The sequence below is a fragment of the Carettochelys insculpta genome, chromosome 6 (genome assembly GCF_033958435.1).
Source record: "Carettochelys insculpta isolate YL-2023 chromosome 6, ASM3395843v1, whole genome shotgun sequence".
Classification (NCBI taxonomy): domain Eukaryota; kingdom Metazoa; phylum Chordata; order Testudines; family Carettochelyidae; genus Carettochelys; species Carettochelys insculpta.
In genome coordinates this window covers 11,911,558-12,039,361 of record NC_134142.1, presented here as the reverse complement: position 1 = coordinate 12,039,361, position 127,804 = coordinate 11,911,558, and the positions used below count along the sequence as shown (strand labels likewise).

At 42.2% G+C, this 127,804-nt stretch overlaps 2 protein-coding genes across 3 annotated transcripts; one reads left to right on the top strand and one right to left on the bottom strand.

The window, feature by feature from the left end:
• Nucleotides 1-51,014: 51,014 nt before the first annotated feature.
• AP5M1 (adaptor related protein complex 5 subunit mu 1) lies at nt 51,015-69,084 on the bottom strand. Its single transcript, XM_074996252.1, has 8 exons — nt 68,649-69,084; nt 59,229-59,865; nt 57,447-57,674; nt 56,979-57,118; nt 56,089-56,174; nt 55,895-56,010; nt 55,540-55,636; nt 51,015-54,296 (listed from the first exon to the last, which is right to left on the bottom strand). The coding sequence occupies exons 1-8, from the start codon at nt 68,714-68,716 to the stop codon at nt 54,214-54,216; spliced, it is 1,455 nt and encodes a 484-aa protein (XP_074852353.1). The 5' UTR covers nt 68,717-69,084; the 3' UTR covers nt 51,015-54,213.
• Nucleotides 69,085-69,530: 446 nt separating this feature from the next.
• On the top strand, nt 69,531-107,234 carry EXOC5 (exocyst complex component 5). Of its 2 annotated transcripts, none has more exons than XM_074996250.1 (18): nt 69,531-69,685; nt 77,425-77,519; nt 80,249-80,408; nt 84,470-84,664; nt 88,899-88,963; nt 89,354-89,382; nt 89,532-89,641; nt 89,897-89,941; nt 90,064-90,204; nt 91,705-91,787; nt 93,008-93,217; nt 95,702-95,849; nt 98,032-98,140; nt 100,489-100,609; nt 101,000-101,086; nt 102,724-102,832; nt 103,467-103,682; nt 105,060-107,234. In XM_074996250.1, exons 1-18 carry the CDS (start codon nt 69,659-69,661, stop codon nt 105,246-105,248), a joined length of 2,139 nt encoding a protein of 712 aa, XP_074852351.1. In that variant the 5' UTR covers nt 69,531-69,658; the 3' UTR covers nt 105,249-107,234. The 2 variants fall into 2 exon arrangements, with proteins under 2 accessions (XP_074852351.1, XP_074852352.1); XM_074996251.1 differs by having other exon boundaries at nt 69,532-69,685; nt 80,249-80,396.
• The last annotated feature ends 20,570 nt before the right edge of the window (nt 107,235-127,804 follow it).

The following is a 127,804-nucleotide window of genomic DNA, read 5'->3' as shown; positions in this document are numbered from 1 at the left end:
TCTTTATTATTTGCCACATGTGAACAAGAGTTAGTCCCCAGCACTTTATGGACACATGCTGTAATATGGCCCCTTTTTTGTCTCAAGAAACAGTGGTTAGCAGCAGTGGTGAGGATCTATGAACAGTGTTTGAATCTGCAGCTTCTCTCGTGGCTTATCCATCCAATATTGTATTTCCCAATTCTTGAGTATGAAAGCTTTTCCTCCTAAGATGAAGTTCTTTTGCATGGCTTGGACATATACTATCAAAGGATAACATACCCTGTTGTAGCAATTGTCACCAGGTTTTTCAATCTGATGATGAAGATTCCCAGGATTTTGGATAGATGTTGAATTTTTTATGGCGTTTTTCCATGTATCCTTGAATCTTAGCTTTGGTCTTCCTCTTGTTCTCTACCCACATGACAGTTCAACGGAAAGGATTTCTTTGGGAAGATGTTGGTCAGCCATTCTTCTCACATGACGAAGCCAACGTAGTCTTCTGCTATTGAGGATCTGCTGGGCCCCACGGCAATTGCCTTGCCTCCTTTGCCTCCTCCCCACACCCATCAGCAGACCTGCCAGCAGGATAAAGTGACTGTTAATTACCAAACTTTCTGTTCCTATTTCAAAAAACAAAGTTAACTTATAACAGAATGTGGGACATGGGAGTAGAACTGCTTCCACATAAAACATGTTCTGAACTTTCCGATGTGTCCTCAGGAGATTGTTAAATAGCTTCCAGTTAGGTTTTGATACCATCTGGGTCCTTTATGCTGCTCCGTTGTAAAGGCATTTTAAAACCAAGCAGAGCTGACTTGCCTGTAATATTGAATGTGCTATTCAGACAGAGCAGCAGCGCAATTGAAAAATGATTTCCCCTTTGCCTTCTAATTCACATTATGTTTGAAACCTTATTAATGGTTAATGACTGAGAATAAAAGTTTTAAGTGCCTAAATGATTGATGAACCTAAGACCTGTTTTCAAGAGATATAGGCATTTAGGAACATAAGGGGCTGGGCTACAACTAAAACTGAGGTCAACCCCACTATATCACTCAGGTCTGGGAAAAATATCATGTCCTATGTGATGCAGCAAGATCAATCTAAACTGTATTGTACATGCAGCTAGCCACAGCTTCTCTGGGGTGGATTTGCTACTGTAGCAAGTGTCTATAATATGACCTAGCTGCAGCAGTACGGCTGTGTTGTAATATCTATAGGGGAGACGTAACCCCTGTCACTTCTGAAAAATGGGACAAAGGATCCTAAGTCACTTAGGCACCCTTGAAACTTTGACTCTGCACCTCTTTTCTTATATGTGGGGCCCTGCCAAATGGTAGCATGGCCAGGAAAAACGTGCCACAGAGTGTGAAATCTGTTTCTCCCCTCCATGAAATCAAATAATTTCTTGACTGTTTATCTTACGCCATTTAGATTACACAGGAGAAACCAGACCCAAAAGGGAGTTACAGGAGAGTCACAAGGTTCTTTTAGGGAGATTAATGAGCTTTCATGGGTAGGACCCACTTCATCATCAGATGTACAGCAGATTATAAGAACTGAGTGTTTATATGGAGGCAGGGGCAGGGAAGGAAGAGGAGGAGGACGCTGTTAGCTGGGCATTCTTTTCCGAAGGCAGTTCATGCCGGCAGCAGTGCAGAAGGGTTGCAGTACCAAAACCTGCCATCCATACTTGTGGGCTGCTGGTGGTGGTGGTACTGCCTTCAGAGCTGGTCTCCTGGCCAACAGTTCTCCTGCTGCCAAGCTCCAAAGGCAGCCTCCCAACTGCTCCCCCCACTAGTAGTACAACAGAAGTAACAGTAGCAGTATTGTACCATCACTGCAGTAACCTTGTGATACCCCCCAAATGCTTTATACGTCGGGACCTCTAGCATTACATACCCCTTACATTTCAGATTCAAGTAGCCAGAATCATGGAATTCATTACTTTAAAGCTCCTATGATCTTGAAATTGACCAAGGTGGACTGTGAATTTGGTAGGGTCATACATTTAGGTAGGACCTGCCCCTCAGAAATTATTTTGGACACAGATTCTGGGTAATTAAACTAAAGCTGTTTGCCTCTTGTATTCCACATCTCTGATTAGCATAATAGTGAGGAAAAATGCATAAATATATTTAAAATTTTTTGGCCTGATACTTCTTTCAATTATATGGTGGAAATACCAGTGCTTTCAGTGCAAATACCAGCTGAAACAAGAACTTCTGAAAAATTCTTCATGAGACTGAACTTCATAGAAAGTGATAGGTTTGTGCATCAGAAAAATAGGAATTCAGTAAAAGCAAAGCTGCCAGATTTATGAGTGTGTATCAAAATACTAGTAATCAGACGGCTAAGTCCCAGACTGTGAGAACCAGTCAGGAAATTAGCTGTCTAAATGATAGGCTTTGTGCCCCTAAAAGTGTTTGCACAAAGGAAATCTGTTCTTTAAAACTGGGCTCTAGACGTGCTCTTGAAAAAGTGAGACAAGATAGATGAGGTAATATCGTTTATTGAACTAGTTTCTCTTGGTGAGAAAAACAGGCTTTCAAGCTTACACAGAGCTCTTCTTCAGGTGTGGGAAACTGCTAAATACACGATGGAATAGTTTGTTTAACACAGGTAGTTAACTATTCAAGGTGAGGTAACTGCCCCACCCCATATAGGATGTAATTCTTGAAAAAAAGTCTGTGTTAAGAAGAGAAATCACAAGAGGGCAGTGTTGTACAGGATTCAAATGTCTCTGAAATCCTGGCAGGACCAACTTTTTGTAATAAACTGGACTTATTTTTGCCAGAAGAAAACTCAAATCCCTGTCAGGATTCTGTTCTGACAGGAAATGTTGGGAAGATGACATTTGTTTGCACGTAAAGTAAGGATTTAGTGTCAACATCAATACAGCAGACAGAAATGTCAATTTCACCTTTGTGGCTACACTGAAGCCATGTATGAAATGATTAATGAGAGAGATTTGGCAGGTCAGGTGTTGATACATTAATAAAACCAGAGATCTGTGCTGGGTGAGTTGGCTTTGATTTTGTTTATTCAGTTTTTTTCTTTTTCCTTTCTTTTATGCCACTGGTGAAGTTACCTGATTCCATGGTAACTAAAATCGGCAGACATGGGCCCAGATCTTGAAAAGCATTTGAATGCCTGGTACTGCATGCTCCCTTGTGGAAGGGGAACTTGGTGGCCCAAGGGGGAAGAGGTGCAGTTAACACAGATGGAGGATGGGCAGGGAGAATTATTTCCATTCTTGCAGGACTTGGACCATCCATGGGAGGACCTTTCCCTTTACTGCTCTATAGCAACTGCTCCTGCCAATACTAGCACGTCCCTCAGGGCAGCTGCACTGCCACTGGCGTTTCCTACATTTGTAGCTACTCTGGAGTAAACCCTGTTAACCCTGAACAACTTTCCATCCATTCCAGCCCTGAGACTTGTCTAATTGGTACTAGGAGCTGAGAATACCCACAGCTGGCACTAGGGAATGGCGAAGTATTAAGCAATTTGAAGATACCTTTCCCTCTTGGCTAAGACAGACTGAAAATCAAAGGGATATATCTCTATTCTGATCATATATAACATAAAATCAGCCTATGAGAAACAAATCACAATCTTCATTAATATTTTTAAACAAATAGAGGTAGGGACCATGTTTTCTTTACATATTTGTGCAGATGTAGCCAACAATCCATGCCCATTAATTGTACATATTTAAATTCTAACACTGCGTTAATACAAACTTTTGCATTAAAGTTCCTTCGTTTGTTTTCAAGAAGGGAAAGAAAAGAAAGCCCCTGTGTGCAGCCTGATGGATTTGACCAGTCCCGCTGCTTTTGTAACTCGTGAGGTTTTAAACTCAGCTGCAAGGTAAACATTCAGGATGCCTAGACAGAGCAACTCCAAAATGCCACAGGGCAAACAATTATACAGTTTAAAGCACTGTGATTATTTTGACTGTGAATTCATAAAATCATTTTAAATCCCTAAGGCCCAGATCCTCAGAATATTTCGACACCTAACTTCCATTTAAGGGCCTACGACCCTGACTCAGCAAGTTACTTAAACACAGCCTGGGATTATTCCCATGTTACAGTCACCCACAGGCTTACAGATTGTATAACTTTGTAATATCAGAACATCAGAACAGCCATATGGGGTCACACCAATGGTCCGTCTTGCCCAGTATCCTGTCTTCTGACAGTGGTAGGGTGACCCTAGGGCCCTATGACATATATGGGGGACTGGCCTCCAGGGATGCGGGGGCTGCTGTCCCATGCAGGGTTCCTTGGTGGTGGGGACCGCTGCTGCACAGTGAGGCATCAGAGATAGAAGCTCCACAGCCTCCTGGTGGGAGCGGGTGCTGTGAAGAGGGGCTTTGCAGCATCCTGGTGGAAGGGTGAGGGGGCATGGAATACAGCAGTTGCCCCATGACAGGGGTCCCTGGTAGCGGGAGCTGCTGTGCCAGGGAGTGGGGCAGCCACCTGATGGAGGAGCCTCCCAGCAACAGGAGCAGCCTCCCCAATATGCGGGATGTCAGGGAATGAGGCATCCTCCCTGCTGAGGGTCTCCCTGGCTGCAGGGAGGGAGGGGTGCTGCCTCAAGGGACAAGGCGCCAGGGACCTGGGCAGATGTTCTGGAGCAGAGCTTCCAGCAGCGCAGGCTGCCACCCCAAGACACTGGGTGCCAGGGAACTGGAGCCCCACAAAATACAGGATAATTTGCCCATATTCTTGAAAAAGTCAGGATATCTGTGAGGCAGCTTAAATAAGGGACTGTCCCAGTAAAAATGAGATGGACGGTCAGCCTAGACAGTGACCAGTGCCAGGTACTTCTGAGGGAGTGAACAGAATAAGTAATCCTCAAGCGATCCATCCCCTGCCCTCCAACCCCAGCCTCTGGTAAACAGGCTAGGGACACGTCAGAGGAAGGTTTTGCATCCCTGCCCATCCTGACGAATAACCGGTGATGTACCTACCCTCCATGAACTTATCCAGTTCTTTTTTGAACCCTGTGATTAGTTCCTCCTCTCCTCCACACCCACAGTCCTATTGATTCAATTGTCTCAGGATTTGGTTCTTTTACTCATTTTCCATTGACATGGGACAAGGATTTGGTGCATAACATCTACTCCTTACAGAGGCGTAGCCACATCCTGTGATAGCTGAAATGTCAATAATCAGGAGTGTTTTAGTTTTCCTTGAGCAATTACAATCTCTCTTTTCTTTTTAAGGCAGGAAAAAAAATACCACTCAGGTTACTTGGAAATGGATAAAGGGCTTGTTTTAAAGGCTTTCATGAAATTCATCTGTGATTGAGTTCAAGCCTGAAAAATAATAGCTCCAATGGCTGATTTTCAGAAAACTGGGGGCAAATGAACAAGAGAAGAGTGGCAGTGGGGCTGACAGCCAATGCAGGCCCTGGGGCAAGGTGTGGGGAGAGGGCCTTCTCCATGCCCCTGAAAGGGGCAGGGCCAAAGGCAGACGGGGTGGGACCTATGTCTATCAGCATTAGCACTGCCTGGATCACAGCACTGGCAGAGCTGTGGAGCAGTGACGGTGTAGCAGTTCAAAGTGGCCCTGTACAACTGCCCTCTCCCCCCCTCACCCCGTCCTGTCCAGCAGAACGTAGCAGACAGCTGTTTGAAACATCCCCATTCTAATATAGGCAGAGAACTCTGAAAGAGATCTCTGCATTCAAACCCAGATCCCTGCCCTGAGTATCTTTTGGAGTACAGACTGCAGAGGGCACTGAAGGATAATGATGATGAGTTGTCTCTCCAGTGCTACAACAAATGGTGCAAGCCCTGAGAAAGTGTAAGGCCATGTCTACATTACCCAGAAGATCGACCCGCTCAGGGTTTGATTTTGTATGTCTGGTCGGGATGTGTGAAATTAACCTAATAGGGGTCAGAAATTGACCCCCATACTCCTCGCTATCACGCTCACCTTCTTCACTGAGGAGAGCCAAGTAAGTCAATTTCAGATAAGTCAATTCTAGCTATGCAATTGCCGTAGCTAGAATTGCATATCTGAAATCAACTTATTTCCTGAGTGTAGACCTGGCCTAATAGAGTGGTATTTTCTGCAGGTATAAACACTGAAAGACAGATGTTAGGAGGTTGATTTTATTTGTACACATATAACGATAATCAAATACCTGTTTACATCACAGCAAAATAGCAGTTGGGTACTGAGCACGGGTACTAAGCGCTTAAAGATGCAGAAGAAAAGACAAGACAAAGTGCTCTGTACTGAGATCAACTCATTTAACTTCTCAATAGAATGCTTCAGCACATACATTAGAACTGACTCATAAACTCCTACAGGAAATAAGAGTAATTATGCAAAACCCCCAGATGCATGGGCCCTGTAGCTCATCATCACAATATGGACAAGTCCTTGATTATTATTGGAACTGAATGTGGTGAATAAGTCGTGAGTTAAATATAGCATTTTGCTCACGTTTGTTCTTCATTCAGACTTGTTTGCCAAATAATTTCTGTGCATCGTTGCTGGCCAGTAACTTCACAAGCAGTCCATGGTGGGAATTCAACATGACAAACTAGAAGCACAAAGGTTTTGTTTGGCTTCCTGGGTATCTGTTTCCTCACTGAATTCTCAGAATTAAGTTTTTGGAGGAATTTTCCAATTAAGGAATTCGAAATAGGATTTCCACATTTGTCCTCCTAAATCTAAGTGACTGATTCTTCCAACATCCCAATCAGTAAACTCACTGGCCAGAATATCAGTAGAAAGTGAATTCAAAACTAGCCCAGCTTAAATTAATTTTTAAAAAGTGAAAAATGAACAGGTGAAGATGATGCCTTAATTACTGTGCACATAAAAAAGCTAAAATAAAAGCCAGCCAAATAGTAACAATTTTTTTATCAGATATTTTCAACTAGTCCTTAAAATCTCAAGGAAGTTAACAATATATGGGACAGTAAGCACAAACCCTTCCTAATCTGAACCTTAGGCCTGGTCTACACTAGAAGGTAAAATCGACTTTAAATCCACAAATCCAGCGATGAGAACTGAGGAGATGGAGTTGACAGATCTAAAATCTGTTTTTGTCACTGTCCCCACAGCGGGAATTTGACAGGAAAAACTCTCCCGTTGACTTCCCTTACTCCTAACTAGAGGCAGGAGTACCAGCGCGGACACAGGTGCCCTGTACATTCCATTGATTGCATCCCTCCGAGACATGCTAAATCGAACTCTGGAAGATCAACTGTGGCAGGGTCGATCTTTTCTGTAGTGAGGACATACCCTAGGAAAGAGAGAAGAAAGGCAGGAAGAGTAAGGGAAAGACAAAAACAGAAAACTTGGTTAAAAGAATACAATGACATTGCAATAGGGCTAGATTCTATCACCCAAGTGGTGGTGGCTAACCTGTATTAACCCAGGCATAGCTTTAGAGATACTAAGGCAAAGCAGGCTCTGATACATAGTCACAGTACATTTGGTTCTTCCTTCTGGCTCCACAAGGATAGTAATTTACTGCTGACTTATTACCAAACAGCAAATTATTAACCCGCCATGCTGACTCGGTCACTATGATCTATGCATAATATAGGAGGTGCAATGCTCCATCCATTTCTCTCCTGATCCACTTTCGAGACACCTGCTCCAGGCTGGGATTAGGTATGTAACTAGCCCTAATTACTATTACATGTCCAGACTCCAGAGCCGAGTAGTCTATGCAGAGTTGTAAGGAGAATCCTTACTCCCTTGCACAAATGCATTGTCCAAGTCACAAGCTAACTCATAATACTCTTCAGAGGAATGCTGGCCAAACGAATATGCACTTAATGCTTACCTGGAACCTCATACTTCTCATTTATATTGCAGCAGTGTTGCCAAAGGCACAATGGCTGCTCCCATAAGGATGTCACTCACTGCAAGGTTCACCAAAAATATGGCGGTTCTAGGAAGGAAATGTTAGAAGGGTATCAGCAATCATAGAATCATAGGACTGGAAGAGACCTTGAGGGGTCATTTAGCCCAGTCCCCTGCATGTATGGCAGGACATGTTATCCCAACCATCCCTGGGAGGTCGTTGTCTAATCTGCTCTTAAAAATCTCCGGTGATGGAAGTGCCACAACCTCCCTAGGAAATTTATGCTAGTGCTTTTCCTACCCTGAGTGTTAGATTTTCTCTAATGTCCAAACAAAATGATATTTTCAAGAGTGTTTTTTAAAAGAAATGGTGCAGCAAGGTTTTTTATTCCACTTTCGAGAACGCAAAGGTTCTTACAAAATATCTCGGGACATTTATCTATGCAAAGATTAAACTCTGTCTTAACAAAGTACTTAAGAGCATTCTGCAAATCCTGGAGTATCCAAAGGCATTATCAGGTACCTAGGGATGTAGTCTGAAATACCTTTCCCAATTACAGTGTACAATAATACAGAATTGTTAGCATAGTGAACATGCAGGATTTACTTCTACCATAGGTGTTTGCTGTAGTTTGCATATTTTAAGTGGTTAATTGAACTATGACATGTGTTAAATGTATTAAGCCAGATTGAGCTCTGTTTGGGGCAGTGCCTGAGGGAGATGCTATGATTACTTTTATTTAGGCCCTGAATGTAGAAGTGTCTCCACTTGGATGGCTGTACCTGCACAGTGCTTGCCTGCCTGAGGTTGAGAACCCATGCACATGCAGATGGTCATGCATTGTGACTGCATGGTAAAACCATTAGGGTGTGTCTACACTTGCATTCCTCTTTCGAAAAAGGTATGCAAATGAGGTAAATCAAAAATGCAAATGAGGTATACATTTACATATTTGGCACCTCGTTTGCATATTATCATTTTGAAAGAGCTTCTTTCGAAAGAAGAAAGCCAGTGTAGATGCTGCTCTTTTGAAAGTAAACCCACCTTCGAAAAAATCCTTTTTCCCTTTATTTAATGGGAAGAAGGATTCTTTCAAGGATGGGTTTACTTTTGAAAGAGCAGTGTCTACACTGGCTTTCTTCTCTTGAAAGAAGCTCTTTCAAAATTGGAATATGCAAACGAGGTGCAAAATATGTAAATTTATACCTCATTTACATTTTGATTGACCTCATTTGCATACCTCTTTCAAAAGAGGACTGCAAGTGTAGACACACCTTTAGGCTGTCTCTACACAGGCCACTTTCTTCGAAAGTGGCATGCTAATACATGGCCTGAAATATGCTAATGAGGTGCAGATGCAAATTCCCCGCACCTCATTAGCATAAGGTCACGTGATTCAGAGTCTGGAAGACATTCTTCTGGACTCCAAAATGCCATTTAGAAGCGCGGCCCCCACGGGGTCTTCCAGAAGGAAGTCCTTCTTCCGGAGGCCCCTTCTTCCCAAAAATTTTCAGGAAGATGCCTCTGGAAGAAGGACTTCCTTCCAGAAGACCCCACTGGGGCAATTCTTCTAACCGTCATTTTGGAGTCCAGAAGAATGTCTTCCGGACTCCAAATCAAGTGAACTTATGCTAATGAGGCATGGGGAATTTGCATCCATGCCTCATTAGCATATTTTGGGCCTTTTATTAGCATGCCACTTTCTTTGAAAGTGGCATGTGTAGAAATGGCCATTGTGATCAAGACCATCTGCTGAGGAGAAGAGTCTCCAATCCACGTCTGAATCTGGATTTATTTTCATGTACTTCCTTTGGATCTCTCCATGAAATATTCTTCACTCTCAACAAGAAGTACTGTGCACCTTACAGACTAACAGATATTTTGAAGCATAAGCTTTCAAGGGCAAAGACCCACTTCATCAGATGCATCTGACGGAGCAGGTCTTTGCCCGTGAAATATGCACCAAAATATCTGTTAGTCTATAAGGTGCCACAGGACTTCTTGCTGTTTTTGAAGATACAGACTAACACAGCTACCTCTGCGGTACATATTCTTCACCCTGGCACTGTTTGCTCCTGAGATGTCCATATTGCTCTTGTCTCCCATTGCCTGGTGGGAACATGGTGATTCTTGAACTCTTACCTTTCCCAGGCTGGGTCTAGACTAGAGAGTTTTGTCGACAGATGAGGCCTTGGAATCATAGAATGCTAGGATTCGAAGGGACCTTGAGAGGTCATCGAGTCCAGCCCCCTTCCCTCATGGCAGGACCAAGTACCGTCTAGACTATCTCTGATAGACATTTAGTAACAGAGAGGAAGCCGTGCTAGTCTGTACACTATCAAAACAAAAAGCAGTCAACTAGCACTTTAAAGACTAGCAAAATAGTTTATTGGGTGAGCTTTCGTGGGACAGACCCACTTCTTCAGACCACAGCCAGACCAGAACAGACTCAATATTTAAGGCACAGAGAACCAAAAACAGTAAGCAAGGAGGACAAATCAGAAAAAGATAATCCAGATGAGCAAATCAGAGAGTGGAGGGGTGGGGGGAGGTCAAGAATTAGATTAAGCCAAGTATGCAGATGAGCCCCTATAGTGACTCCGAAAGTTCCCATCCTGGTTTAAACCATGTGTTAATGTGCCGAATTTGAATATAAAAGCCAGCTCGGCTGCTTCCCTTTGAAGAACGGTGCGAAAATTCTTTTTCAGTAACACACATACCTTTAGGTCATTTATATGATAGACATTTATCTAACCTGTTCTTAAATATCTCCGGAGATGGAGATTCCACAACCTCCCTAGACAATTTATTCCAGTGTTTGACCACCCTGACAGTTAGGAACTTTTTCCTAATGTCCAACCTAAACCTCCCTTGCTGCCGTTTAAGCCTATTGCTTCTTGTTCTATCCTCAGAGGCCAAGAAGAAGTTTTCTCCCTCCTTCTTATGACACCATTTTAGATACTTGAAAACCGCTATCATGTCCCCCCTTAATCTTCTTTTTCCAAACTACACAAGCCCAATTCTCTCAGCTTTTCTTCACTGGTCATGTTCTCTAGACCTTTGATCATTCTTGTTGTTGTTTTCTGCACCCTTTCCAATTTCTCCACATCTTTCTTGAAATGTGGCACCCAGAACTGGACACAATACTCCAACCAAGGCCTAACTAGCGCAGAGTAGAGTGGAAGAATGACTTCTCATGTCTTCTTCAAAACACACCTGTTAATGCATCCCAGAATCATGTTTGCTTTTTTTGCAACAGCATCACACTGTTGACTCATATTTAACTTGTGGTCCGCTATAACCCCTAGATCCCTTTCTGTCATACTCCTTCCTAGACAGTCGCTTCCTATATTATGGCTACATCAACATGTGAAGCCAACATCGAAATAGCTTATTTCGATGTAGCAACATCGAAATAGGCTATTTCGATGAATAACGTCTACACGTCCTCCAGGGCTGGCAACGTCGATGTTCAACTTCGACGTTGCGCGGCACCACATCGAAATAGGCGCTGCGAGGGTACGTCTACATGCCAAAGTAGCGCACATCGAAATAAGGGTGCCAGGCACAGCTGCAGACAGGGTCACAGGGCGGACTCAACAGCAAGCCGCTCCCTTAAAGGGCCCCTCCCAGACACAGTTGCACTAAACAACACAAGATCCACAGAGCCGACAACTGGTTGCAGACCCTGTGCCTGCAGCATGGATCCCCAGCTGCCGCAGCAGCAGCCAGAAGCCCTGGGCTAAGGGCTGCTGCCCACGGTGACCATAGAGCCCCGCAGGGGCTGGAGAGAGAGCATCTCTCAACCCCCCAGCTGATGGCTGCCATGGAGGACCCGGCAATTTCGACGTTGCGGGACGCGGATCGTCTACACGGTCCCTACTTCGACGTTGAACGTCGAAGTAGGGCGCTATTCCGATCCCCTCATGAGGTTAGCGACTTCGACGTCTCGCCGCCTAACATCGCAGTTAACTTCGAAATAGCGCCCGACGCGTGTAGCCGCGACGGGCGGTATTTCGAAGTTAGTGCCACTACTTCGAAGTAGCGTGCACGTGTAGACACAGCTTATATGTGTGAAACTGATTGTTCCTTCCTAAGTGGAACAGTTTGCATTTGTCTTTATTAAACTTCATCCTGTTTACTTCAGACCATTTCTCCAATTTGTCCAGATCATTTTGAATTTTGACACTATCCTGCAAAGCTGTTGCAACCCCTCCTAGCTTGGTATCATCTGCAAACTTAATAAGTGTACTGTCTATGCCAATATCTAAATTGTTGATGAAGATACTGAACAGAACTGGTCCCAATACAGACCCCTGTGGAAGCCCATTTGTTATACCATTCCAGCAGGATTGAGAACCGTTAACAGCTACTCTCTGAGTATGGTTATCCAGCCAGTTTTGCACCCACCTTATGGTAGCCCCATCTAAGTTGTATTTGCCTAGTTTATTGATAAGAATATCATGCGGGACCGTATCAAATGTCTTACTAAAATCTAGGTATACCACACCCATCGCTTCTCCCTTATCCACAAGGCTCGTTATCCTATCAAAGAAAGCTATCAGATTAGTTTGACATGATTTGTTCTTTGCAAATCCATGCTGGCTGTTCCCTATCATCTTACCACAGTACAAGTGTTTGCAGATGATTTCCTTAATTACTTGTTCCATTATCTTTCCTGGCACAGAAGTTAAACTGACCGCTCTGTAGTTTCCTGCATTGTTCTTATTTCCCTTTTTATATTTGCTATATTTGCCTTTTTCCAGTCTTCTGGAATCTCTCCTGTCTCCCATGATTTTCCAAAGATGATAGCTAATGGCTCAGATACCTCTTCCATCAGGTCCTCGAGTATTCTAGGATGCATTTCATCAGGACCTGGTGACTTGCAGACATCTAACTTTCCTAAGTGATTTTTAACTTGTTCTGTTTTTATTGTGTCTTCTAAACCTACCCCTTTCCCACTAGCATTCACTATATTAGGCATTCCTTCTTCAAACTTCTCAGTGAAGACCGAAACAAAGAAGTCATTAAGCATCTCTGCCATTTCCAAGTTTCATGTTACTGTTTCTCCCTCCTCGCTGAGCAATAGGCCTACCCAATCCATGGTCTTCCTCTTGCTTTTAATGTATTTATGAAAATTCTTCTTGTTTCCCTTTATTCCCGTAGCTAATTTGAGTTCATTTTGTGCCTTAGCCGTTCTAATTTTGCCCCTGCATTCCTGTGTTTGCCTATATTCATCCTTTGTAATTTGTCCTAGTTTCTCTTTTTATACGATTCCTTTTTTATTTTGAGATCATGCAAGATCTCCTGGTTAAGCCAAGGCGGTCTTTTGCCATATTTTCTATCTTTCCTACGCAGAGGGATAGCTTGCTTTTGGGCCCTTAATAAAGTCCCTTTGAAAAACTGTCAACTCTCCTACCCTCAGTCTTGCTTTCCATGGGACCCTGCCTACCAGCTGTCTGAGTTTACCAAAATCCGCCTTCCTGAAATCCGTTGTCTCTGTTTTGCTGTTCTCCCTTCTACCCTTCCTTAAAATTGTGAACTCTATGATTTCATAACAAAAAGCATTCAAGTAGCACTTTAAAGAGCTATAATTTCATGATCACTTTCACCCAAGCTGCCTTCCACTTTCAGATTCTCAATCAGTTACTCCCTACTTGTTAAAATAAAATCTAGGACAGCTTCCCCCGGTAGGTTTTTCAACCTTCTGAAATAAAAAGTTGTTTCCAATGCAGTCCAAGAACTTATTGGATAGTCTGTGTGTCACTGTGTTAGTTTCCCAACATATATTTGGGTAGTTGAAGTCCCCCATCACCACCAAATCCTGGGCACTGGATGGTTTTGTTAGTTGTATAAAAAAAGCCTCATCCACCTCTTCCATCTGGGTAGGTGGCCTGTCGTAGACTCCTAGCAGGACATCACCCTCGTTTTTCACCCCTTTTAGCTTAATTCAGAGGCTCTCAACACATTTGTTTCCTATGTCCATCTCCACCTCAGTCCAAGTGTGTACATTTTTAATATACAAGGCAACGCCTCCTCCCTTTTTCTGCCATCTATCGGTCCTGAGCAAGCTGTACCCTTGACAGGGCCTTCTGTCAACATAACTCAGGGAGCGTCTACACACTTAAAGCGTTCTGTCGACAGATTCTCGACAGACCTCTGCATTTGCCTCGACAGTATTATCCCTCAAAACCATGAGGCATAACAATCTGGCGACAGACTGCTGTTGATAGAAGTGTGGTGTAGACATGTCTGTCAACAGAGAGGGCTTGCGGTTGCCAGGCAGCCCTGTTTGCAAGGCTGCCATTCTGCTTTCTGTCACCAGAAGGCAGCGCAGTCTGGGAGTTCTCTGTCCACAGAGGAAGTTGTGAAAAGATGCGACCTGTCAACAGAGGGTCTGTCGAGATAGCTGTCGACAGTGACTTCTGTCAACAGACAAAACCAGCATTTTCTTGACAGAACTCACAAAGCGTTGACATTCCCAAGGCGTTCTGTTGACAGAAGTGTCTTCAGCATTCTGCCATTCCCCCAAGAGGCGGAATGCCTTTCTCAACAGATCTGTCAACACAACGCCAGTGTGGACCTTCGGCGGGGGTGAGGAGGGGGCTTCTAGTGACAGAAAGGGCTTCCGGCACAGGGGGCAGCCCTGTCTACTGTGCTTATGGTTGGTTGTTTTGTTGAGAGAGCAGCCAGGCAGTCAGTCCGTTGTTCTCTGTTGACAGAGCAGATTGCTTTTTCGATCTCTTTTGGGGTCTGGCTGCCATCTGTCAACAGAAGTTTTGTTAGAAGACATCTTCTGCCAGTAACTTCTGTCGACAGATCGCTCCAGTGTAAACATAGCCTAGAACAGAGGTCAGCAACCGTTCTGAGGCGGAGTGCTGAAATTTGACCTTTTGACCTCTCTGCACCATCCAAGTGCCGGTGATACTTTTTTAATGTTGCTAATAATCCTACTTAAAACAGCTTCAGCAATAAATACGTTAAGACGCAGAGCTTTACCATGTAGGTGGCGGTTGGGAGCATTAGCTGGTCTTTTGTTAAGCCACAGGCAGCAGGGCTTTGAGCAAGCTCCGAGCTGCATGAGGAAGCAGGGGTGGGACTGAACTCCCACCTCATTTGCCAATGAAAATTGTCTTGCTTGGCACCTGTGCTGGGGGTTGCTGACCTCTGCTGTAGTGCCTCCTGCACCCAGGTTCAAGGCCATCTGTGGGCAGTTACACCAGCAGCATTTATGTACACTTGTCCAAAATATGTACCATTATTATAATGCCTCATAGCACTTATACACTAGTTGTTCGTAGATCGCCAGGTACTTTAAAAAGCTTGGGGAACATCATCACCTCCTTTTTGCAGATGGTGAGCCAGAGGCTCAGAAGCTGTGACTCACTGAAAGCCGGCGTGCAATTCAGCGCAAGGGTCATACTCCCATTCCTGAAGAAGTGAGTGTGTTACTGGGGAAATGGGCAGCCTGGCTATTGGACGGCAGAGCGGGTTATTTGGAGATCAGCTCACTTAGCAGAATTAGGGTCTGAGTAAAGGTAAGTGTAGGAAAGTAAAATCACCACAGTGTATCCCAGCCCTAGCAGGCCAGTCTGGGGGTCACTTCACACCTTACTTCCATACTCCCTCTATGCATCTCCTCTGGCTCAGGACTGCTCCCTGTAGTGCTTTCTCCAGGTGCCTTCCTACCCAGCCTCTATCTTCTTGCCTGTTTCTGGGTTTATCACAGCCGCTTACTCTACTCTCGCCACGCCCGACACGCTGTGGCAATCTGGACAGTGCAGTGTGGCCAAGTGGCTCTTGAGAGCTGCACATGCGGAGCACATTCCACCCTTCCCCACGCCTGCCTCCCCACTTGGTGGGAGAAGCACCTGGTGGCAGCAGCAGCGGCGGCAGCTCCTGCAGCTTGCACGGGGCGGCTCTGGGTGGCTCGGGGCTGGGCGGTGTGGGGCAGCTCTCACGGGAGAGATCATGGCTGGGCGGCTCAGGGCGGGGCTGCTTGCGCAGTGCAGTTCAAGGCTGGGTGGCGTGGTGCGGCTCACACAGCACGGCTCCATCTGTGGCTGCAGTGAGTCACTGGCAGTTTGCGCAGAGGGTGGGCAGCGGGTGCCTGGCTGTGTGTGTGGGGTGGGGATGGGGGGTGCCTGGCTCGGGGGATGGCACCAGGATGTGAGGAGGTTGTGGTCATTGTTAAATTTCTTTAGGACACCCCTGCTGTACTCGCTGGGCTACTCCACCCTCCTTACTCTCTTACTGGACTCTTTTCTCCAGGGCAGGATCTCGGGGCTCACTCTTCCCACAGGACTTCCTCCCTGTCTCTGGCTGCCTCCCTCCTCCCAGGGAATGGCAGTGATGCTGAGAGCCACTGGAGCATACGGTAAACCTTGAATATAAGGGAGATCCCCTTCAAGTCAGAGAGTGCTGCAGCCTGCCCCAGCAAGCCCCTATTTCCAGCACCCACGGGGAGTGGATGCACCTTCCTGCCCTGGCCTCCGTTATCTTTTCTTTTTCATAAACGTCCAAGCAGACTTGACTGCGTAGCCTGGAGCAGCTACCAACTATGATTCCTTGTGACTGGGTCATTCCGACTCTCTCACTGGGCTCTGGGTTGGTCAGCTAATGCAAGAATGCCTTTGTACTACCCCATCCCCCACTCCCTAGTTTTTACTAAACTACTGTTACCTTGAGATATTTAAATCCCTCAGAAAACTTCTTCCCTTTATCAAAGCCTGGACACATGCGAAAAGGTGACCCATTGCTTCTACCAAACTGAGTGCACCCACTCCATCTGAACTCTCTTTTATATTCAAATTTGACACATTAACACATGGTTTGAACCGGGATGGGAATTTTCTGGGTCATTATAGGGCCTCGTTTGCATACTTGGCTTAATCTAATTCTTGACTCTCCCCACTTCTGCCCCTCTGCTCTCTGATTTGCTCACCTTGATCATTTTTTTTCTGATTTGTCCACCTTGATTACTGTTTTTGGTTCTCTGTGCCTTAAATATTGAGTCTGTTCTGGTTTGGTTATGATCTCAAGAAGTGGGTCTGTCCCACAAAAGCTCATCACCTACTAAATTATTTTGTTAGTCTTTAAAGTGCTACTGGACTGCTTTTTTGTTTTCACACCCTAAAAGGTGATCCATTGCTTCTACTGTATAGCATGTACCTATTCCATCTGTGTGTCTATTTGCCCAAGAGAGATTGTGGGTTAATTCAAAATGGCTAGTTAGTATTCTCAACAAAGTGAATTCATTAGTTCTGTCCAGACCCCGAGGTATATCATTATCATTAGTTCTAGGACACAGTTAAAATCAACCCTTCTTTTATCATTAATTCAAGGTCGTCATTCCTCCTTTACATTCTTCTGTCCTAGGCTTTAGAGTTGCTGGTCGCTCCAGGGTATTTTTGTGCCCATGCTTCCATTTTTTACAGCTCTCTGAAGCTGTTCTCTTTGCCACTTCATTCCCTGTTACCCCAATATGTGCTGGCATCCAAACAAATGCTGCTTGCATCCCCACCTGTACTCACTGTGATCAGAAATATAGTTTAACTGATTAAGTCATAGCTACATATGGAAAGATGCCACTACAGGGTGTATGTCACAGATCTAACTTGATGCTGCTGTAGTATAATTGCTGTTATTGAAGTTTGGGTCTCATAATGGGTGCAAAATCAGAGATTCTTTTAGATATACAGTAAACCCTTGATTTAATGGACCCTGATATAATGGACTTTGGAAATAATGGATGTTGTCTGCCAGCCCCCCCGCCATGTGGATCTCGCCCCGCCAACCTCCCCAGAATAAATGCTGGAGACTCACCAGAGCTGCCACCAGGGCTGGAGGAGCTGGTAGAACATCTGGGGCTGCCATGGCTGGAGGAGCCACCACAGTGGCTGGGGCCATCAGGGTCAGAGGAGCCAGGGGCAGGGGGCTGCGGCAGGGCCCAGGAGCTCTCCTTCCCCAGCCCTGCGTGTGTGCAGCATGTTAGCACCCCAACACTATTGCCTGCAATGGTGCTGAGCAGCAGCCATGGTGTCGGAGGCTGCTGCCTGCTGGCAGGCTAGGGGCGGCCATGCTCTACTTTCATGCAGGGGACTTGGAGACAGGGGCTGAAGGAGCTGCAGTGCTGAGAGCTGTAGGAGGTGGAAGGAGCCAGGCTGGCATTCAGCTCCTGTCCTGGTAATTGGGAGATGGAGATGGAGGTGTGAGGGGAAGAATGGGGCAGGAGCAGGGAAGGGAAGCTGGGGGTAGGGGCAGAGAACAGGAGTGAGTGAGGGCTGGGAAGGTCAGTGCAGCATCATACAATAGAACCATTTGGCTATAATGGAATTTCTGCATTAATGGTCACCCCTTCCCCGCTATTAGTCTGGTAAATCGAGGGTTTATTGTCCTGATTTCAAGTTTGGGCATCCAATATGCTGTCCCTTCTTTCCCTGTGTATTTTTGGAACGCATCTGTATGTACCTGACAAAAACAACTCTACTTTTCGTCCATATACAGGTACAGGTTGAACCTCTCTTACCCAGCAGCCTTGAGACCTTATTGGTACCAAGACCTTACTGGTGCCAAGACCTTACTGGTGCCAAGCAAGAGAATTTGAAGGACCATGGGAGGTCAATATTGTCCAATCGCATCACCAACACTTCCACTGTTTGCTGGGCTCCTTGAGGATATTTAGGGGTAAATTACAGCTAAATACCAGGGAGGTAGTGGTGTTTGTATGTTCAAAACCAACAAGAAGTCCTATGGCACCTTATAGACTAACAGATATTTTGGAACATAAGCTTTTGTGGGCAAAGACCCGCTTCGTCAGATGCACTGGGTCTTCGCTCACAAAAGCTTATGCTCCAAAATATCTGTTAGCCTATCAGGTCCCACAGGGTTCTTTTTATAACAGCTAAAGAACAGCACACAACACTGAGAGCCAGAACTGGTGGCTGCAAACAAACTTTATGGGACCACAGAAGAATTGGCCACACCCATGATAATTGGTCACCCAGCTAACTAAACTCATGCCAGATTACGGACGTTGCCAGCTGATCGAATTCCAGATTAGAGAGGTTCAACCTGCATATTGTATTATTAATACCAACTATCTCTTTTTATGAATAAGCTTATAAAATAAATCTAAGTCCGTGTTTGGACATGCCATTTTCCATCCATAACTGATTTTCTTGTGACTAAAAGATAATGTCATTGAGCTTTTTCTAACCTTTGAGCTTTGTTGTGCCTTTAACTTGAATGGCTTGTGGAATTATAACGCTCACCTAGTGAATTCCTAACAATCTTCATACATTTGTTTCATACTTTCAGTATAACAATTCTTATTAATTTTGGCCCAGAATGTCCGTAGTGTATCTTTAGGAAGAAGTGTTGTAATAAAATGCACTGTGCGCAATTCATGGTGCTGGGGTTTGTATTCAGTTTAACTTTTTAACTGCTGATTTTAATGCTGACCCAAAAGTTTGGGAGCTTTCGTCAATAACCTGTCTGATTAAGGCTCTGAATTCTATCAGGGTTTTCTTATCTGCTCCCCCGCCCTTCCAAATTAGTTCCTGCAAAATGATAACAGTTTATGTCAATGGATGTCAACCCCTGGTCTGCTTGTGAACCAATCAGCACACAGCCCCAGGGCCATACAAGTAATAGATGTTGTGTGGATGTGACTCATGGAACAAAGAGAGCTGCATATGTAGCCCACAAGGGTAAACAGGTTACCAGTCTATATAATCTTCCCTCCAGCCCTTAGCGCTGCTCCAGGTGTGCGGTTCAGAGCTCCAGCAGTGATGTGATGGGGCCTGGGCTCTGGCCTCTGCCACTGCTATTGAATCATCATCGGCAGCTGGAGTCCTGGGCCCCTTTGAATCCCCAGGTCCTGAGGCAACTTGTCCCTTTGCCCTCCACCCCCCTCCTGTTGGCAGGCCTGCTCCCAGAGTCCTTGTGTCTGCACAGCACTGTGAGAGCAACTTCTGCCCCTCAGGCTGAAGTATGTGCTCTCCTCTGCACCAGCCCAGCTCCATGGTCAGACTGTGGGGCCTAAGGGGGTATGGGGAGAAGGGAAGATACCATGATGCTGCTTTTGGTCTTCTGGGGAGTGTTGTGCTACTGTCCAGACTCTGCTTCCCCAGTCCTGTAGCATCTGGGAGGGCAAGGACCAGGACGGTAGCAGGAAGGGGAGAATGTTCCTAACCCTCACCCCGCTTTGTGCACCTGGACAGAGATAAGCACTGAGAACTGGGCTGTGCCTATTGGAATGATGGGAGAACCTGAGGTGAGCAACATGGAGGAAAGCAAAGCAGCACTGAAAAGATTCTCTACGGTGTCCATGAGCCATCTATGGAAACCTGCAGAGAATACTTCCACTCTCCATCGACAGCTGTCCCGCAGTATCCATCTGTCCCTCAGTGGCTCTCTCTTGTCCTCAGAGGAGACATCAAGACTTCCAGGTCACCCTTAACCTTGATTGGCACTGGCAGCTAATCTGCTTACATTGGAAAAATCAATATTTTGAAGATATTATGTATTTAATCTCACATTACCATTAGGGATACTAATGTACCAGCTAGGCTGCTTCCATTGATTAATATATATACATTATCCACAGACCCTAGCAAGATTGTTAAGCAGTATATATTTGTGTTGAAAAAAATCAGCCCAAACAAGTACTGAAATCTTTGCTAACATTATAAAAACTCCTTATTGAAAAGACTGTTTGAACAATACATGCACCTGTGGCTCACAAAAATATCATTAAAAAGATCCCAGACAGTCTAAATTTTATATAAGGGTTCCACAGACTAGCTTTTATTTTCTAGCTAGGGGAAACACGTCATATTTGCATTTTTGAGCCTGACTAGTTTTAATTCAGTTTTTTTATTACACAAGTAAAGAGGAACATTTACTTTGTTTTCAACTGATTAGTTATACAATTATTCCTTTCAGATACTACATGAACCATGAACCATCGTATTATGTTCTCTGCTAATACACTTTGGCAGAGCTATTTACATGAAAAACACAATACACAAATGTAATGAATTTCTCAAATGAACACAGTGGTAATATAAAGTAATCGCTTTTTTATACAACAAAAATTCATTAAACTTTTCTCAATTAACAAAGTGACTTCTCTAAATAAGCTGGTGAGTGAGTGACAGGCACTTACACAGCCTTGCTGGATTGTATGATATTACTTGGTGCATTATGCTAGGAGGACAGAAGAAGAAAGAGCTCGTCTTAATACATTTCAGGTAATACTGACTTCATTTTTCTTAAATTTAGTTGAATTTTATGATTTCATGCACTGTAAGGTCACAAGGGATTATTTAGTCCGACTCCTTGTCATAGGGTCAACTCACTGCTAAGGGTGCCTCCTCGTGGCCAATCTGGGGGTTAGCACAATTCATAGAATCATCAATTCATAGAACACTAGAACTGGAAGGGACTTCCCAAGGTCATCAAGTCCATTACTCTGCCATCAAGGCAGAGCCAAGCACCATCTGTACCATTCCTGTCAGATATTTATCCAACCTTAAATTTCTTAAATATCTCCAGTGATGGAGCTTCTATAACCACTACAGGCAGTGTTTTATTTTCTGAAAAAAACATGGTGGTGGAACTCAAACCCCAAACCATCCTTCCCACCCCGAGGCCCAAAACCCCCACCATGGCTTAACCCCATCCCCCAGGATGGGGCCCAAGCTGCTCCCACTGGTGCAGGGCCTGAGCTGCCCTCCCAGCGACTTACTTGCCCCCTGCAGGGTGAAAACAGCCTTCCTGGTGGCATAGCCCCCATGCAGGGCCCAAACAACCCCTCAGCATCTTAGCCACCTGCATGGGACCCAAGCCACCACTCCACATGGGGTCCAAGCTGTGTCCCCCATGTAAAGCCAGGCACCCCCAGCTCCCTGATTTCACCCCATCCCCTTCCCATCCCCCAGAGCCAGGCACCCCAGACCCCCCTTTACACTCATCCCCTCCCCCATAGCACTGACTCACCTTATGCAGGAAGGAGCTCCGCATGGTTCTTCACTGACCACCTGCTTTTTATGTCTCCCCCACTTAAAACAGCAGGGACACCTCACACTGCCCTGTCATGCTGAAGGAAGGACTCAATTTAATTGGTTTAACAGCCAGCCATTGAACCAATTAAGATGAGTTCTTGCTTCAGCACTCCAGGGCACTGTGAGCCAGAAGTGAGAGGAGCCGGTAGAAGGAGCTGGCAGCAGGAGCCACATATCGGCCCCTTAAAGAGCCACCCGTGCAGCTCAGAGCGCTTTAAAAATGGTGGTGCCGGAGCCAGCAACAAAGGTGGCAGAACTGCATTCCATGGCGATCCACTAGAAAAAAAGCCCTGACTATAGACAATTGATTTCAGTGCTTAACCAGCTTGACAGTTAGAAAATTTTTCCTAATGTCCAACCTAAACCTCCCTTGCTGCAATTTAAGCCCATTGTTTCTTGTCCTATCGTCAGAGACTAAGGAGAATAATATTTCTCCTTCATTCTTGTAACATCCTTTTAGGTACTTGAAAGCTGCTATCATGTCCCTTCTCAGCCTTCTCTTTTCCAAACCCAGTTCTTTTCATCTTCTCTCATAGGCCATATTTTCTAGACCTTTAGCTATTCTAGTTGCTATTTTGCAGACCCTCTCCAATTTCTCCACATTTTTCTTAAAATGTGGGGCTGAGGATTGGACACAGTACTCCAGTTGAGCCTCATCAGCACAGAATAGAGCAGAATTACTTGTGTCTTGCTCACAACGCTCATCCCAGATTCATGTTTGCTTTTTTGCAACAGTGTCACACTGTTGACTCATACTCAGCTTGTGGTCCACTATGACCCCGAGATCCCTTTAAGCTGTACTCCATCTTCGGGAGTTACTTTCCATTCTGTATGTGTGACACTGATTGTACCTCCCAACATTGAGTACTTTGTATTTGTCCTAACTCAACTTCATCCTGTTTTCCTCGGACCATTTCTCCAGTTTCTGACCCTATCCTCCAAAGCAATCACAACCCGTCCCAGCTTGGTATCATCTGTCCTCTCTATGCCACTATCTAAATCATTGATGAAGATAATGAGCAAAACTCACCCCAAAACTGACCCCTGTGGAACCTCACTTGTCATTCCTTTCTGGCGTGACTATGAAGCATTAATAACTACTCTCTGAAATGGTTAGTCAACCAATTACTCATCCATCTGACAGTGGCCCCATCCAGGCTGCATTTCCCTAGCTTACTGATAAGGTTATGTGAGTCTGTATCAAATGCTTTACTAAGTTCTAGATATACTGCCTCCCCTTTTTCCACAAGGCTCCTTATCCTATCAAAGAAGGCTATCAGGTGGCTTGACTTGATTTGATCTTGGCAAATCCATGCTGATTCTTACCAGTTGTAACTGTTCACAGGCAAATTTGAACCTGGGCCCTCTGGAGCTTAGTGCAGGCATCTGTACAGTTTGAGCTAAAATCCAGCTCCTGCTCAGCTTAGGTTGTATATGAGATTCATTCTTTCTCTGTGACGTGGTCTAGGCACCACTATATGGGACAGTGCCCCACACCTAGGTGTGTGCGTTACACTATCACCTTATTATCTTGCGGTCATTTGCAGATGAATTCCTTAATTATTTGTTCCATTATCTTTCCTGACACTAAAGTTGAGCTGACTGGTCTATTCCAGTGCTGCACCCTTCTCTGGTGGGCTATGTCAACACTATCCCAAAACTTCGAAATGGACATGCAAATGGCCATTTCAAAGTTTACTAATGAAGCGCTGAAATACATATTCAGTACCTCATCAGCATGCTGGCAGCTGCAGCACTTCGAAATTGCCATGGCTCACCACTGTGCGGCTCGTCCAGTTGGGGGTCCTTTTCAAAAGGACCCCACCAACTTCGAAGTCCCCTTATTCCTATGAGCAGATAGTTTTGGGATAGTGTAGACACGGCCGTGGTGTCACCACCTCTCACTCACTCTTTGGATCGTCACCTTGTCATGGTGAGTGGGCTTGTGTGTTCCAATGAACCTGAGAGTGATGCCATAGGGAGTCTCATACTGCCAGCAGGGTGACCCATGGTGGCAAGGTCAAGGGGAAGATTCCAGATGAAGAACGATCCTAAAAGTCCTCAGTGGCAGAACAGGCGGAGGATAGCAAAGGTAATGCTACAATGGCTATGAAAGCGGATGAAGGCTGCGGCAGACAGGAGATTCCCTGTCACTGTAGATCTCATGCCATTGGACCTGAGCCCTCTATATATCAAGAACCATGTGATGGCTGCAGTGCAACAGTCCTCCCCTTGTTAAAAGATGTCACGCACAGGTGTCTTCCTACATGAAGACATCCTACTCGTTATCGAGTGACCACCAACAGCACGCCTCACCCTCTAGCTCAGCAATGGGCCATTCAGGTTAGTGTTGGGGCCACCTTTGTGGCCCTTTTTCATTTGAGGGCATGACTGTCGTAACCAAGATGTTCTCCCAAGATAGGGTAGTTTTGCTAACTGCATGTGTGTTCCTAGAATTTGCAGGGTGTGCTGATTGACCGGTAGCAGCACTTTGATTGGCTGCAGAGGGAGTGCACAGCTCTTACAGTCAATGTTGCGTGCAATCAGCATGCACCTCACTTCGAGTGTTCTTGCTTCACGTGCGTGTCACTTTAGTAATACCAGTAGTAAAAAACTACGCAGGGGGAAACCAGTGGAATCTGGCAACCCTGCACATGGGCTACAGTAAACAAAATGTCTCATGGGCTACACATAGAAACCCAATGTGCTGCATTTGGCCTGCGGGCTGTGGATTGGCCAGCCCTCCTATAGCCTCTCTCATTCCAGGAGCTTCAGAGATCACCACTTCTGTGTAGTTTGGATACACCGCTACTGAGCACAGAATGAAAGTAATTTGGTCCCTTCTGATCTACGTAAATGCCTAGAAAAATAGTAACAGATGCTCCTCATGACCCAGAAAATAAGGTTCCAGTCTTCAGGTGGTGCAGGTGTGCCCTGCTCCTGCCAACTCAGTGGTGTTACACTGATTTACACCAGCACAGGATCAGGCCCCACGTTTCTGAAATCTCAGGTGTGAGTTCCGGACCAGGGAGAAGGGAGTAGCTGCCTCAACATGTATTTACCTGACCTGTGTGCTCTTTGTTCCGGCCTCAAAACCACCTTCCTTCAGAATTCTGGGAGCTGACTTGACCAAACAAATCAGACTGCTCTCATGTACCATGGCTGCAGCGGTAGCTATAGGCATTGCTGCCATAAATGTGCATCTAGAGCGCTACACTGCAGGGATTTCCCCACAGTCCTCTTTCCCCCATGGCACCACCCTGGGTTTCCTATGACTGAGTCTGATACATGCTGCTACCACCAAGCTTCTCACAAGGAAATTTTACCTCAGAGAACCCCTTTCTTTGCTCCCATAATGTAAGGACACCGTCTCCAGGAGCAGGGCCCCTTGACAGGTATGGCCAGTGTTCTTTGCAGGTCCTTGCAGAAATCCCCACTCACCACCACTCCACTCCATACTGAATTAACAAACTTCTAATTTATTATTCACCATTAAAAACCTCCAGGACTGACCATCCTGCAGTGGACTTTTCAAGCCCTGGATAGTTGTGTTTTATATCTCAGTTTGGGCTGTCTTGTCATAAGCTTGGGAGCCCATCTCACCTGCTGCCTTCTGCCTCTTGCAGCTTCCAACAAGCCTGAACCAAGCTGCCTCCAGCTGACAAGTCTCCTCCCTTGCATTGCCAACAGTCCTCTTCCCACTGATGACCATTGGGCAAACATTCAGGGCAGGCTCCCAGGGACCTCCCATAGAATCCACAGCTTTCAGACCACTGGATCTCTTCCAACCATGTATTTTACCACCCACTTACCTCTGATCTAAAATAAAGACACGGCACAAACCCTTGACTTCCCCACACCTTACCTGCTCCTTCTGCCCTGTTCTGCTCTTGTTGCATGGTCACCTTTTTGTTTGGAATGCTGCTGCGTGTGTGAATGTGTCCTGGGTTTGAGCCTCGCAAGTGACCTTAGTTTCTATATGTATGTGACCATGACACCTTCCTGAGATAGGGCTCTTCTAGCAGTCTAGACCAACGGTTCATAACCTTTTTGAGACCACAGAGCATCAAACAATAATACTTTTATGCTGAACACCTTGAAAATTTTCTTTAAAAAAATTGTTGTCAGACCGAGAAAAAAAAACATATACAACATATAGAGCAAAACCAAAATGCAGTGATTTGATTGGGTACCACAGCAATGAAGAAGTAACGTTGTATCTGATTTTAATAACAGAAAATGTAGATCATCAGTTATGATATCTAAAATGTGTCAGGTGCTCTCAGTGCACCTGCAAGTTGTTTATGGAAAAACCCATGTTCCACAGAAAGTAGTTTAAGGAACACTGCTCTAGAGAGGTAATGTCCTCTCTCATGGGAAGAGAGGGTCCAAAACCCCACTAATATCCGTGTGTCCCAGGAGATTAGAGACACAAGTTGGGTGAGGTACTATCTTTTACTTAACCAACTTCAGTCAGAGAGGGAGACCACCTTGTGAGCTTATCCCTGAAGAAGAGCTCTGTGTAAATTCAACAAGCTGGCCTGTTTCACCAATGGTGCATCTACACTTGCATTCCTCTTTCGAAACAGGTATGCAAACAAGGGAAATGGATAATGCAAATGAGGTGCATATTTGCTACCTTATGTGCATATTCTTATTTCAAAAGAGCTTCTTTCAAAAGAAGAAAACCAGTGTAGAGGCTGCTCTTTCGAAAGTAAACCCCATCTTTGAAAGAGCAGTGTCTACACTGGTTTTCTTCTTTTGAAATAAGATCGTTCAAAAAAAGATATGCAAATAAGGGACCAAATATGCACCTCATTTGCATGTTTTGATTTTCCTCATTTGCATACCTCTTTCAAAAGAGGAATGCAAGTGTAGACACACCCCAACAGAAGTTGATCCAATAAAAGATATTACCTCACCCACCTTGTCATTTCTAATAAAATAACCAATCTGCACGGCTATCAATGGCTGGTAAACCTAGGTACAGTAATCCCTCAATTTACATGGAAGTTGCGTCCTGAGCAACCTCCCGTAGGTCGAATTTCATGTAAATTGGGGAGGAGGGGCGGGGCAGATCCCCTGGCTGGGGGAGTGGGCAGCTGGAGGAAGTGGGGGTGGGGCAACCACACGGCCCCCTGGCTTCTCCCAGCTGCAGGGCACACGGTGCTTGCAACGCAGTTTCTCCCAGCTGGGGGAGCCAGGGGCTGGAGGGGATGTGTGGTGGCTTCCATTTGCACTTAACTCACGTTAATGCTAGTTAAGGGCAAATTGAAATTGTGCTTCTCAAGGGTTTTCTGTAGCCCTTTCCCCTCATTTCCTGCTTTCTAGACAGTAAATCCACTGCTGGGGCCAATATGGTAATTGTTGCATCGAGTGAGGTTTACTGAACTCAGAATGATGATCCAAAGCCCAGCTGCCTGCTAAATCAAAGGGAGTTTTACTATTGGCCTCCAGAGGAACAAGATTTGGCCCAAAGTCACACACAAGTGTGTCAAAGGAAATGATTGCTGTGCCTTTTCCGCAGATCCTGTTGTTCTATCATGGGCCTGACCTACTTTGCTTTAACAAGCTCATCTGCGTGCAATGAAAAGATAAGCAAAATCACCACCCCCTTTCCAAAAAAATCTATGCTATCTATACGTGCCATCCTGTTTACAGGTGCTGATAAGGCCCCGACTGTGCGGTTCTCGTGCAGGCAAAACTGTCATGGACATTAAGGAGAGCTTTGTCTGCACAAGGGCAACAGGACTGGGCCCTGTAATGGGGCCAGACAGGATGGCACCATCAGATTTGGCAGAGATATTTGTAACTGGTGTACTTATGTATGATAGGATCTGCATATAAGGCACCTGAAGACATGCTCTCCATCAAGCCACACCCTTCAGGGGAGATTTTCAAAGGCACATGGGGCAGATGCTTTATTCTTGTTGAAAGTCGAAGTGAGTTGGGACCCTAAATCCCATTTGTTCCTTTAACATTCTCTTCTTTCATGCTCAGAGATGCTAAGCCTCAACGGTCTTGAAAAACAGCATTTAGCTGCAACAGATTTAGGCCCTGCTCAGCAAAGCATTTCGGCAGGTGCTTACAGTTAAGCACATCTTTAAGTACTTTGCAGAAGAGAGATGGATCGCTGTGTAAGCTCGAGTGCTTTGCCAAATCAGAGCCTTAGGCCTGGCTCCTGCAAGGCATTTAGGCACCGAACTTCAATGGGCACCTAGGGCTTAGTCCTTCTGTCTGACTATGCTACAACCAAACAGAACAGACATGAATAATGGGACAAATCCCACCTAAGAACATAAGAACGGCCATTACTGGGTCAGACCAAAGGTCTGTCTAGCCCAGCAACCGGTCTGCTGACAGTGGCCAATGCCAAGTGCCCCAGAGGGGGTGGACTGAAGACAATGATCAAGTGACTTGTCTCCTGCCATCCACCTCCAGCCTCTGACAAACAGAGGCCAGGGACACCGTTCCTACCCCCTGGCTAATAGCCTTTTATGGACCTAACCTCCATGAATTTATGAAGCTCTTCTTTGAGCTTTCTTATACTCCTGGCCTTCACAGCCTCCTCTGGCAAGGAGTTCCACAGGTTGACTGTCTGTAGCTGGTTGATGTATGTAGCTGAGCAGAGCCATCCTGTCCATAGGACACACTGGGGTGGCCACCCCAGGCCCTATGTTTTTGGGGGCCTCACAACAGCATCCACAACCAGCCTACAGATGGGAGAGACCCCAAGGTTTATGGGGTCTGGTGCACAGCAGTGACAGCCAGGTTTACCTCCCCCACAACGCTATGCAGATGGTGGGAGACGGAGCAGCCCTGAGGCCTGCTCTGCCCTGCTGCTCCACTCTCCTGGGTTCCCAGCACTCAGCTTTACCATGGTGGTGGCCACTCCAGGGCGCTCCACTTCCTACCAGTGTGGAGAAGTGAAGTGCCACAGGCTGGGGAGAATGGGGGGCACAGAGCAGGTTGCCAGGCCGCTGTGGCTTCCACCATCCTCATAGTGTGTGTGTGTGTGGTGGGGAGGGGGTAAACACTGCTGTGGTCATGCCAGACTCCATAATCCCCTGGGCCATGTTGCTCAGGGGGAGGGGCAAGAGTCCAGGGTGGGGGTGGAGCAAAAGTAGGATTTGTAGAAGGGACGGAATGGGAAAGTGGGAGAGGAGGGGCAGGCCTGCCCCAGGCCCCATGGGGAGGGGTTGTTCCCATCCCTCTCAGGACAGCCCTGTAGCTGAGGCCTGGCTGACATGAATAATATCCGGAGGGTGGCCCTGTTTCTGGAAAGATAGAATCTGGGAGGTTGAATGTCTTGTTGGACTAAACCAACAGAAAGTCCAGACCTGCCGAAGTGAGAGAGAGGATGCTGAGGGAACCATTTACTATGAACCAGATAACAATGAACAAAACAGGATCAGCAATGACTTTCTTGTAAAAAAAAAAAAGAAAAAAAAAAGAGGAGCTGGTACTCAACCAGCTCCCCAGCTCCCAGCCACCAGCCCTTCCCAAGGCTGGGGCTGCTGAGGTGCTGGTACTCAGTACCAGCAAGTACCTGCACAAGAAAAGCACTGAGGATAGGAATGGTAAAGAGGAGGTTGAGCATGAACAGCGCATGGACAGCACATGCTGTGCTACGATTGGTTCTTCGGAAGTAACCAAGCCAATCCAAAAATGAATGATGCAAAGTATGGTAAATGCAATGAGCTATGTAATGTACATAGGGTGAGAAGGTTTCTGTGGAGCTCTGATGTATCCTGCATCCTCCTCCTGGCCTTTGAGCCTCATCCACTCAGCGTAGCCCTGCTATATTCCAGATAAATATATGTGAATGACAAAAGTTGGGTCCTTGGAAAGACAGGCAGAAAGAGGTCTTGGCAGAAATCCCAACAATATAACTCCACTGAGGCCTTGGGAGTGACACCGCAGAAGAATGCCAACCATTAGTGTTTAGTAACAGAGAGGTAGCCATGTTAGTCTGTACTTCAACAAAACAAACCAGCAGAAATGTAGCACTTTAAAGACAAAATAATTTATTCGGTGATGAGCTTTCGTGGGACAGACCCCCTTCATCAGATCAATCGCATTTCCAATACAGACTGACATTTATAAGTACAGAGGACCAAAAAGAAAAAAAAATTGCAATAAAAACTAACAAATCAACTACACAGGACTGAAGCAGGTGGCAGAGGGATGGGAGATGTTGTGTCCTGCCTGAGATAATCACAAGCATCAATGGAAGGGAAGCAGGGTTTAACAGTAATGTGAAATAAACTGGAGAACTATATCTCAACTAGCAGAACTGCAATGGGTGGCTTTTACAATGGGGAAAAAATGCCCACAACACTTAGGGGTCAACAGCACCTTCCCTGGCTCTTCCTAAAGTCAATACGTAGTACTCTGGGACATCTCTAGTTCATGCTCTTTCTAGCAAATAACAGCCTTTGTGCAGGCCTCTTTCCTGGTGGGGTAAGCTAATGCAATATTCACTGAGTTGCAGCTGCTGGCTTGGAATCGTCAATAGGTCATAAACCTACCACCACACAGGAAAGACAATGAGATTGTATATACTCCTACTACCTCCAATTATAGTAAGAGCAACAATTATAAGGCTGTACTCCTACAGCCACCCCAGGGAGAAAATGGGAGGAAAATGTTCCATTAGCCTAATGAAGAGAGTGTGATAGAGCTACAGTCAAATTTTCTCACTATTAGTCCCTCCAGCATGCCACTAACACACAAGGGAAGCCGGAGTCATAGGGTAACAATTAAAGTTTCTGACAATCGGCCCCTGTGTTGGAAGTGACTCTAACCTGATGAGAAAATTAAAAAGAATCACATTTACATTTTCTCACCATTAGCTTCTGTAATGCACAATGCATCATTTGCTGATGCAAGAGTAAGCAAATAAGAGTTTGATCAGGTGTATATGATGCTTATACAATGCTATCAGGCCTGGACAAAGCCATGTAACCCCGTGTGCCCAGAGTCATTGTTCTTGTTAGTCCTGGAGTCATTGGAAGGCACACAGAGACGGCTCAGATTTTTCTTACAGGTGAAATAGTGGCTGTTCAATTTTCGTACGGCGTCATGAGGGAATAGGTGGGACTGAAATGATGTGGGTAATTTTCTGGTGTACTGCCACTGCCAGAGCTTTATGAAAGATGAAAAGCAAGAGAGAGAAGAAATATAAGCTTAAGTGCCAAGAAGATTTTGGAAATGGAAAAGGAAGAAAGTTGGCTCCTGCATGGGTGTGACTGAGAACGTAGGACCAATTTCAGCCATTGCATACTTGGATATAACACCCACTGAACTCAAGGAGAGTTGCATCCTTTTGTTCTAGGGATGACTCTGGTCCATATGGTAGGAAAGATTGAAAACCAGCCTTTACCAAAAATTGCCACCAGATCACACCCCTCTTATAAAACCAGGGAGTTCCTGAAGTAGCTCAGATCTCACAGAGTAGCCCAGGTGGGTGTACACTGACATTATGATGGTAAGTGTGAAGTGTCGCAGTGGACTAGGTGCTAATATTTCACTTTAAAACCCTAGGGTGAAATTCAATTCCAGTGCAAATGGGCACAGCTGAGTTGGGAAAATTGCTCCAACTAATGCTGGAGATCAAATTGGTCCTATTTTTCAGGTTTTGCTTCGGTGACAAGTTGCAAGTGGCTGGATGGTCATATCATCAAGCCTGATTTACACCAGTTATGGATCTGTTCCCTAATCTTTAGTGGCTTTGTTTCCATACCCATAAAGTGTGAAGTGGAAATGCTACAATGGCAGGAAAATCAGTGCATTGGGCATGGACTGAACACACTTCCCCTACGAGTTAGCCGAAGGCCTGGCTCAGTAATTAACCCAGAATTAATATGTTCTGTTTGTGTGCTCACCGGGCATAGTGACCTGCATGTGTGTCTTTCTGTGCAACCTGTGAAAAGCCAGGCAGATGTCCTGGCTTAACTGAAGGACTGTCTTACAAGGACTGTTTCCCTTCCTTTGATGCTCGTAATTATCTCAGACAGGATAATTAACATCTCCCCACCTCTCACCCCCTTCCTTCTATCCTATTTGATGTGTCAATTTTTATTGCAATTTTTTTTCGTTTTGGTCCTCTGTACTTATAAATGTCAGTCTGGACTGGAAATGAAATTGATCTGAAGAAGTGGGTCTGTCCCATGAAAGCTCATCAGTGAATAAATCATTTTGTTAGTCTTTAAAGTGCTACATTTCTGCTGCCTCGTTTTGCTGGCTCAACTGCAGTTCATTGTGTGTCACGCTTGAGGTCCCCATGGGCAGACTACTTCTCTGATTCAAATTTACTAACAATGGTTATTTCCAAGGTTCTTTCACTGTTTCCTGGGGAGGTGGGAGGGGAATGATGATTATTCAGAGATGTGGTTTTATAATCTTCAGCAACACATTAATGATTTTTAAAGCAAATTTTGAACCAAGATCCTATTACCAACATACCAGGCCTGGTGGTGGGGAGGCAGCAAAGGGGGCAATTGACCTCAGGCCTGGCATTTTAAAGAGGCCTGGAGCTCTTGCCGACACTGTGGCTGATGCTCTGGGCCCCTTTGAAACACCCCAGAGCACTGTGTGCTGCTCGGCAGTAGCTTAGAGGAAGTTTGTGTGGCGGGGTCCAGGGCTGACTACTCTGGGGGGGTCCAGGGCCCCCACCCCTTACTACCTCAGCCCTGCCCCTTCTGGGGCAGAGACACGGGCCCCCCTCCCACTTTGCCTGAGGGCCCGTAAGACCTATTGACATCACTGCAACATACCAATCCGTTTGTGCAGACTTTGATAAGAATCTCCATGTACCCAGAGTCTTCATCCGTATTTCCCAGGTGGTTAATTTTTAAAGAAGTTGTTTGCTTTTCAAAGGCGTGGAGAGATGGACGCAGGCAAACTAATGGGAGCAGTTTACCTTAACCTCACAAGCAGTCCTGGGGCACCTTAGAGACTAACTACGTTATTAGGTCATGAAATGGATGGGTAAAACCCATTTGATCAGACCCCACGAAAGCTCATGACCTAATCAATGTGTTGGTCAGGAAGGTGCCCCAGGACTGCTTGTTGGTTTTGCAGTTACAGATTAACCAGCCTATCCCTCTGAGACTTAATTCACATCTTGCTCCGAACAGTTCAACCAGGGCTTGTACTTCATCACAGTCTGGAAAACCTGATTTGGAAGCCAACATTGCTTGATGGATTGCCAACGGGCGATGCGTCCATACTAGTGCCTGGTATCTTTCCTCTGTGTCTCTGATTAGCAGTTTGGAGCCATATTGCTTTAAAGAAAGCTTTTCACTTGATCCCTAGTGCTGCAAAGCCAAGAGCTGCCCTGACCATTTCTGGAGAAATTACAGGCTGCAAAGTAAAACTCAACCTCTTTCTTCTTCTGCCCGCCCACCTGGAGAAACGGTGGTCCGCTGTGAGACCCAGGGTGGAAGTTAGAAATAGAGACAGATGGAACAGAAGGAAGGAGTTGGGGGGTGGGGGGAGAGCAAAGCTGACTCCTCTCCTGGCATCTGCATTAGCTACTGGCAGTGGGGCTGAAAGGCTGGCTGCCCGGTGATTTCTGAGCTAGCGAGTGCACCGTGGCAAAGCTGAATTCTTCTTTTAACCCAGTTAAGAGATAAGAAATTATTATTATTATAATTACTATGCGGTTACTTTATTGGTTAAATTAACATTCAGTTGTTGGGATTGCTGTGCAATGTACAATATTATTTTACCTACTGTGCCTTCAAAGTCATCTTGTCACAGCAACAGCGTGGTGGCATGGAAAAAGGCTTTCAACAAATAGGTAAATACATGCCTCGGGTGAATGCACAGGGCTAATTACGTCAGCTTCTGGAGACTGGTGGAAGGGGGGGAAAAAGCTAAAAATAAGTTGAACTAAAAATGTTAGAAAATATCAAACACGTTTTAAAAAGTGGCTGCCATTAAAAACAGGGCCATCCTTAGGGTTTCTGGGGCCCTACCCAGTACTACTCAGTGGGTGCCCGTTTCTGTGCGAGGCTGATGAATTTTTAGAGAGGCGGTTTTATAATCTTCCGCTACACACTAAAGAGATGTTTAAAGCAACTTTTAAACTCAGGCCCTCTTGATTAAAACTGAATTCCGAACCTGACAGGGGATACATGAGGTCAGCACATGCCTGGTAAATGGCTCCATGACCACTTGAATGGCTCATTCACTGGTTCTGCTATTAGCTCTGACAGGCTTTTTGCTTGTAAGTTAACTAGATCCTCTCGGGACCAGGCAGAGCCACAGAACAAGGAGATGAAGTGGTGGGTGGGTGGACATAAAGACCCAGCGGCGCTCCCAGATTTTTGGGTGCCTGACACAGCTGCACATTTTGTGTATGGATAAGGATGGCCCTGGATAAAAAGTTCCAGGAAATGTCCCTTATTCGCCATGTTACTTTTTTTAAGCAGTCCCACGCCTCTGGCCCACTGAAATTACAGGGCCAGAGCCATGGGTCTAGTAGCATCCCTTTACCAATGGTGCCCAAAAGAAATTTAAAAATTACCGCAGCCACCCTGCCAGGTACCCTCCCCTGCCAGGCGCCGCTCCCTCAGCCAGGCAGCCTTCTCCCCGGCCAGGCCACCCCCCGAGCCACACATCCAAGCCAGACACCCTCCTCCCCCGCCCCCAGCCCCAGCCAGGCACGACCACCCCCCCGCACCGAGCAAACTCCCGGTGACTCACTAGAGCTGCCACCGGAGCTGCCCCATGAGAGCCACCCCACTGCCCCAAGCGGCCCTGCCCCAAGCCACCCCATCTGAGCTGTCTGATGGCCCCAAGCCAGCCGCCAGAGGAGCTGCCTCCATTGCTGCCACCACACGCTTGTCCCACCATGTGGTGGGGACTCACGCAGGGAGGAACAGAGGATGCTCCACGTGTGTGGCCCTAATGGGTCGCTTTACCACACCACAGTGTGCAGTTTTCCAGACCAGCCAGTGTACTGGACCCTGCGGCTTTGGACTACTAGCATGTAAATATTGTTAGAAAGGGTCTGTAGTTTAGTGGACTGTGAAGCAGCCAGGACTACAATGAACTGGCATTCTAGAACACTCTTGGGATGCTTATGCATCAGTTTCCTCCATCTACAAATTGGGAATAATAATATTGACCTCCTTTATAAACTGCTTCTAAACGGATTATTAAAATAATCTTAAATTTACCCCAAACGGGCAGCGAAGGATTGATTAGTTAAAATGGGCTGCACCGTAGCTACTTAATGAAATCATACCTTTGACAAAGAAACTCAGGGAACAATTTCCCCCTCCCCACCAGACTAATACGTCCATTCTTAGTGCCTCATAAACCTGGGATTGTGTCCAGTTGAATTGCAGTATAGAATATTTCTCAATGCCTGCATTACAGACTGACAGATTTTATCAAAAAATCTTCTGGATTAGAGCACAAAATAGCTTTGTGTGCTAATGGCATCTTGTTATATTTGCAAGATCCAGAAGCATCATTAAGAGTTGATCCTGAAATTTAGGCAGGCAAGAGGCTTCAAAATAAATGGCAATAAAATCTGAAATTTTGGGAAGGAGCACTCCTGAAAGGGTCAAAACAAACTGCTGTCAGCTACAGCAAACTCTTTCATATCCAGCAGCCCCAAGACCAGGAGTTTGCCAGATATTTCATTATGCTGGAATTCCAGTATGCTCTGGGTGGCCCATGCATGTTTGTGTCATACACCACTTCGGGTGGGGCTCCACTCTGCGAGCTGCTCTGGACATGGCCCTGTGCCTCAGAGCAGGCGTGCAAAATGCTCTAGTCATTCCTGGCAGGCAGGCGGGGTCAGACAGGGCACTACCGACAGTTCCCCTCCCGACCGCTGGTTATGCTAATCTGTGTTGCAGCGAGGTCTGAGGAACGGGGGGCTGTAACTAGCTCTCCTTTGGTGTCCCCTACCCACAACCATTGCTGCTCAGCTGAGCCGAGGCTCAAATATCCAGAGGACAGAGATGAAGCTGTGACCAAGTCAGAATCCATCCATTTCAATTTGCAAAGGCCATTTGATTTCATTACCCCTTTAGAACAGTGATATCACAGTGAGGCTCAGGAGCTGCAAATGGCTCCTAGATGTGTCTCCCATGGCTCTTTGCAGTGCAGGATAGGAAGGAAAAAAAACCTGTGTGGTTTAATTATTTACCAGTCTAACCTATTTACCAATTAGGATGTTTTTGCTATATTAGACACCAATTGTCATTGATAAAATAATAGTACTTGGCCAGTCATGTTGTTGTGAGAATTAGATATACACATAAACAGCATGACAAGGCACATATTAAGTTTATATGTGTATATATTTATATACACAAGTTTAAATTAAATATTTGCCATCACGCTGGTTAAATGTGAATGGATGGCATTATAATAAATAAAAGAATGAATCTGCAAGACCGCGGTTGGTTAAGGGTGATGTTGATAAGTTATTTGGCTCCTGAACAAGGGAGAAAGAAACTTAAATTTCTTACAGGTGCTGTCCTATTGCTACCTGAGTCCCTGTCAGCTTTTTACATAGCTCCCTGCTGGCTTTTGCGACAGCTCAATCAGCTCTTGCCAGAACTACTCACCAGGTCACATCCCTTTACTTTCACCTCTGCTTCTGGACCACTGAGGTCTTAGAATCATTGCTTTAGAACATCCTATATTAACTACAAATGAGGAGCACAGAACTATTTTGCTGAAGGCATGTTTTCTAGGCAATCCATCCAGACTTCTAGCTAGCTAGCCAACTATCTGCAACCCTTCTGCCGGAAGGAGTTGGTAGCAACCAGGGCCAGGTTCAACATATAGGGGTTCCTTTTCATCCATCTCACACAGAACTGGTTCAAGCCCCCACTCAGTAGCCTGGGTACTTCACACACCCCTGGGCACCTCGGAGAGGCGATGCTTCCCCACTTGCAAGCACAGAGTCTGAGTGTAGAAGAGAACTTTAATGAAAAAGGCAGAAAGGTCAATTAGCATAAGCTTGGGAAAATACCACACCCAGAGTTCATAACCAATCCTCCAGTAACTGTCCCAGCTCAAATGCATTGAGCGATGTCCTTGGCCTCTCAGGGTCACCAGTCCAATACTGTAAACAGCCAATCCACACACCCAACTTTCTCCACACCCCCAATTCAAATGCCCTACTTACAACTCAGTCCCGTCCGTGTAGGCCCTGACACCTCACGCTGATGCATTCCCTCATGGAGCCTGAGACAATGCCACCTTTGCACTGGTCCGACATTCTGTTTGCTCTTACCGGCTGGCTGCCGGTCACGCTGTCCATCCACCACTGCTCCTACCAGCCAGCTACCAGTCACGCCATCCATCCATCTTCTGCTCCTACTGGCCAGCTGCCGTCATGCCACCCACCAGTCATGCTATCCATCTGCTACTGTGGGTTTGGCCTGAGGTAAAACCATGTGATTTCAGCTCTTAGTGGTCTTAGCTACCACTCTACAATTTCAGCTCACAGCATCTACCAAAGCAGAGCTTCATACAAAACCCATACACTAGTACCTAGTTCTATCTTTTAACAGATGGGGAAGACTTGTCAAACCACAGTTAGAGCTCTATGGCCACAGTTTAAGCAGGGTCAAGATAGCCAGTTAGCTGATTCACCCCATATCCCTCCCGTTTGGTTTCTACAATGCTTTAAACCAGGGGAGCCCTGTGTTATCCATGTCTTAACCAGTTACAATGACTGCCCTGTCCCCTACAATGACTTGGCACATTGGTGAGAGTTCACAATTCTTATGCTGAGTGTTAGCATAAATTGTGATTTTACAACAGTGTTTTCACAATAGACAAAATCTCATTGCTTCCTTGCTACCCAGCAGGCTTTGTTTGCAAGGTATCACATATGCACACCTTTGCATTCTCATGATAATGATCTCCAGGAGATACATTCCTCCCAGCCTTCAGCAGCATTGAGTTCTTGCTTGCACATTCCTTACATATCTATCTCAAATGTACGTGCTAACTATTGTTCGTTATGTGCCCACAATGTGCTAAGTAGTGTACAAGATATAAAACAAAGGTGGTTTTGCTTCCGGAGATCTAATAGATGCAAATGGAGAAGATGGAGCACTCTAGGGAAGCCAGACAAGAAATACATTTTTATCATCTATTTTTACAAAACCCACTCGTATTTTAGCTAATGAAGAACTAAGCACTTTACACCACCTCATTGGATGGGAGAGCTCTAGGACATCAACACACAGAGCTTCCGAAATGGCCATGAGCCAGATCTTGAGCTGGTGCACATTGCCATTGGTTCACTGGACATCACTGGAAACGTGCTGATCATTATTACCTGGCGACTTGGCCTGTATGTAACTTTTCTTTGACCAGAGCTGAGGAGTCTCACTGGGAGAAAAGAAGTCAGGAGGAATCAATATTGTTTCTCTACAACCATAAATGCTAATGTGGGATTCAGAACCTTTATTATTAATGACCTAATTAGTAATCTTAGAAATTATTTGACTGCTCCTTCATTGGGACTTTTAATATGATATTATCTGCCCAGTTTTAACAGGTATTTTTATTGTTTGAGCTAACATAGGGTTATTGCAATGTTAAATAACAGCTGGGAAATAAATTTGGTGGAAGGACGTATAGATGATATGCTAGTTCTCTTCTACCTCACAATTCAACCCTGTACTGATGTTTTACTGTAAAGGGGTTCAGTGTAAATTTCAGTGTAATGTGCAATTATTCATTCTACATGCTAACTATGGATGTTTTCCCACGCTTATTTGACCACTATATTCTATTACACATCCACTTAAACAATACACACTCGTTTGCAATGTTGTAAGGCTTTGATTTTTCTCTTTGAACTGATTGTTTGCTGTGTGCGCTGAAGATCAGCAGAACAATCGCAGGAACCATGAAGTAAATCTTATGTGTAAAATGACATGATTTCCAAAATAACTCAATTTACTGCGTAGAAAAACCTCCTTCCCTACCCATCCGCATGCCCGAAAAGAATAATTTCTGGGGAAAGTTCTCTCTAAAGTGTAATCTTCAGCGCTGAGTTTACTTTCACTTGGTTAGTGGTGGAAATAGGAACAAAACCGGAATGCTTTTTGGAGACTTTTTTCCAAATAAAGTGCACCTCTGTTAGCAGTTCTGCACAATAAGGCAGCCCCTTCAGTGAATTTGAAGATGCAATGAATAAATTTCCAACACTTCAATAAATAGAATTTAAATGTTAGTCATGATAATGCCTCCATTGTTAGTGCCAAACCTGGATTCTTCAACCTCTGACTCCCAGCAATGACTAGCTGAGTAGCAACAGCATAGTGCTGAAAGAATTTTTCAACAGCAATTTGCTTGTTCCAATTTGCTTTTCAAGGCTTGTGATCAGGATTGCTATAGAGCCGGTAAAAGGATCTAGTTCTATTAATTTGGCCCAGTCATTTCTCTTGTTCTAGTCATATTTAGTTTCCTTGGCAGTTCCACTGAGTAAGTTAATTGAATCAGAAGTGCCACCAGTAGCCTGTGTGCAGTTCTACAGTTTCACGTATAAAACCTGCTCCTCTAGGCTGCAGAAATAGATACGCTGCACCTGTTGAGGAGGTGAAGAAATGTGGAAATGACTGTTTTAGAGACATTTCTGCACTATATCTTAAGTTGCTTGCTCCTCCCTTCCTCTTCACAAGGATCCTACAATAAAACAGTGTTTTACTTTTGGCACGGAATATAATATCTATTATACCAGAGCACTATTCATTGGGCAAAACATAATGAAAAAAGGAAATATAATAGACTAGATTTTTAGTTGAATTGCACTTTAAATAAAGAAGTGATTCTGCAAAAATGGCAAGATGGCATTCCATGTCAATTGCCTCACACTAATTCTAGGTTAAATTTGCCCAATTTATTAATTAAAATTATTTTTTCCGATTGCCAACTCTGCAAAATGATCTTGGGTTTCTTCCTGGTTTCATAATATCACCAGCAGTTATATTTAACTGGCCACATTCTGCCCTTGCCTATGTCATAAATCAACTTGTAAGGATTAGATTTTCATTGGTAAATGTCAGTAAACATCAATTTCACCATGCACACAAAAATCGATGAAACATTTTTATCAATAATAATCAGAATGTACAGCTAGTTGAGGAAAGAAAAATGTCACTTGAGATCTTATTAGAATTCGATTTAAGGATATTTATTTTGTATATTTTAACGTGACGTTGAAACTTTGTGTTTTAACCATTATTAAGCTTCAACTTTTTGAATTGCAGCATCTATAGTCATTAAATAATTTTTATCTTAAGCCTGTCTCTTGCCTGATTCCCCCATAATTTCCCAGACCTGTGTAAATTTAAATTAACAAAACTGCAAATTAAAAAAATGTTTTAAAATCTGTAACTTTGCAGAACTGTGAAAATTCAAATAGTTAAATGTTGAATACAATGTTTAAAATAACCATTGATATTATTGATTTAAATCATAGAAAACGTCTCTGCTGAGCTTGATCATAGAAATATACAATTGGAAGGGGTCTCCAGAGGTCATCTAGTCCAGCCTGCTAGGCAGAGACAGGCTCAACTAAACCTAGAGCATCCCTAACAGGTGTTTGCCCAACTGTTCTTCAAAACCTACAGTGAGGGGGCTTGCAGCTGATGGGGCTCTACTAGCTGGGTAACAGGTCTGCAAGAAGGGAGGTCTAGGCTGACTATTATGAAAAATTTCACTAGAGGGTGGTGAATCACTGGACTAGGTTACCTAGAGAGGCGGTGGAATCTCCATCCTTAGAGGTATTTAAGGCCAAGCTTGAGAAAGCTCTGGCTGGGATGTTTTAGTTGGAGATGGTCCTGCTTGAATCAGAAGGCTGGACTCCCGAGGTTTATTCCAATCCTAATGTTCCATGATTCTGTGGTTCTACAGGGATTCCACAGCCCAACTTGGAAGTCTATCCCAGAATTTAACCACACTGCTAGCTAGTGTTTTCCCTAACACTCTTCTTAAATATCCCCTGCTGCAGATTAAGCCCATTACTTAATGCCCTACCTCTGCAGCCCCTTCCTCTTCAAGTTAAATATCTAAACACCCCCTGCCTTGAGCAAGTTGCAATAGGTGTAAACGAGGGGGGAATTTGGCCCCAATGTACTTAATTAATAATACTACAAGAGAGTTGCAAAAGCTCCTAAATTATTTTAGAGCCCAAATCTCATTGCAAATCAAACGTACATCTGCTCTTTAACCACACAGGCTATGTCTACATGGAAGGAGCTATTTTGGGATACTGTGGTATTCTGAAATAATCTGTGCAATGCACTTGTTGTCTCAAAACAGTTGTCGAGATAATGGATGGTTTCTTCTGGCATCCCTGTATACCTCATGGCAGGAGGAGTACAGGGATGCCTCAAAATAGCGCTTTATTTTGGCACGTAGCACCCTTTGCACAGCACCACATGCTGAAATAGCCTGTTCTGTGGTTAGGGCAGAGTGTAGACATAGCCATAGAGCCAGATTTGTAAAGTTATAGAGGCAGCTGAAGGGGCAGATAGATGCCTAGTTGGATTTCAAAGCCACCTAGGTGTGTAATTAGCATTGATTTCAACAACTCTCATTCAGCTAAGCCCACTTAGTTCCCGAAGTACCCTTCTCTTAACTTCCCCCAAGTCGTTAGGGTCTCACCCCCCATTGGCCAAGGAGGGCAATGGATTTGGAAAATACTCTGAGAATATTGAGTCAGTCACTGTGGCACCAGGCAGTAAAAGAGTGAGGTGTGTGTGCACACAGCTGCAGGATCGGAGCCCTGGTGGTGTGCGGCATTTCTGCAGCCTCTGCTCCTCTCTAAAGCTAGCCAGGTTGTGCCTGTAATATTGCAGGCAGGCAGCTTTCAACTAGAAGAGCAAAACGGATGTGAATAAACCAAGAAAAGACTGGGAAGTGAACAGCTGAACCTGGCTTGACAGACGATGTTAGTCCATTTCAGTGACCAGAGAGATATCATCAAAGTGCAACAAAATGTATTGTGTTTGTATGGTGTTTAGCACACTAGTATCCTGGTCCGTGGCTGGGGGTGTTTAAGGAGAACAGCAATACAAATCAATCACCAATATTTGATCGTACTCATCACTTCTGCGGCTTTTTTTTTAAATGAGTTTTTTATAACCAACACCAGGGGGCAGAAGAGGCCTTTGAAGAGTGTAATTTCCCATGAAAGCCAGACCCCAAACTAAAATTCCGGCAGACGCTAAAGCTTTCCTCTTTTCTATCTAATTCCTACCTCTTTTAAAATTACCATGTTAGCTTGTCACATCCAACAATGTTAAAACAGTGGGCTGTGCGAAGGACACTGCTTTACGATTTATACAATCAAGAGATGTTGCTAGTTGATCGACAAAGAGAATGCATTATCATGCTCATTTTTGTTAAGATCTAGTCTAATTTCATTAGCAGTTTATTTCTTATGAAATTAAACGTTTTAACACCATTAATTGGGATTTAAACTTTTAACTTAATAAGGATGGAGTATCACCCTTAACCTTGTGTTTCCTGGAAGTTTATTATTATTCATTTGAATTTATTTCTGTTGGTACGAAACTGACATGCAAATGTTTTAAACACAATACAGCTGTTTAAGAACAGATTTTTTTGCATCTCAATTACACATGTCGTATGAACTAATGAAGCCACTGTATCTTGCTTCTTGCTCATCATGGAGGTGCACAATCCAAACATTTTGTATTATTCATATAAATAAAATGAATTTTCCTAAATGGTTTGATTTAGAAATAAATTCTCTTAATCTAGGAGTGAGTTATCTAACATCAGCTAGACTGTAGAAATATCAACGTGGGTTTTATCACCCTTTGTTATTGTGGTTTCTTTAAGTTATCACAATTACTGTGTCACTCCGGTTTTCTTTCTCCGACTTGAGGCAATGCTCTGTATAGCTTGAAAGCTTGTCTCTTTCACCAACAGACGATGGCCCAGTAAAAGATATTACCGCACCCTCCTTGTCTCACAATTATTTTGCAGGTTAAATTCTTGTCAGTTTATTTCTAGGTTTAATTCTCTTCTTAACAAGAACATTATGAAACTGATGGGTTCATTACAGTCAAGACAGACGACTTTGATACAGACCCCCATTTTTAAACAAATAATAGATACATGTAACATTTTATTTACTCGTGACCCGAACAACACACTCCGCAGCTTTACAAACTCCAATGTAACTCCAGATTTTGGCATTTCTTAAAAGGGGATTTCTTTTTAAAACCCACTACACTATAATGGCTCTTAAGAAGCTGTTGCTGTCTAGAGTGTAAATCCTTCTTAGTGTGAGTATTATTGACCTGATAGACTGTGATGGAGCCTTCCAGGAACCATTGTGTTGATTCAGCTGTGAGGTAGGTGCAGCAAGGCGGCTGTCTGAAAGCCGCATGAAATTTTCACGGAAATGAGGAGGGAGACTGAATCAGAATGAAATATCGAGTCAAGTTTATTCCCCTGTGCCCTAAAATGCTCACACCAGGGGTCTCAAACTCACGGCCTGGCAGCCATCTGCCATTCGAGCAGTTCCATAATCTGGCCCCCACACAGCTGCTGCCATGTGAGGCCCTGCAGCCCTGGGGGCTCCTTTCCCCACCTTGCTCGCAAGTGCAGCCTCTGCTCTGTCCTCACCTTGCCTCTTCCTGCCCCTGCTCCCCTCCCACCCTGCCACTTCTTGCCTCTGCTCTGCCCCCACCCTGTCTCTTCCTGCCCTGTTCTCCTCCCACCCCACCTCTTCCTGCCCCTTCTGCCCTCACCTTGCCTCTTCCTGCCCCTGCTCCCCTCCCACCCTGCCACTTCCTGCCTCTGCTCTGCCCCCACCCTGTCTCTTCCTGCCTCTGCTCCACCCCCACCCCACCTCTTCCTGCCCCTTCTGCCCTCACCTCACCTCTTCCGGCCCCTGCTCTGCCCCACCCCACCTCTTCCTGCGCCACTCTGCTCCACCCACCTCTTCCCACCCCTGCTCCGCCCCCACCCTGCCTCTCCTTGCCCCTGCTTCACTCCCACCCTGCCTCCTCCTGCTCCTGCTCCACTCCCACCCCCCATCACACTCCTTCCCTCAAGCCCCTCCCCCGCGAGGGATACAGCCTCAGGGATTTTGGGGGAGCCTGGTGCAGGGTGGCAGCAAGGGTTTGGTCCCTGGGAGCTGCAGTGAAGCAGAGACAGGCAGCAACCTCTGCCCTGCCCTGCTGCCATCTCCCAGGCCAGCCCGGTTTCTCCGCTTCACCACAGGGGCAGAAAGTGGAGCACCTCAGTCACAGCACGGACGAGCGTTGGAAATGATGGTGGAACGGAGCAGGCTGCTGCATAGCTCCGCTGCCCTGTGGCTCCTGGTGGCCCGATCTCTGGAACCAGGATGAGTGCATTGACGGGCGACCCCGGCTGCTGGCCTCAGCCCAGCCACAGCCTCGCAGGCTGACCTGAGTGTGGGGGAGCATCCTGTCCATAAGATGGTTAGGGTGGCCACCAAGGGCCCCCTCCTGGGACAGGATGGCTCTGCGCACACCTCACCTGGGTCACAGGGATGTGCTGGGAGGAGCCCAGAGCTAGCAGCTGGAAGCTGTTCTAGTCCTGTGGAGCTGCCAGTGATAGCCCTGGGGCTCTTGTGGCGGAGGTGTTTAAATCACTGAGGGGTCAGCAGGTGGAGACAGGGATACACAGAGTGGGGGTGGAGCGTGCTGGCAGAGGCAGGGAGCTGAAGGGGGAATGTGTAAAGGACCCTCTCCCTCCCAGAGCCCTGCCAAAGGAGGTGCCCACTGGCCCTCTAGGAGGATTTGCGGACCGACACTGGCCCTGATTTTGAGACCCCTGACTCAGGCTATACATCACTTATTTACTAATTCAGCTTTTCAAATCATGGAATTGTAGCAAAAAGTCCATTTTCAGAACTTGTTAAAGTTCAGCCAAGAACTTAATAGCAGCCACACGTAGCTTCCGATGCCCTGGTTCTGCAAAGACTTAAGCACATTGGCCTAGACCCTCAAAAGGATGCAGGTTCCCAGCCTCCATAGAAACCGACCTTTGCTGATCAGGGCCGGGGTTAATTAACGTACAGACCTCAATAGGAACAGCTCATGAGGCATAAAGTTAAGCATATTCCTAAATCATAATCCTAAACCAGAGCCTAAATCAGGAATAAAATAAATGTTCTCTTGGGCTGATGTATATGATTTACATTCATTTATGTGCCAGGAGAAGAGTCTTGAAATGAGACCGTATAGAGTGAAAATGCTGGCAGCCACCTTTCCTGAAATGACGTAAGTGATACCGCTTTCCTTTCCTTATTTCAGTCAAATAAATACAGCAGTAAGACCCCTTCCCTTTGAGGAGACACACACTGGCAGATCCAGCTACAAAATAAAGTCCTCTATCTTATATTATCATCCATATCTCATCTTCATAACATTATGCAGAGGACATTAGTAAAAAATGATATAATAAGCCAGAAGACAGTGAGAGGAATTTTAGGGAATGTGCCAGCAAGGAGGCAAAATATAGTTTCAGATAAGAGACCCCCAACGACCCGAGGTTTGAAATATATGATTCTAATGAACATTTTTTCCTAATCTATGACGAGTTCCTTAAAATACAGCCCAATATATAGAATTATGCATGTCCCGAGTCTGACAATAACCATGTAGATTCAGCAGGGATTTTTTAAGCCCAAGACAAGAGGTCAGCACCACACTGGACTTCTAAGGGGAAAGAGCTTAATAGTTCACAATAGAGAATTTTGTGTTGCAGCATCTTTCTCAAAACCTTGAATCCTTTGCACATGCCACATGCTGCTCTGTAGTCAAATGGAAACTGTAGGATTGGCTTTGAGAAACAGAAAAGCACTTCTCTTGATAAAAGACAAGGCCCTTCCCTGGAGTTATGTAATGCAGAATAATGCATGTAGCCAAAATATATATAGGTTAAACTGACTAGTTTTGGGAAGAAATGACTTAGATTTCCTGTAATTGTCCAAAGCAAGAAGAGAGGTTTCTCCTGTTATGTAAGAAACAAACTTTAGCTGGTATTCAGTTGACTTCCTAACTTAGAAGAGGGGACTTTGCATCTTCAAATACAGAAAATAGATTGCATTCTTGGCCCTTGCTTGGAAAGGTGATGGAGAATAAACGCACACCCCGGTAGTATTCTAGTGATCTCCCTAATCTCAGTTGCACTTTGTCAGAACGAGGTAACTGGTAGTTAAGAGAAATACCCTAGATCAAAGGGGGATTAATCACCAACTGAATCCTTGCTGAATAAACCTGTCATTCAAGAAAATTATTTCCACTGAACTTAGCAGAGGATTGAAGGTATTTGCATAACAGGGACCAACGTACTTCAGCCAGGTTAAAAGGTTCAGAATTCATCCAGTGTTTAGCTTTTTGCCTCCTTTTCCTTTCAGCAGCCCTGTACAATGGCTTCTAATCTGATAATACAGCTAACTATCTAAATGATGTCAGAACAGCAAAGTATTGCAAAGTTTGGATGAGGGATGGATCAATTTCACTTTCAGTAACTCCTAAATCTGATTTGTTGGAATTTAAGATGTAATCCTTAAAAAAAGTCCCTTAAACCTGAGGGCTGTTTATTAACATCCTCTTTTTTTTTTATTTGACCTTTGTCTTAGAAACGCTTTTCTGTACCTGCCACCTTCCTTGGGTCCTTTATGACAACATTATACACATTTACTTTTAATGACTTATTTTGGATGATAGCTATAAAACCAGATGGTTATATAGGTAATTTCAGATTTTTATTTTAAAGCTCCTGATATTGAATTGATGAAATAATACAAATATGAGACATAAGCAGGACGGATGGAGTTAAATAAATGAAAATAATAGGTTTTCATCTTTTCCCAGGAACTGTTTTGTAAGAATTTTAGACACTTTGAGCCTTTCAATGTATAATCATATCAAAGATTTTTAAGTCAGTAAATTGTCTTTTTGATTGTTTTTTGCAGGGAACCCACCTGTGGTAGAACAGGAAACTAAACTGGTTTTGGACTCTTATGGAAACTCTGGAAAAATATGAAAAAATTTGCAATTTTCGTGATTGCTTTTATTATCAGTCTCAAGGCAGACCTCTCCCTGTGCTCATTTTCAGGCACTTTCCACCTTGCTCACCTTTGGGGTACACGGCAGATGTCAGATTTCATAATCAGATTTTGACACTGGCTGGAATTTAGCCACTTTTGCATTGAGAATACATTTGACACCATTCAGTCTTTCAATAGAAGCAGTTCATATTCATTGCAAACTCAAAGCATCTTTCAAGTAAAAGAGCTGGCAGAGAATGGTTATCAAAGAAAATGAATAAAATCCATATTGAGATAATTTTTTAGAAAATGATTGAAGTTTTAACCCAAGAAAGGACTCTTAGACTTTCTTATAGCTTAGAATAAGAACATGTCAATCACGATTAAGCTTCTGGAATCGGAATCCCTTTGAAATGCAGCTGTTTCTTCTTTAATTGTGGCAGCGGACTCAAAAGAAAAGAAAGGTCCAGCCTTAAAGATGAGTAAGGAATACAAAATAGCTCAGGATTAGTTGTGGAGTTCAAAGGTCGCTAATTACACTAAGGAGTTCCCAGACACAGGGAAAACATTAAACAGGTCATCTACCAAATGGGAAACAGACTGGTCTTCAGAAAAAATGATCCTGAAGAGATAGGTTTCTAGACAAAATCAAAAGCATCACAGAGAGACCAGCTGATCTCAATGGGATAAGAACTGGAATCGGTTTTAGTTCTTTACAGTTACGGGTGGCTATAGATACCAAGATTAACCAAAACTGTCTAGATTTACCCAGCTTTCCAGAACGCTCTATTAAGGCAGGGGACAGGCCTTCACATGGGGGGTGTGGGAGAGACTTTTACTTACTGCCCTTGCAGGGAAACACACACCACCTCTCAGATCAGTACCTGACCTTGGAACTTAGTTCATTTCATTTTACTGAGATGCCTATAAAATTGTTTGGCTGGTAGAGAAATGTTAACTTCATCTGTCAGGTGACTCTGTCATAGCATTATCACATGAGATGCTAGCTCAGGAATGTCTTGAGAGGAGACCTTCCCCAGCCAACAGGGGCCAGAATTGGCTTGAAGGTAATGGTTTCCCTCAAGATTTCTCTTCCCCAGAGAAAAGTCCAAGGCACATTGTTGGTTGGCACTCCCAAGCACTTGACTGAGGGAAGGATTAAAGTCTGGGGTGAAGACCGGTTCTGTTCCCAGATGTGCATGGACATCATGGTTGGAAACTTGTTGACTAAGAATGACTGTGGCTGGAAACAAGAGGGAGATTTTAATGAAAGATTCAGGAAGGTTCTTAAGCACATACCTAACTCTGAGCATTGGCTTCAGCTGTACGTGTGGAATCCCATTGAGTTCAGCTGAAATCCATGAGACTATGCACATGCTTAAGTACCTTGCTGAATCAGAGCCCAGTGGTCCCTTGCTGTCAAAAACTGATGTCACTCCAAACCTCTACCATGACAGGTGATGCCTCATGCTGCATGGAAGGCCATTCATTCACAGGAAAGCTTTGGAGCAATCAGTTAAGGGGGCCAGGGCAGGAGGAAATTCTCTGTCTTGCCTTAGTTTATTGATCAATGAAGTTATGTACGTGAGAACAGGATCTAGTTCTTCTTCGGTTCCAACTTTCCCATGTGAAGTCACAGTCCTGTTCCTCATATTGCAATTTATAAACAGATTTGTGGCCTCATAAAAATAAAGGAAGAGGATTGCAGAACATCTACTAGGCGCACGGCCTCTGTGGTCTAGACAGAGCCCGTATTTGCTGTGGTTGAAGTCAAATGAAGTTTTGCCATTGACATTTATGGAGCAAGACTGGGCTGGAGTTACGCTGTCCTCCTCTCCTGGAAAACTGTGGCTATGTCTACACTTGCATTCCTCTTTCGAAACAGGAATGCAAGAGTAGACACAGCCTGTGTGAATAACAAAGCATTGTGGGGCACTAGTAAATTAAAAACGGTTGCCAGGGGAGCTGATCCTTAAATAGGCTCTGAAGCTACAATGTGGGCCCTCAGTGCAGCATATGCCAACTGCAAAAGCAAACGCTACAGCTCTTCCCTGAGGGTTAGAGTTACCGCATTTCCACAGGCAGGGAAACACCAGCTCCTGTAGGGAACGCAGAACTGGAATCATTTCCTCCACTGCATAGTGCCATTATGGTACTTTATGGCACCAGGGACCTTGTCTGGGCCCTCTGGTCCTTGCTGAATTTCACCCCAAAGGATTACAACCCCTGTGTCTGAGGAAACTATGGACTACCCAATAAATCACAATTCATTGATTTCAAGGCCAGACTGTGAATATCCAGGCTGGCCTTCCTGTAGGACACAGGTCATACCAATTCCCCAAATAAATGCCTCCTTGAACTAGAGCATGCCTTTCAGAACAGCCAATCTTGAGTCCCTTGCTAGCAAATTTAACCTCAACATTTTGCCCCTTGCATCCAGTCTGAATGTCTTGCTCCAACTTCCAGCTACTGCGTTTTGTTACCATTTTGGCTTTGAGATTGATGAGCAAAATTACCAAATTTGTTGCCCGAGTATGTACTTATAAGCTGTCATCGTAACTACTTACCTTAATCTTTACATGTAACAGTCTGAGCCCCTTAATTCTCTCACTGAAAGTTTTCTAAGCCCTTAATTATTCATGTAGATCTGGAGTGGGCAACAATTTTTGATGGGGGAGGGGCTGCTCTAAGATTTTGGTGGTTGATCAAGGGCTGTGCTTTTCTATTGAGCGGGTGTAGGGTCTGGGATGGAAGTCGGGCACAGAAGGGAGCCTGTGGTAAGGTACTGTGGTGCAGGATAGGGTGTGGGGTCTGAGAGTATAGGTGACAGAGAGGATTGCAATCTGGAGCAGGATATTGGAGTGCAGGGTCTGGGAGGGGATATGGGCGTATGAGAAGATTCTGGCCTAGCAGAGGGATGAAGGGGGGGGTGCAAGATGAGGGGGGGGTGCCAGAGGCAGCCTCTGGTGGGGAGATGCTTACCTAAGCAGCTCCCAGCCAGCCGCACTTACAGGCAGGTTTCCAAGCTTGCCAGCAAACCCAGCTCACTGGCTGTTCCATGCAGGTCTCTGCACTGGGCAGGGAGGGCTTCAGGCACTAACCCCTCAGCAAAACCTCTCAGCTCTTCTTGGCTGGAAACTGGACAATGGAAGCTGAAAAATTGTGCTGCTCTGCTCCTACCCCCAGCAAAATCTCTCAGCTCTCGTTTGCTGGTTTCCAGCTAACAGGGCTGAGACTTTGCTGGGGGCAGAGACAGCACACAATGCTCTCCCCCACGTTGCAGCACAGAGAACTACAGGCAGCAGCCAGCTGCTCTCTTCCGCAGGTGCAGGTCATAGGCCAGATGAAAAGGCTTGGTGGGCTGAACTTGGCCCTTGGGCCTCATCTTGCACACCCCGGTGTAGATACTCTACAAGATCATCTCCAATTTTTCAACATCCTTTTGAACCGTAGACCCTAGAACTGGACATAGCATCTCAGTAGTAATTATACCAGAGCCAAGTACAGAGGTAAAAGGACTTCTCTGCTGCTCAGCATTCCCATTTATACGGAACACATGAGCCCTTTTGGCCAGTGCCACACTGGGAGCTCCCACTCAGCGGTATTATCCACCATGAACCCACCTCACTGCTTCCCACGAGATAGTACCCCCTCCTGCAAGTATAGCTGGCATTCTTTGTTCCTAGATATATTACTTTAACATTGGGCCACATTAGAACACACTGTTTGCTTGTGTCCTGCTTACTATGTGATCTCAGTCACTCTGTATCAGTGACTTGTTCCCTTCATTATCACTCGTGCAAATTGGGGCATCATTTACAAACTGTACCAGTGATGATTATATGTCTTCTTCCATGTCACTGATAGCATTAAACATAGGGCCAAGAACTGATCACAGCAGGACAGTACTGGGCACACACCCAACTGATGAGTCCTCATTTACAACTACACTGAAACCTACCAGATAACCAGTTTTTAGATAATTTAACGTATACCCTATTGACTATTATTCTAGTTTCTTAATCAAAATGTCATACAGTACAAAGTCAAAGTTTATTACAGCAACACTATTATCTTTATTAAACAAAATCAAAACAGATAAAGCTAATTCCATTATGTCAGGCTGATAAGCCTATAATTACTCATGTTGCCTCATTTGTCTTTTTAAAATATTGGCATAATATTAGCTTTCTTCCTCTCCTTTGGAACTTCCTTTATAATCCATAACTTTTTGAAAATCAACATTAAGACTCCTGCAAACTCCTCGGCAAGCTCTTTAAAATCTCTTGAATGCAACTTATTTGAATGTACTGGTTTAAAAATACGTAGCTTTACCATCTGCATCTGTGAGAAGTGTGCTAATATGGAATTACAAAAGTCAAGGGCTTTCCTTGGAGAAATTATTAAATGAATGACCTTACCTTGAAAAAGAGGCTTCATGCATTATTAAGCAATTTAAGAGATATCAACGATGTCTAGTTAACAGTTGCAGGAACACATACCCTTGGCGTCCCCCAAAATTTTTTGTGTATTGGCAATAATTACATTTTTCTGATATAAAACAGTCTTCCTCACCCTTATTGTTTGAAAGACCCCCACAAATACGGAAAATTGATAGGGAAACAGCAAACCTGGCAAGATACAAAGTACAATCAAATATGCAAAGTAAAGACATTGAGAAATATTTTTTTCCTCAAACTTCATATACAGTAATCGCAATTGTAGACATGACATTTTCAGACATGTCCATTAGGTAACCTGGGGGATGGCAATGGTTATAATTTGCAGTAAAAAACACCCCCAGCACTAAAGGTCCCATTGTTCATGCTGTGACTAACTCACAATTACACCAAAGGAGGTGTCTTAGGGCTATCGAACCAAGCTGGTTAGCTGAGACACATACTGGTCTACCTTAGCTTGTCCTTTAGGCTGATGAGTTCATAGCTGCTTTCCAACACGTGGGCCAAATCATATTCTTCAAAACACCACAGCGAAGGCACATGGGCCACATTTTGTTAGAAAGAAGGGGACTGATAATTAGTAGCATTGTTTCCCCATCTTTGGCCTATTAATGATTTGTCTGACGGGGGAAGTCTATGGTTTCAGATCAGGAGAGCAAGGCTGGTTATGGTCTAGGGAGAGACACCACCTCTCTTCCACTGATATCCCCATGTAAATTAATCCTGACAATCACTTCCCCTCCTTGCATACGAAAGTCCTCGTCACTTAGGGAGATGTGGAAGCAGGAACAGGTGGTGAACCAAAAGGAGCATAGCTTGTAAAGCAGCCCTGCTGTCATGGACAAGGGAGCTTAACTATCACACAAATTCCTCATCCTTCTTGATTCTCCAAAGATACACAGGATTAATCTGGAGATTCTCAGACACCTGGGAATCACAAGGGCCGTGCCTGTTATGAAGGGTGGACAAGCCCCCTTTCTCTCCAGCTACAATCCCTTGCAAGTTGAAGTTCAGTTCCATGGCCTTTCTGTAGCTTTTTTGCACAAAGGGTGTAGACTGTTCCCTGACACCCAAACTTTTTTTTTTTTTTTTAAAATATCTCTCACCCAATGTAAGCACAGTACTGCTCTGTGTACATGACAGGGTGTTGGGGAACTGGGGTAGGGTTTGAAATGCTAGGTAATTTAGGAATGCACACTTTGTCCAGCGTTAAAAATGAATGCAGAATCTTTATAAAATCAGTCATTTTAATTCCACCCGACTGTAGCTATCCTTCAGAAGCTTGCATTACCGTGTCAACTGAGCTGAAAGGTTCATATGAATTAATCAATCTACTCTTTAGAATGTTCAACCAACCAGTTAGATTACTATCTTAGTCTAAGCACATTTAAATTATAGTTTAAAACTTTCCCCCTTACATATCACTAATCTTATGTATCACACAGCATACAGTTAAACAAGAAGTACTGTCATAGCAGCCGTGGTGCTCAGTTATTAGAGATGGCATTCTTCTCTTCTTTTGTGCTGCTTTCCAGGTTCCCACAGTTTTTTCACAATTTGCTCATTTCCTGATATCTCTCTCAAAGTCCTTTTCCTGTGTTCCTGCAGATACCAATTTTCTTCTCAAAATTAAAGATTTGCCTTTGTAAACTCAGACTCCCCTTCCTTTAAGCCCAGTTTTCTAATGAACCTGGGTTATTGATACTTTCAGCACAATAACAAACTTGAATAATTTTGTTGGTTTTATTCGTTAATATTCCGTGATTTCATGTTTAAACTGGATTTGCATTTGTTGTTTAAAGGCAGACTTCCAGATTAATGCTGTCAATGGAATTATGTGATTATTGTTTACAACTTTAAAGAACAATTACATTTATTTGCCATTACTAAAGTAATATAAATGAGTTAAAGCGTTCATAGTACAGGTTGAACCTCTCATATCCAGCAAACTGAGGACCTGACAGAGAATTTGCCAGACCACAGGAGGTCAATATGGTCTAGCACATTACCAACACTTCCACTATTTACTGGCCTCTTAGAAGACATTTTAGGGGTAAACTACATCTAAATAACAGCACAGAACACTGAGAGCCAGGACTGGTGGCTGTAAAACTTTATGGGACCATGGGAAACTTGGCCACGCCCGTGGTAAGTGGTCATCCAGCTAACTAAAATCATGCTGGATTATGGATGTTGCTGGAGAGAGTTCCTGATTTGAGGTTCAACCTGTACTTCATACAGAACCACACCCAAAATCATCTTGTCAAAGAAACTGGGACAAGCAGCTGTATGAAGACAAAGATAAAAAGGATTCTTTGCTATTGACCCATCCATTAACTTTGTGTCCAATCTGACACCAACTGACTTCATTATTGGCGTAAAATCACGACTTTTTGTGGGCCTGTAAGTCTGCGTGTTGATGGAATGCTGGCGCCTAGACAGAACCACACTGAAGTCAGTAGCATTCTGAATATGAATAGGTCTCATTCATACTAGACTCCAGCACTCTCTCTCTATTTTGTAAAAGTGAGAGATAGTGAGAAGATTTGTGTTGGGTGGAGCTAGAATGGTGGAATAATATTTTTAAAGTGTTTTCTTTCAAATAGTATCTAGGACTCAAAATTATAAAGCAAACATGACAAATTATAATTTTAATTGAAATAAATGGATATGTTTCCTCACAAAACGACCTTAAATACAAATATTCATTAAAAATACAGCACTTTTAAACAATATCTCACTACTACTTTTCTTAGCTGTCCTTTTTGTTCAAATACAAAAATTCTTCACAGGGAAATTAGAAAAATAATGTTCTATATACTATAGGTGCTGGGGCTCTGGAATTCCAGATGTAGTAATCTGAAGAAATCAATTCCCGGACTAAAAAAGACAGACAAAATAAACATTAATGGTGTCTTGCATTATTAAATTATTTTACTTAATTTAAGAAAATATGGATCCATTCCTACTAATTGGCAGAAAAAGTAACACAGTCTCTATAAATTGTAATACCCAATTATTTTAATTTTTTTTTTCCTGATGAGGTGCCATTTAAAGTATCAGCTTTAATTACCTCTAGTAACACATTGGTCACAAGCTTATAATTCAACCAGAAGTTAAGTCAAAAGCAGGTGTATGGCTTGGATTTTTTAGTGACTATAAACTGTGTATTCAGTATAAATATATATGGCATGACAATAACTGCTGTGATGATTCGTTTGGCACCTCTAGAGTTCTTATGAGGAATTTCTGGCTTTTGCTGAGATAACTGGAAGAAGTTACAAAATAAACAAGCAGCAAATAAAATAGTGACTTCATTAGCCAGCCCTGCCTACACATATTTAATGAGTGTTTAACATTTGTCTACCAATGGTATTTTTTTGGTGAAGACTCAAATACATCAGAGGAAGAATGGCCCTGCATCAGGGCACAGACTGTGGCTCAGAAGATGGGTTTTAGTTTCTTGCACTGTTACAGATGTTCTGTGTGATTTTAGACAGAGCACTCAGCCCTTCTGTGCCTCAGTTTCCCATTTGTTTATTGTGGATGATAGCACATTCCTACATCTAACAGAGGAAATGAAGATAAATATATTAAAGACTGTGTGGCACTCAGATACTCTAGTAACGGGAGCCATATAAACATTTAAAATTAAGATACTATCCACTTATGCTATATGCATATTGTCCCCCCTCTACTAGCTTTTTTAAATCAGGCGTACGTTATAGGGGAGTCTTAAAACTAACATATTTTAAGTTGGAGCTGGAACACAATAGTTTTCTGCATCGGAGTTCATAATTCAGTTTCCAAACGTAATTCATAATGGTTTATCTTGTAAAAAAGATATTATTGTTTACTGTAAGAATGGGTATGATATTTCTAGTTACTATGTCATTAAATCTTTACATTCTTGTTGGGATCAGTCACAACACTTGATTGAAAATGTACTTTTTTTTTTTTAAGAAGTTTGCAAAATAAACATTGTTTGCTTTAGGGACATTTACAGTGAACTTCACTAACTCTGAAAATCATATTTAATAAAAATCAACAAAAGATCTTATTTTAAAACTCTGTTATTTGTACTTCACAGGTTTTGATTAAATAATAATTTTGAACAACTCACATGTACTTATTTTTGGTTTTCCTGATGAAAAAACCTGAACAGAATGCTGGTCTGCATAACACCCAGTGAGCGTGTAGTCTGGGATCCTAAAATAAAGCTACAAAAATATGGAGAAAACATGATCAGATGCATACTTTTATGCATGCTTACAGGTTAGAAGAAATGTTGGTAATTTAAATTATGCCATTTTCAGTGTGCAAAGATACAAAATGATAGAAGCAGTACCCTAGAGAAAATACAAAACTGCAGTCTGAACAAAGATGTTGATTATGTACAATGTTTATCAGTGTAGGTTCATAACCAATTTAAGTCAATAAAAAAGTGATTACCAATTTTCATACAGCCTATAACTCACTTTTACATATGCAGTACTCCCAGTACAAACTGGATCAACCGGTTGCTCTTTGTTCATAGAGCCAAAAGACACAGTGCCAGTAAGAGAAATTTCTAATGATTTTGGAAACTTCTGTCCTAGAAACAAAAACAGCCGTATTAAAAATTTAGATACAAAATGACTCTAGAAGAAAAGAAGTATTCTATGCACCTTACCTATGACCCAAACCAACAAGCTTTTCTCTCGAGATACATCTAACTGGCCATAACTAACTTTGTATTCCAAGTGAGTGACTGGACCCCTATTGTAGAAAACAGAGTAAAACGTGTAGTAAAATGTCATTGGAATGAACACCATACAACTATTTATTGACATATTTTATTGACTAAATCAATATACTAAAACTAATGCCATTATTTATCTGTACGAAGACAAATCATGCAAACTAAACATACTGTTATCTTGTGGAAGAAAATTATAGCCAGCAGAAATCATTACGGTTTTAACATATTAACTGTGGTGGAGCTTTTGGTAATTTTATTACATTTATTTCATTAGCAGAATTTATTGCTGCTATGATCAATGTGAGCATCTTGGTGGTGTTTGCTATAATTCAATAATTATATGACAGTGTACTCATACTAATTGTCAGACTTAATCGAGTTTTAAAAGTTTAAATAACTACATTTTGATAAGTTTAGCTACAACCATGAAAAGTCTTTACAGTTTAGAGATCCTGGTTTGGAATCTCAAGACTTACTCCCCCAGGTGGATAGTGGCTGAATTTGTCTAATTTCCCTTTAACTACATTCAACAAAAGCAATCCTTTCCAGAGTAATAGCCTAAGTGTGGTTGGAGAACGCATCTGTCCTGACTTTTGGCACCCAGAAGAAAGAAGGCCTCATGAATCAGGATCCAGGTGAATATCCTGAGTACGTCATTTCAGTCTGAATACATTTTAGGTGATTACTTGACTCTCAATGACAGCAACCTTGGGCATATGCTTGAAAGTGAACAAAACTTGTTGTGTTGATTCATGGGAAACCCATTCTAAGTAGACTGTTAGAGAGGTGATGAAACTTATTTAGGATTTCTTTATTCTTACCTGTTAAAGAAAGGTATACGAGCTTCACAGTACTCAAAAGTATTTTTTACACTTTCATGAAGTTTTAAATTAACTGTTAATTTTAACTGTGATTCTTCTTCCTTCAGTTGGTAAAATCCCAAAATTGGAGGCACAGGCACCTGAAAAGAGTAGACTAATTTTAGGAACAGTTCGGGAATACCTTCAAGAAGTTAGATATAAACTCTTTTATAGAAAAAAAATAAAAACAGTTGATTAAAAATATATAGTTCTCAACAAAAATCAATTAACCTGCAAGTAAGTCTCTTCAGGTCCTCTTATGCTACACAAATTTGTGGTGTGCTAGGAACAGTTCTTGACATCTTATCACAGTAAAGTTTGCCAGTCCCTGAGGAAGCTCATTTAAACTTTCTCCAACGTACAGATTTTTATCCCTCCTCCTCACACTTGGAAGACTGGTAAGTTATACAGATCAGGGAATGTTGTTACCTGAGAAGTATAGTAGCACAAACTGAATAAGTCAGGAGGAGGAGTGAAAGGAAATTTGTATGGCCCACCAAATGCAGAATCATCCATGACATCAACGCTACAAGAAGTAAGAATTGCAGAGTCAAGGGAAGTCACACAGGGATGCACCAGGATATCCTGGAGTGGAGAGCCATTGGCAGGGAGGTTCAAGCTGATGGTCACATTTGATGTAGCTCCCTCTAAATCACACTTGGAACAAAAAGGTCAAGAAATGACTCACTAGTTTTTCTAAAATCAGAACTAGACATTTGAAAATAAAGCAAAGAATAAACAATCCCACCAAAGAATTTCAAATGGACTTGTACATGAAGATAGACAGATATACTTTCAAACTCATGTCCTTTCCTTAATTTATTAACCTTTTGATACCATAAGGTATATCAATAAAGAATGTTTTATAGAACAGCCTTTTAATAAACAAACACTCCTTGGCAAAAGAAGAATGCAAATGAGCCAAGCACATACAGTAACAGATACATTCTTAAGAATTTGATGGACATATTCTATAATTGTCTGTCCAAATAATTCAGTTATTCATACATCAACAGTTTAATGGCTTCAAACATTATTAATAACCACTGAGAAGCTATGTCAGCTTTCTCACAGTGACGGCCTTTTGTGCTATCCACTGTCTAGTCACTTGGTGTGCCAGCTCAGCAGTGACTGATTACACCAATATCTTCTCTTTTTGGCTGGCCATCTACTCTGCAAAGTGACCCAGAAACCTGCCCCACTGAGAGCAAGAAGCTCTCCACCAAGATAATCCCCAGAAGCACAACTGGTGGGAAATAACCCACAGTCTTTAAGAGCATTAGATTTTGGTAGCTTCCCTGTGAGATGAGCATGCTGCCACTTATTGCTAATAATTAAATTACTGATGCACATTAATCGGAATTGCTTTTCTCCTTATCTAACAATAGCAGCTAAAAAAAGTCGTGTCTTATAATTAATGTCACACACTTCTTCAGCATAATTTAGACAAAGAAGAGAAAGTTAGAAAAATATGATAGCTACTGGATTCTCTATTAAAGATACTATATTAGCATGTTAAATAAAAATACAATTGATCTACTCAACCAATACGCCTCCTGATTTTTACTAATCAAAATGAACATGCAAACAGCTATTTAAAATAATCATAAATCTGTTTTCTTCCACAAGATCCTATATCCTTAGATTTAGCGACATTAAGAATTATAAACAGCATCTGTGGATGCATGATTTTGTTTTAATAAAAGAAAGCAAGACATAAAATTAAGGTTCAATTTACTAAAAACCTACCAAGCAATTTTGAAGTGCTAATGCAAAGACACGTATAACATTCTCATTTAAGAGCTCTGTTTTTATTGATCATTACTAAATATGACATTTATTAGGTGGCTGAGGTAAATTTAACACCGTAATTGTCATTTCTCATCCCCTGCCTTTAACTGCAAACACAATTTCATTTAAAATAATGAGAACATTGCAAAATAATTTGGATCTGGATGACGGAGAAGAGTGTTGGTTTTTTTCCTGTAAATAGGTAGAAAGAAATGTGTGAAGCAAGCAAGAAAATACCAGTAAAGCAACATTTTTATTCTGGTTTAACTCTAATAAATATCCTTTTGTGCATATTTAGGCATAAAAGCTAGTGAGTTCTACTGTCCTACATACCAAGGTAAAATAAACAGAATTTCTATTTTTCTGAGGAAGTTCATGTTTTAAACAGGTCGGTCACATTCATACTAGAAAGTTCCTCACCTTGCAAGTCACAGTTCCATAGACCTGCCACATATCTGCAACATCCCTTTTGTCATATTGCATGGACTTGACTTTTTCAGTGATACAAACATTAACCTGAGGTTTGCCTTTGTATGTGCTAATTCTCCAAACTGGTAGTTTCTGTGTGTGATTTACAGGAATGTTATCTAATAAGCCACTCAAGTTTGTATCTAATGGGGTGCCAAGTGGACAGGCCTGCATAAGCAAACTTGGAAGTTGACTCAATTTTGCACTCATCTCAGCTTCATTCTTCTGACTGGTGTTAATGAAGATCAGCAATCCTGACAAGAGAGCAAAGGCTTGTGAGATTCCACTAATGCTAATAAGGGGTGGACGTGGCTTCAAGGATTGCTCAACTAGAGGAAGACAAACATATATCAAACCACTCTTCTGAAAGGCAAGGACAGGCCAGAGATCCCCTCCTCCTGTTGGAACTGCATAAACTGAAGTCTTGTTGATTCGAGAACAGCTATCCCGATATTCCACAAAGTTCTTGTCTGGATCGGTCAGCTTAAGTTCAAAAAGCAATGCTTTAAGAAAAACATTGTCCTCTGGTACAGTCACATAGCTTGCTCCGTTGAAGGCCTTTGCTTGTTTTTCAACAGTGGGATAACGTCTGTAATACATAAAAGCAGAAATTCATTAGCATTACTCATTTTACGCTGCCAGTGATACAGCTTCCCCACCCACTGATTGCCTGATATTCATAGTCTGAACTCTAACTTTCTGTTTTCTAATTATCCAAATACAGAAATTCCACTGCTGCTTTGAGAGGGAGTATTATAAAATACTTGAGAAGATGGATATAGTCAGAGTTGAGTTGGGTCAACCCTATTTATTTTTTACACTTAAATAAAAGCACACACAAACCTTTCGATGGCCCTCATTCTACAATTCATTTTGTGCTCATGGACCCCTATGGGGCCACAGGTAAAGCATCTGGGTGAAGAGGTCTGCCCATCCAGAGCAAATTAGAGCCAAAATCACTGCTAATATATAAGTTTTTAGTAACAAGTGATTTTTTTATTGGAAAGTGTGAACAAAAGCATGCATCCATGTTTGAATAAACATATGTAACTTTTCTGTTACAAAAAAAGACACAGACTATTTAAAATAAAAACGAGCAAAAATAAGACCTGAGCAACAGAAACTTTAAAAGTTGAAACTTTCCTGGAAGCTAGACTTCACTCACAGAGGACCAATTTCTAGACAATTTCCAAACTTTGCGCAATATAAAATTTCTACTATCTTTAGCGTTATTATAAGACCAATACTTATAGATGAACATAAATACCTAATATCAATGTCAAGTTACATACACGCAGTTTTGCACTGCTATTCCACTGAATAGGGCACTGGACTAGGATTCAGGAAACCTTAGTTCTATATCCCTGCTCTTCAGCTGTGTCTCGAAGTGGGAGCACACACAATTTGTCCTGCTTGTTGTTTTAGACTGTAAGGTCATTAGGGCAGGGACCGTCTCTTACTGTGTGTTTGTACAACAGCACCCCAATCTTGGCTGAGACCTTAAAGAGCTATTCTGAATGCACATAACAAGAGCAATATGTAGTGTAGAGCAGTCTTCATCTGAGGCTGGAGTCAGCTCTACTTTCTTTTGGTCTTGTTCTGGATTATCTCTTGATTGTAATAAACTGAGTATAAGATTGCAGCCCTCGACTATCATCCTTTCTTCAGGACCCACAATTTTTTCCCCATTACATCCAGGTTCCTGAATTTCATTCTCCAGAGTACAACAATCTTCTAGAATCATACAGATTAGTCTCAAGCAGGTAGGAGACTTCCCACAAAAACACAACTGCCTTTTCTAGTCAGAAGCCCTTCTACTCTCTGTGCTTCAGTTCATAAAGGATTAAGAGCCGTAAATGAATAAAATACTTCCTGGAAAATGTCCTTTGGTTCCCAAAGAGCTCTCTATATATAAGATTACAATCAACTTGGACGTAAACTACACTTACCTATTCTACTGTTACAAACAGAACTAAGAGCACAAAAACAAAAGAGTTATCGAAATATTCTTCTACATTTTCAGTTTGTTTGCTTTGATCATTCGACAGGATTTTGTAGAGTGTCACATTCATGGTTTTCTGTGTGCTACCTGATACTCTAGCTAAGAAAATACCTTCATTAATATCAGAGAATCTGACTAAAACACCGCCAGCACCATTTTTTCAAAAGGAATTTAAATATCATTTTTCTTTTTTTACAGCTCTCGCCGAAAATGGAAATTTTTATGAGAAACACCTTCAATGTGAATGGCAATATGAATTTAAAAAAAAAAAAAAGGATTTAATTAGCATTGTGCAGTTTCAACCCAGTATGGCCATTGGTTTGTTGGTTTGTTTATTTTGGGGAAAGAGCCAAAACATTCCATGTATCATAATGCATCTAGTTATTCACTTTTTCATAGAATCCTAGTGCTGCAGGGGACGTGAGGAGGTCATCTAGTCCAGGCCCTTGCCTAAAGCAGGATCAACCCTCACTAAATCTTCCCAGCCAGAACTTTGTCAAGAGGGCATTAAAAACCTCTAGGGTTGGAGAATCCACCACTTCTCTAGGTAATGCATTCCAGTGCTTCACCAACCTTCTGGCAAAATAGTTTTTCCTAATATCCAACCTATACTCCTCCCTCTGTAACTTCAGACCATTGCTCCTTCTTCTGCCATCTGTCACTACTGAGAACAGCTTCTCTCCATCCTCTTTAAGGCCGCCTGCACCTCAAGAAGTTGAAGGCTGCTATCAAATCGCCCCTCACTCTTCTCTTCTGCAAACTAAATAACCCCAAATCCCTCAGCCCTGCTCCTGACACTTAACAAGCTTTCCTATGGCATTAGATCAAATATGTTGTTTAATGCTTTGTATACTCTTCTGCAAATATTAGTTTTTAAATAATGCCAAAAGTCAAACAAATTCTGATTAGAGTTTTTCACCCTACGGTACTGAATAGTGGATAGTTATGTATATGTATTGAATTACCAAGATTCAGATTAAAGACAGAGTGGAAATCTCAGCTGAGCACTTGCCTGCTTTTGTGTGTTAAAGTCAGCCCATCATTTGAAGAGTTACTTGAGTTTCCATACACATCTGAAAAAACTACTAGCTTTCTCCCCAAAGGTAAACAGATTTTTTAAAAAATAAATCCTTCTCTCCGTTTCCAGCAGCATTTGATACTTTAAAAAATTTATTTTATTCTGTTATAATCTATGACCCCAGCTCTGCAACAAGCACTACATAAGCAGACCCAGGCACCAGCATGGAGCAACAGAGAAATTAGCGAGGCCCTGTGAAGGCAGAATGGTCCGTTTGTAAAACTTGGACCTAAATGACCTGTCAATATTTCTTACTTCCTTAAATTAGGAAGGATTCTCAGGGCAGAGCATATGTGTTAGTAGTTATTCCCTAGTTCAGAGGTTGTTAAAATGTGGTCCACAGACCACTCTGATAGTTTGTGGATAGTTACCGCTAAAGGGGCACACCTGGGCAGCTGCATGAGAGTATGAAGGCTGCCTCCCTAATTAATGTCTCTCCGACATGGCTCCATTAATTAGGTGCCTGGACCCTGGGCTCTCACAAGTAAGGTGAGGTGATGGACTTCGGAATAGGAGGTGGGAGGGGGAAAGAGGAGGTAGTAAGTGGAGTGAGAAGAGGAAGTAGACGATATTTGTGACATGCAAGGCTACAACAGCCAGATAAAGAGGCAACTTGCCCATGCTCAAGAGCTGCAAATTCCAGGGACAGGTGGCCCACTTTATCAGCCTCAGCTCTGAGAGTGCTGTGGCAGGGAAGAGACTCTGGAAGAAATTAAAATGAGTTGTGTGCTTTTATTTGTTGAACAAAAAAACATCTTTATATATTTTTTTCATATAGAGCTTTTCCCAAAGCACTTTACAATAGTCAGCTAATAGTACAAAGAGCATTTGGAAAGATCATTAAATGGCTTGCTGAGAGCCTCAACAGTTTTCAAGTGGTCCATGAAAAAATAGTTTGAGAACCACTACGATAAAGCAGGGGTGAGCAACCCCCGGCATGGGTGCCAAGAGTGACACACAAGCTGACTTTCATCCACAATGCAAGGCAGGAGCTCAGCCTTGCCTCTCCTCCCCCATGCAGCCAGGAGCTTTCTCTAAGCCATGCTGTTTGTGGATTAATAGAAACCCATCTAATGCTGCCAACCAACACCTAAATGGTAAAGCTCTGCATCTGAATTTATTTATTAACGAAGCTGTTTTAAGTAGGACTATTAGTGACTTCAAAAAGTCTCATTGGCACTTGGACTGTACATAGAGGTCAAATGGTCATATTTCAGCACTCTACCTCAGAAAGGATGCTAACCCCTGCTTCAGAGGATGGATGGTTTTGCTGCGCATTTCAATGGGTTTGTCCTCACTGGAATATCGTGTTAGCACATAATCTCAGAGCCATCATAAGTAAGATATGTTAGAAAGTACTTGCTGTCACTGTAAAGTGGGCCAAATCACATTTATTACTGAGCTACTGGTCATGAGCATCTCTTTTTTTAAAACACTACAAAAACATCCAAAGTACAGGGATTAGTGGCCATGGGGGACTTCAACTATCTGACATCTGTGGAAAACAACACAGCAAGGCAGAGATTACCCAACAAGCTCTTGAAACGTACCCAGATTTTTTTTTTTAATTTCAAAAGGTGGAAAAGCTACTGGGGGAAGTATGTTCTAGATTTGATTTTAATAAATGCATCCCAGAGTACGCAAGGAGCTGATTGAGGAGTTATCTAAGCCATTACCTATCACCTTTGAAGTCTTGGAAGATGGGAGAGATTCCAGAAGACTGGAAAAGGGCAAATACAGTGCCCATCATTAAAAAGAGAAAAAAGGCACAACGCAGGAACCTGTAGATCAGTCAGCTTAACCTCCGTGTCAGTAATGTATCAGAGAGGCAGCCGAGTTAGTCTATATCTTTAAAAACACAAGAAGTCCCGTGGCACCTTATAGACTAACAGATATTTCGGAGCAGAAGCATCATCAGATGCATCCGATGAAGCGGGTCTTTGCCCAAGAAAGCTTGTACTCCAAAATATCTTTTAGTCCAGAAGGTGCCACAGGACTTCTTTTTGATTGTGCCATGAAAAACAATGAAGCAAATAAGAAATCCATCTGCCAACATCCAGAAGATAACAGTTGGCATGGATTTCTCCAGAACAAATCATGTCAAACCAACCTGATAGTTTTCTTTGATAGGATAATGAGGCGAGGGATGTGATAGACATGGTATACATGGATTTTGGTAAAGCATTTAATGTAGTCTCACATGACCTTCTTATAAACAAATTCGGGAAATATAGCCCAGATGTGACTACTATAAGGTGGGTATATAACTGATTAGAAAGCCATTCTCAGAGAGTAGTTTTCTACGGTTCACAGTCATTCTGGAAGGGTATAACAAATGGGGTTCCACAAGGATCAGTTTTAGGACACATTCTGTTGAATATCTTCACCAACAACATAGATAATAGCATAGACAGTATGCTTATCAAGTCTGTGGATGATACCAAGCTGGGAGGGGTTCAAGTGTTTTGGGAGGGACAGGCAAATAATTCAAAATTATCTGGACAAACTGAAGAAATGGTCTGAGGTAAACAGGATAAAGTTCAATAAAAATTAATGCAAAATACAGTAAACTCTTTCACATCTTACAGTCTATCATCCAGAACACTCAAATAACTGGCATTTTAATCTTCAGTAAATTTTAGTTAGTACAGTAGAGTGGAAGTAAATACAAATAAATGCAGCAAAATACAGTATAAGTTTACAGCGTACAATACTACTGTTGTTGGTGAATAAAATACTCTGCATACATTTTTGTTTGTTTCTTAATATCTAATCCTGTTTTTCTTTAGTGTTACGCATTGCAAGGTATGCCCCCTATTATCCAGAATATTTGAATATACAGCAACCTCACAGTCCAGGGGTTGCTGGATATGAAAGAGTTCACTATACTCCACTTAAGCAAGCAGCGTCACACGTACAAAATGGGAAGTGACTGTCTAGGAAGGAGTACTGCAGAAAGGGATCTAAAAGTCATAGGAAACCAAAAAGTAAGTATGAGTCAACAGCGTGACAGTGCTGCAAAAAAAAAACCAAAAACCAAACCTCGTTCTGGAATCCATTAACAAGAGTGTCAAAAGCAAAACCTGAGAAATAATTCTGCTCTACTCTGTGCTGATTAGGCCTCAGCTGGAGTACTGTGTCCAGTTCATAAAATATGAGGGGAAATTTGAGCAGGTACATAGAAGAGCAACACAATCAATTAAAGGCCTAGAAAATATGACTTATGGGGGATGACTGAAAGAATTAGGTTTGTTCAATTTGGAAAAAGGAAGATCGAGAAGGGACATGATAACAGCTTTCAAGTACTTAACAGGTTGTTACAAGGAGGAGGGAAAAAAATTATTCTCCTTAACTTCTGATGGTAGGACAAGTAGTAATGGACTTAAATTGTAGCAAGGGAGGTTTAAGTTGGACATTAGGAAAAACTTCCTGTCAGGGTGGTTAAACACTGGAATAAACTGCCTAGGGAGCTTGTGGAATTTAAGGGAAGATTAGATAAACATTTGTTAGGGATGATCTGTGGTGCTTGGTCCTGCTGCGAGGACAGATATCTGGACCTGATGATCTCCTGAGACTGTATCAAATGCCCTACTAAAACCTTCAGGTATGTCAACCCTGAGCAAGTCCACAATCTGACCCACACGGAGGCCAGCACATGAGTCCCTGCAGCCTGCGGAGGGCTGTGGAGAGCCGTGTAGCCATAAACTTCTCTGAAACCCAGACTCTGCCTCACTTTCTCCCTCCCGTTGCACCCCTTCCTCCAAGTCCCCTTCCCTATGGGACAAGGCCTCAGGGATTACTGGGGGGGGGGTTTGGCATAGGGCAGCAGCAGGGGTTGGGACCCCTCACACTCAGTATGGCACCAGGAACCAAGGGGAACTGGATCAACACAGCAGCTTGCTCCATTCTGCCACCATTCCTCAGGCCAGCCCAGTTCCTACTACCTGTGACTCCTACCACTGTGGCATGTGCGGAGAGTTCTGACTGCTGCTGCCATCCCTTGCCCACCTCAGTCCCCACAGGGTAGACTGAGTAAGGGGGACCATCCCATTCACAGGACACTTAGGGACACTGCCTCAGGGCCTGACCAAAACATGGAGCCCAGGGTGGCCACCCTGAACCATTCTATGGACAAGGTGGCTCTGCACACACCTCTTCCAGTCCACGGGACTGTGCTGACAGTGGTGCAGAACCGGCAGCTAGAAGCTGCTCTATCCCTGCTGTGTTGCCAATGTCGGTAGCGGTGGTCCCCTGGGTGTTTTAAATCACCCAGGGATGGTAGATGGGGCTGCATGTTGGAGGGAACGTGCAGAGATCCCCGCTTTCCCCAGAGCTGCTACCAGAAGAGAGGGGTGCCCACTTGCCCGCTAGGAGGATTTGAGGACTGCCACTAGCCCCAAGGTAAAATGACTTTGAGATCTCAGTCTAGGTCAGGGGTCTGTAACCAAAATAGCAGTAAGAGCTATTTTTTCAAATTCGGTTACAGAATCAATACTTCAAGAGTCACAATGCATGTGAATGAGACAGTCCTTAATAAATAATGTCAAACCATGATCTGTGGCAAAAATTTTAAAAGTTACTTTCACCCCTGGATTGGACAGCAAATGAGAACAAAGAAAACATTGTGCTTGGGGATAGGCTCATAAGCAGGAAGGAGCAACGTTCGCATCAACCCTCCATGCTGAGGACGACGAACTTGGTAGCAAGTTCCCTGCAGGTGATGCTCAATGTTACACCACTCTCCCAGCCAGAGCTGACGTGCCAGCCCTGCGTGGCATCCCAGGAACGGATACTGCTGCTGGTTCGAGGCAGCCCAAATTCCCACGCTCCCAGGAGCGTGAGACCTGGCACCAGCTCCCTGCCTGCCCATCAGGTGGCAGCAGTGTGCCCTGCTGGTGGAGCGGCGAGCCCACCCGAGGCAAGCTCTGCAGCTGGCCTTGCCTGGGAGGCGCCTCTCACCCATGGCAGAGGGCCAATTCCTCCTGCATACTTCCGTGCCAGTTCTGTCTTCCCGTTCCTCTCAGCCCCCGGATCCACTGATCTCCACTGGCTGGAGGGAGGCAGGGAAGGGGCCGGCCAACATGGAAGTTGCAGGTGGACGGAAGGGAGGATGTAGAACAGCCCCCTCTAGTTCCCATTTTTGGGGCCAGACCGCTCTCTCCCAGGGCCCAAATGGAATCATTGCAGTTCTGGATGCTGCCACCTCTGAGGCTCCCTGCCCCGCTGCTGCTGAAATAATAGAACTAAGTTCAGTTGGTTTAACAGCCATATCCCTGCTAGCTGTTAAAGCAATTGAATTTAGTTCTATTGTTTCAGTGATCCACAAAGGACTCAGCAGTGGCAGCATCCAGAGCTGCAAATGACTGCTTAAAGAGTCTCAAGTGGCTCTGGAGCTGCAGGTTGCTGACTCCTGGCCTAGATATACAACATCTATCACTTCCCCTTTACTCACAAGGTTGGTTTTCTTATCAAAGGAAGCTGTTAGATTGGTTTGACATGATTTGTTCTTTAGAAATCCATGCTGTTACTCATCACCTTATTATCTTCCAGATGTTTGCAAATGGATTTCTTAATTATTGCTCTATTATCTTTCCTAGTAGAGAAGTTAAGCTGACTGGTCTGTAATTTCCTGGGTGTGCCTTATTTCCATTTTTATAGATAGACAATATATTTGCCTTTTTCCAGTTTTCTGGCATCTCTAATGCTTTCCATGACTTTTCACAGATATTAGTTAATGGCTCAGATATTTCCTCAATCAACTCCTTAAGTATTCTAGTTTCATTTTACCAGGCCCTAGTGACTTGAAAACACCTAACTTGTCTAATTTTTAACTGGTTCTTTTCCTATTTCAGCTTCTGATCTACTCAATTTTCACTGGCATTCACTTTTAGGCCTCCAATCACCACCAACGTTCTTTGTAAAAACTGAAATAAAGAGGTCATTAAACATCTCTGCCATCTCCACCTTTTATGTTCAACACTGTCAAAGCTAACATGTCTCGTCTAGGTCATGCACCAACATGATCTGAATTTCTGAGGAAGCAAAGTCCAATGAGAGACAGTCACAGGCTCTGTCAAAGTTCCCTTGCACAAGGAGATTCACAGAGGTTAAAGCTGTCAGATCTACCGTAATCTGAGAGTAGCAAATTTAGTAAAGTATATTTAAAGTATATTATCAGATGACCTGACTTGATTTTAAATTTTTTGTTTTGCCTGGTCTGCATGAGCCATTTTCTCACACTCTGCAAGCAGCAGAAACACAAATCAACATACATTCTGGCAGGCAGATTTACCTGGAGAACAGCACAGATCCGCAGGCCCCTTGTTCGTAGCCGATGAGCCACAGTCCCCTAAGGGCCATCACAGACAGCTAGCAGGCCCCAGTCACTGCACTTCAGCTCATCATGAGGGGCAGTTATGCGAGATATCTGGCATCCCAGGCCTCCAGGGTGCTAAGGGCATTATTCACCACTGAAATTCCTGTCTGACACCACTAATAAGTCTCACCCCCAGCCTAAAGCAGGCAAGTGCCCCTTCTTCTCACCAACAGCCACCGAGGGGAGCACCCCTTTGCTGGTAAATGCCCCCCAAAGAACAGAAGCCTTCCCTGGACAAACTGTCCCCTCCCAGCAGAGCGCCGCCCAGACCAGGAACACCTTCCCCGTGCTACCAGTAAGACCCTACAAACCCAACCCCAAGGGGCCTTCTTTGCCTCTGCCCAGCCTCCAAGTCAAAACAGGTCCCCTGTGCCCGGCCCTCCGCCCCCGGAAACGCAGCAGGACCCCGCAGTACGGGCAGCCCCCCCCCCCCGCTCAGTCCCCAAACCAGGGCAGCCACCCAAGTCAGAGCAGAGCCCTGCCCAGCCCCCAAACCGGAGCAGGCCCACCCGTACGCAACCCCCCGAACCAGGGCGCCCCTATCCAGCCCCCAAAGCAGAGCAGGCCCCGGCCCCAAATCGCAGCAGGCCCGCTCCTCTGCCCAGCTCCCAAAGCCAGAGCAGGCCCCGGGGCACCCCCGCCCCCCTGCCGCTCTCTGCCGGGCGGCTGAAGCTTCGTTGCCACACCGGCCCTAGCGGGCCCCGCCCCCCGGCAGACGCGCGCGCGCGCGATGAGAGGGGACGGGGAGCGTGGTACGTTCCCGCCCTTCCGGGCCCGGCGTTGGCTGCGGCGGCTGCTCGGCGCAGGCCCGTTTCCGGCGGGCGGGGGCGGTGCCGCCGGCCTGTCAGCGGCACAATGGGCGGCGGCGCGTGAGTGCCTCGGGGGGGGAGGAGGAGCAGCTCGTGGCTACTGCTGCCGCCACAGACATGGCCGCCACGGCCGAGCTCTTCGAGGTGGGGCTGGGCGGCCGCGGGTCCGTGGGGCTGCTGCGTGGAGGCGGGCGGGGGGCCGGGGGTGTGGTGGGGCTCCTCAGGTCGGGGGTCAGGGGTGAAGCTGAATGTGAGGGCGCCCGGGGGGAGGGGGTGTTTGGTACCTGCTGTGAGGCGAAGCAGAGGGTACGGAGGGCGGGACTTCTCCCAGCGTTTGCGGGGGGGCCTCACCTGGAGCTCAGCCCCACGCGAGCGCTGCTGTGGGACGGGTGGTGCGGAGCGGAGGGGTGGGCAAAGCCGAGACCCCGGAGTTCCTGGGGGCGGGCTTCCTTCTCTACTCAGCGGCTCTGGGGGCGGCGTAGCACCCCCTGACGTGAAGTGATTTCCATTTGATCTGGCTCAGTGGCTCTCAGCACCCCCAATATACACGTCGTTCCAGCACTCCTGCCTAGGCTGGTCGCTGGGTGCTGGAGGAGCTGAGATAGCCGGTGTGGTGATCGCAGCTTAAAGTCAGTTCTCCCAGGCTTGTCCAAATGAAATCTCTCCCCCCGCCCCCCGAACTCTAAACAGCGTGCAGCACCCGAAGTAGAGAAGGGGAGGCAGGAGTAATTAGATTGTTGTAATAAATCTAGTGACTTTATTAGAGCCACAGATTTTAGTGTCTTGCCGTGTTAAGATTTTATGCTCCCAGACTTATTTTTTGAAGGTGTTGTAGTGGTTTGCTGTGAGGATGAGGGCCTAGGTCAGCTCTGCAGTGACGGTTTTGTGAAAAGTTTTCCTCCAAGGGTAATGTATTTATTTTTTATCTTTTATCAGTTTTCCGTTGAAGTTCTTTTGTGGGCGTAATTTTCTGGTTTCACCCATGTAACTGTTGAGACATTTACTGCGTGGATTGTAACTGTTTAATGATGCCCCACATATGTTGCTGTGTGGCATGTAGATGACAGCTAGGTGGATGCAGTTGCAATGTCCCTCCCCTATATTGAACGAGATTCTTTTTTGGTATTTGGTGGTCCAGTCCGTAAAGGAATCTTCCTCACTGGTTGGAATGTCCTTGTTTCAGGGAGGGTAATTTTAAAAGTCAAGGGATGTGTCCTGGACTACATCCTTAGTGCATATTCTGTGGCATAACAAGAAGTCCTGTGGCATCTTACAGGCTAACAGATATTTTGGAGCATAAGCTTCCTTGGGCAAAGACCCGCTTCATGCATCTGATGGAGCGGGTCTTTGCCCAAGAAAGCTTAAGCTCCAGGATATGTTAGTCTGTAAGGTGCCACAGGACTTCCTGCTGCTCTTGAAGATACAGACTAACACGGCTGCCTCTCTAATTTTGTGGTACATGGCTGAAGATGTGGATTTCTTGGTGTGGTTAGAGGATCTGTGAAGGTGAGCATGGAGGACCTGTGGGTTTCTTTTCTAGAGAGTTATATAGGTTTCTGTAGAGTTTCTTTGTTGAAGCTGACTGTGGAGGCTAAGAAGCTGATTCTGGTGCAGGAGTGTTCTAGAAAAAGTTTGGTGGACATGTAGTGTTTGTTGTTGAAGTAGTGGTGGAAGTCTATGAAGGGATGTAGGTCATCTCTCCAAAGGATGAAAATATCATTGACATGATTTCAGGCATATAATCGATTTCATGGTATATTTGTCCACATATTCTTCCTCAAAGAATGGCATGAAGACAGTGGCATATTGAGAAGCCATTCTAGCACCCATTAATTTTTCTCTAGTTTGGATAAAGTGTTTATATGTGGACTCTAAAATTACTCTGGTTGAGGATGAAATGGATGTGTTTGGTAAGGTGTTTAGAGAGGTTATCTTAGTGTTGTCTATTGTCTTGTACGTGTTTTAGGCAGGCAGAAATGCTGTCATTATGAGGGATGTTGTTATCTAGTGAGGTGATATTTGTGGTGCAAGGATGGTGTTTTGAGGGAAATTGTTAATATTGTGAAGTATCTGGAGAAAGTTGTGTCCAGGAGGAACCTGGCCCTCTTTGCAGAGAGTGGCTTGAAGGTGGTTTCTGAGTCTTCATCACCTTTCAGTAAAAGCACCCTGTGTAGATCAGATGGATCTGCCTAGGTCCCTTTCTTTGTGTATCTTGAGAAACATGTGGAGAATCCCTCAGGTGGATTCATGTGAAATGAATTTATAGTTTCTCGTAATATTGTTTGTGGAAGGCTTTGGTGATATCCTTACATTCCCGTGTGAATTGTGGTATGTGGTCGTCTTTGACTTCTTTATAGTATGTGGTATTGAAGATTAACAAGGCCAAACAATAAATGTACTCATCAGGGTTGACTACACCTTTGTCTGCAGGTTTAATCACTGTAGAAGCATGGTGTTCAGATTTCAGGGACTTTGTTGTCTTCTCAGTGGTGGACATACTGCTGTGAATGTTTTGTTTTTTCAGTCTGTTTTCCTAAGAAAACAATGCAGTGATCAGTTGGTGATTTCCTTAGTATGGGGTATTCAATCCAAAGGTTCGTATTTCTTTGCCTGTTGGGGGAATGTGGTTGTGGTGGGTTGTATCTTTGTGAAATAATTCTTTGAGAATTATTAAAAGAAAGAGCTCTTCTAGTTCTTCACATGTTAGTATGGTAGCATTTTCTGTGGTGACTCAGAAGTTCAGTTCCTTGGAGAAAAAAGATAATCCAACTCCAGCTTAGGGTGGTCTTAATAAATGATGATGATTTCATGTTACATGCTGTCGATATGGTGGGACCCGATGATGTGATTTCTCAGAGTTGATGTTCTTTGGGGTTGTGGAGTTGTAGCTGGTTTTGTTTTTTCATTTTTGTGTTGGATAGCTACCATCAAGTGATTTTGATAGGCATTGTAGGATTTATTCATGATCCCCAGATAAGTTTCCTGGGTTTTGTTTTTGTTCCACGGTTTTGGGAGTATGTGATGATTTCTTGTTTGAAGGAGTCTCTTCTGGAGTATATATAAGGTACAACAGAAGGTTCCTGGGTTTTCCTGAAGTCCTTCTGGCAAGCTTTTTAGCGTATTTGGAGTAGTCTGTAGTGTTCAGAGTGTTATTGATGACAAGTCCTCTGTGGATAGTGTTTCGTTTCTTTCATTTGCCCAGGAAGTTGATGTCACTGTTAAGTTTTTCTTTTCTTTTTTCTTTGTGGAGTTTCCTTTTCACATGGTAAAATCTGATACATTATGTACCAAATTTGATATTTTTATAGCATCGATGTTGAAATTGTGTGTGTGTGTAGCTAAAGCCTTACCTTGGATATCAGATTTTAAACATTGCTCGCTAATATAGGTGTGCAGTCTATTTTTCTGTTCACTTAAGCAAATTGTAATAGCTTTTTGAATAACTGTTAGTCTGTCAGCTGTTTGTGGGATTACTCCTACTATTGTGTGACTGTGAAAGGTAAAGCATATTATGATGGTAACTGGGTTGATCATAGCTATAGGAAGAGGTGTTTCTGCCACAATCAGGCAGTCCTTTGGGATTTTCAACCTGATTATGTGCACTGGTGTGAATTAGGAGTTAGTGGAAACTGATGGGACTTGAAGAATCAATCTGTCTGCCGAAGTGCAGCAATGATTATGGCTGCACTGGGTTTTAACATAGTTTGATTCAGTTTGCTTCTGTTTGCCCAGGCCAAACTAAACCACTTTATTTCCCAATTCAACCATAATAGACATTAAATTCTGTTGTTTTGACTATACAGCTACTGTCCCATGTATTGCTTTTGTGCTAGAGGGAGTTTCTTAGGTTGTGTGCTTACATATTATATTTACAGTAAATATTTTCTGCAACTGTGGAAGGGAAATGTGAAATGGTAACTCTAGACCATCTTTTAACTAGATACTTTTTAATTGTACAGCAGTTCGAGCTTTTATGTCATATTTTCCACTATTGTAATTCTTTCCAAAAGAGAAGCAACAGATAATTCAGTATTAATCTTTTTGTAGCAATTAATGTTTAAAGCTCTTTTGTAAGAGAGAGATTGACAGCAATGCTTTGTGGGGACATCTATGTACTGTACACAATAGCCATTTTCATACTGTAAAAGGATGTACAATTTGCCATGCAATATATGGTTTCACATTCTACCAGAAAACTGGGATGTAAACTATAACTGTAGATTATTGTACAATATAGTTGTAATTTAATCTATTTTCAGTAAATGTTTCCTGTACTTATCAAGCTTATACAGTCAACTGCAAATGTGCTGTGTAGCTCTCAATGTGACATTATCATTTTCAAAATCAGGTATCATTTACTGGACCATCAATCAAATCAGTTACTGTAACTTCTAAAATTACTGTAACTAAAAGGTTGGAGGGAAAACCTATTTTCTATCTTTATGTATTGTGTTGTGCACAGTCAATTTCCCTTGTCTATGTTTAAGTTTCATGCAACAAAGGGGGGAGGAAAATGTGATTGTAAAATTACCAAAATTGGCCAGGAGGTGAAAGGACTTGACTAGGACATTAGTGTAGCTTTAACTTGTTAAAAAATTGATTGATTTCCTTTGAAATTATTACTCTGAAAAACCAAAAAACACCACACAAACAATATTTGATTAGTTCAGGTTCATTACTGTTTTGGGGCTTGACTCATATTACATATTTATATATTGATCAAAACAAAAAGCAGTCAAGTAGCACTTTAAAGACGAGCAAAATAGTTCGTTAGGTGAGCTTTCATGGGACAGACCCACTTCTTCAGACCATAGCCAGATGCATATAGAAAAAAATTAACTAAAACTGTCTTAGATATTCAGATTGTAAATTCTGTGGTGCAGGAATTGTCTGTTTTGTGCACTTCAGAGTACAGTCAGACTTAAATATAGTTTAGGGGAATGGGAAGCCTAGAAAGCAATGACTTTGAAAAATGGTAGAAATAAGAAGTTAGCATATTAGCCATACTGGCTTTTTTTGGTAGCTATCTTATCTTGAAATATGATTTTTGATTGCATATGCAAAGCTGTCATATCAAGAAAATGGAAGGTAGTAGTTCCTCTCTGTGGCTGTGGTATGATTCACCTAGACTATTGTTCTCAGTTTGGAACACCGCATCAATGAATGAGGTAGCTGCAACTGGACTTCAGGCTATTTGAGAAAGGACTTCTTACCTGCATTGAAGGTGCATACTACATTGTCAGGTGCTACTTTTTTTTTTTTTTAATTTAAAGAAAAGGATCAGGGAAGAGCCACAAAATGTTTAAGAAGCTGTAGAGAGTGACATCTGAAGGAAAAAAATTAAAAACTATGAATAGTTTGCCTGAATTATGATTAAATATGGCAGCATCTTCACAAATATTTGGGTAATAAAATCAGGGAAGGAGTTATGTTTAGTATAATACACAGGATTTTCATTTAGGACTAATGAAATTAATCTGAAAAAGGGGAGACAATCTGTATATCAGTAAAAACTTTGATACTGGCCTGTATTAGTTTGTGGAGAAGTCTTTGGAGAGGTGGCAAATTCCAATTACTTTTGGAATTTCATAACTAGATTTGACAAAGCGCTCGGACTTACTGCAGTGAGCAAATCTGTATTGGAAGGGAGACTGTCTACTAACTTCTGTGAAAAGAATGAATTGTTTAAAAATGTGAAAATTTAAATTATTAAACTACAGCAAAGCAGGGGTGGGATCTTTGTTTTAGGGTAAAGAATGTGTGAGGGCAAAAAAAAGAAGAGCATTTTGGGAAAAATCTTGTCTTCACTTACTAGCTTAAACTGTAACCCAAAATTCCAGTGTAGATGGCGAGGGCATATCTACACTACAGGTTGAGCCTCTCTAGTCCAGCACTTTCTCATCCGGCAACATCCATAATCCAGCATGATTTTAGCTAGCCAGACAAGTTTCCTGTGGCCCCATAAAATTTGTTTTCAGCCACCAGTCCTGGCTCTCAATGTTCTGTGCTGTAATTTACCCCTAAAAGTCTTCTAACAGCCCAGTAAGCAATGGAAGTGTTGCTAATGCTTCTAGACAATATTGACCTCCTGTTTTCTGGCAAATTCTCTTGTTCGACATTGGTTGACTCCTGAGGGTGACAGACAAGAGAGGTTCAACTTGTGCATACTTTTGCCTACACAAGCTATGTTGGCATAAAGCCGCTGCAGTGAGAATACTGCATGTGCATTCTTTGCTTGAATGTACTCAGCAACACTGACTGTGTCAATGTACAATGTGTAGATACTGTATCTCACTGTGCAACTTACCACTATCTTTTGTGAAGTTTTGAGCAATGTATTGCGAGGGGGTTGGTGGGGGGGAAAAGAGAGGTGAGTCCAGAAATGAGGTGCATGGGGTTAACAGGGAGAAAGAGGTCCACTTCCCACCATGGAATTTTCTCCATCCCATAATGTCATCTACAGCCCATAATTTTGCACCTCTTTTAAAAAAAAATCTCATAAACCCATCTGGCCCTCCTCACTGGTGCCATTTTTAATGAACCATGGAGCCTCCCCAGCTCTGCACTGTTGTCGTGAGCATTACAGATTTATGGCGCATGATCCTCTAGTATTTGGAGAACTACAGGTAGTGGTCAAACAGCAGGGAATGAGGTGATTTTTGTGCAGGACGGATTGCTGTGGGACCTATTGAGAACCATTTCAGTGATGTTGGTGGGATTCATGTAGCAGCTTTAGATAGTGTTGTGTTGAACCCAGGAAACTAGCATTGACTAGTGGGATTGCATCATAAGGATGATGAACAGTAACTGCGTTTCTGCATCTGTGCACCAGTGTCACCCCAGCCCACCAGTGCAAAATCACCAGAATGAGAGCTGCACTGACAGCAGAAAGTCATAGAAGTGTAGCACTGGAAGGGATCTCAGTAGGTCATAAGTGAGTGGTGATTGAATTGTAGAAACTTGCAATGCCAGATTGCTACCAGTCAGTGGGAAATTATTCTGGAGTTGGAAAATCCACCTTGGGGGCAGTTGTCATGCAGTGTGCAGGGCCACTAATTGATTTCTGCTGTGCAAGACTGTGATTCGTGGCACTGTGTAGGACATAATGGATGGGTGTGTGGCATTGGGGTTTTTGGACTGTGGTAGGATGAGATGGCACTCATTTTCCTGTTTTGGCGTAGATTACTACAGAAAGGGCTACTTTTCTATGATTATGCAAGCAGGGATGCTTCACTGTCATCAGTGTTGGCTGACCAGGTAAAGTGCATAATCACATCTTTAAGAATCAAGATTGTTCAGAATGCTACCGGCAGGGATTTTGTTTCTTGACCGGTGGATTACTATTGGCTATGATTGAAATACCAGAATTGACCTTTGGGAACAGCTTACTCCTTGTTCACCTGACTCATGAATGCATATGCAGGCTATTTTTACACTACCAAGGAAAGAGTCAGCTACTAGCTTAGCAGGTGCTGAATGTGCTTTTGGTAGAGTGAAGGGTGTCCTCGACTCTCAAGATTGGATTTCAGTGAGGAAGAAATCCCCGTGGTTATAGCTGCATACTGCATAATATTTGTGAAGCAAAGGGTGAAAATTTCCAGATGTGGCAGATGCCAGAGATGAAGCTACTATCTGCGGAGCTTCAACAGCCAGACACAAGGCCAAGGGCTATTAAAGAGTTCAATATGGAGTTTTATAGCTCAGGGAGACTCTGAAAGGGCACTTTAACAGCAAGTAACAATAATGTGTTGTGGTATTCTCTGCTGTTTTGAGGCCTTTTAGGAACTGTTCAGTACTTGGTGTACAGCTATGAATACAGTGCTGTCATTGCCTCTAAATTACCTACTGTGGCACATTATAAAAAGTTTTTATTTTGTGGCTAGGAGCCTTTTGTGGCAGATGAGTACATTGAACGCCTGGCATGGCGAACTCCTGGAGGAGGTTCCAGAGGTGGTACAGAAGCTTTTGATCCCAAAAGGTAAATGAAAATGTATGATTTGTTAACTTTAACTATTCTTGTTTTCATATCTGTAAGAGCTATATGCAGTGTCAGTGGTATCCAAGGAGACTTCCAACTGGGAAAACTGCTAAAAAATGTGACCGCAAGCCAAATTTTTAATGAATTTCAGAGCAGTTTCATTGAGGGGCAAAAATATAGTGGTAAGAAATGATCTGGGAAATCTCTTTTTAAATAAAAGGAAATGGCTTCTATGTTCTCCCAGTGCTTTGACTGCTCATTTTTTCTGGTCAAGAGGGGGAGCTCATTTGAGGAATGACCATGGGCAATAATGCTAGAGTTCTTGTTGTTGGGTTAATATAGTAAATTTAAACAAGTAACATCAATTAAGTAGAAAATCTGTGTATTAATACCCTCCAGGGAAGGAATGACAATTTTCTGTATCATTTGGGTTTTTATAGGATTGAGTGATTGTGGTATCTCAGTATCTCCCACACAACATTAATTTGTTACCCTCATTAGCATGAGGAAGGCTATGTTGTTTTAAGTAACTTTGATTTGCTGATATGTTGAAAAGAATCCATGTCTCAATCATTGGTAAATCAGTGGATCAAGGTAAACAGGAACAAAACACTCTTATTCTGCAATCAGAATGTCCACAACTGGAGTTTAGTTCAGCGGATAAGCCCATACTAGCCAAAGATAGATATGAAAGATAGAGGTTTCATTAATAAGGTTTTGTGACAGTCCTCTAGTGAGAAGTCTAGCCCCTTGGGCGCATGAACATAAGAGAGGCTACACTGAGTCTCATTGAGGGTCCATCTAGATCTGTGTCCTGTCATCCAACAGTGGTGCTTCAGAGAAAAAGAACAGAACAGCTGATGACCAAGTGGTCCCCTGTTGCCCATTTCCAGCTTCTGACAAACAGAGGATCTTGACATCTTCCCTGCCCACGCTGGCTAATAGCCATTGGTAGACTTATCCTCCATGACAGCTATAGCAGTTGACATAGGGGTTTCTAGAATAGTGCAGTCCCTTCAATTCAGAACTGAAGTTACTCGTTAAGATGGATGGAAGAAGTTCATACTTCTGAGTCATTATTTTTAAAGAGTAGTCATTGCCACTGGTTTACATTCAGGACACACTTTAAAGGTTACTTTCATAATGTTAAGCTTTGATTCTGAAGAACAATAACGTGATAGCATTAACCATGTTGCCCCAGGTAAGCAGGAATCTTCTATGAGCAAGTTCATGAATTTCTGCGCAAACTAACATTTAATAAGTGAAGAGGTTTGTTTTTTTTTTTAGTCTTTACATTTGCAAAGATGACTTTTGAAATATGAACAGTATGTAAACTAATGCAGTCTGCAGAGATAAGTCCAATAATGCTCTTGCTCATAGCAAAGCTGCAGTTGAGTGAAACCTGGTCAATTTTAACCCCAGTAAACACTCACATTCAGACCTCTGTCAGCACTGGTGAAACTGACAAGAATCAGGTCAATTTCATTTAGCTGCTTGGTGGAAAAACTACACAGTAAGCCCCTGAAATGCATGACTCTGAATTCCGCTTAACTTGTGTTGACATGACTTAAGTGCAACTGGAAGCTGCTCTGTGGCTGTCTGCCCACCTGGCTCCCCCAGCCAGGGGAAGCAAGTCTGACAGAGAGCTGCACTGCCACAGCTCTCTGTCCCCCAGTTTCCCCCAGGTGGGGGAGGCTGGGAGGGCAGCCTTGGTGGTGTGGCTTCTCTCCAGCTTCCACCGGCTGGGAGAAGTCAGGCTGCCACAGCTGTCTGCCTGGTGCGGCTTCTCCCAGCTGGTGAAAGCCAGGGAAAAAGACAGCCGTGCTGCTGTGGCTTCTCTCCAGCTGGGAGATGCTGTGCCTGGAGCCAGGAAACTGACTAGCCATGTGTTGTGCTGCGAAACTGACCAAACAGAGGGGAGCCAGGCTGCTATCTGGTTGGTGGCTCCCCTCCACTCCCTGGAGCCAAGAAACTGACCAGGGCTGGTGTCCTTGTCAGTTTCCTGGCTCCCCTGCTTTGTGGGGGTTGCAAGAACACAACTCCTGCATAAGTCGGGGGGGCTACTGTACACCTCGGAGGAGCTACACTCTGGAGCTATTCATTGGGGCAAGTAGAATTGCAGAGATACCACTCTGACTTCACCTCACAGTCGCCTCGAGACTCTTTGGGATAGGAGTTTGTGCCTTCTCCCACCTGATAAATGGATCAGGTTGGAAGGGCTCCATATTATTTGGACACTTACTTGCCAGAGGCTAACGTGGAAAAGAAATGGATTTTTCGAACAGGTCCAAGAACAGGTACTAAAAGAAATGCCATCATCTTCTCTGCTACCAATTCAGCATTTACCCAGGTGCATCGTTCACATGTCTTTTGTTATTGGGCTTAGTCCTGTCGCTGTTTCTTTCTTGACTTGTAGGGGAAGTGTTTGTGGCACAGGTGTTTTCCATCTTGTCGAGAAGGCTTAGGTTTGTCTACATTAGGAATTTTTTCACTGGTGTAACTAATGTTGTAAAAACCCGTAATGGGGAAAAGTCCTTCGGTTAGTAACTTTTAGGGGGGGAAAAAAAAACTTAAATTCTTATGTTTGGTTAGTAGCCAAAGGAAGCTTCTCATTTCCTGCATGTGAGTGAGTTTCTTAGGTCCTGTGCCTTTAATACATTTTTACTGTAACAAGATAAACTTTTTCGTACTAAAATCTACTTTGTCAAATCATCATTTTTTTAAATCAGATTATTAGAAGAATTTGTAAATCATATTCAAGAGCTACAGGTAATGGATGAAAGGATTCAGAGAAAGGTGGAGAAGCTAGAACAGCATTGCCAGAAAGAAGCCAAAGAGTTTGCCAAGAAAGTACAAGAGCTGCAGAAGAGCAATCAGGTAAAAATGAAGGTGCATAGTTAGTGTTAAATTATAAAAGTTATTGAAAAATATCTTATCCTATACAAAAATTCTCAATAGAGTGGAACCATAATTTACAGTCAGATCTCTGTAAACAGTGTCCTTGAAAAAAGTGTGTATGGGAGTTTTATCTGTAAAAGAGATCTTTTTACTTCGTGGTTTGTTGGGCAATTCGAGCCCTGCAAGATATACTGGCAATGGCAAGGGTTCTCATGAAAGCCATATGTTCAATTACAATGCAATCAGCTTTAGCAAGACCAGCTTCTCTTCATTCCTTGCTAGGCACCAGGAGTGAGGACTATCTCCCTGCTCACCTGGGAGGAGTTGGCAACCCTCTGCCAGGGGAGAGAAGGAAGGGGAGAAAAATAATATTTTTTATATGCAGCATTTACCTTGTAGTTAATAATGGCTGTGTACTAGAGTGAAACCCATTTATAATGGATTCAAGCATAATTGAGCAGCAAAGCCAGAACGCTTGAGGCAGTGGTCTCCAATATTTTTATGTCCAAGATCACTTTTAGAATTTAAGGACAACATAAGGTGTACCCTGCCCCTACCCCAGGGCCCTCAGCAGGCAAGGACTCCAGTCTGGGGCAGAGTTTTGGGTTGCAGGAGGGGTTGAGGGTGTGGGCTTTGGGAGCAAGGAGGGGTGCATGAGGGGACTCAAAACTGGGGCAGAGTGTAATTCAAGAGCCACAGTGAATGTGAATACAAAATGGTCCTTAATAAAAAAAGTCAAACCATACTTTTGTAACCCCTATTTTAAGAATAGTTCACACACAATGATTGGTAATGTGATACGTTTACTACAGGACTTCCACAAACTTTTTACATATTTTGTTTCCTCACACTGTGTGTGTGTGCACATGTGTGCATGTGGGTGTGTATATACACCACTAGTTTCCTGACTTTCACTCCCAAACCTTCTCTCTCTGGAGGATGCTAAATTCTGAACAATTTGGTTTTTGAAATCAGTGTACATTTGCTCTGATTCTTTGATAAAGCACTCTTTTATATATTCACTATCTATGAACGGCTGTTCTTGTTTCACCACCTCTTGAGTTGTGACAAAACTAGCCACACAGTTAGGCTACGTGGTGATTTCACCCATTTGGTGAACATGTTCTTACTTTGCTCTGTTATACGTAGCAGCACCTCCAGGGATTTTTTTCTGTCATCTCAAGCTGCATACTTCTAGGCAAAAATAGTGTGTTTTTTTTGAGAAAACGCCTCTGAGGCTGCATTTTTTTTGTTGTTGGCGAATTTTCATTGCCAATGAGACATAAAGGGCTTGTCTACACTACCACCTTCCTTCGAAGGAAGGATGGTAATTAGGGTGTTGGGAGTTTACTAATGAAGCAAATTTACTAATGAAGCAAATTTCCCCCTGAGGCAGCTTGGAAGTTTTAAACTTTAAAGCTCACCTGCCGGTACTTCAAAGTGCTGGGGCAACTTACTCTGAGGAGTAAGGAGACTTTGAAGTTGCCCCAGCACTTCGAAGTACCAGCAGGTGAGCCACAGCTACACATGTGCCAGTACTTCGAAGTTTAAAACTTCCAAGTGCTGGGGCAACTTCAAAGTCTCCTTACTCCTCAGAGTAAGTTGCCCCAGCACTTTGAAGTACCGTCGGGTGAGCTTTAAAGTTTAAAACTTCCAAGCTGCCTCGGGGGGAAATTTGCTTAATGAAGTGCTGCCTATGCACAGCAGCACTTCATTAGTAAACTCCCAACATCCTAATTACCATCCTTCTTTCAAAGAAAGCTGGTAGTGTACACAAGCCCAAAGAGAGCCCAGCTGAACTTGTTATAAATGTGAAGGATTGGGCCCATTCAGTTTGAAATCCTGTTTTCATCTTTGATTTTCCTCTTTTTTAAGCCATTGCAGCCCCATTTTATGCCAATTTCACTTCACATTTAATTTCAATTTTCTGTCATAAAACGCATGCTGCCCTTCACAGGAAGCTGCAAGCTTCCTTTTCCATTTCAAAATCAGGACTTTATTAGCAACACAATCAAAACACAGATACAATATTATATCCCACAATGCACTGCACATATTTCAGTGTTTCAGGATCACACATAGTTTGCTATTTAGAGTTGTTCATTATTGGGCTTTTAGACATTCACTGTTTGTTAAAAATAATCAGCTATTTTTTTTTTAACTTTACAATTATAGCATTGGGAGCTTCAAAGAAGTTCTTAAAGAGCCACAGGTTGTGACCCCTGTGCTAAGGAATATGCAGAACAAAAGCTATGGATATTTTTTCATCTGTGTGTGCAGCTCATTGCCATGGGATATTAATAAGGCCAAAAGCAAAATGGTTCAAAAAGAATTAGATAAGTGCGTGGATGGATAGGTCCATCAATGGCTATTAGCCAAGATGTTCAGGAATGCAACCCCACTGTGCTCTGGGTGTCCCTAAACCTCTGACTGCCAGAAGGCGGGAGTGGATAATAAGAGATGGATCACTTGCAATTGTCTTGTTCATTTGTGAATCATCCAGTGCCAATCATCATCAGAAGATCGAATATTGAGTCAGCTTTGACAGACTACTCTTTTAACCCAGTATGAGCAATATTACCTCAAATTTTTCAGGTGGAATGAGTTTTGTTAAGAACATTGCAACTGTGTTCGTGCACGTAGCAGATTTCATTCTTCACATGGATGGTGTATGGCAGAGGTGGGGGCTGAAGGGTTAAATATGTGGGAGGGGGCTCTTTGCTGAGGCAGCGGGTTGGAATGTGGGGAGTATGAGTGTTCTGGCTGGAGTATGGGGTTTGGGGAGGGACCAGGGATAAAAGGGTGTGAGGGAGCTCAGTGCTGGGGCAGAGTTTTGGCATGTGGAGGGCTGAAGGCTCTGGGTATGGGGCTAAGGATGAGCAATTGTGGGATGTGCTTCCTTGGGGAGAGAGGACTACCCCCAGCCCTCTCACACTGGAGCAGCTAGGGGCCAGGTGAGAGGTGCCCTCTCCATGGCTGCTGCCACTCTGGTGAGGCAGGGCCGGGCTGTCGAGGGGTGACTGTCTTCTAGGTGTGGCAGGTCTATGTGGGGGTTGAGTTGGGGCTGCGAAGCCTCTGCCCCAGCTGCAGCAAGTCTGAGGTATGGCTGAGCTGGGGTTGATGGAGAGAGGAGAGGCGCCTCTCCCTGACACAGCCCTCTGTTCTTGCATGGGGTTTAATAGGTAACTGCATGGCTCTGCAGATTAGGGAATTTAGAGAATGACTATACTTCTGTTGTTACAAATCCAAATTTTGGATTCTCGTCTGGGTTGTGAGTATCTGTCAACTAAGAATAAAATTATAAAATACATATCTTATTTGCAACATCTTGTGCATAACTTAAAATGTTCATGTATATAATGTTCATACATCTTCATATACATATGAAGTGTGTTTGTGTGTGTGCGTGTGAATTTGGCCCCAGATCTATTAGAAGGGAGAAGGACAAAATTTAGGGTTCAGTACCTAATTGTAATTAAGTCACATCTGGTTTTGGTACTTTACAAATTCAGTTTGGTATTTTTCATAAATATCTTTGCTAAAGGTATGGGGTCATAGCCTCAGCTGGTGTAAATCTGCACAGGTCCTCTGTTCAGCAGAGCTGTGCCAGTGTATATCAGCTGAGCACTGGACCACTATTCTGTAATATTAGTTTTAAAATACTAAGATTCCAGTTCTGGTTATAGACTGCTGCCTTTCATCTTTAGTGTTGTCTTATATCCGTGGTTCTCAACCTGTTCATCATTGTGGGCTGCGTATGCAGCTCTTTGAGTTGTGGGAGCTGCATCCACACAATGTATATACTACCTGTGTGGCTTCTCTCCTTGTGCCCACTTGAGAAAAGTGTAAAATAAGTGAATTCCAGGCAATTAGTGGTACATGCTAAATGAAGCATATTTCTCTTTCCCAGTTACAGGCATTATCTCCAGCTCAGAGTGAAGAGCTTGTAATGCAGGTGTCCAGTTTAGTTTGCTTGTCATTGTGACTGATACTAGATTGAACTTTTAAGTGGAAAAATTGGGTGTTTTATAGGCATATTTGTGTTCTCACAGGTTGCCTTTCAGCATTTCCAAGAACTAGATGAGCATATCAGCTATGTAGCAACTAAGGTCTGTCACCTTGGTGACCAACTGGAGGGGGTAAACACGCCACGGCAACGGGCTGTGGAGGCTCAGAAACTGATGAAATACTTTAATGAGTTTCTGGATGGAGAGCTGAAGTCTGATGTTTTTACAAACTCTGAAAAGGTAAGAGCTGTCAGCGGGATGAAAGCAGTTCAAAGCAGTAAGCAGTACTGCCCTAATTACAAGCTGTTACCATGACTTACCATGGTCAGACTTCAAACCAGCGAGTGCCTGACTTGTTAAAGTTTCATTGTTCTGAAATGTAAATTAACAACTCTGGCCTGCAGATCGCTGATAAAGCATTTGTATTCAATGATTCTTAATTTGGCAATTTTGGCATTTTTCATTTTATGAAATTATAAATGATTTGAAAAATGCTGAGAGGGCATTTCAGAATGCACACAGAAATCTCTTGCCTTTTTTCTTTGAACCCCTCCCTGACTTCAGTTGCTTCCATTAATCCATAAAGATTTTTAAAACAACTTTTGAGAGATCTACTGGCCATGGATACTTATAATATGAGTATACTTTTGGACTACATACAGCCTACAGTGGTGTATCCTCTCCAAGATTTGGAGGAACCAAACATGAAACCTGAGATACTTCTTGAAAGAAGTCTAAAGAAGAGAAGTTTCTATAGACAGTTTTGAAAGTATAAATTAGTGTAAACTGATCAGTTCTACTGAAAGGACCAGCTGTAGAAGTGGAACCAGCTGATGCAGGAAACAGGGTGCAGGGAGAACTCCAAGCAGTGTGTAAAATGAATGCTACATTTACAATATATCCCAAAGAATAGTCTCACTAAGCCAAAGTACTGCACAATGTGGGGTGAGCATGTTGAATGGGAGTTGCTACATTTGGGAAGACAAAAATTTATTTTGCAGGCCTCACAAAATGTTAAGGACGGCTGATTCTGCTTGAAATACATCGGATGGGAGAGATGTGAGTCATAGCTCAGGGTTAATAGTCCTCTCCTTACTGCTTAGCTTAAAAAAAATTAGAAATTAATCATTTCATATGTTCATACTCCATAGCAGCCAGTTACACAGTGGTATTTGAGTCATTGTCTGTCAGTATACAGTAATTGCTGATTGACACGCTGCATTAGTTAATAAGAGTGTGAAAGAGTGTTCTCGTCTATCCCCAAAAAAAAGTTTAAACTAAAAATAGCACAAGCAGACAATAACATGTCTAAATCAGTATATAAAAGAATGGAGTAACTTTCTAAGCTAGACACATTAAATCTTGCTCATCTTTTTTTCAAAAAGTGTTTACCATTCACTTCCATATGAAATCCCATGTAGCAATAGGAGAATAAAATAGTACAGTGGAGACTAGAATAGTTATTTTTGCGCCTACTGCTGCAAGTATCATCGCTCAATACCTAATTTCATACCATTTATAATTAGAACGTGGCACATAGCACTTTCCACTAGAAAGTTCCCATTATATTTGAATAGATTTTAAGGCAAAGATGAACTCATGTTTGATGAACATGAATTGATTTTAACACTGCCCAGTGAAGTAGTGTCTGCCTCTTACAGATGTGGGTGTGAAGGAGGGATGTGAGGCAGAGACCAAACCGTTTGTGTTAGGCCACTAAGGAAGCCTATGGCAGAGCTGGGAGTAGAAAATGAATTTTCTAGTGCAAGTAATGCTATGTAGATACCATGTAAGTTGGCTGTTTACATTTTGACTGCACTCTAACTTCCTCCAATTCACAGGTAGAGAAAATGTTCATAGGAAGAAGGGAGATCATGCCTAGACATAGGCTACGTCTACACGAGAAGTCTGTCTGACAGAAGTTACTGTTAGAAGGGATTTCTCAGCAAAACATCTGTTGACAGATTGCATCTACACATAAAGCAGATCAAAAGAGCAAGCCGCTCTGTCGACAGAGCAGCCAGACTGCCCGGCCTTCTCTCGACAGACAGGCTGACCAGAAGCTCTACAAACAGGGCTGCCTGGTGAAACTGAAGTCCTGCCTGTCAACAAAAGGTCCCTGGATTGTCTACACAGCTGTTTTGCCGACAGAACGCTGACAAGAGAGGTGTTATACCTGAACAGGGAGAGGTATAATGCTGCTGGTGCGTGTCCCAGGTTTTGTTGACTAACTGGTGACAAAGTGCCACATTTTTTCCTGACAGACTCCCAGTTTTGCTGGGAAAAGCCTCGCATGTAGCCGTAGCCATAAGCTTTACCATCTCCTTGTTCCCACAACAATTTAAGTGCTATACTGTGTGCTCTCTAAAAATAACACATCAGTATTTCTTTGTTATCTGATCTTGGAGCCCAAATGTCTGTACATCATTGCTTTTAAGGCTAATGGTACCTCCTGGATTGTGCTGGCATTATCCCCACAGAAGTGCAGGGTTCAGTTTAACACTTTTACCTGAGTGTTTAAAATTAATTTCTTTCTAGGGCACTTAATGATCATTCCTTGATGATTTCTCTGGTAAACTATTGTACTGCCTTATGGACCTGATGGGTGCAAATTTTTTCCTGAAGTCTAACTGGATTTTCCACCTTTTTTTATTTTTTCAAATTTACCACTTTTTAAATAATCTGAATAATTCTCCCCCATTTTTATTTGTGTGATGTGATATATCTTTGTTTTGTATTCTCTTTCCCAAACTGTGTATGTTCAATTTCTTCAGCTTTTTCATGAAGCTATATCTTTTGTTCATCATCACTTCAGCTGTCCTGCTTTGGAGGGACTGATTATCAATCCTCTTTCTGTAAAGTTAAGCCTATGTCTGAGCAAAGTACTCCAGATGTCATTTCTCTAAAGATGGGTAAAATAATCACCTCCCTAGTTTTACCAGTGATGCCAAGATTGTGTGCTCTTTATACACTATCATTGCACCATGTGCTCAAGTTTCATGTGTTTGCTGTCACCCTCAAATCCTCTAAATTACTGCTCTGTAATCAGAATTTAGCTGTTTTGTCCTTTGCGTGGATAAAAATATATTAGGTTGAATTATCAGTTAAAACTCCCTCCTGTTCATCTCTGTCCATATTTTTCTACGTTTTAGGTACTTCTAGTCTTGTTTTTTATAGCATCCATATTTTGATTTAACACAGTTCATTGAGGTCTGATACAATTAAAAAATGAAATGTGTGGATTGCAGTAGAAACCAGGGAATATTGATTGATGTGTCATGGCTTCTGTTGTGCACAGGTGTTACTAAGTTCTGGAACTTCACTTAAGAACTTGGTTAATTGTGGGGGGGGAAAAAATAAAAATATTTGTATTATTTTAGTGCCCGGGAGACCTCCCCCAACTCAAAAGAACAGAAGTGACAAGAATAGCATAGCGTGATGTTCGCATCACCTTACTCCCGTCAAATCTAGCATCATTGTTTTGTTGGTGGATACACAGAAGCTAGGATATTCCTGATCCCTGAAGGTACCCTGCAGCCGCCAGGGCTGCACTAATAAACCTTCCAAAATCAACCTGGAGGCACTTTGTTTGTTTTTGGGCCTGTCTGTAAACTTCAGCTTTTGAAGGGCTTCAGTAACATGCAGCCACAATGTTTACAGGTGCAAATGCTGTGATTTTCATTCTCATAATTTTAACTCAGCCTGCCAAAACTGACAGTAAAATCTGTTCAGACACCCTTTATCATGATGACTGACAGAAGATAATTTATCTTTACTCATCTGTCCAAAGTTTTTCTGTCTATGGGCAAACAGGAGTTTGTAAAATGTTTTAACTGCACTTGATATGTCTTGTAATTAAATATCGGCAAGGGTGTTTGTTCTAAGATGTTATTTTATACCTCCCGGATTAAAATCCCTTTCATCTGAACCATAGCCTCTGCCACAGAGAAAATCATTTGAATGTGATTTCTACCCCTCATTGCATGGTCTTAGAAACTTTAGACATACTCTGCTTTAGCCTCCAGGCATCATGTCATGATTGCCCTTTCTAGCTGAAGAAAAAATGCAGCTTACTTGAAATTTTAGTGCTGCTTTTGACTTGGCTGTATCAGTCACGAGCCACTTTATCATGGGCTTTAGCGGAATGTCACAGCATTACTCTCAGAACTTTAAGTTTAGGAGTGGCAGATTGAGTTATGTCTTGGATTTTGATTCCTTGCACAGTGTAATATTGCAGTAGCAATAGACAGCTGAGCTAGCGCTTCTTACAGATTTAAGAAGTTTTCTTCTGATCCTATAACAAAAAGACCTACCAGTATATCCAGGAAGATTGATCTGTCATAATAAAAACATGCTGTGATACCAAGCAACTTGCAAAAAGAGGGGAGGAGGGACATTGTGGAGAAAGAGAGAAACCTTACAGACATAACTTCAAGATTTTTTTAGTAAACCTGTGACTTTCCTCCCCCAATAGATTAAAGAGGCCGCTGATATTATTCAGAAGTTGCATCTGATTGCACAAGAATTACCTTTTGACAGGTAAAATCCAATTAATACATTTTAAATATTTGGATTACATATCACTTTATTATATAACAACAATTTTTTTTCTTGGTGCCTTGCCTCGGTGGATTCCTTTAATAGTTTTTCACATGAGCATATTTTTGTAAGTGATGTATGTTCAAACATGAATTTAGGAAGTATGAGACATTTTACTGTAAATAATTTGTGTGCTTATTTCCATGTCTGTATAATAATTTCTTAGGTTTTTTTTTTTTACAGATAAAGCATGAATCATTGTCTTCCTGCTCCGCATGTTGTTACGTCTGAACTGCAGTTGATAGCAAAAGTGTTGAATTAACATGTTAATATTTGTTTGGTTTTTTTTGGTGTGGATTTTGATTAATAGTACATTTTTTGATTTAACAGGTTTTCCGAAGTAAAATCAAAAATAGCAAGTAAGTTTCCTATTCCATTCAACCAATTTTGCTTGCATTGCTTGGCTTTTTAATCTTTTATTTACAACATTCAACTGTCTTTGTTTCTTTGTTAATCACTTGCTTGCAAAGCTTGATGGATATATGTTTGCCTTTTTTTTCCTTTTCAGGTAAATACCATGATTTAGAGTTGCAACTGATTCAGGAGTTTACCAATGCACAGAGAAGGGGGGAAATCTCCAGAATGCGTGAAGTAGCAGCTGTTTTACTTCACTTCAAGGTAAAGTCTGAGTTTTTAACTTTACAAGCACATGCTGCATTAAGGACCTTTTTAATACAGTAATGAAGCTAATCTAGACTTCTGAAGAAATGGGTCTGCTATCTTTTTCATTCTTTGGTAAATTTATCATTTAAAACTAAGCAGACCATTTTCAATAATCTTCTGCATTTTCTTTGTTTTAATTCTTCACATAATAGCTTATAATACTGTAAGTATAAAAAACATTTTAATTGAGGTGTTTTTCCCATCCCATAGGGCTATTCCCACTGTGTGGATGTATACATAAAACAATGTCAAGAGGTAACGTGTTTTAAAAATAGATGTACCTTTATTTTTGAGTCAATTGTTTGTGCATATATTTTACTATTGTTGATATCTATTAGTTTGGAAATTTTACATTGTAATGTTCCTTGAATCTCTAGGGAGCTTACTTGAGGAATGATATATTTGAAGATACAGCCATCCTTTGTCAGCGAGTGAACAAACAAGTTGGAGATATCTTTAGTAGTCCAGAGACTGTGTTGGCCAAACTTATTCAAAATATCTTTGAAGTCAAACTTCAGGTATTTTAACTTTGGCATATTAAAGTTTAAGAAATCTTCTTTCTCATTTTTAAATACATAAGTAACAAAATCCTAAGGAATCTATATTGTTTATAATAATTTCAGTAACCTTAATCACACATTTGACTACTTTTAATAAATTAAAGCAAAATCAATCAATAAAGGGTGCTAAAGTAGCTGTTTGTATACTATAGGCACAAATAATAAAGAATACTTAAAACACAAATACATGTAGACCAGTGTTTCTTGTAAGCTGAGAGATTTAAATGATGCCCAGCTGGTCAGCAGAGCACCCATGACGAGGTTTTGTTTCTTTTGTTGGTGCACATTCATACATGTCTTGGTGCACATAAAATGTATTCCACACAGATGGAAAAAAATGGATGGATGGATTTAAATGGGAAGATTAAGTATATTCACTAATGATTCTGATTAGGTCTTGCAGATACTAGATCTATACCAGTGGACCCAACATGAAAAATTTGGGGAGAAAAGAAATTTTATGTTTGTTAAATATCTTTAATCCTTTCATTCTTGGAGTCAGCTTTTGGCGGTGAGGCAGCACTAAATATACTAGCACAATTCATCCCCAGGAATAGGTTCCCTTACGACCAACAGCCTTTCTGAGCCCCTGGTCAAGGTGGAGGGGCCCACCTTGGCACCCTCAGAAGTGTTGAAGTTGGACCACAGTATGTCTCTGGACCAGCCCTCAGAGCCATCAGAGTGCACAACGCTCAGCTCCAGTGGCAATTTAAAGGGCCTCGGGTATAGGCTGCTGCAGTAGTGGTGGTTGCATCGGGGGGAGATCCAGGCCCTTTTGTACCACTGTCAGTGAGCTTGATGGGGTCCCACAGCTAATGCAGTAGTAATATGAAAACCTAATGTTGCTGAAAATAACTGTCCCTCATTCTGCAAATACTTAACTATGTGAATAAAGTCAGTGTGACTACTTACATATGTTATGCTGCTCCATGTACATGTGGAAGATCTTACTTTTCCTATCTAGAACAATACTGGTAAAGCCTAATCGTAAAATTGAAAATTCCTTAGATTTAATTCTGGCTCTTTCCTTGGAGGAGAAGTGATCTGTTTACTCATGAGCATATAAGTGCATCTCACTCATTCACTTGTTCATCAGTTGTTGTGTTCCTTTCCTCTCTGTACTAAGAATGGATGTAGAGCTTCAGCCTTCTTTTGCTTTGAAAATCAGAAGCTTTGGCTCTTATAACTTTGGGTCTTGTGCAGAAGCAGTTAGGAGATATTTAAAACACAAGTGAGTACAATTTATGTTGATTGCAGCAGATGTCTTGCATTTCCAAACTAGTTTACTTAAAATATATCTATATTTAGCTAAAACCCTAGAGTTAAATGTAAGATGTGTATAAATTGAGATAAAAAGTGAATATGTATGGCTGTTACATAAGATGAAGATTCTTTATTATAGATAATATGAAATGTTGATTTTTATTACTCTAACTGAGATTGTTTCTATTTTTATAGAGTTATGTAAAAGATCAATTAGAAGAACATAGGAAGTCAGATGCAGAACAGTATCTAAAGAATCTTTATGAGCTGTATACAAGGTAGCTATAATTTGATTATCAACATTTTGTTTGTTTTTGAAAGGTTCATTTGTTAAGAGGTCAGAAGAAAGGTTCAGTATTCCAACTTTCTTTAAAAATTGGATGGCAATTTACTGCCCATCTGCTTTGCTGGTTTTCCTTTTTAAACCATGTGACCTTTTAGAAAACAGCTATTGTACTTTTACAGAAAGTATCTAGATTTTTGAGGAATTAGAGACTGAAATTATTATTTAGCAAAGTATATAACCCCTGTACACTCATACTATGAAAAGTGAAATTGACAGTTGGACTGCACTTGTAAGACATATAATTGAAAGGTAGTTGTGATTTCTGGGCCAGGGGGATGGAGGGTGGAGTTGTGGCCACTTTTGTGAAAGTTGTGGTTTGGGGTGCAGGTGTCTGTGATTTGGTTTGTGTTTGTAGGACCTACTTGTTTTGTAACTCAGTATATGTTGGGTTGGAAGTAGAGTCTTTTATCGACTGCCCCCAACTCCGGCCATTCCTCCAGTCCCTGTAGTGAAAGTGCACAAAGCCCAGGACCTTAAAATCTGGCCCTAATTCAGAAACCCCTACAGGTGCTGTGGTGGTTGGCGTGGCTGGACCTCCCTATCCTAGTCCTGTACCCTGTAGAAGACACAAGCTCCTGCCTGGTGCCATTCATTGGATCCTCCCTAAGTCTGTTCCCTAATGCATTTGGGCAGCTAAGGAATGCAAAATCTTTGAGGTCACACAGGAGACCTAGCCCATTTCATGGGGCAGAGGCAGAACTGCCCTTGGGCAAAGTGCTGGGCCAGTGATGCTGAGTGCAGGTGGTAGCACATGGTGCAGAGGGGAAGCTGCAAGCAGGACAGACACCAGGATTGTCTAATCCTCATGTGCACAGTCCCAGACCCCATAGTCCTCTTCATATACTTCCTAAGTCACTCCCACCCCTTCATGAAAAAGGGATGGCTTAGCCAAATTTGAATAAAGGCCAATTGCGGAACAGTTGTGTTTAAGTGTTGAAAGATGCAGATTCCGCAACAAAATCACAGCCTGCCATTTTCTTACAGCATAGCTTATGTGCATAAATTATACAAAGCTATTTGTCATTTAAATTGGGTAGTGCTCAGGTATCCCAATCAGGATTGGGACCCCATTGTGCTGTGTGCATTGCAAGCATGTAATACTGTAATTCACAAAATGCAACATTTTTTTCCCTTTGTTTCCTCTGCATAAAGAACTACTAATCTTTCAAGCAAATTGATGGAGTTTAACTTGGGTACTGATAAGCAGACTTTCTTGTCTAAGCTTATCAAATCCATTTTCATTTCCTACTTGGAGAATTACATTGAGGTGGAAATTGGTTATTTGAAAAGCAGGAGCTCTATGATTCTGCAACGGTATTATGATTCCAAAAACCACCAGAAGAGGTCCATTGGCACTGGAGGGTGAGTTTCTTTTTAAAGAGGGGAAAAATATAATAAAGGGGGAAAAACACATTGAACATCACTTAAACCGTACATTGATCATCTATGTAAAAAGCTGGCTTCTAAAACCATTTTTATTTTCTGTATTACTTGTGTTGTCAAATTACATTATTTTATACTGAAAGGGGTTTGCTCCGTTGGATACAAAGGAAATGCTAGATAAATCCATTTTATAGTCATGTTCAGTGAAATTAAATGTCTTGAGCAAGTAATTTGAAATGTAAGCTGTAGTGTCTAGCAGATATTTCTGCACCAAGTAAAATACTTCCATGTAATATCTTTTCTTGGGCTTAATATGTAACAGTACTAAGGCTAAAGATTGACACACCCTGAAATAAATTGGTTCACACAACCACTTGTGCAACAGTTGACTGCTAAAAAAACAAACAGTAGTTTTTCTGGTGCTTCAGAAATTTTCTGCAAAATGCATCCATGAAGAAGGCCTTACATTTGAGCCTAAAGCGGTCAAATTGGACAAACTCTGTGGGATCTTTTGAAGTATAGACTCTAAACACGCTGAAAGTGTGTCAGCAGTTGCATATTTTCCTTTTGTTTATGAAGGAGTTACATTTGTTTTTAATATGTATGTTTGAAGACACTTGTGCAAAATCCCACTCATCCGGCGTAAATAAGAAGCTTTTGTGGGTGAGTATGACTAATTGCATTATCTTAGTTTTCTTTTTAGTTAGCCTTTATGGCAGCAAAATCAAACAATGTACCTAATGCTTCAGTTGCTATGTGGCAAGTGCAGCCGCTGTAGACACACTGTTGGCCCGAAGGAGAGCTCCAGTAGGCCTTGCTGGGTCCTTCAGCCTCCCTGTCTTTTAAGTGTATAGAAGGAAGGGGGTTGAACATCAGCAGTTGTAATTCCCCCTCCCCAGCATCATGTCTGTTCTCTCCTTTTATCCCTGCTGACTGGAGCAGGAGTTGGATTCATCCTGCTGTTCAGCCCTGTATTCTTTTGCCCAGTGCTGGCAATCCCATGCTGAGACATAAGAAAGGAAGGAGACGAGAGAGAGTTCTGTAAAATTCTTCAAAGAATACAGCATTAGAGAGGGCTAGAGCTGAACTCCTACTCCTGATCCTCAGTCACAACTGAACGCTTAAACAGTGAGGGACCTGTAGCACTGAATGTCTGTGACAACGTTGTATGGCTTATTTCAGGTGTCTAAAAGCTCCACAGGGCTATTACTGACTTGGTACAACCAAGTTAACCATGGACTCTGTGGCCGCCACCAGTCTGTGTTCTTTCCTGAACTCACATCTGATCTTCAGGGCTCGGTGTGCGGGGATTTTATATTTGAACTGGGCTGTATGACCAAAAAGTGCCACCCAGTGGTGACCAATAATGCCTTCAGTCCTCTTGAGCCCAGTTCTCAAATAACATATCCCTATTACTAGAGCCCTGCAAATCTTCAGGTATTGTCTTTGTATGCATGGGCTGTATTTGTAGATTGTTAATTTGGTTGTGGATACAGATTTTATATGTACATAGCTGTACATATTGCTGATCAAATCAAACCACCTTATCCCAGTAGTCCTCTTTGGGAACTGGAAAATTGTGGTGCTGCAAATGGAGCAGTTAAGAGGAGGGATGAGGTGCCTGTATCAGGAGAGCACTTGGAATGTAGCTGGAGGAGAGCTGCTGAGGCGGATGCATCTTTGAAGACTTGCTATTCAGTTGTTATGGAGTTGGTGAGCCACAGAAGACAACTGATTTGTGTGCAGGGAAGTAACAGAAAAATAATGACTTGGCAGAAAGCGACCAGATGTTGCAGGGGAGAGAATAAATCAATTGACGTGGCTGAAGTGCTGACTAAGCTAGGCAGTGTGGGTGTAAGTGAAACTGGATATGTGAGACTGAGTGGGGGGTGACATGATTGTCAGGTGAATGGGAGTGTGTAAGAGACAGAAAACTTGGTATGAGAAGGTAGTTTCATGGCAGTTTTGTGTGTCTTAGAGGTGCGTGTGAAATGAGTCTCTGGTGGGGAACTAAACTCCCACAGTCTAAGTATATAGCATTGAATTTTCTGAGAGTTACTTGTCATGCATAACAAGCAGCCCAATAGTCCTCTGCTTGTTGTTTGTGAAGCTACAGACTAATGTAGCTACCCCTTTGTGTCATGCAGTGAGGAGTATGTGGTCCCCAGGTTGTGAGAGGAGCATGACAGAGTATGTGGTTGTGGGACAGCAGGAGCAAGTTATGCATGCTGAAAAGTCTGGTAAGGTCAGTAGGGTTTTGTCTGTTCTGAAAAGTTTGTTGACCACTTTGCAAGGCTGTTTTAGGAATTAAGTTTTAGTTCAAAATACATATGTGCATCTATTAACTTCTGTTTTAGGCTTCTGTTCACCTTTTTGACTATAAAAATATTTCCACGATATTTTTAAACTTGAACATTAAAATTTTCTCTCATTGAGATTTCCCTCTGGTGTGTTGTATTGTAGTATTCAAGATTTGAAAGAGAGAATAAGACAACGTACAAACTTGCCATTGGGTCCAAGTATTGATACTCATGGAGAAACTTTCCTCTGCCAAGAAGTGGTGGTGAACCTTTTACAAGAAACGAAGCAAGCTTTTGAAAGATGTCATAGAGTAAGTCTGTTTTCTGTAATTTCCAACAGTTGAGTACCACACAAAAATAAAACTGAGCTACAAGAAGCAACTGTTCACACCCTCAATTTAAGGAACACGTATTGTTTTACCATTAGTTGAAATCTAAGAGGAGGTGAGGGGGTTTGAGTATTTATGAAATGAAATTAATTATCTTCTTAAAATCAGGGTCATGGTGGTGCTGTGTAAGGCATTGCTTATAGACTTCTTGCTTCTTAACTGAACTGAGTTACAGGAAATGTTTGACCAGTTGTTTTAAAAACACTATTTATAACCAGTTGGAATAAAAATAGCATTTTACATTGTTTTTTGTTTCTAAACCAGTCCTCAGAATTGATTTGTGTAAGAACTTTGATATGTTGTACAAATGTAACTTCTTTTTTAAACTCTGTGGAAAAAATAAGATTAATTTAGATAAAATAAAAAAATAACTTCCCCCAAGACATTCAACTGTTGCATGTATCAGTTTTCTTTTACTGAATGCTGCTATTGAGTGGCTGAGGGGAATAATCTTTGCTGTTGTATTGTTTGCCTTTTAACCTTCGCTGTTTTAAAATGTTCATGCCTAGAACACAATTGAATTTTACTACTGATTTAAATCATGTTTTTCTGTGGCTCATTTGGTGTGTGTATGTAGTGCTTTAAAGGTTTAGTAAAAACCCTTAGATTTAATTATAAACTTTAAGTTAAAGAGGAGCCAAAACCATTTTTTTGAATACACATTATCTATTTGTAAGAATTATCCTTAAAATTGATAAAACATAACTCCAGATATTTTGCTGAACCATTTCAGTGTATTAAATAGCTTTTAATATTTTAGATATTGAGAGGATCTAGTGTAACCATAGTTATAGCATAAATTGACACAACACTGGTTAATATTCAAGTAATAGCTGATTTAGCACTGAGAACGTCAAAGTGATGGCATGATGCGTAGACAGGTTAGTCATTATATCATTATAGTGATCATTGGTAAAAACTGCTGTAGTTGTCATTCAGTACTAAGTTCTTTTCTAACCTTCTTTTTGTGTTGTGCTTATTTTTTCCCCAAACAAATTTATTTTGGGATGAAATATTTCAAGTTTTATCTCTATTCAAGTCTGATTTATTTGTAAAATTAGAGCAAAATAAATTCAGGTGTTTCGGCATGCATGAATAAGTGTTGCACGTGACACAAACAGCTGAAACTAGAAACTTTAAAGCACAATTTATCAGGGAGACACAACTTTTAAACGTAATGAATATTCCAAATCAGTAACTTCATGGGGAATGCTTTCGATAATTAGAATGTTTTTTTAGCACTTAAACTAAGCATGTATTTGACTCCAAAGGCAGTGGTCTAGGCCACCTGTGCTGCAAATTTTATAGCCTTACTTTTGCAGATATTCTAAACTACAAAGACCTAAAGTCCAGTTGCTGTTCAGAAAACTTTGAGACGCTTTAAGTTCTAAAAGCTCAAATATTTATTTTTTTATTTGTTTCTTTAAGAAAAAGAAAAGGCAGCCCATCAGGTTTTGCTATATGAATATCTAAGACCTAATTTTAAAACTATATGCATGTAAAAATGTAGTCACATCCTGCTGTTATTGGAATTGTTTGTGCTCTGGTAACTGACCATGCAAAAGACTATTTAGATGTGCAGTTTTTCCTGACATTGAATACAGCCATAGTAACTATGTATCAGTTATTCAAATATGCACCCCTTAAGTTATGAGCAAAACTGCCTGCTGAAACATGCATGTGAAAATTTCAATGTGTCAAAAGTGTGTAGTTCTGTATTACATAAATTAATAGCGGCAGAGTCTCAGCCAATGTAACTTTTGCACTTCATTAACTTTAATGGAAGGATAGCAATTCACACTGTCTGAGGATCTGTCTTGTTATTTTGAAAGTGTTCTGTAAATTTAAGTCATCTGGGGTGCTCTAAGTTAAAAAGCTTCTGTTTATTTTAAAAAAGCATGTATAAAGGATTGTCAGCATATTAAGTTATTCATAAATAGCTCTATGTGGTCACACCATTAATCTGGAATAAGCGTGTCTGCATAGAGTTATTCTGAAATATCCTGTGTGCTTTAAATTCACATCTTACCCTAAATCATTTAAACGTCCAAGGGTAGATGACTAATTTCAGCACTAAGTATCAAAATATTTGTTCTTTTTAAAGCTCTCTGATCCTTCTGATTTGCCGAAGAATGCATTCAGAATTTTTTCTATGCTTGTGGAGTTCTTGTGTATTGAACACATTGATTATGCCTTGGAAACTGGACTTGCTGGTAAGCATGCTTCTGAGTTTTCTTAAATGTGTGATGATATAAAATAGCACAGTAAAGTTGCTAATTTAATTGGTCAACACATTCAGTGCTACTGAGTACTTTCTACTTTTCAGAGTTTGGCTTTGAGATCTATGCAAATTAGTATGTTTAAGGATAGTCATTTATCTCATATTTGGAAGTCCAAGTATAAGCTTCTGAAGCACATCTTACATATGGGAAATCAGTAGATTGAAAGATGATTAGTTGTTCAGAAATGCCTGGCGGCTTTATTTCTTGCAGAAGCAGAGTATTATTCCCTTCCTATCTCTTTCACTTCCATAGAAAGAGAAAAAGATTTTATATAGTATGTTTTATATTGAGTATATGTATGTACATGTTTATATTGTACAGAGGCACATTCCTTATACGTAAAGACTTCCTTTATTGTGAAGACTTTTAAAAATCATTTCTGGCATATGTAGACATATTAAAATATTTTAGGCAAAATTATCAAAAGAATTTTTTTCTACTTTTCAGCTCTTTTTATGAAGGAGATGTGATTACATACTTATAAATCTTTAGTACAATCAGCTGACTTGCAGTGGCAAGCAGAATTCCTGTTAATATTAGTGGGTCCACTGAAGTTACCTTATGTATTGTCTACATGCAAGGAACATTTATATATGCTTTTAGGTTATTGTGGGGAAAAAAATAAAATCTGAGATTTAGTTTTGGTCTGCATTACTGAATTAAGATAACATAAGGCAGTTTACCTTGACCTAATCATGTAAGTGAACACTCTACACCCTTACTTTCCAGGTGAGCTCCCTATTACATTGACATAATAACTCTTCCTCTGTGAGAGGTGTGGGATTTATGCCAGTGTAGTTACAGTGTACTTATGTGGACTCTTGGCTGTCATTCTTGTCAGTTTCTTGGCTCCATGCTGAAGCCCTGTAGTTGACAAAGTCATGGCGATGGAAGGGCTCCGGCAAGCAACCTGGCTGCTCCAAGGCTTCTTATACCCAGCTGCTACCCAGGCTTCCTGCTCCTCCTTGCACCCATGTGCTTCCTGCTCAGGGAGAGTTCCAGCAGCAGGGAAATGAGAGCTTGGCAGGGCAGGCGGGCTTTCAAAGGGAAACTCTGTGGAATTGAGAATCCAGGCTCTTACCTGCCCTCCCCACCCCACCCAATGCCTTCCTTCAGTTGTCAGATGCACTCCTGGCAAGGAGGCGTACCACTGACAGAAGAAAGGTAGTGTATCATAGAATCATAGAAGAGTAGGACTGGAAGGGACCTCGTGAGGCCATCGAGTCCAGCCCCCTGCCCTCATGGCAGGACTAAGCACTTTCTAGACCATCCCTGAAAGCCATCTATCTAACCTCTTCTTAAATATCTCCAGTGATGGAGATTCCACCACCTCCCCTGGCAATTTGTTCCAGTGTTTGATCACCCTGACAGTTAGGAACTTTTTCCTAATGTCCAACCTGAACCTCCCCTGCTGCAATTTCAGTCCATTGCCTCTTGTTCTATCCTCAGAGGCAAGGAAGAACAAGTTCCCTCCCTCTGCCTTATGACACCCTTTTAGATACCTGAAAACTACTATCGTGTCCCCCCTCAATCTTCTCTTTTCCAAACTAAACAAGCCCAATTCTTTCAGCCTGCCTTCATAGGTCATGTTCTCTAGACCTTTGATCGTTCTTGTTGCTCTCCTCTGGACCCTCTCCAATTTCTCCACATCCTTCCTGAACTGCAGTGCCCAGAACTGGACACAATACTCCAGCTGAGGCCTAACCAGCACAGAGTAGAGCGGGAGAATGACTTCTCGTGTCTTGTTCACAACACACTTGTTAATGCATCCTGCAATCATGTTTGCCTTTTTCGCAACAGCATCACACTGTTGACTCATATTTAACTTGTGGTCCACTATAAACCCTAGATCCCTTTCTGCTGTACTCATTCCTAGGCAGTCCTTTCCCATTCTGTATTTGTGACACTGATTGTTCCTTCCTAAGTGGAGCACTTTGCATTTGTCCTTATTAAACCTCATCCTGTTTACCTCAGCCCATTTCTCCAGTTTATCCAGATCCTTTTGAATTATGAACCTATCCTCCAAAGAAGTTGCAAAGAGTTGTAGACATGAACTGCTGTGTCTAAGTCATCCTAAAGTAGGCAGACTAAGGTTTATAGAGTAGACATCCTCTTAGATACCTAACTCTCATTTTTAGGAATGACTCAAGTTTTTAGGAGCCTACCTCCCATTAATTTTTCTCTTCAGTACTTCTGAAAATTTTGCCCTAGTCCTTAGGAAGGATACTGATTACATGCACTATATGTTTTATGGTCGTAAATAAATGTTTCTACCATAGGGATTCCTTCCACTGACTCTAAGAGTGCAAACCTTTATTTTCTGGATGTTGTTCACCAGGCCAATACGATTTTCCACTTGTTTGATAAGCAATTTAATGATCATCTCATGCCATTAATCAGGTACGTCAAGTCTTCTGTTTTGCATTTCTTCTGTGAGTGTATATATATGGTTGTTTTTGCTAGGAATTATGAATTCATTTGTGTTGCGATTAATACAGTTTATTAAACGAAATTGCTTTAAGAATAATTAAAGTTACTGATGATGGAAGTCATAGAAAGTACAGTTTTTATTTTAAATCTGATATCTAATCAGTAAGTTTGGAAGATGAATCTTTTTGTCTATGATGCTGATGTGGTGGCATACACAAGGACAGGTAAAAGGATTGTCTGTTCCTTTCTGGGAAAGGATGGGCTAAAATCTCAAAGTGCTCCTTTTCTCACTAGTAACCAAAGCAAAGGGCTTTGATTTGCATTATGTTTAAATGTTATTTTTCCCCGAATATTTTATAGCTCTTCTCCTAAGTTATCGGAATGTCTTCAGAAGAAAAAGGATATCATAGAACAAATGGAGATGAAATTGGACATTGGCATAGATAGGCAAGTGAAATTTTAAACTTTCCATCAATCACTGCTCTACTTACCATTTTGAACAGAAAATAATTTTTGCAGTAACTTGTTTTTCCTGCTGGGAAGTAATCATTTAGAACCACAGAATTTATTTCTTCTGTAATTCAGACAGAAAAAGAGAGATCAGACTGAACTTATGTCAAGAAAAAAACTAATTTTGGGAAGCTGGAAATTTTCCATGTTCGTGGTTTGGTTGGTTGGTTGGTTTGTTTTTTGAATGTCTGAAACTAATACTCTTGGGAATAGTGAGCAAAATTCTTCATCCATGTTTGTGTTACGTGAATGAGATAATTCACAATTTTCTACTATAAGAAACAAACATTCCCCCCCCATCCCCTGCGCCAAATACTTCCCATTTTGGGCTGCCAGGGAAAAGCTCACGTGCAGAATATTTCAGTGCTGTAGCAGCATTAGTCTGTAGTAAGCAGTCCTATGTACACACAGCCTTATTCTGGAATAACTATTTCGATGTAACGTTGCTACACATGAAAATGCATTTCAAAATAACACTTACTATTTCAAAATACATTATCTAAACACATAGCCTATTTGAAAATAGTCATTGCATGCGCTATGGCTTACTTCAAAATAGCCACTATTCCCTGTCTTAATGCACCAAATAGGCGCTATTCCTTGTGAAACAAGGTTTACCAATTTTGAAATCAGTGAATCGCTATTTCAGATTTATTTTGAAATAGTGGATGCGTCAGGTAGATGCCAGATTAGTTGTTTCGAAATAACAGCTGTTCTTTCAAAATAACTTTGCAGTGTAGACATGCCCTTAGACCTGGTCCGCACCAGGGAATAAAGTCGATTCCAGATACACAGTTCTACCTACGCTGTTAGCATAGCTAAAATCAAGTTATCAGGATCGACTTTGCCCTTGTGTAGATTGGCGCAGTTTGGGCTTGCAGTGACATCCCTTACGCCACACAATAGTGTGGAATACCAGGGTTGACGGACGACCCCAGAGAGAGATTTTGCCACGTCTTTTCACAGATGCATCAAAATCAAATTCCGAAGAATCGATCACAGCATGTTGAACGTGTTGTAAGTATAGGCAGGCATACCCTTAGACCAACAAAAGCATTAGGTCAGGGGTGAGCAAACTTTTTATGTTGAGCTTCACTTTTCATCGTTGCAGTGAGCAGAGTACCCCCAGCCTGTCTAATGTGATCCAAACTGATGGAAATTTCAGTTAGGTTCATATTAAAAAACACAACCCTTTTAGCATGTGCATGCAAATAAGTATGTAGAATGTAAAAACTTCAATTGGTTTATAAATGTGAACACACACACATAAAAATAGTAACATATTCCAACATTTTTAACAAGATGAAGGAGCCTGAGACGCAGCAGCCAATGATTTAGGGCCCCCCTTACAAAATTTTTGCAGTTCATTTTATTGTGAAATTTCTTTATATTTAGTGGTAAAACTCATTTAATGTTTGTGAATATGTAGAAGTAACAGGTAATGGGGGATTTCTACTTTTCTATGCACTAGTCACTGTTACATTTTATGTGGGAACACTTTAGAACTAGTAATAAAACCAAAATAAGTGAAAACTTTCCTTTTAAAATACACATCATATATTTTAACTTTAAAGAACACTGAATTGTATGATTGGGCAGATGAAGCACATCTTGGCCGCAGAGCAAAAGAAGACTGATTTTAAACCAGAAGATGAAAACAGTGTTTTGATTCAGTATACTAATGTGAGTAAACAAATACAGATTTGGCATTAAAAACAGTATCATTTTGGAGTTTAATTTGAGCAGAGTTGGCATTTTGGTTGTGCACATGCAATTATGTGTATATCTGCTTAACATTTCGGCTTTTTTCATTCTATAACAAGGATCCTGAGACTTTTTCACAAAGTGGATCCTAAACTTGATGACTGTATTATTAGTTTTGGTTTATAATAGTAGCATCCAAAATCCCCAGTGAGGCTGGACAAGTTTCTGTATAAACACAAGTTCCCCCTTACTTCCCAAAGTCCCAAAATACAGCCTGTATTAGTATGGCCTATAATTTAATACAGAATTTGTCATGGCTCTGCCTTCTCATTTGCAGGTCTTCCCTGTGATAACTGTAATGATTGCTTAACCAGAAAAGTAATATTAGGGAAGTATTTAATGTATTTATGGATGTCTTTCAATGCAGTTTTTCTGCTGAAAATGAAGAACAGCAGCAGCAAGTAGTCAGCTGGTGATCCATAGACCATTATATGTGAGCCAGCGCTCTATGCTTCGCTCTTCATTAATCTGAGATGTTGCTTTCCAAATAACTTTTGAGGGAAAATTTCTGTCTAATCAGTTAACCTGCAAGCAGTCTTTTACTTTTTTATAGGCCTGTGTCAAAGTATGTGGCTACGTCAGAAAGCAAGTGGAAAAGATTAGAAATTCTATGGATGGTAAGAATGTGGACACAGTTCTGATGGAGCTTGGGGTTCGTTTTCATCGACTTATTTATGAACATCTACAGCAATACTCCTACAGTTGCATGGGAGGCATGTTGGCAATTTGTGATGTGGCTGAATACCGGAAGTGCGCCAAAGACTTTAAGGTTAGCGTGCTTATGTGTGTATAAATCCTCTAGTTCATCTAATCTAGTATTCTGTCTTCAACCATGGCCAGCCCCAGAAGCTTCAGAAATAGGTGCAAGAAAAAACCCTTCATTAGCTAGGTGTAATATGATCTGTCCTGCATATTGGATATCCTGCTAATCCCTTTTACTTAGAGATTTATGGCCACAAACATGAGGATTAGTCTCTTCCAAAATTTGGTACCGTCAACTATTATAACTCTAGACGTTCTTTTTATCCTATGCTATACCTTTTTCAATTTTACTAATTTTTTGTTCTCCACTAGCTGTGACAATGAATGGCACAGTTTACTTAAATATTGTACGAAAGTATTAACTCTTCCTGTATTTGAATTTACCATATTTAATTTAGCTGAAAACCTGTCTTGTGTTACGAGACAGAACAGAAGCTCCCAGCTAACTGCTCATCATTCATTGTTATACATTTTTAAAGAATTATGAAAACGTTTTTATAATTTCCAAACCAAGCTTCTTCACATAGCAGAAGCACTTATCCTTAATGAATATTAGGTTCATAGCAGTTTTGAAATTTTAATAAATCAAGTCCATGTCATTTTGGTGTACAAGAGAAACCATTTGTGTTAGCTACTTTTTCATAGTGCGTAACAAAGATAAAACTGAACTGCACCAAAAATGAGAAATAAGTGGTTAACAACTTCTTTAAAGACATAATTGAATTTACGGTAAACTGTCATATCTGGCATTCCATCATCCAGAATGCTCAAATAACTGGCATTTTAACCATAAGTAAATTTTAGTTCTGTTTTCCTTTAGTATAGTGAAAGTAAATACAAATAAATATAGCAAATACAGTCTTAGTTTACAGAGTACAGTAGTACCGCTGGTAAAGAAAGTACTCTGCATTTGTTTTTGTTAATATCTAATCTTGTTTTTCTTTAATGTTATGCATTGCTATATATACACCTCCTATATTTTCCAGAATATATGACTATCTGGCACCCTCCCAGTCTCTGGCGTGCCAGATATGAAAGAGTTTACTGTACTTGTGTACAGTATTATAAGATACCAACTTAATCATAAATAGTGTAACTAATGTTGGTGAGTCCATGATTTTTTTTGGTTGTTTTTTGAAAAAAATGTAAGCATCCTCTCAAGGTCACATCGCACATTTTATTCTAACACAAAGTACCTAAACTCATATACTCTCTTGAAAATAAATCTGGCTTTTGAAAGTGCTTTCATCTGTTCTTTACAGAAGACACAAATTAATCTCCTGTATGGAAAGTAGCACTGGTATTGTAGATGAACTTTGCAGCAATTTCATTGTGAGACTGGCTCTTCATGCATTTTTACTGTTCTCTCTTTCTCTGAATACAGATTCCACTGGTACTACAGCTTTTTGACACCCTACATGCACTATGCAATCTTTTGGTTGTAGCACCAGATAACTTAAAACAGGTCTGCTCAGGAGAACAACTTGCTAATCTGGACAAGAACATCCTTCACTCCTTTGTTCAGCTACGAGCTGACTATAGATCTGCTCGCCTTGCTCGTCACTTCAGCTGAGAGTACAGATGAAACGCCGTTTACCATTGCCAGGCTGTGGGTGTTAAAAAGCACAGGGAATAATTTCTTATTAAACAACAGTTGTAATTTTTGTGGAGCAGTGACTGTTCAGAACAAAACAGCAGCCATATTTAAACCAGACTTTTTTTGAAGAAGGTGAGCAGATATACTCCTTAATTCATATTCCTTAAACTGCTTGCTACTAACTTTCCATTGGAAATGTTGGTGGAGAAAGGCAAGTGATGAATTGAAAGTATTTTTGTCCTCAATCTTGAATTATGTAATACCATCTGTTAGACTTTAACTGCTGAGCATAGTGTAGGTAATGGATTACACAACATAGAACTGTGTAAGAACGTTCTTCATCAGTTTCAACGACTTAAACTTCAGTGCAGCTAATCATAATCAAATTATTTGTTGATTTGTGTTTCTAAGTCCTTTCTTTCAAAATGTTCCCACTCAATACAATTTCCTTCTTTAATTAATTAGCTCTGAATTTCTTTGAGAATGTAAGAGTAACAGAAACACTATCCCAAGAAATATATAATTTATTCATTGTACAGGACTTTAAGCAAAGCTAAAGTGGGGAGGGTTTTTTGTTGTTGGAACCCACTGGAATGTATCAGCTTTGTACAAACTTGTGGCAGTCTTTGTCATCTGTCTGGTAATGGCACTTCTCACTTAGGAACAGATTTAAAATTAGTGCAGTCATCTTATTTTAGATTCATTACTGCGAGGTGAAAATGCTTCTTGTCAATTTAACATAATAGAAGGTTATTTGTTTTTATTCTGTACATAAACTCAGATTGTAACAGAAGTGAAGGGATGAGTTAGAGCCTGCACATTCATCTGTATATGGGAAAACTTGCATTGAATCTAGTCAAAATCCAAAGCTGAAATTTCCTGTCCTAAAGGTAGACTGTCTTCAATACCTGAGCAACGTGAACTTGTTAAAAGGGCAGAAACTTCTCTTCCCCAGATGTAATTTTAATGCTGGGGATAAATATTATTGTATGTGCATTTAAACAATAGGACCTTACTCAAGGTTCCTCTGAGGTGGATTGAGGTGTGGATAGTAGCTGAACGTAAGTAATGGAAATGTTGAAATGTTTAGGGTAATATTTCTCAAGAGTTGAAGATTCTGTAGTAAGCAGACACATTTTACAGCAGGAGAGCTCTTGTGGAAAATTGAGCTATGCACTGCATTGTTTCAGTGTTCTCAGTTCCACTCATCACTGTGTGGATCATGTGTAGAGTTCTGTCTTATTTCTGCTTTCCAGGTTTAGCATATTTTCTGCAGAACCTTCTGTCCCTTCTTCAGAGTAAGTTTTGTTCCTTAAATCTACCTTGTCTCTCAATTACAGCTATCCTCTGCCAATTCTTTTAAAACTTCCCAGGCTCAGTCCAATATTCCTTTTTCCTTTATTTTATACTGAGTAGAGTATTTTGGTCAACAAGAATACAGTGTGCCAGGTTTTCCTCCAAAGCATTCTAGGAACTGTGGCAGCTTTGTTCAGCTCTGTTCCTTGGCCATGGCAGAATCACAAAGAGTTCTGGATGCTGGAGGAGGCATATGCTTGTTCTATTGCCATTTTTAAAAAGCTCTGATGTGAATTCAAATATAGCACTCTCTTACTTCTGTAACTTAAAGCCAACGGTTTTAGGACAGTGGTTTTACTAACCAATATAAAATTTTGTACAAAAATGTCAATTGGTGAACAAGTCAGAACAGTAGACAAAACCACTAAGCATCATTTTAAGAGTGGAAATTGGACGTCGTTCAAAATGTCTTATGTTGTAAATTTCTTGTTTTGATCATATATTAAAATTATGTAAAATGTACTCACTATATTGTTTACCTGTGGTATTTTTCATGAATAAGTTTAGTGCAATATTCTCTGTCCATTTAAAAAAAAAAAAAAAAAAAAAAGGGCGAGGTAACAATAGGTGACTGCTCAGACATGTAAACACTCAATAAAAATATTCCCTCTACATGCCTTTTTTCATTCTATTTCATTTCATTTCCATATTCTTATCTTTATTTGCAGTTGTATAAATCCCTTTTATTAAAAAGTCAGTAAAAGTAAATTTACTATCAGATTTATCCATAGCATGGGCCTTCCCTTCCCACATTTTAACAGCAAAATAAAGAACATAACAAACCTTTCATATAAGAGACTATTACCATGAATTTGACTTTAAAAATAAATTTTGAGTTGGATTGGGGGAGGTATAATTTTTATACGTTTTGAATTTTATAGCCTTTATAGCATATAATTTAGGAAAATATTTCTAGTAGTTTTTGAATATAATAGAAATACTAGCAAAAGTACAATATGCCTTTTTATGTTTATGTAATGAGTTAAAAGTACTACCTTTCTAATGTGCACTCTTAGAACGTTGGCATTTAACAGGCTGGCAGCCAAATGAATGTTTAAGAGGAGGTATGTGCATGTGTGTGTAATTATGCTGTCTCCAATTGGTTAAAATGGTTTTGCAGTAAATTTATTATAGGTTGGAAAATAAGCTGTTTTTTTTACAAGTCCTATAATTTATTAACATGACTTAGTATTGTATTTCCATAAGTGCAGAGGGCAGAAAAAGCAGGCTCTTCACAACAATATAACTCAACAAATATAAAAGAAAAAAATTAAAATGAGGAACTGGAGGAGGTGATGGTGCGTGAGGATGGAGAAAAGGAAGCTCTAGATGGTTAGAAAAAGAGGTTAGCTAGAAAGACCATGAATATGACATGAGCAAAAAGGATCTACAGAACAAGCTGTGTGTGAGTAAAGAAGCCCAGCACCTGAAAGGGAATGCTAGAATTCTAAAATATGATTTAACCTTGCCATATCAACAGTGTGGGAGAACAGTCAGGATTATGATCAGAATTTTCTGTACAAGGTCCCATCCTTACATTAAATTAAGTTCTAGAGAATGCTTCCAAGTAAAGTGTTTTAGCCAATCATGGATTTCTCAGTCATTTTTCATGAACAGGAAGAGGGTTCTACATTCTGAGTGTGAATCTACTCTGAAGGGTAGATATCTCTACGAACATGGGCTCTTCTGCTTTCTGTAAGGAGTGGGAAACACACCAGTTTAATTGGATTGAAAAAAATTTCCAGGAGCTAAGTTTTTCTCTTTCAAGGCTATCATTGGTTGATAGAATAGTGCGTTACTCTTTGAATCGAGCTACTAACATGCAGAATGTCAGTTTGCTGTTGATCTCAAGCAATTGATAAGAACTTGTTTTTTCAACCTGTCTCTAAGTGCTTATAAATCACCTACCGTGGTTTTATGTAAGTGTTTCATATAATTTAAAAATGCAGTGAGGTGCCACAGGCAGTCCTACATTGTCTGCTTCTAATTGGTGTCCCTGTGGGTGGATGTGCTGTCTCCATACTATATTAGGTTTAATGCAGTCTGTTTCCATTCTGCTTCTGTGGAAAATGCAGTAGCAATGAGGTGCATCTTACAGTGTGATTGAGAGGTTAGGACTTCTGCTGTTCTACTTTGGAATTGTGCCCTGCTTCAACCAGTGGGCTTTGTTCCTAACTTTGTCAAGCCCATGTGTAGGTGCCAATAAATGAAGTAGGCAGGATGATCTTATCTGTCAGGGAGGGTTCCTGGAGGAAAGGTGGCCTCAGAGATAAGATTGGGCTGTTGTGTCAGAGGCTTTGTCAATCTGTATCTGATAGTTGAATTGGCTCTGTAATGCAGGAGGAACCAGGCAGAAAAGCACCAGCTTCATTTCCATCATGTCCACACACAGTTTTTTGCTTTCTTCTCCTTCTATCATCCCCCCCTTCCTCAGTCACTGTCAAGACAGCAGTTTTGGGGAGTGAGAATTTGAGAGTTTAGTACTTAATTCCTGCTCTCTCAGCTGCCTGTGGGTAAAGCTGCATCTCTGCACCTCACTGGGGGGTAGTTACCTTCTGAGCATTGCCTATTTAAATTGTAAGCTCTTTGGGACTGGAGCTGTTGTCTCTTTCTCCATAAATCATGCCTCATTCTTGGTTGGCACTATTACAGTGCTGCTAATAGAACATTTGCAAAAATTGGCAACACTGCTGTTGAGTGGATTTCACTTCCCAGTTCCTTTTTACTCTTCCTGTATTAGGGCCAAGTTCTTCACGTTTTAAATAACTGCAGTGGATTTCACCCTTTTGGTTACGTTTTGTCTTTTGATTATCTACAGACTGCTTCTGCAGCTTGTAAGGACTTTTGTTTCCAAACACCAGCCTACTTTAGTGATGTCTAGAAGAACTGAAGTTCTCCATAGAATCATAGCATGCTAGGACTGGAAGGGACCTTGAGAAGTCATCGTGTCCAGCCCCCTGCCCTCATGGCAGGACCAAGTGCTGTCTAGACCATCCCTGACAGACACTTATCTAACCTGTTCTTAAATATCTCCAGAGATGGAGATTCCACAACCTCCCTAGACAATTTATTCCAGTGTTTGACCACCCTGACAGTTAGGAACTTTTTCCTAATGTCCAACCTAAACTTCCCTTGCTGCAGTTTAAGCCCATTGCTTCTTGTTCTATCCTCAGAGACCAAGAAGAACAAGTTTTCTCCCTCCTCCTTATGACACCCTTTTAGATACCTGAAAACCGCTATCATGTCCCCCCCCTTAATCTTCTTTTTTCCAAACTAAACAAGCCAAATTCTTTCAGCCTTTCTTCGTAGGTCACATTCTGTAGACATTTGATCATTCTTGTTGCTCTTTTCTGGACCCTTTCCAATTTCTCCACATCCTTCTTGAAATGCAGTGCCCAGAACTGGACCCAATACTCCAACTGAGGTCTAACCAGTGCAGAGTAGAGCGGAAGAATGACTTCTCGTGTCTTGTTCACAACACACCTGTTAATGCATCCCAGAATCACGTTTGGTTTTTTGCAACAGTATCACACTGTTGACTCATATTTAACTTGTGGTCCACTATAACCCCTAGATCCCTTTCTGCCATACTGCTTCCTAGACAGTCGCTTCCCATTATGTATGTGTGAAACTGATTGTTCCTTCCTAAGTGGGGCACTTTGCATTTGTCTTTATTAAACTTCATCCTGTTTACTTCAGACCATTTCTCCAATTTGTCCAGATCATTTTGAATTTTGACCCTATCCTGCAAAGCTGTTGCAACGCCTCCTAGCTTCATATCATCTGCAAACTTAATAAGTGTACTGTCTATGCCAATATCTAAATCGTTGATGAAGATATTGAACAGAACAGGTCCCAATACAAACCCCTGTGGAACCCTACTTGTTATACCTTACCAGCAAGATTGAGAACCATTAATAACTACTCTGAGTATGGTTATCCAGCCAGTATTGCACCCACCTTATAGTAGCCCCATCTAAGTTGCATTTGCCTAGTTTATCGGTGAGAATACCACGCGAGACCATATCAAATGCCTTACTAAAAATCTACGTATAACCGCATCCACTGCTTCTCCCTTATCTGCAAAGATCATTATCCTATTGGTGACAACATTGTAAAATGGGAATGCCAAACTGAGGAGTGAAAGGGTGCACAATATGTAATGTTGACTAAATCCTTCTGTATCTAAAAATGAGCTATGCCTTGCCTACTGAGGAAAATGCACTGCAGGGTCCCCATTGAGTCTAACACTAGGTCTACACTACTAGATACATTGGATTTTATAACACTGGGTTTTATAAATTTGATTTTGACTGTCCTCACTTCCCCACAAAGTTGAGTCAGTGCTGCCACACTGAATGGCCAAACATCGACTGTTGCATCCATGCATTGTGGGAACCTTCCTTCAGTGCTGCATTCTGCACCCTTTCCCGGGACCCTGCTGCTGGCAGTGCTTACCCTGTTGCCTGGTTCCCAGTCCCCACAGCTTGGGGGAACAGGGATACTTATCAGTCTTGCTGCACCTTGCTCACGGGGGTTAGGTGCAGCAGGGAGCCAGGTGTAGCCATGCCACTCAGTCTCTGGAGGCCTAACGAATTCAATTCAAAGACATGGTGCTTCTACATTAGCCTTCATTCAAACTTTTGAATTTGAACTTGACGTTACTCCCAGCCAGTTCCACTGATATTGATATTAGTACGCCCTAAATCGAGCTACCAGTATTTACGTGAAGACAGTCACTTGGTGCAATCGAGCTAACTGCCTTAAATTCGAATTTATCTGGTAGTGTAGACATAGCCTAGGTTAGGCAAATGACCTTGCCAATTTTAGCTCAGAAATTTTGAACTTTGCACTGTAAAATTCTGTGTTTTTTGCTGCCATAGAAAAGCCAAGTTAACATGAGCTTTTGTTTGAAGCAGTTTTAGACCATTCATTTTATAGTAAACAATTCATTAAAATAACTTGCTAAATCTTAGACAAGCGGATTTTTGAAGGTTGTTCATTCCGCTTACCTATCTGTCCTAAGTCAATTTGAATATGAATATATAACATTTTACTTATAATAGCAAACAACTTCAGAGAAGAGACATTTATTCTGAAGGCATAGATTCAAAATAGACAGCAATGATGCATTACAAATATATAATTATTTGTACTAATATTTGAGCAGGTGGAATGGATTAGTACATGGTCAACATTACATTGCTGATAACATGTATTTTTCTGTATTAATATGTACCGTGCAACATGTATTAAAATGGTCAATAATTCATTTTAACAGTTGATACCAATATTTATATTGCTGTGTTCTGCAGACAGCAGTATGAATTGGTAAAATTTGCAAAGCTGGGCTAGATTTAAATTTAAAATATTTAAAGACCAGAATGAAATCTCTCATTTAAAAAAAAAAAAAAAAAAAAGACCCTGCTGTGTCTTCTAAAATGTCAGTAAAATGGGAATTAGAAGAGTACATATAATGTTGTCTGAATGAGAGGCTAGATAAGAGAGTTGGAAGGATGGGTATGAAGAGATGGAGACAAGTGACATACATAAGATGTTACCCGTAGATAAAGTACAGTTTTAAGAGCATTCAGTAATATTTACTGCAGATATGAATGCTTGTTTACATAGGGACACTCAGGAAAACTTAACCCAAATTAACTAAAAAATCTGCATTTAAAGTGGTTAGGTAAAACCTCTTTAAGCCCTTGTTGGATGCTCTTATTCCTAATAAACACGGCCTTAATTTGTTTTAGTTTTATTCACTTTGGAAGTGAAGATAATGCAAGACTCCTTGCTGAGCACTCACCCTCTGAAAATCGGGCCACTTTTGTATGGCTCTCAAGTTGGGCACTCAGTGTGAGAACAGGTCAGGATTTTTTTTCCCTGATTTTTTCTTCTGTTAGAAAATACTCATCCAAACCAAATCTTTGAGGAAACTTTAGTCTCAAATCTGCCAGGCTAGAATTTCTGGGCAAGACCACGCTGTCTGTGTAAGCTGCTCTTAATTGACCAAAGACTACCAAATCCACCTTGTCCTCTTCTTCAGTCATGCACTGGCCACGGCTCACGTGGATGGGCAAATCCTGTCCCATATGCATATATGCAGATGTTAGTATATATAGTCTTCTCTTGCAGACAGCTTTGGACACGAGTGATTTTTCTCTGTTCTTTGTTGCTTGCTTATCCTGAAGTAATTTTGTGTATCCGAAAGGCTTGTGTAAAAGTGAATGGAAGCCTGAGATTGTCTCCTTAATATCGCCTGCCATTAACATTGATGTGGAATAAGCACTATGCTAAGATATAAAAATAAAGACTTGCTTAGCTATTGTGAATCATCTTACATTTTAATGTGCTTTTTTTCCTGTAACAGGGAGAGCACAAGTAATTTAGAGATAAGGTAAGCATAGCCTTTCTGGGTTGAGACCAGAACTTTGGCCATGTCTACACTTGGCCAAAATTTTGAAAGGGCCATTCTAATGGCCAAATTGGGAGAATACTAATGAGGCACTGAAATGAATAATCAGTGCCTTATTAGCATACTACCAGCTGCAGCACTTCGCAAGTGCCGCCTTTGGATCGTGCACAACTGGTCTCCACTGGACCCCGCAAATGTCAGCTGATAGGATTTTGTCATTTGTGGGGTCCTTTCCAAAAGGGTGCCATGTAGATGATCTGCGCATGATTGAAACATGACACTTCCGAAGTGCCGCGGCTGGCAGCATGCAAATGAGGCACTGGATAGTCATTTCAGTGCCTCATTAGTATTCTCCCACTTTGGCCATTAGCATGGCCCTTTCAAAATTCTGGCCACGTGTAGGCATGGCCTATCTGTTACTTAGTCAAAATAAGGCATAGTCTGACAAAATCACTGATTAATGTAATGGCCACAACTCCATTGACTGTAGAGAAGGTATTTAATTTTATAATATTCATACACATTAGAGAAACTTTCACTTCTTAAGTGATGGGAGATTTCCTTTACATCTTAAGTCCACATTTAAGGTAAAATAGGCAAACTGCTTGGCTGAATTATGATTTAGCGGAAGATATCACCATTTTCAAGTTTGTCTACTTAAAAAAAAAACAAAACCCAGTACTGTATCTTGCTAATTAAATATAACTGCACATCTAAATTGCCTAAGTTAGTACAACTGCATTACAGTTTCTATTCAGCTGCTTTTACTCAAACTACAAATTAAGATACAAGCCATAATAATATCAGATATGTTGCTGGTACATAAATTTAGTGCTAACTTTGGGGAGTGCACTGTGGATGCTGCTCACTTTTTTTTCATGACTTGGCTGTTAGGATGGTGTTTTCATTAGAAGCTGGAAATGATCCTTTTTCTGAAATGGACAGGCTACGTTTGGGGCATTACTATCTCTGGCATGTAGTAGAACAGATAGTGCCCCCTTTAACACAGCTAATATTTTGTCCAAAATGTGTGCAGGAAATATGGGATGAATGAAGAGGTAGCACGGACAGGAAAAACTGAGCAGTGGGACTGACTGTCTAGGAAATTATTCCAAAGTGTACACTCAGATTATGCCACCGGGGGAGGATGCCTTTTAAGGGCAGGAGATGGATGGCAGGAGATAAATCACTTGATCATTGTCTTCTGTTCTCCTTCTCTGGGGCACCTGGCATTGGCCACTGTTGGCAGATGGGATACTGGGCTGGATGGACCTTTGGTCTGACCCAGTATGGCTGTTCTTATGTTCTTTTTACATTAGTGAGATGATCCCACATTTATCCGTTACTCTTTTAAGGCAGCACACGTTGTGAAAAACCCAAGGAATTCTTTGTGCATCTAATAATGCAATCCATGTTGCTGTTTTCAATTCAGACCACCGTATGAGTTAGAGTACATGGAGGTGGGCAGCTTCATGTTTTGTTTCATACAAAAATGATTCATTTTAGAAACATTAGGGGCCTAGCTTAAAAGGAGAAGGGGAAAGAAAAACCCTAAGGAGATGCTTAATACTCAGATGTGAAGTCATGTTGTGAGGGCAGAAATGAACAGCAGCAGCAACTAAGGGGCAGAGTTCAGGACTCCTTGTTTCCTGGTTTTTGGTGGATTGAGCTAGATCATTAAATAAAGCTTAAATGTTTTTCCTTAGGAATCCTTCAGAGATTGACTGGGGGTTGCACTATCAAACAAAGCTATAAAATTTGTTACTTACACAGTGTGGCATCAGATAGAGCATTTCATGTATGTAGTCCTTCTAATCGGAAGCATTTCATTATTTGGGGTTTTCAAGTGCTGGCAAACTACTTTGTGCTGCACAAAGCAAAAATGAATATGGTCGTACTAGGGACCCAAGAAAGGAACAACAGCATTTAGTTTTACTTTATTTTTGAGCATAGAGCTATATGAATTCTAGGAAGGAAATGGAATTCAGCCAGAACTGTGAGGAAATGTGTTGTGAGGCAAAGTGTGCAGCTACCTTCTCCATCACTATGTGGCTGAAGTGCAACCACTGAAAGAACAGGGAGAATATAATTGCCTGTATTCAGGGGCAGGACATCCCTGCACTTCAGAAAAATCTGCTCTCATTGGTCAGCATTTGAACTCTGCTCTGGAGGATGATAACTTTAGCACTTTAGTGGTCCTAGTGTCATAAAGGTCACTGGCGCAGAGCTGACAGATTTCCACATGCTGAATGTTAGGTAAACATGCTGCATATGTAGGCATTTATTTAAGCCCATAGAGACTGGAAGGTTTGGCTAGATTCCAGCCACGGGGCATGTCACTTAAGATTTATGCTCAAGAACACCAAGGAGAAATTCAGGCTCCTATCAATTCCCTATCCAGACAAATTTAATTACAATTGTATTGATTTGATTTTCTTGTTTATGACCATATTTATGGCTATACAATACACATGGTGAGAGTGAATGCTTCTGTAAAAATGTGATGATGAATTTGCTATATTCTTGTTTGTTTGGGAGAGTTTGACTGGCCAGGAATTTTCTCGAGTGGCCAAGGTTTCTTTGACATGGTGCCAAAGAATAATGAAGTTTCCGGCACTGTTTATGAAAGGTCAGCTCTTTTCTTTAGAGGTGACTGAAGTCTGTGCAGTGTGACTACCGCTCTTTGGGTGGCAAAGAATCAAAGGCATGCCGATACCTGCCTGATCATGTTTAAAATCTTATTGAGCAGTCTCAGAGACATGAAAGGCTCCCTCTAGCTATGGGTGTTAAATGGTAGACTCCTCAGGGCTTCAAGGTAGACTTGGTGGTGGGTAAATCCAGGGTCTCGGTGAGGAGCTGGCCATTCTCCAAACATTGCTAACGTACAAGCCAAGAAAGTCACTTTAAACTGGCAGCTCTCATTGCTTTGACACCTGAAAAAGGCCTGACTCTCAGGAGGGCATTTGGGTTTAATTTTTCCATTGCAAATGGAAGAATGTAGCTAATTTTGTTGGAAAATCCTGTGACGAGAGAGACGTTTGGCTTGGGTGGAACTCTGCCCTATAGGTATTCACTGTTATCTTTATCAGGACTGCAAAGCCCTTTGGCTGTGTAGGCAGAACTTCATGTCTGGGAGGTGAGAGAACTGCCCAGAGGTGGCTCGGTGCAGGGGGTAATGTAGGCGTGAAAACTTCATGTTCTCACGGAAGTGTTTCTGTGAGAGTATGGGGATAAACAGCTAAGGTTTTGGAGCAACAGCCTACTGATCATTTTGATTAGGGTGGCTCAAAAATGGTAATGAGAGAAAGGTATGGGGCGGGGGGGCTACAAAAAACTTAATGCTCATTTTCAGCTCCATTCAGTTTGATTCAAAAGGAAACATTTTCGTTAATTAAATGCTGGAAAAAGAAGAACAATATGAACGCTTTTGTGACCGACATTAGTATAATTTCAATCAGCCTGAGTTTTAACCAGCAACTGACAGTGTAGTGATCTGCACAAGATAATGAGATGAATGTGCATTAGTTCATATTCCTTTCACTGCTAGGCATATGTGATTGTTGAATAACAGCACCCTTGGCATTTCTTGTCTTCCTTTGAGTTCCTCCATTGGTGGTGCTCCACTGCCACTGAACTCCTTGTGTAACAGCTTAATTCATTATAACCTCAGTGAATCAACATGCTGCTGGCCTGCCTGATTGCAACTCAGTGAGAGAGTGCCGTGTATGTGTTTTGCTGGTGATGTTACAATACTCCATTTAGAGCTTTCCTAATCTGCAGGATGTTGGAAACTTGTGCATGCAGGTCTGATACCGAAGATGACCCAGGTTGGCACATCACACTCTCGCAGCCTTTCATTTTACCTGGTGAGCGTGTTCCTTGGCAGGTAGGAACGCCTACATTTTGGGTGAAGGAAGCTGTTTCAAGATTTAGCACAATACACAACAGAACTTGTGACCTCCAGTTGGTGAAGAAAGAGTGTAGGAACAAGGTCAGCCACCACTTTTCACTTCGTGAAGATAGGAGCCATGTGACTGTTGGGTCTCAAGTTGTCATGCTCTGGGAAAGGATGGTCTTTCTGTCTGGGAACATTAAGAGCTTATTTGAGTCAATGGGTGCTCCCCCTTCAAATATGGGAATAAATCCCTAGCTCACACTATGGCTGCATCTACACTAGCCCAAAACTTTGAAATTGCCATTTCGAAGTTCACTAATGGAGCACTGAAATTAGAATGCCGGCAGCCGTGCCACTTTGAAACTGACGCGGCTTGCCGTCGCGTGGCGTGTCCAAACAGGGCTCCTTTTCGAAAGGATCCCGGAAACTAGGGGATTTCAAAGTTTCCGGGATCCTTTCGAAAAGGAGCCCCATCTGGACGAGCTGCGCAGTGGCAAGCTGCGTCAATTTCGAAGTGCCATGGCTGCCAGCATTCTAATGAGGCACTGAATATATGGCCATTTCGAAGTTTTGGGCTATTGTAGACATAGCCTACCAGTTTAATGTGATACTAAAGGCATGTTAAACCAGTGTAACGCATTTAGAGTATGGTGTAGCCCTCTCAGCAAAAGGACTTCTCGTGCTCATGACCAAGTTGATGGCAGACAGCTCCAAATCTCCTGGAAAGGGCAGGGCTAGGGGTAGCCAGTGTTCAGGGTCGCCCTGAGCCCTTTTAAATCCCTGTGCCCCAGGGCAGCTGCCCCCTCTGCTCCCTGTACCCCCCTCCCATCAGCAGTCCTGGCTTGCTGGAGGTTTGAGAATGCTTGTATTCCTATATGTACGCCGAAAGCAATGAACTTGGTATCCCCAACTAAGATCTAGGTTTCTAAGAAGTTTTCAGTCTTCACACCTCCCCTTACCCTGGCCCTGTGTTCAGGCCTGGTGTAGATGTACCAGAGAGAACTGCTTTGGCTGCTTCTCCGATCTGCTGGAGTCTCTGGCTTGTGACTTTTTGCAACTTCCTCTCAAGCCCAATAGTGAGGGGAGGGACACCACACCAGTGCTAGTGCCCCTGGGAATAGGGGGAGGTCTGAGTCCAAAGAGGGATAGGGGCAGGGAAGTCCCTCTCAGAGCCTCATTTCATGTAGTAGTCCCAGCGTTGGCTGCTTCGTCCCTTAATTGGCTGGTAGCTCTGGCTGATCATATCTTTCTTCCAAGTACATGTACAACTATTTACAGGTACTGAGTACTTCTGGAAAGCAAATGAATAATTCAGCATTGCTATCCTGGAAGTCTCCATTCATTCAGTGGGAGAGGAGATCTCTTTAATACCATGTGCGTAGTCTCATAATTTCTAGGTAATCTAATTTCTGTTACAATTTGAATTTCTTTTTGGATGCAAAGTGAAGAAATCTGGTCAGCTCAGCTCTGCTCTCTCTCTTTGTAAATAGTAGAACTGGTGGAATAATGCAAATAGTTTATCAGAGAGGTAGCTGTGTTTGTCTGTATCTTTGAGAACCACAAGAAGTTCTGTGGCACCTTATAGACTAACATATTTTGGAGCATAAGCTTTTGTGGGCAAAGACCTACTTCATCAGATTCATGAGTAGGATGGGTGGTTTCAGAGGGGTATTTAAAGAGTGGGGTCCCAGTAAAAGGGAGGGCCAGAGCTGACAAGGTCTATTCAGTCAGGGTGGAAAAGGCCCTTTATCAGTAGTATGTATGAAGAGAGGAAAAAACAGGTCAGATGGGGGGTGGGGTGGGAATATGGCCCATTCTCAGTCTAATGTGGAGATGTTAACACCTAGGGTAGAGAAGCTCCTTTGGTAAGGTGCAAGCTCCTCCCAGTCTCTGTTTAATCCATGGTTAATGGAGTCAAGTTCGCAAATAAATTGCAGCTCAGAGATTTCTCTCTCTCCATTTGATTTTTGAAATTTCTTTGTTTCAGGACTGCCACCCTTAAATCTGCTACTGAGTGTCCAGGGAGATTGAAGTGTTCTCCCCCAGGCTTCTGTACGTTACCATTCCTGATGTCTGATTTATGTCCATTTATTCTTTTACGTAGAGACTGTCCAGTTTGGCCAATGTAAATTGGAGTGGGCATTGCTGGCACATGATAGCATATATTATATTAGTAGATGTGCAGGTAAAAGAGCCCCTGATGGTATGGTTGGTGTTAGGTCCTGGTGTAGATATCTGATACATGTTTGCTGCAATTCATTTATTTTAAAATGACTTGCAAATAAAATTGCCAGCTCTGTGGATGCTGGAAATGATCATCAAAAGTATTATTCACCACATACTCCATCAGGTGGCAGATAGGTTATTTATTAATACCATCTCTACTAAGTAAGCCACTGTGGTATGTTAATATGTAACTATATACATGCCCATACATGGCAAAGAGGAATGTCTCCACCAAGTTTTCCTCCAAAAACTGGGAGGGAGGTGACCTGGTGAAAGCGACAGGAGAGCTGAGATGTGTATATAAGGCTTAAGGCCACTACTGGCATTTTAAACACTGAGATGAGACTCCAACCTTGCTTTGGTGTGTCCCATGCTTCCTGCCAGATTATGCTTGCCTCAGTGGCTCACTGGGGCCCTTACTGTAGCTCTCTTTTTAGGGGCAAGGGGCTCAGCCTACCGAATCACTTCTATCATGGGCTAGCAAAGGGGTTTGGTGGGAGAAATCCCACAGTTCCTATTTTCCCCTTGGGTTTAATTAGAACAATTCAGCCTCCTGCCCTAACAGGGGAGACAACCTGTCTTGGGGGGAGGTCACTGTAGTGGAGTGGGGAGACTTGAGGGAATCCAGACCTGCCTTTATTGTGGGCTCCAGCCCAGGGACCCTGGTGGCAGCAGCTTATTGGCATTTTCCCTTCTCTACTGGAGCTGCTACACTTCCCCTTGGCCACACCCTCTCTCCCTCAGTGCTCCTTCACTTTTACCTCAGGAGTCCCTTTCCTGTGGCTAGTTGGTGTTTTATTACCTAGACCTTCCACAGTGCTGCTGCTCCTCTGTTTCCTCTTCCAAAGCCTGACCAGAGGAGAGCTTGTAAACAGTATGGAGGGGACCTTAATTACCCCAAAATAGCCCTTGTTCAGGATTACTCAGTGAGCAGAAAACTGCTTATCTGCTGGCCAGTATCTCTCTCTACTACTTCTCTACTGTACCCCACTGGCCTGGGTCTGTCACAGCACCATGCCACTCAGAACATTTCTACCTGTTGCCAAATACCTAGGAAAAACAGATCTGCTTTACAATGTGAAGGCCTTTCCAGTTCAGGCTGTACTGAACCATGGAAGGAGGCAAGTTTGAAGCCTCAGGGGGACCCTCACTCAACACCTTGCCAATAGCCCCTTCTCCTGCCACTGGAGCTGCAGCTTGTGCATGTCTCCTGCGTTAGCTGTGCTGGCAAGGCAGGAAGAGGAAGGTGACATCCCCGACAGCGACTTCCTAAATCACTTAAGGCTTCATAACTAAAAATCTGCATCTGAAGTTCCACACAGAAACTTGGAGTCAGCCTGTGCAACTCATGGGTACGCTTCTGGTGAGACATGCTGCTTACTAACGGTGCTGCCATGCAGTACAGCTGGTTCATCCAGAATGCATTGCAGTATCACCTCTGGAGGAGACCAAGGCATGGCTGACCATTGTGAGGTTTTCAGCCAAGTGAAGAGTCACCATCGTCTATGTGAATGCTGAAGAGCTGACTGGATTATTGCTGTTACCTGATCTGTTAGTGGAAGCTGGAGTACAAGCAGGCCTTTTAGATTGTGCACCTGATAATACAGTCCGAACACACGCTTTCATTCAATGATATAGGTAATACTCTGGCCAGTTGTTAACCTCAGACAACCAGCATGACCTGGACCACCTTTGACTAAAGCTTAGTGAGCCTGCTGTTGTGATGACCAGGATTTTGACAGAGTCCAAAAAAGAACTAGACAAATTCATGGCAGATAGATCCATCAATACTTGTTAGCCAGGCTGTGTAGGAATGGTGTCCCAAGCCTGTCTGTCAGAGGCTGGGAATGGGAGACAGCAGAGGGATCACTTGATAATTACCTGTTCTGTTCACTCTCTGGAGCATCTGGCCAGAGGTGCTGGAAGTAGAGGTGTGAGGAGGGTGCTGCAACACCCCCTGGCTTGAAGTAGTTTCCATTATATACGAGGCTTCCAGTTCTGTTCAACCATTCCAGTGCTCCTGCATCTGGCCTTGGCCACTGTTGGAGGAAAGGCTGCTGGTCTAGATGGACCTTTTGTCTGACACCCTATCGCTGTTCTTATGTACTGCCCCAGTCTCAGTCAAACACTGAATGAGATTGATTGACTGACTGTTTTGTTTGGGGCAGATGAAACCAACACAAGGCTGCATACAGAAAATGCCAGTGTCTTTGTATTGACACTTATTGTTCTTTTGGAGTCTTATGAAGGCTGTCTGATTTGGGTAGTTTGACACCTGGCACTAGATAGGAAGGAGGCCATGCCTGAAAAGGGCAAGCATTTTTGCACCCGAAAGCCTGATTCTTCAATGCTCTCTATGTGAAAGTGACATTCGTGGGACTCTTTGCAGGACTGAAGCCATGGGAGTAGTTTGGAAGAGGTAAGGGTGCGTTCCCCACCCCTAACCACAAGCCTCAGGCAGGTATGGAATTTGTCCCTTCCCCAGCGCTCCGTCCCCTCAGCCCCACATGGCTTTGTTGGCCTGGCTGGGCCTGCCCTGCCAAATCCAGACATCAAACTAAGCCTTGGTTGAATCCTGAGTGAATTAGCTGGCACAACCTGGCTGTCTGTATATTTCAAATACTGCTTGAGTCTTCCCAGTTTTTCTAGGAAATGCTCTTTGTTATGTGGGGTAGGTGGGGAGAGGGGTCAGACTAGAGGATCACGGTGGGCCCTTGCAGACTTGGAATCTGTGAGGGGGAGAATCAGTTAAGTAAGCATCATAAGCTGTATAAGCAAAAAAAAAAAATTGGCAACATATTTTTGACAAAAGACAGGAAAATGACAGGCTGTTCTAGGTATGCAAAAAATGTTCCCTTTCATACATATTGACAGCCAGAGGGGGGTTATTATTGAGAATATGGGTAAAGTTACTGCCAGTTGCTGCTGGTACTCATGTTTAAAAAGAAACTATGGAAACCAGGAGTAGGAATATTAATTAAGTTCAAATTTGGAATGCCTTTGCCAGGAGTGGCTGCCTGAATTCAATGAAGCAACCTGTTGGGTTGCAATTTCACTATGGTGTTTGTAATTTAATAGAATGCCAAACTTTTCATAAATTAACATGTTTTAATAATCTGATTAAAAGGTTATATGTTGATAAAATTAGCTTCAGCCGTTTTGCTGCATTTTTAAAGACCCAGTGTATGTTTTCTTGTCTTAAACCTCCATGCAGTCATAAACTGCACTGTAGGGGCCAGATCAGCCAGTCTAATTCCCTGTAGCTCATGTGAAGTCAGTGGATTTGTGACAATTTACACTAGCTGAAGATCTGATTAATTGGAAGCTATCATTAAAAGGTGGGGGGGACAGACGGCGTGGTGTTGATTAATTGTATGACCTTTTCCCTGCTTGGTCTGTTTTGTATACTGACTGCATTAGACCTGATGTATTTATGTTTTGTTTATATATAAACGTGAAAAAAATCTTATACTGGGTCAGATCAAACCCACATTAATAGGAGGAGACTGAGAGTAAGTATTGTTACCTCCAGAATGTGACTAGGGAAATTAATCTCAGAAACAATAATGGTCGGGGTTTTTAAGATAGACGGTTGCACTCTCTAAGGTTCCCAGCTACACAATAGAAAGATCCCATTGGCTGCAAGGGTAACTAGTTTGTGGTAATCTGATTACGCAACTGGGCCACAAGCTTGTGCACAACTGTGCCAGTTTTCATTTGCATCAAGCAGTTAACCAAAATCAGTCATGTGCGCATGCAGTAATAAAATTTTGAATACACGCAGTACAACTGTCTGCCTGACTTGTCTGGAAAATTCAGCCCAAAGCGCTGACTTGTTACAGGCCACACAGAGTAGCCAGGATTATATCTCCAGAATTGTGGCTCCTGGTCTTCATTTCAGATCACACTGAGTCATAATGCCAATGGAAAAAATGCCGAGCATTTGACATGAGCATTTGATTATTGTCAATAGTCCTATACCGTATCTGTAAAGTAGAAGAGATGTCATGTGCAACGCAATTGAGTGATTCTTTGGTTGTGGAAAAGCATCTTTCAATTCAACCTTTAGACTGGAAGAAAAGGTGGGGAGGGTGAAATGAGAAGGGTACTTATGTGTAGAGTATGCATCAAAACAGGCTGACTTAATCATGTGCTGCTGTTCATATTTTAGAAATGGAGAGAAGTTATAAGCCGTTATCTCAAAATCCTCCAATGTAAAATATCGTATGTAAGGAAGGTTGCCAGTGTTGCATGAAGATAGGGTAGTCTCACTGCTTCTTAACTGCCTTACATCTTTGTGACAAGAATAGCTACTGTGTTCAGAAAACACTTATTAAGCCAAAATTAAGTGCAAGTTTTCCATGAAAAGTGAATCCTAAATATAACCACGGTCTGCCATAAGATATCTCAGATCTAAATTGTGTGCCTTCCTGATTCTTATTCCAAATACAGGGCAGCAGATGGTAACAATGCACTTCCCTTAAATGGTAGAAGGGAGGCACTCTTGTTTCAAGTAATACTATTTCTGGGCAATAATCCAAAATGCACAGTAGGCAGAAGTTAAAAGGAAGTGCTTGCTTTTAGGTTTTTAAACTATATCCCTTAATCCTGGGTGATGATTGACAATCATGATTTAGAGTACGAGGTGCCCCTCTGTAATCTGGCAAGTTTGATGTTATTTGTGTATCTAGTATGCCTTTATTCAACTAAAACTAAGTGGGAGCCTGTGCAATTGATGCCGCATTTCAGAGATGAGCCCTGGACTGGGAGTCTATTTGCAGATTAGTGGATACACCATGCACATGGGGTGTGTGTGTGTGTGTGTGTAATTTAAAGACTCCAACAGGCAAATTTACAATCAGAATTTTTCTTGCCAGGCAAGAATACTGGTAGGAAATTTGATACAAAATTTAAATTGCCATGAGGGAAGAAATATACAAGATTATATTAATCCCAATTTGATCAATATAAAAAAACTTTGTATTTACTAGTAATTAAAAAGCTATTATTCATTGACCTTTTTTACTAGAACATGCTTGATATTGGTTTCTTATTGCCGTAGTCATTCTGCAGGACTTTTCAGTGAACAAATGCAAAACCAAAGACGACAAGCAGGCAACTGACCCTATTTCAGAACTTTGTTCTTTTTAAAGGCAAGGTGGTACTTATTTGTTCTGTGATTAGCCACTTCTAAATGCTGTTTTGCTTGAAGGATAAATGGTATCAGGTTACTAGTCATTACGAAGAAATGGAAGAAACAACACGTATTTTAAAACAACTATAGAAAGACAAGAACAAACTGGAATGATTTACTGGGAAGATTTTCATGCATCTCTGTTGAAATGATGGTGCTTGACTGTTGATTTACTAGAGAAATGGTTCCTAAGCCCTACGCTTCTGTAGATTGAAAGCTGGGATCTGTAACTGAATATTAATCACACTGGTGCAGTGTTGGGAAACCGTCTTTTTAGCCAGCCAGATTATAGTAGATTTAAAATGATCCATATGCAAAGTGCTGAGATACCTACCTTGGGAGTGGAGGGGAATCACATTTTACTTGTGAGTAGGTTAATCTAGGGGCTGAGCTGACTGTTCTTTCCTGTCCATTTTCTTCGCTGGGTGGGAGAAATAAAATACATCTGCCCAAGTGAACTGCCTCAAGGAGGCATGCTTCTGTAATTACTATGGATACACACATACTGGGTCCTCAGGTCTGAAGAGGATGCCAGCAGAATCAGATACCATAGGACGCATGTCTCCGAACCCCAAGTACATCACCCTTTCTGCAGCACATACATCCTGGCTATATTGCATTGAGTCAGATAGTTGATGTGGGGGGGTGTATTTATTTTTCATCTTCTAATTCTACAACCAGACTCTGGGCTTATGTGAACCAGTGCAACTCCATAGACTTGAATGGAACTATCCTGTTTCACACCAGCTGGGGATTTAGGCTACCCTAATGTAATCTAGTGTACTGTACGTTGTAATGTTTCGCTAGTGCAAATTCAATTTAAGCATGAGTCCTGTGCTGTGAAACTTGTTCTTGAGTTTAGACTATACATGAGATCTTTGCTATAGGTTGATATGTGATGTTCAATATTGTGCTACACCAAACAGAGAGTAACCCACAAACCTGATGAAATATTTTATGAAACTCATTTTGCATAGACCCAGTATTTGGAATGAATTCATTGTGTCTTTCATGAATGCACTGGGGTCTCCTTCTTGAACTGGTAGGCCAGGGTTTTATTCCAGCAAACAGTGTTACTGTGGAAATTCCCCACTTGAGTAGCTGTGCCTGAGTAAAGCCTCCAGGATCAGCCTCCAAACTATTCAACTTTTTTCCCTAGGAAACCTAAATTGCTGTCATTTAGACTGCATCTATACCATCATCGAAGATTGACCCGCTTAGGAGCAATCTTCTGTGGTTCAATTTCACACACCTAATATGGATGGACGAAATTGAGCTTTCAGGGGTCTCAGTTGACTCATGTACTCCTCAAGAGGTGTGAGGAGTAAGGGAGGTCAACAGGAGAAAGTCTCCTGTTGACCTTCCCCTGTTTAGACAAGTTAGCCAAGTGCAGATGCGTCAATTTTAGCTATGCAACTGATGTAGCTAGAATTGCGTATCTGCAGTTGACTTTTAGTCTAGTCTAGACATAGCCATATGCTGTGAGCTTGCAAGTGTTTTACTGTTTTCCAGAGGGGTTCTCTCGAATGCATTCTCACTGCAGGACTCCATCTGGCTCTATGTATACAATACCTTGGAACAGATTCTGATGCTGTCTGTGAATGTACAGAAACTGCAAAGCCAGAGTATCTCGTTACTAGGGAATGTAACCTATGGGTAGCAAAGGGAATTCCTGATGGCATAGGTCGAGCAGAATGGCTGTCACCCTGCACAGCTCCTGGGTGTTGTGAGAAGGAAGAAACGAGGCCAAAGTGGTCACTTCCTGCTGGACACTTAAGTGCCTTAGTTTAGAGCAGGACAAGTCTGGTGGACCCTGGCCACCTCCAGAACCCAGGAGGTGCAAAGGTGCTTGGCCACAACCTGGAATCAGGGTCCTTTTTCATTCTGTGCATCTGCAGCTCCATCTGTCTGTTGTTAGGCCTGTTCTTCTGCTCCTTCTCTATTGGTTTGTACCCTAGTCCCCCACCCCCTTCACTATGCAGCATCAGGTCCACTGACAGGGAGGGGCAAAGGGAGTAGTCCAGGTGGTGCTAAAGCCTGACTGTCTTTAGCCCTGCCCCTTGGTAGGACCGCATAGCTGGGGCCCCACCTCATCTTGCCCTGGGGTTTGCAGTTACTCTCTGCCCCACTGTGCAGCATTCTGTATTTTTTTTTTATCTCTGCTGCTGTGCTTTCCTCCAGCTCTTCTTCCTCTCACTGTCCTCCTGTTCTCAGGCCCCTCTGTTCCAGTCCCTATCTTATATTTCTTTTTTCCTAGTTGGCCTGCGCCTGTTAAGCGCTCATGTACAGAGGTGCACAGAGAAAGCTATTTGCAGTGCACTGCAAGCTGTAATGGTCCTTTAAAAACCAAACTCCCCCAGGACATGTGCTCCATATTCTTGGATGCCATCTTCTGGCACATTTAGATATACACACAGAGCTCTTGTAATGCTCTCCATACCATGCTAATCTAACTGGTATATTTCCAAGGTGCTCTGCCATGAGTTGGTCAATATCAGGTCAACTTTATGGTGCCTTCTTGGAATATCAGCCCCTCTGGAATGGCAAAGGAGGTTTGCTCATGGAATATGTGACCTTGCAAAAGAGTCAACTTCCAAAGTATTCCTCAGCTCATGAAATTAAAGAGGGACTGGGCAGTATATACAAGTAGACTAAGGGTCAGGGATTTTGTGTGTGTGTGTACAGCACCTGGCACAATGGGGTCAGATCCATGGCTGGGTCCTCCCAGGCAGTCCCACTATACAAATAAATAGTAGTAAGCATAGATGCCAGCCAAATACTTATGACAAAGAACCAATTGATTTTGAAATCAAGAAAAGAGTGTGGGATGGCTAGGCCACACTCTCAGAAGATCATCGTCCAGCATAGTCCATCAAGCTCTCACATAGAACCTGCAAGGAGAATGCAAAAGAGGAAGACCTTGGACACCGCAGAGAAGGTCTACTGAGATTGAAAGACGGCCACTGGGGTATTCCTGAAACCAGCTAGAAGTTTTGTCGCAAGACAGAGTGGAGTGGAGGAGACTTGTAGGTGACCTATGCTCCATGTGGAGTACAAGGGTTAAGTAGCAGCAGTAGTAGTAGTATTTTTACATGGGGTTCAGAGGATTGTCGGGTGTGTAGCTATGGAGTAGTTCAGTGCAGAAGCATATTGGTAGGAATTTTCAAGTTCTGAGATGGGAAAAAAACTTGAAATTTTCAAAGTGATCACCAGCATTAGGTAAACCACCCTTAACCAACATTTACTTAACCGTGTCTCCATATGATCCTAACGATAGGCTTGAAGTCAGGAATACGCCTTCTTCAGACTTCCCCTTCTGATGATTCAAGTGTAAAATAAAGAGGAAATGCTGCAGTCCATATTCAGTTTTGGATATCTGGAATAGCTTCAGGGCCGTGACAGCAACTCCTTTCATGTCAGTAGAGTGCACAGGACATCAGAAC

Coding starts and splice junctions, on each gene's coding strand:
- EXOC5 (XM_074996250.1), top strand. CDS start 69,659: ATGGCCGCCACGGCCGAGCTCTTCGAG. Junction 89,383..89,531: donor AGTAAAATCAAAAATAGCAA/GTAAGTTTCCTA, acceptor TTTCCTTTTCAG/GTAAATACCATGATTTAGAG. Junction 91,788..93,007: donor CTTTATGAGCTGTATACAAG/GTAGCTATAATT, acceptor CTCTGCATAAAG/AACTACTAATCTTTCAAGCA.
- AP5M1 (XM_074996252.1), bottom strand. CDS start 68,716: ATGGCCCTTAGGGGACTGTGGCTCATCGGCTACGAACAAGGGGCCTGC. Junction 56,175..56,978: donor CGTATACCTTTCTTTAACAG/GTAAGAATAAAG, acceptor TTTCTACAATAG/GGGTCCAGTCACTCACTTGG. Junction 56,011..56,088: donor CTTGTTGGTTTGGGTCATAG/GTAAGGTGCATA, acceptor TTTTGTTTCTAG/GACAGAAGTTTCCAAAATCA.